At 42.0% G+C, this 144,179-nt stretch overlaps 1 protein-coding gene and 1 pseudogene across 1 annotated transcript; both read left to right on the forward strand.

The window, feature by feature from the left end:
* Positions 1-38,638: 38,638 nt before the first annotated feature.
* On the forward strand, positions 38,639-101,964 carry SERTAD2 (SERTA domain containing 2). Its single transcript, XM_075864542.1, has 2 exons — positions 38,639-38,827; positions 100,068-101,964. Exon 2 carries the CDS (start codon positions 100,072-100,074, stop codon positions 101,002-101,004), a length of 933 nt encoding a protein of 310 aa, XP_075720657.1. The 5' UTR covers positions 38,639-38,827; positions 100,068-100,071; the 3' UTR covers positions 101,005-101,964.
* Positions 101,965-141,981: 40,017 nt separating this feature from the next.
* LOC142760565 (uncharacterized) overlaps positions 141,982-144,179 on the forward strand; it is an 8,920-nt pseudogene continuing 6,722 nt past the window's right edge.

Raw genomic sequence — 144,179 nt, forward strand, 5'->3', positions numbered from 1 at the left:
GCGTTGCAGTGTTACCAAAGAATGAAGTGGAAGATGCAATGAAAGTCATGAAAAGGGGATGGGGGCTTTTTAAAAGTATGCTGGAGACAAGCAGCACCTAAAAGGGGCCTCATTTTTATCTACAGTATTCTATGGGGTCCCCCTATGTATACCTATGCATGTACATGTAATTTTAATATGATTTTCACATACTGTAAAAAATATTTCAATATGAAAGACTGCAAATGTTGGTGCAGATTTGGGGCAATTACGCAACGAATCTGCACCAACATTTGCATATTTGACAAGTAATTCAGACGTTGCAGAAAACACAGCGGACTTGCCACAGATTTCAGTTTTTGCATTGCAAAGGCTGAAATCCGCAGTGAAATTCCGCTGCTTCTCCGTAACAGACAGTGCATGCTGCGGAGGGAAAACTCTGCACCCCAGCCTATGGTTCGCAGCTGAGTTTTCCGCAATGTCTGAACTAACTTGCCTAAAAATGTATTGAAACAAATGTAAAAAACGGCCGCTGGAGAATTTCACTGCAATTCCGCCACGTGTGACCATGCCCTTTCGATGCATATTCCTTATTGGTTTCCGTAGGGGGAAAAAATAACATAAAACAAAAACAAGCAAAGACTATTTGCTTTCCAATTAGAATTTCCTAGAACTGCTTCTTTAGCTGACCAAACTGCACATATTACTTATGGCTTTGCAATTAGTTTTTTCATTTTTCGTGTGTGTGGACTTTGTACCTAGGGCCAGGTGCATTACAAGCAACCATCAGCAGCAAGCCCAAAGCATAAAAAGCTTCTGATTATTTTGGTATCCACTCTGTGCCAAGAATCTTTCTCTAATGACCAGGGATAATGCACAAAGTAATGTCAATGTACAGGGGCAATGCGCACAGTGGTGTCACAGTATGGGGCCAATGCACACAGTGATGTCACACAACAGGGATAATGCACACAGCGATGTTACAGTATTGGGGTAATGCACACAGTGATGTCACAATACATGAATAAAGAACACAGTCATGTCACAGCATAGAGATAATACAGTAATGTCACTGTAAAGACATAATAAGTTGAATGATGTCGCAGCACAGGAATCATATGCACATTGATGTCATAATACAGGGTTACAGTATGTGCACATTAATATGTGGTTGCAGTATGTTCAAAGCTTTTAGCTAGCAGCTTGACTATTGCCAGGTTTGAAGAGATTGTTGACAAGAATAATCATACTAAACTGTTTATTTGCATGTCTAAGTGTGAAGAAGTGGCCACAAGCCAGCAAATATTGTTATCATTATTATCTACTTATATAACACCTTCATCTGCATCACTGTACACTGTAAAACAATTATAAGCAATATATTTGTAACGGACACTTAAATAAAAACAATTAAACTTACTGTAAAGGATCTGCCACGCACAGCTTCGGGGTTAACTCCCATAATTAATCAGTCAGCACCTGAATCTACATCCCTGAGACTGACTCCAGCTTCCACCACTCAGGCTGGCAGGCTTAGGAGTGGGAGAGCCTATCGCAACCTGGCCAGACTCAGCTAGCTCCCGCCCTAGGTCTATTTAAGCCTGCCCTTCCTGTCCCTCGGTGCTTGTGATTCTTTTCGTGTGGTTTCCTGGCCCAGCTACAGCTCCTTCTATTTTTATCCTGCTCCATACAGACCCTGGCTTACTGACTACTCTTCTGCTCTTCGTTTGGTACCTCGCACACTCCTGGCTTGACTCGGCTCGTTCACCACTCTGGTTGCTCACGGTGTTGCCGTGGGCAACTGCCCCTTTCCCTTGCTTGTATTCCCTTGTATGTTTGTCGTGTTTGTCGTGCACTTACTGAGCGCAGGGACCGCCGCCCAGTTGTACCCCGTCGCCTAGGGCGGGTCGTTGCAAGTAGGCAGGGACAGAGTGGCGGGTAGACTAGGGCTCACTTGTCCGTTTCCCTACCCCCCGTCATTACATAATCACAAGCCCATACCTAGTCTACCCTGGTCCCTGACACCACTATGGACCCCCTGTGAGACCCTGGCTCAGCAAATGCAGGGTCTCTCCCTACAGGTCCAGGCCCTGGCTCAGAGGGTCAACCAGCCTGATGCTACCTTGGTAGTTCCCCTCATCTCACCTCTTGAACCCCACCTCAAGTTGCCCGACCGGTTCTCAGGGGACCGGAGGGCTTTTCTCTCCTTTCAGGAGAGTTGTAGGCTTTACTTTCGTTTAAAGCCCCATTCCTCAGGTTCTGAGAGCCAGCGGGTGGGTATAATTATGTCCCGGCTCCAGGAAGGGCCCCAAGAGTGGGCCTTCTCCTTGGCTCCTGACGCCCCTGAACTTTCCTCCGTTGATTGTTTCTTTTCTGCTCTCGGACTTATTTATGACGAGACTGACAGGACTGCCTTTGCCGAGAGTCAGCTGGTGACCTTACGTCAGGGTAAGAGACCTGTTGAGGAGTATTGTTCTGACTTTAGGAAGTGGTGCGTAGCTTCTCGGTGGAATGACCCTGCCTTAAGGTGCCAGTTTAGGTTGGGTCTGTCGAATGCCCTGAAAGACCTGCTAGTTAGCTATCCCTCTTCTGACTCCCTAGACCAGGTTATGGCTTTAGCGGTACGACTTGACCGACGTCTCAGGGAACGACAACGTGAACGTTTATGTGTTTTCTCCTCCGACTCCCCCATGATGCCTCCCGAAGTTCCGTTGCTTCGTTCCTCCCCAAAAGACTCAGAGATACCTATGCAACTCGGGGCCTCCGTGTCCCCCCAACAACGTAGAGAATTCCGCAGGAAGAATGGTCTCTGCTTCTACTGTGGGGATGACAAGCATCAAGTGATCAACTGTCCTAAGCGTAAGAATGCAGCCAGAGAACTTCCGCGCCTAAGTGATCATCGGGGAGGTCACTTGGGCGCACAGGTATTTCCCGTAAATAGGAAACGTACTAAGATCTTGCTTCCCTTTCAGGTCTCTTTTGGTGGTAGGTCTGCTACCGGCAGTGCCTTCGTGGATTCAGGGTCCTCTACTAATATCATGTCTGTGGAATTTGCTATGTCTCTTGCTATGCCTCTGATTGATTTGCCTAAACCTGTCCCGGTAGTGGGTATCGACTCCACTCCTCTTGCTAATGGTTATTTTACACAGCATACCCCTGTTTTTGAACTCCTTGTTGGCTCCATGCATTTGGAGCAGTGCTCTGTACTGTTGATGCAGGGATTATCATACGATTTGGTTCTAGGCCTTCCCTGGTTGCAGTTGCATAATCCCACGTTTGACTGGAATACTGGGGAGCTAACCAAATGGGGTAATGAATGTTTTACGTCATGTTTTTCTGTTAATTCTATTTCTCCCCCTGAGGAGGCGAACACGCTACCCGAGTTTGTTCAGGACTTCGCTGATGTTTTCTCTAAGGAGGCCTCCGAAGTGTTACCTCCTCATAGAGAATACGATTGCGCTATCGAATTGGTACCAGGAGCTAAGCTTCCTAAGGGTAGGATATTTAATCTTTCTTGTCCCGAACGTGAAGCCATGAGAGAGTATATCCAGGAATGCCTGGCCAAGGGTTACATTCGTCCCTCTACTTCTCCGGTAGGTGCTGGCTTCTTCTTCGTAGGGAAGAAGGATGGTGGTCTTAGGCCATGCATTGACTACCGTAGCCTGAATAAGGTCACGGTAAGGAACCAGTATCCCCTTCCTTTGATTCCTGATCTCTTCAATCAGGTTCAGGGGGCCCAATGGTTCTCTAAGTTGGATCTACGGGGGGCGTATAACCTTATCCGCATCAAAGAGGGGGATGAGTGGAAGACTGCGTTTAACACGCCCGAAGGCCATTTCGAATACCTCGTTATGCCCTTTGGGTTGTGTAATGCCCCTGCGGTCTTCCAGAATTTCATAAATGAGATTTTGAGAAATTACCTGGGGATATTTCTTGTAGTGTACCTTGATGACATACTGGTGTTTTCCAAGGACTGGTCCTCCCACATTGAGCATGTCAGGAAGGTGCTCCAGGTCCTTCGGGAAAACAAACTGTTTGCCAAAACCGAAAAATGTGTGTTTGGGGTACAGGAAATACAATTTTTGGGTCAAATCCTCACTCCTCATGAATTCCGCATGGACCCCGCCAAGGTTCAGGCTGTGGCGGAATGGGTCCAACCTGCCTCCCTGAAGGCGTTACAGTGTTTTTTGGGGTTCGCTAATTATTACAGGAGATTTATTGCTAACTTCTCGGTCATCGCTAAGCCTCTTACGGACCTCACTCGCAAAGGAGCTGATCTCCTCCACTGGCCTCCTGAGGCTGTCCAGGCTTTTGAGGTCCTTAAGAGGTGCTTTATCTCGGCCCCGGTGATGGTTCAGCCCAACCAATTGGAGCCATTTATCGTGGAAGTTGACGCATCTGAGGTGGGAGTGGGGCTGTCTTGTCCCAGGGTACCAGGTCCCTCACCCATCTCCGCCCCTGTGCCTACTTCTCCAGGAAGTTTTCGCCAACTGAGAGTAACTATGATATTGGCAACCGCGAACTCTTAGCCATTAAATGGGCATTTGAAGAGTGGCGCCACTTCCTGGAGGGGGCTAGGCACCAGGTAACGGTCCTTACCGACCACAAGAATCTGGTTTTCCTAGAATCTGCCCGGAGGCTAAACCCGAGACAAGCTCGATGGGCGTTATTTTTTACCAGATTCAATTTTTTGGTTACCTATAGGGCTGGGTCTAAAAATATTAAGGCTGATGCACTGTTGCGTAGCTTCGTGGCCAGCCCTCCTTCGGAGGAAGATCCTGCTTGTATTTTGCCTAAAGGTATAATCATTTCCTCGATCGATTCTGATTTAGTCTCTGAAATTGCTGCTGATCAAGGTTCAGCTCCCGGGAACCTTCCTGAGAACAAGCTGTTTGTTCCCCTGCAATTCCGGCTAAGGGTACTTAGGGAAAATCATGACTCCGCACTATCTGGTCATCCAGGCATCCTGGGTACCAAACACCTCATTACTAGAAACTATTGGTGGCCTGGGTTGCCTAAAGACGTTAAGGCCTACGTCGCCGCTTGTGAGGTTTGTGCTAGGTCCAAGACTCCCAGGTCCCGACCAGCGGGCTTACTGCGTTCGTTGCCCATTCCCCAGAGACCTTGGACACATATCTCCATGGATTTTATCACCGATTTGCCTCCATCCCAAGGCAAGTCGGTGGTGTGGGTGGTAGTAGACCGCTTCAGTAAGATGTGCCACTTTGTGCCCCTCAAGAAACTACCCAACGCCAAGACGTTGGCTACCTTGTTTGTCAAACACATCCTGCGTCTCCATGGGGTCCCTGTCAATATTGTTTCGGACAGAGGGGTACAATTTGTTTCATTGTTTTGGAGAGCCTTCTGTATGAAGTTGGAGATTGATCTGTCCTTCTCCTCTGCCTTCCATCCTGAAACCAATGGCCAAACTGAGAGGACTAATCAATCTCTAGAACAATATTTAAGGTGTTTTGTCTCTGACTGTCAATATGATTGGGTCTCATTCATTCCCCTCGCTGAATTTTCCCTTAATAACCGGGTCAGTACCTCGTCAAGGGTCTCCCCCTTTTTCTGTAATTTTGGGTTTAATCCACGGTTCTCCTCCGTTTCACCTGGTAGTTCCAACAATCCCGAGGTAGAGGTCGTTCATCGGGAACTGTGCAGTCTGGGCCCAGGTTCAGAAGAACCTAGAGGCGTCCCAGAGCGTACAAAAAACTCAGGCTGATAGAAAACGTTCTGCTAACCCCCTGTTTATGGTCGGGGATCTGGTGTGGTTGTCGTCTAGGAACTTGCGTCTCAAGGTTCCGTCCAAGAAGTTTGCTCCCCGGTTTATTGGGCCGTATAAGGTAATTGAGGTCCTCAATCCTGTCTCATTCCGGCTGGAGTTACCCCCGTCTTTTCGTATACACGACGTGTTTCATACCTCCCTCCTTGAACGCTGCTCCCCGTCCTTGGCTCCCTCGAGGAGACCTCCTGTTCCCGTCCTCACCCCTGAGGGGGTGGAATTCGAGGTGGCCAAGATTGTGGACAGCAAGATGGTCCAAGGCTCCCTCCAGTACCTGGTCCATTGGAGAGGATACGGGCCCGAGGAGAGGACTTGGGTACCCGCCCGGGATGTTCACGCTGGGGTATTGGTCAGGAGGTTCCACCTGCGTTTCCCCAGTAAGCCAGGTCCACTTAGAAAGGGTCCGGTGGCCCCTCATAAAAGGGGGGGTACTGTAAAGGATCTGCCAGGCACAGCTTCGGGGTTAACTCCCATAATTAATCAGTCAGCACCTGAATCTACATCCCTGAGACTGACTCCAGCTTCCACCACTCAGGCTGGCAGGCTTAGGAGTGGGAGAGCCTATCGCAACCTGGCCAGACTCAGCTAGCTCCCGCCCTCGGTCTATTTAAGCCTGCCCTTCCTGTCCCTCGGTGCTTGTGATTCTTTTCGTGTGGTTTCCTGGCCCAGCTACAGCTCCTTCTATTTTTATCCTGCTCCATACAGACCCTGGCTTACTGACTACTCTTCTGCTCTTCGTTTGGTACCTCGCACACTCCTGGCTTGACTCGGCTCGTTCACCACTCTGGTTGCTCACAGTGTTGCCGTGGGCAACTGCCCCTTTCCCTTGCTTGTATTCCCTTGTATGTTTGTCGTGTTTGTCGTGCACTTACTGAGCGCAGGGACCGCCGCCCTGTTGTACCCCGTCGCCTAGGGCGGGTCGTTGCAAGTAGGCAGGGACAGAGTGGCGGGTAGACTAGGGCTCACTTGTCCGTTTCCCTACCCCCCGTCATTACACTTACAGCTGATAATGTAATAGAACAAATACAGTATATACTGTACATTAGGAGACAAATACCTGCCCACAAGAGCTTAAAGAGGCTCTGTCACCAGATTTTGCAACCCCTATCTCCTATTGCAGCAGATCGGCGCTGCAATGTAGATAAGAGTAACGTTTTGGTTTTTTTAAAACGAGCATTTTTGGCCAAGTTATGACCATTTTTATATTTATGCAAATGGGGCTTTCTAAAGTACAACTGGGCGTGTTTACAGTAAAAGTACAACTGGGCGTGTATTGTGTGTGTTACATCTGGGCGTTTTTACTTGTTTTACTAGCTGGGCATTGTGAATAGAAGTGTATGATGCTGACGAATCAGCATCATCCACTTCTCTTCGTTACCACCCAGCTTCTGGCTGCACAGACACACAGCGTGTTCTCGAGAGATCACGCTGTGACGTCACTTCCTGCCCCAGGTCCTGCATCGTGTCGGACGAGCGAGGACACATCGGGACCAGAGGCTACATTTGATTCTGCAGCAGCATCGGCGTTTGCAGGTAAGTCGATGTAGCTACTTACCTGCAAACGCTGATGCTGCTGCAGAATCAACTTTAGCCTCTGGTGCCGATGTGTCCTCGCTCGTCCGACACGATGCAGAACCTGGGGCAGGAAGTGACGTCACAGCGTGATCTCTCGAGAACACGCTGTGTGTCTGTGCACTGCCAAAAGCTGGGTGGTAACGAAGAGAAGTGGATGATGCTGATTCGTCAGCATCATACACTTCCATTCACAACGCCCAGCTAGTAAAAGAAGTAAAAACGCCCAGATGTACATACACAATACACGCCCAGTTGTACTTTAACTTTAAACATGCCCAGTTGTACTTTAGAAAGCCTCATTTGCATAAATATAAAAATGGTCATAACTTGGCCAAAAATGCTCGTTTTTAAAAAAAAAACACGTTACTCTTATGTACATTGCAGCGCCGATCTGCTGCAATAGGAGATAGGGGTTGCAAAATCTGGTGACAGAGCCTCTTTAAAGAGGTAGTCCAATTTAGAAAACCCATTTTTATATATCCAATTAACCACTTGTGGACCGCCCAGACTATAAACGACCGGTCGGTCCGCAATTAACTCTGCAGGGCCCTTCTAGAACGTCATGCAGAGTAAGCAGGCTTGCCGCTTCCCGGCGGCATTTAGCTCAGTGATACAGCTGTCTCTAGACAGCTATATCATGGAACTTTCACCGGAGACCACTCAGCGTGGTCTCCGGACAAGTGACTTTGTGACCTTGTCACAACGATCACATTGCTCCTCCCAGCAGCGCTTGGATCTCAGCTATGTGAATGCTGTGACAGCTTGTCACAGCGATCACATGCGTGCCGACAGTAAGGAGCAGACAGCTGTATCACCGAACTTCAGAGTGGTCTCTGGTCAGGTGATCGCTGTGACAGCCTGTCACAGCGATCACCAGTTGCATCTTCTCTTCTCAGACTGCCAGAGAGGGAGAAGAATAATGGAATGTAAAAAAAAAACAAAAAAAACACACACACACACACACACACTTGTTTTTTTCACAATTTTTTTTCTCTATAAATAAATTTGTCTATCTGCTATCTGATAACTTTGGCCACGCACCACACAGGTCGACTGGCCGATGATCACTATGTCCCGCAGCCTAAAATGCATGTAATAAAAGTTAATGTGGTTGTGTCGCAACGCGCAAGTTGCCACAACATGACAGTTGCAAGAAATCCAAACAGTCGTGTCGCAGTTACTTGCAGGTCGCAACGCAACCACATTGACTTTCATTACTTGTGGTGTAGGCTACGGGACATAGCGATCTTTGGTCGGACGACCTGTGTCGTGGCCAAAGTCACCATGTAACTCACACGGAGTATTTTGCAGGCAGAAAAAAAATCTGAAAAAAAATCTTTTGATTTTGACCTGCCTGCACTTTTTTTATGTGTTTTTTGCCCGAGGCCATTGAGGACCGCAGGCGTAAACCGCTTTTTCTGCCTCCCAGCCGCCCAGGAAAAAACAACAATTTCGGCCGTATATTGGTGTGAACTGGGCCTTAGGGTGACGTTAGATGTGGCAGATTCACTGTAAATTTTACCTGCGGCTTTGCGGAGGCGAAGTCTGCAGCGGATTACAGTACAAGGCAAGTAGATGAGATTTTTACAAAACTCATCTGCATGCTGCAGACATTTTACACGGCAGATTTTTAAATCTTTGATCTGTCGTTAAATTAATACCTTGGGGTCTACTTTCCATAAAATAATAATTTTTGAGGTGTCAAAGGGGTTTTCCAGACCACAAAAATTGATGGCCTATCCTCAGGATAAGCCATCAAAATCTGATCGGTGGTGGCCCGTCTCCCCGCAGCCCCGCCGATCAGCTGTTCTGAAGGGCGTAAAATCATCGCTTCCCCTTAATTTCCTTTACTGCTCACACTGAATCACGGACACACTTGTAGCGGCGGTTCACAGTAGTACAGTATACACTTCAATGGGACAAGGCTGTAAAACTGAACCACCGCTACAAGTGTGTCCGTGATTCACAGTGTGAGCAGTAATGGAAATGAAGGGGAAGCAGCGCTCGTACGAGCACTGCGGCCCCTTCAAAACAGCCGAGCGATGGGAGTGCCAGGTGTCAGACCCTGACCGATCAGATATTGATGGCCTATCCTCAGGATAGGCCATCAGTTTTTGTGGACTAGAAACGTCACAACATCTGTAATGGTCGTATGGTGTCAGCGAACCAGCATTGGAAATTTTTTCTCTAAAAGCTAGTTTGCGTACCATTTATTGTAAGCTCCGCCTTGCACCCAGCGTGTATGAAATGCACACATATTTGGTATCGTTGAAGTCGGCAGAAGTTAGTAAATATGTATTCAAGTGTGTTAACCCAGTGGCATGCACCAGATGTAAAAAAATAAAAAAAAATAACCTAAAATCACACATTCAAATTTTTGTCAACTATTTTTCCATTTTTCCTTCCATATTTAAAAAAAAAAAAATATATATCTGTTACTTTTTTTTACAGAATATGGAAGTCCAAGATGTTCTGAGAAAAAAACAAGACCAAATACATGTAGATTGGAAAAATAATAGAACAATTAGCTTCTTTTTTTTTTTTACATTCTTTATATTTTCATCTTAATAAGTATACAGCAAAACATGAAATATTCGCAAAAAGCATACATAGAAAACTAAAACAAAATAATAAAATGTTATTATGCATACAAAGTTCCAAAACACAATGTACAGCAGTCCTCTGACCCAGCAGAAGAAAAAGTTATAATGGAAACAGAAAGCATGGATATTAGAAAGCATATACAGTGAAGGAAATAAGTATTTGATCCCTTGCTGATTTTGTAAGTTTGCCCACTGTCAAAGACATGAACAGTCTAGAATTTTTAGGCTAGGTTAATTTTACCAGTGAGACATAGATTATATAAAAAAAAAAAAAAGAAAATCACATAGTCAAAATTATATATATTTATTTGCATTGTGCACAGAGAAATAAGTATTTGATCCCTTTGGCAAACAAGACTTAATACTTGGTGGCAAACCCCTTGTTGGCAAGCACAGCAGTCAGACGTTTTTTGTAGTTCATGATGAGGTTTGCCTACATGTTAGATGGAATTTTGGCCCACTCCTCTTTGCAGATCATCTGTAAATCATTAATATTTTGAGGCTGTCGCTTGGCAACTCTGATATTCAGCTCCCTCCATAAGTTTTCGATGGGATTAAGGTCTGGAGACTGGCTAGGCCACTCCATGACCTTAATGTGCTTCTTTTTGAGCCACTCCTTTGTTGCCTTGGCTGTATGTTAATTTACAAACTTCAGACGGGCCTGTACATGTGCCTTCTTGAGCAGGGGGACCTTGCGGGCACTGCAGGATTTTAATCCATTATGGCGTAATGTGTTACCAATGGTTTTCTTGGTGACTGTGGTCCCAGCTGCCTTGAGATCATTAACAAGTTCCCCCCGTGTAGTTTTCGGCTGAGCTCTCACCTTCCTCAGGATCAAGGATACCCCACGAGGTGAGATTTTGCATGGAGTCCCAGATCGATGTCGATTGACAGTCATTTTGTATGTCTTCCATTTTCTTACTATTGCACCAACAGTTGTCTCCTTCTCACCCAGCGTCTTACTTATGGTTTTGTAGCCCATTCCAGCCTTGTGCAGGTCTATGATCTTGTCCCTGACATCCTTAGAAAGCTCTTTGGTCTTGCCCATGTTGTAGAGGTTAGAGTCAGACTGATTAATTGAGTCTGTGGACAGGAGTCTTTTATACAGGTGACCATTTAAGACAGCTGTCTTTAATGCAGGCACCAAGTTGATTTGGAGCGTGTAACTGGTCTGGAGGACGCTGAACTCTTAATGGTTGGTAGGGGATCAAATACTTATTTCTCTGTGCACAATGCAAATAAATATATATAATTGTGACTATGTGATTTTCTTTTTCTTTTTTTTTATATAATCTATCTCTCACTGGTAAAATTAACCTAGCCTAAAAATTCTAGGCTGTTCATGACTTTGACAGTGGGCAAACTTACAAAATCAGCAAGGGATCAAATACTTATTTCCTTCACTGTACAAGTCAATACAAAATGAGCATTACTAACAGGACTGTAGGCACCACTGCGACCAGAACCAAAAACACTCAGCAGCGTAGATCACCAATATTCACAGCCTTTGTCAGAGAGAGGATAAGAAATGGAAGCAGAACAAGAAAACCCAGAGAAATCTAACGGACCTAACATATCACCCCCCAAAACCTGTTAATGTCCCCATCAGTATAGGGCATGCACTCCCCCTACTTCCAGCTAACGGAAACATGACTCAGACCGCCCTCTCCCCCCTATGCAGCCTATGCATACGACTAATAATCGTCAGACTCACAGAACACTCTCCACTCCTGCTAAACCAAACTCACCTTCCCAGAGGACATATGATGGGCCTGTGTTGCCTCCTCCATTCTCTGCAGATGTAGTGTCTCCTGAAACCAGTCAGTAATCGGAGGAACGCTACTGGTCTTCCAAAGACGTGGGATAACAGTGCGAGCTGCGATCAACAGGAAACTAATCAGGGTTTTCATATATCTTTTGATCGCACCAGGGAGCATGGAGTGAAGCAACATCTCCGGAGTATTGGGAAGCACCTGACCTGTGATCTTGTGAATCAGGTCCACTACTGTAGACCAGAATGTGTGTATTAATGGGCATCCCCACCAAATATGCAACATAGTGCCACCTGCTCTGCTGCACCGCCAACATTCATCTGGTACAGCTGGATAAAAGGAGTGGAGCAACGTCGGGACCCTATACCACCTAGATAATATCTTATAGTTAGTTTCCTGGGCTTTACAAGAGATAGAGAATTTATGACACAAGGAAAATGCTTTCGACCAGTCTCCCAACGACGGAGGCGAAGCAAGTTCCCTCTCCCACCCCTTCACAAAGGACGGAAGCGCATCATTACTTAAATCCTGCAGAAAATTGTAAATGATAGAAATAGTTTTAACTGGAGGAATAGAGGCAACACACAACTGCTCCAGCGGTGTAAGGTCCCTATGGAGACGCAGCTTCGTCTTATTATCATTATAGAAGTGTTGTACCCATAGAAAGTCCCAACGTCTAGTTATAGATCTCTCCAATTCCGGGACAAGTACATCAAAAGACTTAAGACCCTGAGTCGTTAAAACATGGTGGAAAGTCAAAGGAGAAGGTCTAAAGGAGTAATAGAGAAAATTGGGGCGCAACCCCGGTGGAAAATCAACATTGTGGGATATCGACACCAATGGACCATCTGAAGGTATCACTATCGCTAGGCCCTGGAACCGTTTATATGTGAGAACTACCTGTCCTGCTATAAAAGGGAGTAGAGTGTTGAAACTAGCTGTGTAGTACCGCAATCTAAGCCACGGAAGTGCAGTAAGGTGAACTGGCGTCAAAAATTCCTCCAGCTTCACCCATAACTTAGAGTTTTTATGATGGAACCAGTCCAATAATCGAGCACTCACCGCCGTAAAGTAATAGGCTTTACAGTCAGGGAGACCCAATCCCCCATACCGCTTTCTCTTAATAAGAGTAGCTTTCGCAAATCCTAGGTGGTCTAGATCGCCAAATGAACCTTTTCAAAGCTTGATTTAACAAAAGGAAAAGCTGTCTAGGGAATGTACACGGCACCGACTGAAATAAATACATCAACCAAGGCAGGACATTCATTTTTACAGCACTTATTCTTCCCAACCAAGAAAAATCCTTGGTTTCCCATTTGGCCAAATCAGCTCTAGGAGCTTGGAGATTAGGTAGGGAATTGAGAGAGTAGGAATCCCCAAGATCCACAGGTATCTTTACCCCCAGATATTTCAGAGAGTCAGCCTTCCATGAGAAAGAATAATTACTACGCAACTGTCCAACTTCAGAAGCCGGCAAAGAGATGTTCATGGCCTCACTCTTAGAGAGATTCATCTTATAATTACTAAAATAACTATATGTTCATATGGATTTCAGTAGAGACGGCAAAGATAAATGTGGTTGTGTATATATTGTGTATAGTATGTCACTATTGTTCGTCACCGCTACCAAGAGATGTTCCATAACCACAGCAAATAAGGGAGAAAGTGGGCATCCCTGCCTAGTACCATTCCCAATCCTAAATGGAGCACACAGTGAACCATTGATCCTAATTCTCGCCTGAGGACTATTATAAAGAGACAGTATACGCGTCTGCATTAACTGACCCACCCCCATCTGACTTAAAGCCGCCTCCAGGAACCCCCAGTCCACCCGATCTAAGGCCTTCTCAGCATCCAAGGTGCATACAAGGAATGTGATGCTGTTTCACATGATGTATCAAGGAGAAGGTCTTCAGAGTATTATCTCTTGCTTCGCGCTTTGGAACAAAGCCCACTTGATCTGGGTAAACCAGCAAGCCCAAGAACCCGGCCAGTCTATTTGCTATTAGCTTAGCATACATCTTAGCATCAGTGTTGATGAGAGAGATCAGTCTATAATTAGCACAGTGTTGCGGATCCCTACCCTCCTTTGGTATGACCATGATATGAGCCTGCAAAAATGAATCAGGGAATTTATTATGGGCAGATATCGAATTAAACGACTCCAGCAACGATGGCACCAATTCCTCCACTAATGACTTGTAAAAATCCGCCGTATACCCATCCGGCCCCGGACTCTTCCCAGCTGGTAAGGCTTTAATAACCTGAACTATCTCCTCCTTAGTGAACGGCGAATCAAGACTCAGAGCCTCATCTTGGGACAGCGTAGGCAATACAGTATCCCGAATATACTCCGATAGAGATAGCAACGGCTCGGGAGGAATATTACCCAAAATTGGAGGGGGCAAATTGTAAAGCGAGGAATAGTGCGCACAAAAGGATGATGCTATATCCTCCGTCTTGTACGCTAACTCCCCCGACTCAGTTCTTATGGAGGGTATAAAAGAGTCGCACAATCCTGCATCGCTCTAGCCAACGCCTTCCCCGCCTTATTACCCCATTCATAGTAAAAGCGAGAGCAGACCTGACAAAGCCGTGCGCTGTTCTTATCTAAGAGAAGCTGAATGTCATGGCGTGTTCTAGTAAGTTCCCTCAGTGTACGCACTTGCAACGTCTGTTTATGTTAAGATTCTCAAGCCTGCAACTGAGCTAGAAGTTTTAAGCTGCACACCCCGCTCCCTCTTGAGACGAGAACCATGCTTAATAAAAACCCCCTTAAGAACACATTTGAGGGCCTCCTATTTCATGGCAGGAGCAGTTGTATCCTGTGAATGATCCGCATGAAAGTTCTGAACTGTCCTCTTCAACTCCAACATACACAAGGAATCCTTCAATAAAGATTCGTTGAGACGCCAGGTAAATTCTCTACGCTGCTGTGGTAAAAAGCGTAATGCACAATACACCGGAGCGTGATCCGAGATAAACACATTGCCTATGGAGGTATCAACCACTGAGGAAAGATAGTAAGCTATGATGAACCAAGATATAGTCTATTCTACTATATGAGTTATGCGCAAAAGAAAAAAAAGGAGAAATCCCTATCATCTGGATGAGCTCATCGCCACGCATCACAGAGTTGCATATCTCTGAGCCTCTTCCTTAGTTTATTCAACTTATTATATGCTAATGAAGTCCGACCGGAGGATGTATCAATTAAGGGGTTAATAGCTAAATTAAAATCCCCACACAAAATAGGAGTGCCCGACGAAAAGGAGCCCAGATCATCCAACATTTTGAGGAAAAAGGGGACTTGGTTAGTATTAGGAGCATAAACGTTGGCCACCGTGACTATGCGATCACCCAATTCACATTTCAGGAAAATAAACCGTGCCTCGGAGTCCAGGAAGGAATCCACCGCCCTACCTTGGAATGATTTATGCAGAAATATAGAAATAGTTTTACTATTCGGGTTACTACAGTGATATCCTATCGGGTAATATTTATTTTTAATCATTGGGACATGATCCGTCCGAAAATGGGTTTCTTGTAAACAGAGAACCTGGGTTTTCTGTTTATGAGAGGAATACAAGATCTGCGCCCTCTTCTCTGGAACATTAAATGCCTTCACGTTCAGGGATGCAATAGTAAAATCAGCCATTATCCAAGAACGCACGGAGACCAATGAAGCTACTAGCTGTAAAGCAAAATAAATTCACATCTGTCACCGCAGTGCCCACAAAAACACAAATGACATAAATTATACCCAGAGCACTCCATGTATACATTGCAGATAGAGATAATAGCATAATAAAAATTAAAAAAAACAAAACATAGAGACAAGCAAAACATCCTGTAGAGAAGAAACTTCCATATCGTGCCACGAAGCACCTGTATCCCTATTGAGAACCAACTAATTCTCAGTGAAATTCCTGTGTGGGAAACAAGGAAGACCACTGTCAAACAGAAAAACTCCACCAATAACAGTAAGATATGTGTATGGATCTACACTCTGTAGCCTATGTAATCACCTCAACCTGAAAAAGAGATATACAATACAATCTTAGGGACAAACCTACATTGCCATGAGATTAACTAGATAGGGGAAGCATATGAGCCTAGTAGAAGCCCTCATCAAAACCTTCGTCTATCAATGAAGAGACCCGCATTTAGGACGAACAGGGTCCATACTCAAACCCAGTATTGATCAGCAAGTGACTCTTCTACAAACTGTCAGGAAAGAAAACACAGAGAGTCCTCATCCTGATGAATACCTTCAACATAAAAGAATTAAGAGGGAAGAATAGTTAATCAACGCTCCCAATGCCCTGGCGGAGAAGGTCTTTGTCTCCAACGTTGTCTCAGCGGAAACGGTGATCTGGATCAACCCGATGCATGCAGTGCCAGGCATCGGTAAACGGTCCACTTGGAAGTCCCAGTCCGGAAATGAAATGTCAGGCAAACGCAGAGTTCATCATGAGTAGACAATGAAACCGCCTTGTCCTCCACTCGCACATGCAGGGCAAAGGGAAAGCCCCATCTATATGGTATACCACGCTGTTGCAAGTCAGATAAGAGAGGTCGCATCAACGCTCGCTGCCAAAGCGTACGTCTCGCAAATCTGGAAACAGGAGTAATTTTTCTCCATTAAAATCTATCTTGTTCTGCAATCTCGCTTTCTGCATAATATTCTCCTTTAAGCCATAATAATGGATACGACAGATGACGTCACGCGGTCTCGAGTAATCAGAGCTCTTCGGCTGCAAGGCCCTGTGTGCTCTATCAATCTCAATATGAGTATCCACTGGTCGATTGAGCAAAGTGTTGAAGATACCCGTCAATATTGGAATCAGATCTAAGGTACGCGTTGCTTCCGGTAGACCTCTGAGGCGTATATTATTCCGTCTGTTCCTGTTTTCTAAGTCGTCCAGTTGCGCTTGAAGTTGGCGATGCTGTGTAAAGGAAACACTCTGCGCAACTTTAAGTTGTTGAATGGAAGCAGACATAGATTCTTGCAATGACTCCAGTTTCACCACTTTAGATCGCAGGGTAGATACCTCAGATTTTACGACATGTAAGTCACGTCTCCAAGCCATTTTTAGGTCAGTGGCCAGGATGTCCATGTCTCGTTTTGAAGGGAGAAGTGCCAACAGGGCATGCAGCTCCGTGTGACCTCGGAGAGTTTGGGCCGCAAGTTCTGGAGGCGGCAAGTCCGCCATTGGACTCTCACGGAAAGGAGGTAATGGAGAGGACACCCCACCTGTAGCAACTCGAGACCTCTGAGGCAGGCACGCCACCGGGGGTACCCCCCCCCCATTGTCTGAGGAAGAAGCTTCCATATCCCCCGCCAATAGGGCATGATTCCCCAGTCTGGGAGGACGTCTGCAAAAATAGTGTCCCAGGCACAGTGACATGGCAGTCTGAGTTTAAGCCCTTACCAAGTCCCAGTACAGAGTCAGGGTCCACTGCCGCAATACTCCCCTCCACATCCTCCTCTCCCGCGTCCTCCACGATCCGAACCTGGCAGCCGCCATCTTGAAACTGCCTCGTGGCAACTCCGGCACCTCGAGGTGTCTCCCTGACCGATCACTCCTACTTACACTCACCTGATCTTGAAGGCACCATGCAGCTGCCTCTCCTGTCCCAGGGGACACCATCTCCTCCTCCCGACAAGCAATCCGAGCAGGAATGGGCTCTGCACACAGTGCAGGCGCGTCCAACAATGGCGGCGTTGTGGATCCCTCCGACCCCGAGTCACCCTCACAGAGTGGCTGGAAAAAGTTCGAGATCTGGGTATCTGATCCCCGTTGCATCTGTGAGCCCCTTAGGGTCTTTTTGGAGCGTGTTTTCCCCATTCTGCCATCGGTTTGTCCAGTTAAATCTGAGGCCTATGCAGAACACACCTCACACACGTCCGCTCTCCAGCGCGTCCAGCCACGCCCCCAACAATTTGCTTTTAAATTGGCACATGGCTAAAACGTAAAAATGGGGTAAAGCTCCTGGTCAGGAAGTGATTAAGGAATTCAAAAATAGTAGAAATGTAAATAAAGTTTATTCATTGTCATGCAAATACTAATACTTTGATTTTCCTCTGCATTTTCAAAACCTCCTCTTGCTGTCAGTGAATGGGAACATTCTTGTTTACATCCAGAGGCTGAAAACTGGTAGACACCTAATACTTCTCACAGTTAAGAGTTTGTTACAATTAAAGAGGCTCTGTCACCACATTATAAGTGCTCTATCTCCTACATAAGGAGATGGGCGCTATAATGTAGGTGACAGCAGTGCTTTTTATTTAAAAAAAATGATCTGTTTTCACCACTTTATTAGCGATTTTAGATTTATGATAATGAGTTGCTTAAGGTCCAAGTGGGCGTGTTTTTACTTTAGACCAAGTGGGCGTTGTACAGAGCAGTGTATGATGCTGACCAATCAGTGTTATGCACTCCTCTCCATTAATTTAGTTAGCGCATAGGGCTCTGTAGTTCTACAGATGTCTCCGGCTCAATCTGATGTAACCATAAGGCCTCATGCACACGACGTAGCCATGAGAAAGGCCGTGATTTTCGGGTTGGATGGCTGCGGAGTGTCACCTGCGGGCCGCCCGCAAATCGCGGGCCGTGCACATGGCCGCGTGCATTAATTTCTATGAGCTTGAACCGCAAAACACAGCCGTAATTAGACATGTCCGTTCTTTTTGCGGTCCAGGCTCCTGGGCCATGCACGGACCGTGGAAACCACGGTCGTGTGCATGGGCCTATTCAAATGAATGGGGCCGCAATTCACCCGCAGATTTGCGCAAGGGGCCTAAGCCTACTTAGAAGGAGGAAACACATAGAGTAGCACTGTCAGTATTTTGAAAAAAAAACACAAGGTTTATTGTACTTACAAACAAACTTTTAAAATCAGCATATAAAAATGTAGCACGCCAAGTCAGCCCGACCCAGGGTTTCGCCGCGTCAGCTTCTTCTGATGCCCCAGGTGGCCTTAAGGTGGCGTTTTTCAATGCCGCAGCATTTTAACAACACAAATACGGCTACATGCGTTTTACGTGGGGATTTGCCGTATGGATTTTACATAATACATAATACAGCAAAGTAAATTAGATTTCAAGTAGTCTCATGCTGCTGAATATTTTCCGCATGTAAAAAGGTCTGCATTGCAGATTTTAAGATCTACAGCATGTCAATTTATCTTGCCTTTCCTTTTCAGAATTTTATCTGACAAGTTTATTTAAAAAAACGCACTAAAATCCGCAGCATAAAATCCACACCTGTTTCCACATCAAAATGTAAAAACCGCACCTAAAAACATATAAAAATAGAATATTAAAGAGGCTCTGTCACCACATTATAAGTGGCCTATCTTGTACATAATGTGATCGGCGCTGTAATGTAGATAACAGTGATTTTTATTTAGAAAAACGATCATTTTCTGTTATCATTATCAGTTATAACCTATTTTAGCTTTGTGCTAATGAGTTTCTTAATGGACAACTTACTGTGTTTTACTTTTTGACCAATTGGGCGTTGTGGAGAGAAGTGTATGACGCTGACCAATCAATGACCAATCAGCGACCAATCAGCGTCATACACTTCTCCCCATTCATTTACACAGCAGATAGTGATCTTATTACATCACTATGTGCAGCCACATAAACACACTATAACGTTACTGCAGTGTCCCGACAGTGAATATACATTACCTCCAGCCTGGACGTGATGTCTATTCAGAATCCTGTCACTTCTGTAGCGTCTCTGTGACATTTACAGCAAGGCAAGCGTAATCTCGCGAGACTACGCCTGCTCTGCTGTAAATCAACCACAAACGCTACAGAAGTATCAGGATTCTGAATACACATCCCGTCCTGGCTGGAGGTAATGTATATTCACTGTCAGGACACTTCAGTAACGTTAGTGTGAATGTATGTGGCTGCACATAGTGTTCTAGTAAGAACACTATTGCAGCGTAAATGAATGGAGAGAAGTGTATGACGCTGATTGGTCACTGATTGGTCAGCGTCATACACTTCTCTCCACAACACCCACTTGGTCAAAAAGTAGAGCATGCCCAGTTGTCCATTAAAAAACTCATTAGCATAAAGCTAAATTAGGTTATAACTCTGTCAAAAATTATCGTTTTTCTATATAAAAAAACACTGCAGTAATCTACATTACAGCGCCGATCACATTATGTAGGAGATAGGCCACTTATAATGTGGTGACAGAGCCTCTTTAAGTGTGGATTTTACCTGCGGAATTACCTGCATTTATCTTCGGTTTTTCGCATCAAATTCCGCAATGTGTGCACGTAGCCTTAGGCCAGGATCACACACACAGTTGTGGGAGTTTTTGGCTCAGTTTTTTAAGCCAAAGCCAGAAGTGGATCAAAAAGGAAGGGAAGGTATAAAGAAAATTAATCTCCTTTCTTTTGTGTCCATTCCTGCATGTGGCTAAAAAAAACTGAGCCAAAAACTGCATCACAACAAATTTTGAGGTTAAAAGTCACTGCCGTTTTCTTTAGCTAAAGCCAGAAGTGGTTCTAGCAGGAAAGAGAAGTAGAAGTCCTTCCTTTATATTTCCCATTACCTTTGAATTCTCTTCTGGCTTTGGCTAAAAGAAACTATATGAAAAACTTCCTCAAAAACAGCATCATCTTTCCACAATAACGCTGTGTGTGAAACCACCCTAACTATATAGGTTAATACTGTGCCTTGATAAGTGGTGACATGGTTGCTGGTTCTTTTCATTTTTTTACTTCCAGACTTTAAATGAATGCAGAAATGTTATGATTCTGGGCTCTCTGCATTCGCACCTCCTCCTGTCCTTAGCTGAAGGTGGCTGTCCCTGTTGAATTCCATGCTGACATCACCTAGGACACTGTTGCTGCTAAAACATCAGCAAGTTGAGCTGACTTGGTCACTAAATATCAGCTCTGGAACAGATTCTGATGTAAAAACCTGGCTATAAGAAAGACACAAAGAAGGAAGGTGGCCTCATAACAAAATGGGTCCCCATTAGGGTGTCAGGTTTTGTCCAACCCATGAGAGGAGGACTTGTTTTTTGCTTTCCCTCTCCCGACAAATCTCATGACAATTTGGCTTATTCCCCATCCCCTTCTTAGCTAGTAATAGTCCTGCCCTGCACAGGTTCTTCCATCCAGCAAAAAAAGAAGATGGAAACAACCAGGGCTGGGCCTCATCTCTTCATCGGTCCCATAGATGGTCCCTTGCATATAGGCCTCATCCAAACAGCCATATTAGGGATCTGAGTGGCACTGAGATCCTGCTATGGACCTATACCGTATCTCGGCATGTTGTTGATCTTATGATGCTCCAATATATACCGTATTATGGAGCTCACAGATGCAACATACAGTGGTAAATGTTTGTAACACAAACTTGTAGGGACTCCATACAGGGTCCATGCCCACAGAATTGTCGTGTGCATGTTCCCTTAGAGCGGTTGTACCATAATCAACAATTATCACCTATCTAAAGGATAGGTCATAATTGTCTGATCACTGGGGGGCCCCAAAGCTGGGACCTCCACCGATTGTGAGAACTGCACTCTGGAACCCCCTGCTCCTCCTCACTGCACCCCCAGAAATGAGGAAGCGATTGAAAGGAGCAGCTGTAACGCATGCGCACTACCTCTCCATTCAATTTCTACGGAGCTAATGGACCGCCACTCTATCCAAAATCCTCCTCACTGTGGTTGTTGGGACCCCCAAAGATCAAACAATTATAACCCATATGCTGATAGGTGATAATTGTTGATTCCGGTACAACCCCTTTAATAAATTCTTATGATATGGAACAAGTGAATTCATGAATCATAATCATGGTCTGGCTAATGTATATATTTGTGCTTGTCTTCCAATATTTCACTACATTGCTAGATATTTTAGCTTTTAATATTTATCTTAACAGTGGTCCCTTGCATATGAGATGATAGAGATCACAACTCCCAGCAATGTCTAAAAGACTCTCAAGAAGCTGTAGTATTTAACAATAGTGAACAGTAGGAGGGGTTCAAATTTAAATATAGGCTACCATTCTGTCAACCTCTTTGAAGAACCACCAGTGTTTTTAAATGTACCTGGCCCTTTTTGTGTATTCAATTCAGTCTCATCGTATATTAATTTTGTGCGTTTTTAATTATAAAAAAAAACCTACCCTCTTAAAAAGAACCTAACGGAAAAAATTAGGAGTTGCATTCCACCATATTAACCAAAAATAACTAATACAATTTTAATATTTCTAAGAGGCATAGGAAAATAACCAACACAAAGTCACCAGTGCAAAGGACTGTGCGAACATGCTGGGGCTGTCACTCCCCTCTCCAGGTCAGCCCCTTAGTAAAAGTAAAAGTACAAAAAAATGTAAGGATTTATTTTAAATAACATGTATTCAATATGATGATCTCTCACACCCCATCCCACCTCATTTAAATAATAATATTTATTTCAGTTTTTTCTAAGTTCTATTCAACGGGAAAAACTAATTTCTATTTTTGCCTCACCGCATTTCATCAGCTAAAATTTTTTTGTTTTTAAGGCTACATAGCTATTTAAGGCCTTATTCTATATAGGACGAGATGTATGTTTTAGCCATCATTTTCAGATATATACTGCGTACTGAATTTATGAATTTTCTATAAAGCGGAATGGAATTCCTCTATATTTTTTTTTTTACAAATTTTCTGATTCACCCTAATATATGCCATAATTTTATTGTATTATTTGTTATAAGTATGGGGATACTAAATATATGTATGTTTTTTTCACTGATTGTTGACTTATATTTAATAAAAATTATCTAAAAAAAGATCTTGTTTGTTCTATTTTTAAGGCGGGATTCACACGACCGGGTCCCGCTCGAGCCCGAGTACCGGCCGGTAAAATCGGCCATTTTGCCCTGCCGGTTTGCATAAAGTTTTTCATCCGTGCTGGGCCGGGCAGATCTGGACAGTGACATCAGCGGCAACTCCTGAAGGGGAATCCCCATGTGTTCGGGGATTCCGCTTCAGGAGTTTCCCCTGATGTCACTGCCCAGATATGGACACGGAGATTCCGCTCCTTCAAGGAGCTAAAGTGGGGCTAGCACATAGCAGAGCGGGGAGATACCTCCCTGCTCTGCTATAGTGGCGTCGCTACAGTAGTAGCAGCCGCAGCAGCTGCTAGCGGCGCCATCGAAGGTGTCGCCAGGCCAGGGCGCTTTTAAAACAAGCAGGGGAAGGGAGCCAGCGCAGCGCTCCCTTCCACCTGCTGTACACCCCGGCCCTGCCACACAGTGTACAGCCATTCATCCGAATGGCATCAACTCCTCCTCCTCACATGCACTCTGCGCTGTGAGGAGGAGATAGATCGCAAGCGCCGGAAAACCCAGCCATCACTCGGGACACATCCCGGTGATGGCCGTGTATTACCCGGCCCCATAGACTTCTATGGGAGTCGGGCGGCCGGGTACCCAGCCAAAGATAGAGCATGTCCTATTTTTTGACGGCCGGTTTTCCAGGCCGTCAAAAAATCGGTCGTGTGAATAGCCCCATTAGGGGTCTATTATTCCTAATGCAGCCGGGTGCCGGCCGATTTATGAACGGCCGGCACCCGGCCGGGAAACCCTGTCGTGGGAATGAGGCCTTACTCTTGTATTGTTATTTTTTGACATTTCTATATTTCTAAAAAAAATGAAGTCCCATTAGTGTGACTTTTGCTTAAAAAAACAAACAAAAGAAAGCTATATAATAAGCTCTTGACGCATACCTAACTTTATAGGGGACTTTTCAGAATAAGCTGTCATATGTGTGTGCATGAGGAATAACACTTTTCTGGCCATTATATGACTTGTATTCTGCATTATTTAGCAGTTTTCCCCTCTGAAGGCTCTTGCTCTTATTCTCGGTTGTTGTCTGAACTAGTGGGGGTAGTCTAACAGCTATCATGTCTTCTATACACTGCAAACATAGAAGAGGAGATCCTGCACTCCTAACTCTATCATATATATAGAAGCTGCAGCAGCATGAAGGAGATTAAACACCAGTAATGAGTAGTGTAGCTGAGAATCCAGTACTGGAGTGACATCAAAATCTTACCAGTGTCTTTCTCACTCTTCACCTGCTTCCTTTCCATGCTCCCTCTTCCTGCTCCCTCTTCTCCTCTCCATCGACTTGTATAGTAGGCAGTGAAGTGACACACACGCACCTTCTGCAGCCCACTAGGGACTGACTTTGCTTTACAACAGGGGGTGGACAGCAGATTAAAGGAAGGGAGACACCTAATGGCAGTAACTTCACACAGAATTTACATGGATGAAACAACTGGATTTAAACAGTAAATATATTATAAAGTTGTTTCATATCAGGAATACTATTAGATTAGCATAAGTTGTTTGAATAGTTGATGTCCATTTAAGTAAACCATCGATGCAACACTAGAAGCCAGGGGCAGTGCTAGAGTCTTAAAACATCAGGGGCACAAGCACCAAGGCATATATATTGCCCCCCCCCCCCCCCAAAAAAAGAGACAGTATGTTTATAAGACGACTTTTGTATGATAGTATAGCTTTAAATAATGCAGTCACCAAATAATGGTCAGATTCCAGTACTACACAGAGAAAAGTGAATACATTACAGTTACCTTCAGTCACTCACAGGTGACGTCTTCTCTGATTGGATTTTTTCACTTTTCCTCTCTATACGGGCCCAGACCACCATGACGACTACTTCGAGCCATGACTCAGCTGTGCACACAAACCTTTTATGCAGCTGCTACACCCAATGCCCCTCTCAGTGTCCCTACACAGTAATAGTTACCCTCTTTTGTGCCCACAAAGCAATAGTGGCCCAACACAGTAATAATTCTCCCATTGTACCTACCTCGAAATAATAATGTCTCCTTTATGCCTCACAGTAATTGTACCCTCATTTATGCCCAGTAATATTACTCCCTTTGTGTCCCCACAAACAGATAGCTGCCCCTTTGTTCTCCTACACAGTAATAATTTCCCCTATGTGCCCTTTACAGTGTAATGTTGTCCCTTTGGGCCCCACAGTAATAATGCCCTTCTTTGTGCCCCCAGAAAGTAATAATACTAATAATACCCCCTTTTTCTTCCACAGTAATAATCCCCTTTTCTGCCTCCAAAGCAATAAGTGTCCCCACAAATGTAATAGTGCCCTCTTTGTGCCATTAAATTAATAATTCCCCTTTGTACCCCCACAAAGTAATAGTAGTCCCTCTGTATCCCCATAGTAACAATACTCCCTGCAGTCTGCAAAGGCAGACTGTGGGGTCCGCAGCAGGCGCAGTTATTTCCCGAACGCCCCGGGATTACTTCTTTAATGATCTCTTTCCTTACACAGCCCGTCTTCTATCTTTAATCCTCCCCTCCGGTCTCCTCAACTCTGGCGTCTAAAAGTATAAGATAGGAGGAGACAGAGGAGGAAAATTCAAGATACCTGCACTGCCACACGACGCACTGTGTAAGGAAGGAGCTCATTAAAAAAGTAATAAGAAGTTCCTGCCAGCCTTATTTTTCAAATCTGACATATCTCACTTTATTTGGTAATAACTTTGGAATGCTTTTACCTATCCAAGCGATTCTGAGATAGAACACCAACATTTTGCAAAAAATCTCAAAAATGTATCTACCTGTAAGACAAATAGTTATAACACACAAAATAGTTGCTAATTAACATTTCCCATATATCTACTTTAGATTGGCATTGTTTTTGAACATCCTTTTATTTTTCTACGACGTTTCAAGGCTTAGAACTTTAGAAGAAATTTCTCACATTTTCAGGAAAATTTAAAAAGGCTATTTTTTCAGGTACCAGTTCAGTTGCGAAGTGGCTTTGAGAGGCCCATTCAATACAAACCCCCATAAATAACCCCATTTTAAAAACTGCACCCCTCAAAGTATTAAAAACAGCATTTAGAAAGTTTCTAAACTGTTTAAGCGTTTCACAAGAATTAATGCAAAGTAGAGGTGAAATTTACAAATGTCATTTTTTTTCCAGAAATAAATTTTGAATTCATTTTTTTCTGTAACAAAGAAGGTTTTACAAGAGAAACGTTACTCAATATTTATTACTCCGATTTTGCGGTTTTTAGAAGTATTCCACACGTTGCCCTAGTGTGCTAATGGACTAAAGCACCGGCCTCAGAAGAAAAGAAGCTTCTAGAGGATTTTAAGTCCTTCATTTTATTAGATTATATTTTAGGCACCATGTCTAAAATATCTCTTCAGGTTTGAAGAGGTCTTGTGCCAAAACAAAGGAAACACCCCAAAAAAGACCCAATTTTGGAAACTACACCCACAAGGAATTCATCTAGGGATGTAGTGAGAATTTTGACCCCACAGGTGTATCATATATTTTAATAGAATTTGGACGTGAAAATAAAAAATTTTACATTTTTCAAATAGGATGTCGTTTTAGCTAAAAAAAAAAATCCATTTCCACAGGGAATAAAGAAGAAAAAGACCCCAACATTTGTACAACAACTTCCCCAGAGTATGTAAATACCCCATATGTGGTCATAAACTGCTGCTTGGGCTCCTGAGCCGATGCCGTTGGCTACGGAAGCCTTTTAGGCCCCGCCTCCAGGGTCCTGTGCCTGCACTATCACCGCGACATAACTGTACTGCGCTTTGCGGGAACCCATTCCCAACTGTGCCTTATATATACGGTGGATGTCGGAAAGGGGTTAAAGGGAGTTTGTCATCAGGCTTTTGTCTGCCAAACGGCAAACACGACTAGTTAGCGGTAGGGTATAGGAGTAGCAACAGACCAGTGTTGAATCTCTTAGTGCTAATATCAGGGTAAAAAATGAGTTTTATTCTGCCGTGTGCCATATGCAAATTAGCTTTCCTGTTTGCTCAACGACGAAGTGTCCAGCATTTTGAGCAACAACCCCTCCCCTCTCCTCTGCAGCTGATTGACTGCTCTGCTTGTATAGCCCTGAAGACAAGCAGAGTCGTCAATCAACTGCAGAGCGGAGGGGAGTGGTTGGAGCTCAAGATGCCGGTCACTTCCTGGTTCGGTGGACATGGAAAAGCTAATTTGCCTATGGCACGTGGCAGAATAAAACATTTTTTTAACAGACAGAAACCGATTGGTTCATCATAAAGCCAGCGTCGGACAGGGGATCCTTTGGTTCACCTGAAAAAAAATATGCTGAGGGTCTACCCTCTATATATAAAGAATATCTGCACGTCCACTTTTAATCACATTGTACATTTTATTGTTAGCATTGCATTTACATATAATTAATAAGATCTAATTGGTTATTTGTGAATCAATCTGTTAGAATCAGAGCCTAGTGGCGAATGAATGGCTCCAAATCATTTTTAGTTTCAAAGTAATTTATTGAATTACAACACAATTCGGATATACAGTAGGCAGTTTACAAATAATAAGTCAGGACTTCACGCAGGAAGTCAAATAAACTATATCCAGCAGGGTATATTATTTAAAGGAACGAGATAAAATTAAACATTATGAACATGGTGTCCGTGGAGTAAGAAGCATGCAGGAGAAAAACAAACAGACATATGTCTGAAAACTCAGCGAGTCACATGGGCGGGTATAGAAACAACCTTGGGGTAGACCAAACCATAAATTCCTGATAATAGTCAAAGCAAAGAATAAGGATAGGGACCCGAACACTCCTCCACCACATATAGAGCCCATCACATTGCTAAATAATAAGAAAGGTTTGGGACTGCCATAGTTCGCAGCCATGGGGACCAAATCTTATCAAATTGTGCTATAGTATCTTGTCTAACGGCATTAAGTTTTTCGTAAAGCAAAATTTTATTCATGCGATTTTTTACTGCTGTAATTGAAAGTGACGGCTTTCTCCAATTTTGGGCAATATGTATACGAGCTAACATCATAAGGAGTTGAAGCAATTTAAAGGTAGGGTAAGAAAGACCGTCTGGTTTCACCCCTAGTAAGCAAACCTCAGGGGTTAGCTCTATGTGAGTGTTCATCACTGAATTAGCAAGTGTCATAATCGTTCTCCAAAAGCATTTGACTTTTTGAAAAGTCCACCACGTGTGCAGATGAGTGCCGGGGTCCACACACCCTCTAAAGCATGTGTCAGGAATATCAGGGTACATGGTGTGTATTCTGGTGGGTACCATATATGCTCTATGCAATAACTTAAGAGAGGTCTCCATCAGGGTGACTTGTAAACTCCCCTTATAGCAGTAGTGCAAATGAAACCCCATTGCTCATGATCAAGTGATATCCCCAGCTCTTCCTCCCACCTGATCATGAACGGCAACTTGCCTCCAAAAGGTGAACAGTTTAAAGTAGAATAAAGAAGAGACAATAATCCTGGTAAGTTAGCTCTAAAAAGACATAGGGATTCCATAGGTGCTAAGTCTAACTTAGGGGAGGCAGAGGTGATTATTCTCAAAAAATGCAAAATCTGTTGAGCACGGAAAAGTTCAGTAGATGGAGGGTGAAACTTGACATTTAAATAATTAGGAGTCATAAATTTGCCATTAATGATAAAGTCTCTCACGATGATCAGTTTTTTGTCTAACCACCATCTAAAGGAGTGTGGGTTTAAAACTGGGGGAAATTTATGATTACAAAATATAGGCGTTAGTAGGAAAGGCCTACCCTGTAAAGCGAACTTAAACCTAACGCTTCTCCATAACACCAGGTCAAAGTAGGAAAATGGAGATACATGTCTTAAATTATCAGGATACAGAGCAGAGGTCCAAATTAACGTGGGCCACGTCAGGGGGGAAACTAAATGGGCTTCAAGACTAGTCCAGAGAGGTGCTAGGGCACCCGACATGACACTTGCCAATTGAGAGAGTCTAGCAGCCTGATAATACTTAAATAAATGAGGCACAGAGAATCCACCCTTCGTTTTTTGTAGATACATGACAGACCTTGAGATACGTGGACGTTTATTGCGCCATTGATTGATTGATTTTTGAAGAGAGTCAATAACCTGTTTAGGAACTGGGATAGGTAGTGTTCTGAATAAATACAACAATGTCGGCAAAGTGACCATTTTAACACAATGTATGCGGCCAATCCATGACAGAAACGGTGAATCCCATTTTTCTAAGTCTCTCTTAAGGGAAAACAACATTGGTGGGTAGTTGACCTTATATAGGGATTGTAAGGACATTGTTAACTTAATCCCTAGGTAAGTAATGTAAGTCGCACGGTGTTTAAATCCAAAATTCAGATTCAGTCGTTTTTGGGTCGCATCAGCTATATTGCAAAACATTATTTCCTCCAAATCATTTTTTAATAATGCTGTCTTCTGCTGGACCTTTCTGGCCTTTTATTGTGCAAAGCCTTGGCCCACTGGAGGATTCTCTGCTACTCTGGTGGGCCAGTCCTACTCTGCATGTAGTAATTGACACTCTAGTTATCACTACAACCAATCTCTAACAACATATCTATACCCCACATTAGATTTGTAAACTTTACATTTAATTTATAATGAAAAGCCTGTAAACATTTTATGTATTGAATAACTACATGATGTTGATACAACAAAATAGAGAGACTGCAGCACACGTAGTTACCAAAGTATCAAAAAAGGTGTATTTTATTTCACCATAATAAATAGCAACGTTTCGACCCAATTATGGGTCTTTCTCTAATTGGGTTGAAACGTTGCTATTTATTATGGTGAAATAAAATACACCTTTTTTGATACTTTAGTAAGTACGTGTGCTGCGGTCTCTCTATTTCCTTGTGTCAATTTTGGAGTTGGATTGGCTACGACTCAACACTGCCTGCACCGGTTGAAAATTCTCTTGATATACCGTTCCTCTTGAGTGTTTCCTGGGACTGTGATGTGCTGCTGATTTCTTTTTCTGTAAATGATGTTGATGTGAGCCATCAGCATTCCCTCCACATTTTATTTTTTTCCCAAAAAAAGGGTAAATGGATGAAATGGATGTCAGCCTGGGCATATATGAAAACCTTTCTTTTAAAGAGAACCTTTCACCTGCCCATACATGTTGTGGTGCAGGGCGTGATGTATGGAGCGGGCTCACGCGCTGAGCCCGCGCAATAAGCTGCAGGGGTCAACTGTGTATTACTGCTGACACCCGAGACTAACAGACAGGAACAGCGATTGCGGTTACAGAAGCCTGTAAAAATGACTATATACTGCAATACGTTAGTATTGCCATGTATTGTACCAGCGATCTAATGATCGCTGGTTCAAGTCCCCTAGGGGGACTAATAAAATGTGTAAAAAAAAGAAGTTCATAAAGTTGTTATTATTATTGAGAATAAAGTCCAAAAACAAAACATTTTCCCAGTTTTTCTCTAAATTAATGTAAAAAATAAAAAAATAAACAAAATTGGTATCGCTGTGTCCCTAAAAGTCAGAACTTTTACAATATACCATTATTTAACTCACACTCTGAATGCTGTAAAAAATAAAGAATTTGAAACACCAAAATTGCTGTTTTTTTGGTCACCTTAGCTCTCAAAAAAATGTAATAAAAAGTAATCACAAAGTTATATGTACCAAAAAATGGTACCAATAAAAACTACAGCTCGTCCCGCAAAAAAAAGGTCCTCACACCGCTCAATCGGCCAAAAAATAAAAACAGTTAACAATTTTTTTTTTTAACAAATAGATTTTACTTTGTAAACGTAGTAAAAACAAAACTATATCAATTTGGTATCACTGTAATCGTATTGAGTCGCAGAAAAAAGTGTAAGTTGTTGTTTTTACCACACAGTGAAAGTCAGCCTGCAAAGAATTTTATTTTGTTTCCCAGGACATTAAATGGAACTTTAAATGGTGTCAATAGAAATTACAACTTCTACTACAACCCGCAAAAAATAAGCCGTCACACCACTCTATTGACGAAAAAGAAAAAACGTCATAGCACTTGGAAAGCGGAAAGGGAAAAACCAAAATGAAAAAGCAAAAAATGGATCAGTCCTGAAAGGGTTTATTAATTTCCAAAGAAAAACCCCATTTATGACCACATGTGGGGTATTGTTCTCAGGAGGTCAGCAGCACAACCAAACAGATAGCCCAGAGGAGAAAGGCAAATATCCCAGCGAGAGATGGTGGACGTAGCATAAACGTCCCAGGTTCAGAGGGACAATTTGTATACAATATAAGTGAGAAAAACTGCAGCACTCAGGTTTCCAAAAATGTATTGGTCTTTATTCACCAAGCAATAAAACTTGCAACGTTTCAACCCATGTTGGGTCTTGGTTGGGATGCTTGGTGAATAAAGACCAACACACATGTGTGGTATAGCCGTACTCGGGAGAAATTGCTTTACTAATGTTGGGGTGCTTTTTCTTCCTTTATCCTTTGTGAAAATGAAAAAATTCTACATTTTAGTGGAAAAAATTTTGATATTAATTTTCACGGCCTAATTCTAATAAATTTTGCAAAAGACATGTGAGGTATATATGCTCACTCTACCCCTAGATAGATTAATTAAGCGGTGTAGTTTCCCAAATGGGGTCTCTTTTGGGGTGTTTCCACTGTTTTGGTCTCTCAGGGTCTTCCCTTCCCTTCTGGACCCTGCCGTGGGTCCAAACAGCAGTTTATACCACATATGGGGTATTGCCATAATCGGAAGAAATTGCTTTCCAAATTTTGTGGTGCTTTTTATTCTTTATTCCTTGTAAAAATGTAAAATGTTTGTTTTTTCAGAAAAAAAAGCAGATTTTCATTTTCACGGGCTAATTCCACTAAATTCAGCAAAAAACCCGTGGGGTCAAAATGCTAACTATAAACCTAGAAAAATTCCTTGAGGGGTTTGGTTTCAAAAATGGGGTCACTTTTGGGGGGTTTCCACTGTTTTGGCACTACAAGAGCCCTTCAAACCTGACATGGTGCCTAAAATATATTCTAATAAAAAGGAAGCCCCAAAATCCACTAGGTTCTTTTTACTTCTGAGGCCTGTGTTTCAGTCTATTAGCACACTAGGGCCACATGTGGGATATTTCTAAAGATTGCAGACTCTGGGCAATAAATATTCAGTTGTGTTTCTCTGGTAAAACCTTCTGTGTTACAGAAAAATATGTATTACAAATTAATTTCGTCAAAAAAAATGAAATTTGTAAATTTCCCCTCTACTTTGCTTTAATGCCTGTGAAACGCCTAAATGATTAAGAAACTTTCTGAATGCTGTTTTTAATACATTGAGGGGTGTCGTTTTTAAAATGGGGTGATTTATGGGGTCTATCTAATATATAAGGCCCTCAAAGCCACTTCAGATCTGAACTGGTCCCTAAAAAATAGCGTTTTTAAATTTTCTTGAAAATGTGAGAAATTGCTGCTAACGTTCTAAGCCTGGTAACATCCTAGAAAAATAAAATGTTCAAAAAACGATGCAAACATAAAGTAGACATGTGGGAAATTTTAACTAATAACTATTTTGTGTGTTCTTACAAGCAGATACATTTAAATTTAGAAAAATGCAAATTTTTGCAAATTTTGGTATTTTTCACAAATAAATACTGAATTTATCGACCAAATTTTTCCACTAACATAAAGTACAATACGTCATGAGAAAACATTCTCAGATTCGCTTGGATAGATAAAAGCATTCCAAAGTTATTACCACATAGAGTGACACATGTCAGATTTGAAAAGGCCAAAACAGGCTCAGTCCTGTTCAGGCCTGTCATTAAAGGCACGGCCAGACGTGGCGGAATTGCTCTGGAATTTCGCTGCGGACAGTCTGCTGCGGAAATCCGCAGCGTACACGTTTCTCCATTGCTTTCCACAGCTTTTTAGTTAGGTTCGTGCACGCGTTGCGGAAAACTCTGCTGCGGACCATAGGCTGCGGTGCGCAATTTGGTGTCCGCAGCATACACTGGCTGTTGCGGATGTGTAGCGGACTTGTTGCGGACTCATTGCGGAATTTCTCCATTGACTTTGATGGAGAGTCAAAATTCCGCAATGAAGTACGCAGATGTTATGTGTGTTGCGTAGCGTATTGGTTTTACGAACAGGATATTTCTTCATTCTGGCTGGACCTATGTATTTCTAGGTCTATAGCCAGACTGAGAACGCCCGTAATCACGGGCCATTATTACGGCAGGCCCATAGAAGTCAATGGGGCTCCCGTAATTACGGGTGACTACGTGTGTGCACCCGTAATTACGGGAGCGTTGCTAGGCGACGTCAGGAGATAGTCACTGTCCAGGGTGCTAAAAGAGTTAAACGATCGACAGTAACTGTTTCAGCACCCTGGACAGTGACTTCCGATCACAATAGTTCCTACTTACCGAGAACTCCCTGCTTCTTCCTCCAGTCCGGCCTCCCGGGATGACGTTTCAGTCCAAGTGACAGCTGCAGCCAATCACAGGCCAATCACAGGCTGCAGCGGTCACATGGACTGCTGCGTCATCCAGGGAGGTCGGGCTGGATGTCGAAAGAGGGACGCGTCACCAAGACAACGGCCGGGTATGTATGAATTTCTGCTACTTTTACTAGGGAAAGGGCTGTCCCTTCTCTCTATACTGCACTGATAGAGAGAAGGGAAGTACTCTTCACCTGAATACGTAACGGCTAGTCCGCATCAATTTAATGGCCATTTTAGGCAAAGCCGCAACAGAATCTGCAACGCAGATTATGTGCGGCATTGATGCGGACAGTGTCCGCAGAAATACGCCACGTCTGGTCATACCCTAAGGGGTAAATGCGCTGCCCATTGTTGAAAGAAATAGTTTTCAGACAAGCATAATGTGGTAAATTACCTTTATTTAGTGGAGTACGATTAACCCCCTCATCGGGTTTCTACACCTATAAGAATTTTTTTTTAGCATGTTGGCATATATTATTTCAGTACCATAGATTTATTTATTTTTCATTATTTGTATAATGCCAACATATTTTGCAGCATGTCCTCATTGTGGTTCATTATCTAATCTTCCTACCTCAATCTCACACAGTCTATAGCCATGTTCAGACATGGCAGAATTTTTCCGCTGAAAATGTTGCTGCAGATTCGCAGCAACATTTTCATATTTGACAGGTAATTCAGACATTGTGTATATCACAGCAGACTTGCTGCAGATTTCCGCCTTTGCAATGCCAATGCTGAAATCCGCAGTGAAATTCCGCTGCTTCTCCGCAACATAATGTGCATGCTGCGGAGAGAAAATTCTGCACCGCAGCCAAAATTCCGCACAGTTATCTTCCGCAACGTCTGAACTAAGTTTCCTAAAGATGTATAGAAACCAATGTAAAAAACGGCTGCTGCAGAATTCAACTGTGGACTGTCCGCAGCGGAATTCAACAACAATTCCGCCACGTCTGAATGTATACCCGCCAATTATCGGGAAAACGAGCATTCACAGAAAGCTCGTTCCCAATAATTTCCAGAAACAGGGCAACGATCAACCGATGCACGAACAAACGCTCGTTCATCGGCTGATTGTATCATTTACGCAGCCTAAAATGTTATAATTGTCGGAGGCACATCTCCATGTGTAAACAGGGAGACGTGCTGCCGACATGATAGAAATGTATGAGGATGAGAGATCGTAGTAAGGAGCGCTCCTCCCCATACTAGCTCCTTGTGAATGGAGCAAATGAGGAGCGCCGATCAACAAGCTTTCTCATTGATCCGCACTCGTTTACACAGCCCACGTCGGGCCGTGTAATACCTGCCTAAGGCCTTTTACACATGGCCATATATGGCTCCGTAGAAGTTCTGAATTGTACGGTTCCATAATACAGCAGCCTTAGAAGTCTGTAGACCCATACTGTACCTCTGATTTCATATGGAGTTATATAGAGGATTGTTCCGTTGGATGCTGTAATATGTAGACGCCATATGGCAGCACATAAAGTGACCAGACACGGAATGGTTGGGAGTCTGTGTGCTGCCATAAGGTTTCCGTGTGTAAGTGCATGATGCCTATTACTGCTTTCAGACAGTCATAATATGGCTCCACACCAGGGTTGCCAAACAGATATTTTTTTGCGAAAAAATCACGGACAGACAACAATTGTTTTACCGACATATTGGAAAATCAAAGTGAATAAAAAGTTTATATGTGTATAGTAAGTACTATATGTCTACAGCTCATTTACTGTGAACTGTGAAATTATGATAATTATGGTAACAATAACCTTCCCCAACTTAAAAGAAAAATGGTCGTAGGACGCGGCCTAGTTTGGGCCTTTACCTCCTTTAGGGCCGAGCCTATTTTGGCCCTTAGGACAGCAGCATTTTATTTGTTTTTGCAATGCATTTTTTTTAGTTTTTCTGCCACTGTAGCTGTTTTTTGTGATTTTTTCCAATAGCACCATTTTAAAGAACTTAATTAACTTTTATTAACTCTTTCTGGGGAAATGGAAAAAAAACAGTAGTTCCGCCATTGTTTGTTTTTTTTCGTTAAAAATTTGTCGCTGTTCACCTTGCAGGATAAAAAACATGTTAATTTTATCCTATGGGTCCGTACAATTACGGCAATACCATATATATAGTTTCTTTATTTTTTGCTACTTTTGCACAATAAAACCACATTTCATGACAAAAATGGTTTTATGTCCCCGCGTTCCAAAATCCATAACTTTTTTTATTTTTCCATCAATGTTTTTTGTGGGACAAGCCAAATTTTTTAAGAGGACCATTTTAGGGTACATATAAAGTAGTGATTAACTTTTAATATATTGTTGGGAAAAGAATAGAAAAAAAAAAACAATTCCACCGTCGTTTTTTCGCAGGTTTTTTTACACTGTTTACTGTTTATATTATAATAACTTTATTGTATGGGTCGTTATATTCCAGCAATACCATACATGTGTTATTTTGTGGGGTTTTTTTTTTTACACTTTTGTACAAAAAAAAGAAGGCATTTTTGGGGGAAAAACATTTTTTTTTTAATATGAACACATTTTTTAATCAGCTTCATTTTTTTAAATAATTTTAATCAACTACAGTCTCGGTCGTATCATAACTGTACGCCTGTTTGCGGGAAGGTAACGCTATAATCAACATACAGTTACAGCTACATGCGGGTAGGGGTTAAGAACCCAGCGATTTTTTGTTTTTTACTTCTCCGTATTCTGAAAGCCATAACTTTTTATTTTTCCATCGACATAGCTGTTTAAGGGCTTATATGTTGGTGGATGACATTGTTTTTTGCTTTATTTTCATGGCGTTCAATGTGCGGTTCAAATAACATGCTAACTTTGTTCTGCAGGTTGTTACAATTATACCAATAGAAAATTGACATCTTTTTTTAAGTTTTACTACTTTTGCACAATAAAAACACTTTTTTTATGTTGCCAAATTCGGAGAGCCATAACTTTTATTATTTACCATCAACGGAGCCGTAAGAGGGCTTATTCTTTGCTTCAATTAGTACCATTTTGGGTACATATAACTTTTTGATTATTTTTATTGACCAAAAAATAGCAATTCTGCCATTTTTTTTAGTGGGGTTCTTTTACGACGGGAGAAATAATGTTTTATTTTTGAAGTACGGGTAATTACGGATGCGGCAATACCAATTATGTTTAGTTTTTACATTTTACGCATTTTGTAAGGGAAAAAAGTTACATTTTTTATATTTTTTTACACGTTTATATATATATATATATATGAGGACTTTTCGAAACGTTTTTTTTTTTAGTCCCTCTATGGGACTTGAACATCTGATCTCCTGATTGCTTCTATGATACATTATAGACCTAAGTGTCATGGTTATGCCCCCGGCTGCCATGGCAACTCATCGGCACCCCGCGATCGCATCATGGTGTTTTCAATCGGCTTACAGAGGGAGCCCCCTCCCTCTGTAAAACAACTTAGGTGCCGTGGCCGCTATTGACCGCTGCATCTTAGGGGTTAAACAGCCGAGATCTGAGTTATCTCTGACCCCGGCTGTCAGAGCGGGGTGTCAGCTGTATTAGGCTGGGTTCACACACCCTATTTACGGACGTAATTCGGGCATTTTAGCCCAGAATTACGTCCGAAATAGCGGCTCCAAAGCGTCGGCAAACATCTGCCCATTCATTAGAATGGGTCTTACGATGTTCTGTTCCGACGGTCATTTTTTTAAAAAAAAGACGCCCGGGTCAAAGAGGTGCCTGTCACTTCTTCAGACGTAAATGGAGCCGTTTTCCATTGACTCCATGGAAAAACAGCTCCAATTACGTCTGTAATGGACGCAGCGAAAGACGCCTGCACATGTCATTACGGCTGAAATTACGGTGCTGTTTCCTCCTGAAAACAGCCCCGTAATTTCAGCCGTAACGGACACTGCCGTGTGAACATACCCTAATACAGCTGGCAATCGCAGGTATTTGCGCAGGCACATTTCCTGTGCCTACATGATCAATGAGTTTGTGGGACGACCCGCTCACCACGATGTACTATTATTCTATTAGAGTGCAGGGCAGGAAGGGGTTAAGTAACATGTGCAAAAGTCCACTATTTTTATGGACTGTCCTTGGAATTGCAGACTGCTGGCAACCCTGCTCAGTGCCAAGAAAGGGATCGGATCCCGTCAGAACAAAGCATGAAAACTTTTTCATAGGTTTTGAATGAAAACGGTTTACCAGCTTTGTTCTGATGGCATTTGATCCTGTTCTTGGCACAAAATATATGTCTCCCATACAGAGCCGTATATGTTTACACGCAGTACATAATTTCCGCTTCAGCGAAGGCCTGTACTCTGCAGTAAAATCCACGACTTACAACTTTTCCAAGGACATGATGTGAATTTGCATTGGGTTTGATAGACCCTCATTCGCATCCATTGTACTTTGTTATGGATCTTTTTTGCCGAATCTGTGCTGAAAATCGGTAACTAATACTCCTCATGTGGACATGGCCAGCTGTCTGAAAATGACGTATGGTGAATTTCATAGTATGAGATTGTTTTTGGAGTTTAGGAGGAAGTCAGAACACTCAGAAGGATCCTATGAAAACCCATACAAATAGTTACTAAACCAATGGGCAGTTTTGTGTGCACCAATCCTATACATCGGCACAGAGTCAATACGGGTCTGTAATATGGACTCAGGCTCTCTGCAGAGCGTATGGCGCGTCCTTACGAAATTTCATTGCTTCTAGAGGAGAATATCTGTGTATTAAATTATGCAGAATCCATCCGCAAAAAAACTCCTCCGTAAATTGGAGACACACAGAGGCGCAGTACGACCCCATAAAGGTCACCAAATAGTACAGACTTCTAACACATCTGGGTGGCCCCTTGTTATAGCCACACAAGCCATGACAGACACTTGTCACGCTGCTCTGGGATATAAACTAAGAAATATAAAACCCCCCAAATTTCTCATTAAAATGGCTATTTTACCTCAGTCCATGACAGTGATGGGGTATAATGAGGACACCGCGTATTGGGCGAAGAACTGCACCTTACCCATGAATAATGCAAAAAAAATGAAGCTGCCTTCTCCTAAACTAACAGCATTAGTGGATGAGGAGAAGTTGCTGAAGCAAAAATAAACCTCTCCATTTTTTTTTGTAGGTTTCCCCCCTCCCTCATACATTGCAGCAGATGAGGGAGAGGGAGATTTGACAGGTCAGCATGGAGTGTGCACCTCTGTATGCAGCAGCACTTACACACTGCCTTGCAGCAGATTTGCATTAACATATCTTCATCTCTTGGGACAAAGACACATGTAAGTGATATGTGAGAGGCCTTCCCTCAGCCATTGGCCAGTCCCTCCAAGTGGGGCATGTGCTAGGCTGTGGCTGGGAGCTGCTACTTTCTAGCCTTGTAGTCTGGAGCTGCAGATCAGAGGCTGAAGGGAGGAGGAGGGGGAGGGGAAGGGAGACAACACAAGAAGGGAGGGTGACAAGAGAGCTATGAGGAGGGAGTTCTGCCAGGGACATAGGAGGAGCTTTGACGTGAGCTACAGGGCAAGGAGCTTGCAAGAGCTTTTACTTCACGTCATATTGTTTCATGGCAAGTGCTGGGAGCACAGGCAGCCTCACAGCCAGTGGCTTCTTCTTCTCGCTCTCTCCCCACCTCCTCCATTGTATCATGCAAAAAGCACTGGCTTAATAATCGTGCAGCACCAACAACCTATGGATTTGGTGCTGGATTAGGTGACTGTGGCCATCCTGATGCTTTAGACCTCAGGTGCAACTGCATGTGGTAAGTTCCAGTCATTTCATACATGGTCTGGGTTTTAAGAGGGATCTGGACAAACTCTTGTGGGTGCCCACTGGCAGCTGGCAATAGCCCGGGTGCAGGAGATCAGTAAAGTTCCATCACTTGCATTAATTGCTACATTGGGTTCGAGTTGTTGCAAGTGTTGGTGGAGCTTGTACATTGATTTGTGACAGTTCTTCGGCAAGTCTTGTGTGTTGTTTTATATGTCACTATTTGTACTTGTGTGCATGCCCATATACATAAATATATAATCTCCATTATTTATACAGTGCCAACATATTCTGTGGAGCTTTCAATCAGGGGAAGCAGTAAACATAGCAAAATAAGAAACAGGAAAGAAATATTGACATTTAGTAACCATGATGTAGATCTATCTATCTATCTATCTATCTATCTATCTATCTATCTATCTATCTATCTATCTATCTATCTATCTATCTATCTATCTATCTATCTATCTATCTATCTATCTATCTATCTCTCTCATATCTATCTATCTCCTATCTATCTATCTATCTATCTATCTATCTATCTATCTATCTATCTATCTATCTATCTATCTATCTATCTATCTATCTATCTATCTATCTATCTATCTATCTATCTCGCCATTTCCATTGTAACGTCAGGAAGCAGCAATATAAGGTGCAGATGACCTGCTGTATGGGTGCCACATTCCTAAGGGAGACAATTCTCATTGAACGAAGCGAGAGGATTTTTGCAGTTGTCGTTGACAGACAAGACATAGGAAAATGTCAGATGACACCGTCGGTGGTAGTTGTGTGACCGTGTCAGCCATCCCGTGCTACTTTAGGCACTTCCCTTCAGTTAGAAGACAGGGTTGGCTCTTAATTTCTAGGTCCAGCTACTACAGTCGGTTGTAAAGTTCATTTTTGTTACCTGTTTATTAATATTCCTTGTTTCTTTCAATAGGTAGAGAATGAGGGGTTATTTATTTATTTTTTTAACTTGGCTTTTCGTGTATTGCAGGCTTCAGGTCATTAAGAGTTAATGCAGTGTCCGCTATGATCTTTGCAGCTGTAGGTGGACACAAGGGTTAATAAAGCGTACGCTGTCTCCAGCTAAATACTGTATATTAACATAGTTCTGAATTTTTCCGCTTTTAGATGAGGAAATACCCTTCCCTGGATTTGTACATAGCAGGAAAACCCATCCTTGTAGTGGCGTGTTTTCATGTTTGGGGGCTCAGGCGGACAAGCCCTGGGTATCTGCAGCTGTAGACAGATGGCCAGAAATCCACAATGTGTTCCTGGACCTTTTGTCTTCAGTTAGGATTCTCCAGACAATCACAGGCGTGTAGGCTCCAACAGTATGGCTCTGTGTTGCTGCATTTTCTTTTGCCTTCTTCTAAGTATTTTTTAACTGTAGGATCTGTCTTGGTAGTTATTTGTCAGAAGACTTCGCCATCACCCCAGTGTCTACATGTTTGAAGACCATAAAACAGGTGGGAATGTTCTTTAAGTTGTCAGAGCCGGTGTTTGACTTTTTCCATAGTGTGTTATATTTAGATACATTTTTGTCTATTACCATGTTCTGATTTATAACCACATTTCAGATTTTTGATGTTTTTTTGTTCTTCTTTAACTGTATGTTGAAAGTTCATCTCCTCCCTCAAGGATAAACTTTGTGTGTAATAACAGGACAATGCATGTTTTCGGAATTAGTTATTATCTCCAGTAAGATGCTCTTGAGTTGCCCTGGTTGAATTTGAACTCGGGGCCCCAGTGAGACAAAATAACAGTGCTAACCACTGAACCAATCGATATACACTACTCATTGAAATTTAGTCCCAAAGCATGGATTTCATGGGCCCAGTGAATATATTGGCGCTGGTGAAATGATCAAATATGATTGAGTCAGATAGAGTTCAGAAGGTAATCCTGATACACAGACCCAAAAAGTTATATTACAAATATAGCTATTCTACATCTGTATACATAGCTTTACTATCGCAGTCCGTAAAATCTTCTAATGGAGGCCAAATTTTAACAAGCTATAACAGTATCTGGGAAAAAAGTAAAAAATGCAAAGTGTATGGACTTAGAGAGTTCAAATATATTACCAAAATGAAGAACCCTTTAGGCCACAAGCACACGATGCGGATTTTATGCAGATTTTCCTGTGGCAAATCCGCAGCGTAATACAATACCAGCAAAGTAAAAGATTCCAAGTAATCTCATCTACATGTTGCAGAATATTTCCGCACTTGACCTGCGGTGCGTATTTTAAAATCTGCAGCATGTCAATTTATCTTGCATTTCCATCTTAGAATTGTATTTGACAAGTTGAGGGACAAAAAAAAGCACCAAAATACACATCATAAAATCTGCACCCGTTTCCGCTACAAAATGTAAAAACTGCACATAAAACTTATAAAAAAATGCAACATTAAGGCCTCACTCACACGAGTGTGGCGTTTTTGCGCACGCAAAAACGCGGCGTTTTGCGCGCGCAAAAACCACTTAACAACTCCGTGGGGCAGCAGCATATGATGCGCGGCTACGTGCTTTTCGCGCAGCCGCCATCATTATGACACTCCATTTGGATGTTTGTAAACAGAAAAGCACGTGGTGCTTTTCTGTTTTCATTCATCCTTTTGCCAGCTAATGCACAAATCACGCTGTTCACACGGAAGTGCTTCCGTGCGACATGCGTGGTTTTCACGCACCCATTGACTTCAATGGGTGCGTGATTCACGCAAAACGCCCAAAGAACGGACATGTCGTGACTTTTTTTCAGCGGACTCACGCTGAGTAAAAATCACGAACATGTCTGCACGGCCCCATAGACTAATATAGGTACGTGCAACGCGCGTGCAAATCACGCGCGTTGCACGGACGTTTTTCCCGTTCGTCTGAATAAAGCCTAAGTGTGAATTTTACCTGCGAAATAGCAGCATTATTTTGCGGTTTTGATGCAGGTTTTCCAGAGGACTTTATGATGGACCCATGTGCCACAGTATGGTTCTCCTATGAGGTACTGTATTCTCACCTAGAAACAGTGGGGAAAAAGCCTCCGTAATATAGCACATGAAGCTTGCCAGAATTTTTTGTTTTATGTAGAATTTGTGAGAAAAATACCTCTGTGTACATGTGTATGAAATCAGAGCCACATTATGGGCCCTTAGCAAGCTATAGGCACCATAGGGGGTATCTATAGGTATTAAAGAGGTTACATTTGCTCCTGGTGCCTAAGGGTCCCTCTGCCACATGAGAAGACGCCAGTATTATAAATGTTCACATGGCAAGTTCAAAACGCCCGTAAAATACGGAGCTGTTTTCAAGGGATGAGAGCCTCTGATTTTCAGCCGTTTTTTAAACATCAAGCATTTTTTTATGCGATTTTTACGGTCATTTTTGGAGCTGTTTTTCTATCGAGACAATGAAAAACGGCTCCAAAAATGGATCAAAAAGTGACTTGCACTTGTTTTTACATGCCGTTTTTTTTTACGCGCTGTTTTTTTAAACGTGCGCGTAAAAAAACGCCCCTCTGAACGAAACTTTTTTTTCCCATTGAAATCAATGGGCAGATGTTTGGAGGCGTTCAGGCCTTTATCTGAAGTTTTTCTTTATTGCACTTTGGTTGGTGCTACTGTATGTTAACTGTGGCTCGGTGGCATTTGTCTTTGTCTTCTAACAATTGTTCCTTCTAGTTTTATGGCTCTGGAGAGTGAATAGTTCATAAGAAGCACAATCCCCACACCACCTGCCCGATTCAATTATTAAATCTGAACAGGGCTGTCTCATTGCTGCATGGAACTGTCTGAAGACAGCAATATCCAAATACAGCAAGGGTTCAGTATTCAACACTTGAGAATGACTTACGCGTTCCTAACCTGCATGACTATGAGCGAAAAGCTTAAAATACCTAAACTTTGTTTTACTATTGCATATGTTTAAAGAGGTTTTCCGGGCATATCCACAATATTGTCACCAGTATATGATCGGTGATGGCCCGGCACCCAGATCCTGCACTGATCAGCTGCCTCCGGACACCTGATGTCCGTGACAGAAGCATATGGCTCTGGTCACAGTACTGCAGCTCTGCTCCTACTCAAGTGAAGAGGAGCAGAGTTGCATTTCTGCAGCACAACCGCTATGCAGTGTACGGAGCCATCTGCTTCCGGCACCGAACAATGCATAACATCCGGTGTCCGGAGACAGCCTGAACAGTTGATCGATGGGGGTGCTGGGTGTCGGACCCCCACCGATCATATACTGATGACCTATCCTGTGGATTATCAGTATGAAAAACCGTCCTGTGCCCGGACAACCCCTTTTAAGTTCTGAATGAAGATTGAGTTTTATACCATTCCCGAGTGCTGGATATTGAACCTACGTATAGGGGCAGATTTACTATGGCAAATGCGCCCTGTGTTCATACACATCTTATACTATGGAGATTCGTGTTCTAGCCGCTATTACAAAACCCACAAATGCTGTCACACGGCTATCCTAAAGTCTCAAATCTACCTGGTTAAGTAATAACAATACATCCCATGTTTCCATACTACTGAATACGTATGTAGACTTCCCATTCAGTAGACTTGGAAAGCTGAGTGAAAAGTCTTTTGGTTGTTACTCTGCTTTCCCAGAATCAGACATAACTAAGAAACTGCTTAAATGGAATTTTTAACAATGAGTCACCTCTCACATGGTTTGTTACTAGACCCCTGAATGGCAAAATGCAACAAGTTAGCAGAGGGAGGAAATGCATTTTTTTTTTCTTAATTGGCTGTAAATCTAATATTTCCCTGTAAAAAAAAATCCACTCTTTGAGGCCATCCAGCTGTCAGTCCATATCTCAAATAAGCTGGATGTTTTATATCAGTCTCATTCTCTCTGCGAGCGATACTGCTCGTGAACATTTAGTAATGCCATATTTGCGGCCTGTGAAAAAGTTGGAAAGTACTTCAAAAACAGCTGGCTTGGCAAAGAAAACCCTTCATCATTAGAATGAAAAATTCACAATGTAGCAGTGAACATACGTATCATTCATACACTCTCAGAAGGAAGAGACCATACAGAATTCTATAGCGCTTACATTATCTATATTACACTATAGAACTGCTCTGTAGTGCGTTATCGTTGCAGCAATTTTCTTCTAAATATCACATACATGGTAATTTGCTGTATTCCCTGTTGTGGCTATTGTTATGAAATACTATAAATATATACGCACGTCTACCTAAAAAACTGTGGCAAAAAGGCCACTAAACAATTTGCCCTGTGCGAACGAGGCCTTATGGGGCGTAACAAGGTTTCAATTGTTCCACTTGTGATCTCAGAGTTGATTTGTTATTTTTACTAGTAAGTTAGTAATACCGCAATTGAAACGCAAGGATACTTCGAAATTGAAAATTTCTTATATTACTGTATTTTGGCCCTACCTTCTCATCCTCGGAAACTATACCAGGTCAGGAGAAGGAAACACATGGCAAGGCAGCCATGTAACTCCCCACCCCCCAAGCGACCAGGCTTCTACTGGACAGCCTGGCAGTGGAAACAGGTGAGCCCTTTAATCACTTTTGATTGGCTGAGAGGACTCAGAAACTTAGTGTACGCAAGTACGTATAGTCGACCAGCCATTCAGTGTATACTCGCATGTACTGACCTTACAATTATCCTAAAGTAAAATTATCTTTTTTAATAGCAAATCTACTAACTAACTTACAAAACCTGAGCTGCTTACCAGCCTCATAATTCGGGTTACACTGTAATAAATAATAGTAAATCGTGCTGGAACTGACCTGATAAAAGAGTCACTACTACACTGCACTTCGGGTTAAGTGGAATATCTGCTGATTTTCATATCATCGCTGGCATGAAATTTGGCAGATTACTGTTTAGTATGTCTAGGGTTGCCAGGATTCCTTTTCTCAGATGCAATGATGTCACAGCCTTTTTCAGGCATATTACATCACACTCTTTTATCAATGTCTGTGAACCAGGCTGGCCAGATACTATAATAGCATGCTTGAGTTTGTAGTTCCACCACAACTGAAGAGTCAAAGCATTAGGGTAAGGCCACACGGTGCATAGTTGATGCGGTTTTGTTGCGTTTGAAAACCGCATGCGGTCAATGCATTTTTTGTCTCTGTAATGCTGCAGTTCGGGTGCGTTTTTTTACGCACATAGTTTATGGACATCGTTTTCACCCGTGTTGAAGTTTGTTAGGTGCTTCCTGTATACAGTTCATTACAAGGCATTGCAGAACTATAAGGGTATGTTCACACGAGGTCATTACGTCCGTATTTGACGGACGTATTTCGGCCGCAAGTACCGGACCGAACACAGTGCAGGGAGCCGGGCTCCTAGCATCATAGTTATGTACGACGCAAGGAGTCCCTGCCTCGCTGTCGGACAACTGTCCCGTACTGTAATCATGTTTTCAGTACGGGACAGTTGTCCGGCAGCGAGGCAGGGACTCCTAGCGTCGTACATAAGTATGATGCTAGGAGCCCGGCTCCCTGCACTGTGTTCGGTCCGGTACTTGCGGCCGAAATACGTCCGTCAATTACGAACGTAATGACCTCGTGTGAACATACCCTTAGCAAAAACGCAAGCAGTTCAGCAACAACATTGGCAGTGAAGTCATTAACTGCATGCGGTCGGACATTATAAAGATGCATTTCAACCACACAAAAAACATATTGTCGTATAATAGCAGCAGTCTGTCCATAACAAAAAATTTCGCCATTGACTTTTGAAAAATGTCTTGCTGCGGTTTAAAAACGACTACGCTATTGCTTCCGGCAAAACGACGGGTCCGGTGCACATCAGAGATAAACGGAAACCATGGGCACCGGATCCGTCACTATTGAAATCAACGGTGATAGAAACGGTGTGTCAGTTTGTATCTGTTCAGGGTCCCGTTCTGAAGGAAAGCACCGACGGAACGTCAGAACGGGATCCCAAGGCAGATGTGAACAGAGCCTTAGCTTGTTTGCTGCAGGAAAGATATAACTTTGAAGATCATGTAATAACATTATAGATTAAATATTGCTCCTAAAGATATTTTATTTAAATGATAATCTTTGTGTTGTGTGCGTATATTTGTATGGCACTTAATATTCTAGAGCCTCTTATATGGTGAGATTTCATTGTATGACTAGTCTAGCTCTTATTAATGTAGCTGTGGACATGCATGGTAACATTGCATGGCAGAGTATAAATAATGGCTGCAGTGATTCTTTGCAGCTCCGTCGCTCTGTTTTCTGTGTGCTGGACATAAGAGGAGATGGCTCCAGTTGCAACAATACTTGGCAATAAAGAGAGTGTAGTAGAGAAAACTGGCTGATCACTGAGTCCAAAGATCGCAAGCCGCACTTATACAGAGCTCGAAGAAAAAGGGTAGAGCGGCTGCCTGCATTATGTGCAGGATCCTGTGCTCGTCCTCTGGGCTGTCTGTAACACGTTGCTTGCCAGAGGATCTACAATTTCCTTTTACTGGATGTCTTCTAGTGTTATAGAGCAGTGAGAGAATTTACTTGGTTGCTTTCATTATCTATTATTTAATGCAATAAATGATATAAATGTTGCAGACTGTGACCTATGCTTTATGGATTGGACTGGTGACCAGTGAACACTGCAAATAACATGGGAGCATCGCCTGCCATCAGACGATCATAGATTCTCTAGAAACGCTGCCTCTACCTATTCACAATGACCGTGGCTATAATAACAGCAGCTGGGGTCACACTGGTGGGCGCAATGGTTTTCCATAGTTGGTCCCTATTTGCACTGGCTGTTAGGAGCTAAATCAGCTGTCACAGCGATCCCTATGACAGCTGCAATCTACGTGATGTAAACGGCATACAGTCCGTGTATATGGCTGGACGCACAGAGTTGTCTGGGTAAGAGTATGTTCACACGGCCTATTTTCAGACGTAATTCGGGCGTTTTACGCCTCGAATTACGCCTGAAAAAAACGCCCTAATACGCCTACAGACATCTGCCCATTGCTTTCAATGGGTTTTACGGTGTTCTGTTCCCACGAGCCTTAATTTTACGCGTCGCTGTCAAAATACGGTGCGTAAAATGACGGCTCGTCAAAAGAAGTGCAGGACACTTCTTGGGAGGTTTTTGGAGCCGTTTTTCATAGACTCTATTGAAAACAGCTCCAAAAACGGCCATGAAAAACGCCAGTTGCTCAAAAAATGTCTGAAAATCAGGAGCTGTTTTCCCTTGAAAATAGCTCTGTATTTTCAGACGTTTTTTGTTGAGCGTGTGAATATAGCCTTAGTATTTCTCTTCGGCTGAGGCTACACTTTTGTGGAGCGACAGATGTGATAATATGAAGTTAATAGAAAGTACCTCAACATTTTCACTAAAGTCCAAAACGTTGAGAACTGCATGAAGGTCGCGATATGCATCTCAAGTCGCATTATACTCTGTCATCGGCCGACGAGGACCATTTTTTCCCAAAATTTTAAGATTATTTAAGAGAATTTAACTTGAAAGGGATTTCCCAATGTAGACATCAAGAATTGTCTGATCAGTAGAGGTTCTAACACTGGGACCCCCACAATCCTGAGGGCGGTAGTGCCCAGAATCTGTTCCTGACAGAGATTTGACAATGCAAGCATGGTCACTCTCCATCATGGACTATGGGAGGTATGTAAATAACCGGGCCCGATCTCTTCTCTTTTTTTTGTATCTCATTCACTATAATGGAGAGTGACCACGCATACACAGCATCTTCACTGTCAAGAATAAAGACCAGGCACTGCCATTATCAGGATCGGTGGGGGTCCCAGAGGCACATATCTGCCAATCATACTTTAGCAGGTATTTAAGTAATTTTTTATATATTTATTAATATTAGGTCTATGGAGAGATCTACATAGATTATCTTCATTATGTACCTACAGTGCTATAGGTAAACTGCTTCCGTTCCAGAAAGGGCAGTCACAGAGATCATTTATTATTTTGATAGCAGTCATCGTGGTTGCCACAATCCACTCAGTCCTTCGAGTCCTTTCATGTCTTCTATGGTTAGATGAGGTCCTCTGGATTAATGTTGGTAGTGTGTTTAAGATGCCGACCCGGTTGAAAGAAGTTTGGCAAGTGTGAGAATTGCTGAATGGAAAAACTTACTACTCGTGCTAAATCAAACCATTTGAAACATTGTCACCATATTCTGCTGACCAGTGTCCGGATGTTAGTCCCTCACTTTAGGTTATCAACCCAACCTACCCCTGTTTATGGAACCCACAACAGGTCAATTGGTGCAGAACCAGTAAACAATATTTGACATGTTTACCTGATAAGTGAATGTTCGCTTCTTTAGAGGAAAACATGTATAACTAATTCTTTCCTACATTAATAGGGCCTGACTCGTGCCGAACTAATAAACATTCTGGATAATTGGACAGACAACTAAAATAATAATAATCTCACCTGTAAAGGTTACCAATATAATATACTAACTTAAAGGGGTTTTACGGGACTTTTAGGTTGATGGCTTATCTTATGGGGCATTCGCAAATTGTGGCCTGTTGGGTGTTATTGAGGATCGGAGGTACAAAAAACTGGTGTAGTCATGTGCAGTATATTAGCCAATCACGTCATGTATGTGGCTAATATGCCACGCATTTATTGGGTCAGAACTCCTTTGCATCTGTGTCTTCTGATGAGGTAATTTGCTTACACTGCAAGGAAGTAAAAAAAAAAAAAAGAATCCACATACTAACATACTAAGTCGTTTTCCAGGTTCTGAAAATGTTTTACTAATGGCTGAAAATAAGATAAATTAACAAAAGAAGCAGTACCCACTACTCTCCACCAGCAATCCAGCGCTCATTTTCAGCCATTTGCAAAATATGTTCAGTACCCGGAAGTCCTCTTTTAAAGAGGTTGTACGGAATAGGTCATGAACAATGGATGTATCTGGTATTGCAGCTCAAGTATTCGTAGTATTAGTACTATTAGTACTATTCAAGTCAATGGGGCTGAGCTGTAATACTAAACACAGCCAAGGGTCAAGAGTGGTTACTGTTCCTGGAAATATGCAAAAATATAAAGAGAAACTCATGTAAAAAAAAAAAGGGGTTTCCTATTGTAATTCTGGATTGAGTCAAAATGTGTTCTTTAATATAGACCAGTCCTATAGGAGTAGCTGAGATTAGGTTACAGGCCATACGGTTTAGGATGTAAAGATGCCTTTCTTGGCTAGTTTGCAGGTGATTCATTTGGGTAAGAACAAATAACTGATTCATAGCTGAGTCACATGTTTATTACTGAGATGCACACCCGTGCCTCTTACAGTAATTAAATGATGAAATTCTGTAGTGTTTTACTGTAGGTGCGCGTTGTTGGAGCCCCAGCATTCCTTGTTCACATTCCATTGTTGTAGCTGCACTAGCAATAAGGAGCAGACAGCCAGCACGAGGAGGAGGGCTGCTACTTCTCCTTCCAGTAAGTACATCATGTTCTCTCCCTGCTATCCGCATTCACAGGATCAGAGTTTCTGGGAGATTGCGGACACCCCAAAATAGAACTGGATTATAAAGCCACAATGAATGCAATTCAACTGTGAGCGTGTCATTTGGTAAACCCTTTTATTACGAGTGAATTGCATTTTTAGCAATTCCCTAATATATTTTTTAATAATCATATATTATGCGATGTTAAATGAGAGCAATTCGGCTAACGGCAAGGAATTAAAATTTCCTGTTCCTTTTTTTTTTAGGGCGGGTTCCAACGGGTCGGATGCGCTGCGTAAAATCTGTGCAGTGTATTCAACCCGCAGCACATTCCGTCCTTAAAACCGGGCAGAATTTCCGCTTTGGAAAGCTGCACTGAAAAAAAAAAGTTTATACTTACCCCCTCCCCTGCAGCGGTCACGTGGGATGAAACGTCATCCCAGGAGGCCGGTCTGCAGGAAGTAGCAGGGAGTTCTGGGTAAGTATGAATTATTTTTTTCCTGTGTTGCGATTGTGATTCCTCCACAAAAGTCGCAACACTTGGCTTTCTGTTGCGGCTTTTGCATCCCCATTGAATTCAATGGGGAAAACCTGCAACAGAAAAGAGTTCACGTCTCCTTTCTCCATTGTACAGATAAATATGCTATAAATCCCTGGGCATCCCGGCTATTTTACCCTAGGTATTACATTTGCTAGGTATTACTTTTTTATCCGAGTGCAGGGTGAGGCACCCTTTTCTTTGCCGGTGTCTCACGTGTGGATCTGAAATATGGGCAAATATATGTACATAGCTGCGATCCATGTAAACGAAAGCTGACACCACTCCTCCATGTTCTTTGAGTCTGGTGTACCATTAAAGAGGCTCTGTCACCAGATTTTGCAACCCCTATCTGCTATTGCAGCAGATAGGCGCTGCAATGTAGATTACAGTAACGTTTTTATTTTTAAAAAACGAGCATTCGTTTTTTAAAAATAAAAATGTTACTGTAATCTACATTGCAGCGCCGATCTGCTGCAATAGCAGATAGGGGTTGCAAAATCTGGTGACAGAGCCTCTTTAACAACCTAAACCTGAAATTATTCATGAACTGTCGATTTGGTGATCGATAGTTATGGATGCAAGTAAAGATGGGATTAATTATTTTTTTGGGGACATTTTATGTTTTTGAAGTCCTATGGAGAAGCCTATGGAAAAAAGGCTATACCTACAGCATGCTGCATTTTTTAAAAACAAAACAACACTCACCCCAAAAACACCACAAACGCGGTGTATATGTAGGCTTTTTCATCTTTTATTGTAGACTTTAGGGTATATTCGTAAACGCCTCGAAAAACGGCTGAAAATACGGGGGCTGAGTGCCTCCAAACATCTACCCATTGATTTCAATGGAAAAAACTGCGTTCCGTTCCCACGGGCGTTTTTTACACGGCCATTTCTAAAAACGGCCACGTAAAAAAAAGCCTCGTAAAGAGAAGTGCATGTCACTTTTTGAGCCGTTTTTCATTGACTCAATAGAAAAACAGCTCTAAAAAACGTTGCTTGAAAACAGCTCCGTATTTTACGGCCGTTTTTAGTTTGCTGTGTGAACATCTGGACAAAAATCTTGGGGAAAAAAATATGCAAAAAAAGGCCACCGAAATCATGAGTTAGGCTTTGTTCACATCTGCGTCAGAGTCCCGTTCTGACGTTCCATCTGAGCTTCCCGTCAGAACGGGACCCTGACTGAAACAAATGGAAACTATAGGTTTCTGTTTGCATCACCATTGATATTAATGGGGACGGATCCGGTGCCAATGGTTTCCGTTTGTCTCAGTTGTGCAAGGGTTTTGTCATTTTGACTTAATCAATACAGTAGTCGACTACGCTAATCATTCTGTGAAAATGATGGAACCCTTGCTGAACTGAGACAAACGGAAACCATTGGAACTGTATCCGTTCATTGAAATCAATGGTGATGCAAACAAAAACCTAAGGTTTCTGTTTGTTTTAGTCAGGATCCTGTTCTGATGGGAGGCTCGGTCAGAACGGGACCCTGACGCAGATGTGAACGAAGCCTAAATGGTGTGTGAATCCAGCTTTTCAGCAGTTGCATAGCGGCCCAGAAGGATCAAGATACGTCTCTGGGGGGAGTTTAGAAGTTCCACCTACTACTTCAGATTTGACACGTGGTGCACTCTCGGCCTGTGCTCTGGTTCCGAGATTGAATGGCCCAAGCCATGACAGCAGGCCCTATGACAGCCACTGGTGTGCTGATAAAACCAGGTAGCTGAGGACAGTGTTTTCTGCTACCTGTGACCTCTGTCTTGTATAATATGCACACCTACACAGGATGGGGAGGGGCCGTGGTTCCGTGGTCAAACTCGCTTTTTGTACTGCAGCTCCATTCACTATCAAGGTGACATATGTTTGTATATTTATATACACACACGTGTGACTGACTCCTTTAACAAAATTCTGCACTCATAATTTTAATAGGAATAATATGGCAGCTATTTTTTAATAAGAATTACCTACTTTTAGACACTTCTGTATATTTTTTTTTTTTCATTCTTCTCCATCAGATATAGCAGTACTAGAGATACCAGTGCCCCAGACGTTTCCATCTCCTTGAATTCATGTGATCAGGTTAGCATATCCTTGATCATTATTCATAGATTTTGCACTGGCCCCTGGCTGTAGGTTTTCAGTGAATGTGTGCATGCTTATAGTCTGAAAATGATCAAAATCTGGCAAGTGCAAAATATTGTCATGCTTCTGGATAATTTACTATGCAGCCTTCTGACGAATCTTAAAACACATTGAGAGGAGCTTGTCACATAACGTTCTCTGTCTGAACATTGCTTTATATAGGTATTTCCACCTAAATCAAACCTTCCTTCAGTATCAATCAAAGCTTCTCTGTACAGGAGGGTAGAACTCGGGTGAACGCTGGGAATGTCCATGCGTCCAGGGGTGTCTAAACTAGTAAAATTTGAGTTAGGGAGGTTTAGGTGTGTATGGCGTTGAGTCCTTGGCGCGTCTTCCTCTACTGATTGTCATTTTTCCACCTTTACTGTCAATGAAAGTTTCGTATTCATCAGTTTTTAGTTATCTGCCTAAATGTTGATCTTGGGGACATGCATCAATATGACCAAGATATCCACATATGAATGTAACTCCAATGTTTAGACGGGCACCCTGAGTTCGGCAGTCAGCAGACACAGACTGGGAATAGGATTTTGTAGATTCACAGGGCATTGATGTACAATTTAAATGCCCTGCTATGTTCAGTTCTGCGGAATGTTTCTGATAACACTGTAGAGGTATATTAGAGGTATATTCACACGTGACAGTTTTGTAACATATTTTTTTTCTACGCGATTTACTGAAAATCATTGAAAAAAACTGACATAAAACTTGCATGTGTAAGTACACTATTAGGGCGGGTTCACACGTGGCGGAATTTCACTTAAATTCCGCTGCGGACACTCCGCAGCGTTAATCCGCAGCGGTGCCGTTTGTCCATTGACTTACACTTTAATTTAGCAGTGTTCGTTTAGACGAGGCGTAAAATTCCGCTGCGGAGCATAGGCTGCGGAGCGGAATTTGGTGTCCGCAGCATGCTCTGTCTGTTGCGGAGCAGTGGCGGACTCATGGCGGAATTTCTCCATTGACTTCAATGGAGAGTCAAAATTCCGCAATGAAGTCCGCAGATCTTATGTGTGCTGCGGAGCGTATTGTTTTTACTACCATGACATTTCTTCATTCTGGCTGGACCTATGTATTTCTAGGTCTACAGCCAGACTGAGGAAGTCAATGGGGCTCCCGTAATGACGGGAGCGTTGCTAGGAGACGTCTGTAAATAGTCACTGTCCAGGGTGCTGAAAGAGTTAAGCGATCGGCAGTAACTGTTTCTGCACCCGGGACAGTGACTACCGATCTCAATATACATGTATCTGTAAAAAACATATAAGTTCATACTTACCGAGAACTCCCTGCTTCTGTCTCCAGTCCAGCCTCCCAGGATGACGTTTCAGTCTAAGTGACGGCTGCAGCCAATCACAGGCCAAGCACAGGCTGCAGCGGTCACATGGACTGGTGCGTCATCCAGGGAGGTCGGGCTGGATGCCGAAAGAGGGACGCGTCACCAAGACAACGGCCGGTAAGTATGAAATTCTTTTACTTTCCCTAGGGAAAGTGCTGTCCCTTCTCTCTATCCTGCACTGATAGGGAGAAGGGAAGCACTTTTACCGCAGTCCGCAGCAGCTAGTCCGCATCAATTTTCTGCACATTTTGTGCAGATCCGCAGCAGAATCTGCAACGCAGATTCTGTGCGGCATTGATGCGGACAGTTGCGGAGGAAATCCGCCACGTGTGGTCATGCCCTTAGGGTATGTGCACACGACAACGCCAAAATAAGTCTGAAATTAAGGAGCTGTTTTCAGGAGAAAACAGCTCCAGAATTTCAGACGTTTTTACAAGTGCACACGTTTTTTGCGGCGCCTTTTACGGACGTAATTTGGAGCTGTTCTTCATTGGAGACAATGAAAAACGGCTCCAATTACGTCCCAAGAAGTCTCCTGCACTTCTTTGATGCGGCCGTAATTTTACGTGCCGTTTTTTGACAGCGACGCGTAAAATGACAGCTCGTCTGCACAGAACATCGTAAAGCCCATTGCAAGCAATGGGCAGATGTTTGCCGACGTATTGGAGCCGTCTTTTCAGGCGTAATTCAAGGCATAAAACGCCTCCATTACGTCTGAAAAGAGGTCGTGTGCACATACTGTAAAATACGGAGCTAATTTCAAGGGAAAGCAGCCTCTGATTTTCAGCCGTTTTTAAGCATCAAGCATCCTTCAGTTTTTTTTTGATGATTTAAAAAATGCAGACACGCACCATACACGGACATCCGTGTATGGTGCGCATCTGCGTTTTTTACGCGCATATTTAATCCGTATGCCACGCGTTTTTTACGTCAGCAAAAAAAATGAAGGAGGTGTTTTTTCTTTTTATCATCATTTCTTTAGCAACTGTTGCGTGAATTACGGACAGCACACGGATGTGCGTCCGTGTGCTGTCCGTGATTTTCACGCACCCATTGACTTCAATGGGTGCGTGATGCACAAAAAAACGCACAAGAATAGGACATGCAATTAGTTTCACGCAACGGACACACGCTGCGTGAAAAACACTGAATGGCCCCATTGAATTGCATGGGTCCGTGTGACGTCCGTTGTTTTACCGTGTGTATCACGGACGTGAAATACGCTCGTGTGATTTAGGCCTTACTTTGTATGCAATTTCCTAATATATCTATACAGGCGTGGGAACACCAAAGGTAAACCTGCACTAGTCTGTAGTTTTCCACTATGCAGGTCACTATAGCAGCATTTTTAGGTGACAATTATTAGTAAGAGAAGAAAAGGAGGGGGGGATTAATTATGATTAGCATTGCCCCTTTTTTTCATTGCCACCAAACACAGTGTTAATTTATCCTTCCTCTGTTCACATGGAGTTCCTACCACAATCCCCTAAAATTATTCTAGATTAATTTGTGCATCAGTGGTTGAGAATTGGTTTGCTAGGCTATGTTCACACTGGTGTCGCAGCTTCCATATATACTGGTAGCCGTGACGCCTTGTTGGATCCATCAAATGGCGATCAACGGACCCCATTGACTAATAATAGGGTCCATTGAGGTCTCCCGTTTTTAAGTTGGCAAAAAAGTATTACCATGTTTTGCAATTCTTGCAGTCAGGAGTGTGAGTAAACGCTAGTGTGCACAGAGCCTTAGTCCGACAAGGGTTAGTATTATTATTATTATTATTATGCATTCTCCAAATGTTTTTTAACCCGTTAGTGACCGCCAATACGCCTTTTCACGGCGGCCATTAATGGGCTTTATTCCGATGCATACGCCTTTTTACGGCACTGCATCGGAATAAATAAATAGAGCAGGGAGCCGTTAAATCTCCCTGCTCTTGGAGCAGCCCTGCTCGAACGGGCGAAATCGATATCAGTATCGATCTCGCCAGTTTAACCCCTCAGATGTGGGGCTCAATAGCGAGCGCCGGATCTGAGTGGTTTTGGAGAGAGGGAAGATCGCAGGATGTCGGTGGTTTCTATGGCAGCCGGGGGGCCTAATAAAGCCCCCCAGTTCTGCCACTAGTTATGCCTGCTAGGCAATGCCAGACGCATGGTCTAGCAGATGCCTGTCAGTTTTACTCGGACAGGCACTAATACACTGCAAACGTATTGCAGTGTATTATAAATGCGATCGGAGGATCGCATAGTGAAGACCCCTGGTGAAACTAGTAAAAAAGTTTAAAAAAAGTTTAATAAAGTTAATTAAAAAAAAATACGTGAAAGAAAAATGAAACACATTTTTCCCCTTACAAACTGCATTATTATTAAAAAAACAAACGAAAAAAGTTACGCATATTTGGTATCGCCGCGTCTGTAACGACCCTAACTATAAAGTTATTACATTATTTAACCGGCACGGTGAACGCCGTAAAAAATAAAATAACAAACAATGCAAACATTGCTTACATCGGTGGAACAATAAAAAAAGTTATAGCTCTTGAAATATGGAGACACAAAAACAAATAATATTGAAAAAAAAAAGTGTTTTTACTGTGTCAAATTAGTAAAACATTCAAAATCTATATAAATTTGGTATCGTTGCAATCGTAACAACCCATTGAATAAAGTTATTGTGTTATTTATACCACACGGTAAACGGCGTGAATTTAGGACGGAAAAAAGTGTGTCAAAATTGCTGTTTTTTTTTTATTCCCCGCCAAAAAAAAGTTGATAAAAGTTAATCAATAAATTCTATGTACCCCAAAATGGTGCTATTAACAAAAACAACTTGTCACGCAAAAAAATAGGACCTTTTACAGCTATGTCGACGCAAAAATAAAAAGTTATATCTCTTTGAATGAGACAATGGAAAAACGTAAAAAATAGCTTGGTCATTAAGGCCTAAAGTAGGCTGGTCACTAAGGGGTTAACCAATGTACAGTATACAATACTATGAATATTATTATTTTTTAATAAAATATTTATTTTGTTTAATTGAATGTTCAAATTAGGGCCTAATGTGGAGAGCTGTGGTCACCTTGTTTGGGTTTCCGACTCCTAATATTTTCCACTGTGTATGCGTTGTCCTAAGCGTTTCTTTCTTATTCAGCAAGCTGCAGCAGTATAGGAACGCGCATGACTGGAGGTAACCTATGCAGATCACTGTGGGTGGATGCTGGACTGTGGACGCTCCATCTCTCTCTCTCTCTCTCTCTCTTACGCTCTCTTTCTATTTCGCTATCCTACTCATTTTCTATAGTGCGACACAAGCTTGCCACAGCAGGTCTGACTAGTTTTAATTGCTTTGAGGGAAATTTGCAAAGAGTTGCTAGACTAAAGTATTTCTACCTACTTCATAACTAAAATGCCATCTCTTTCTTCGTTTGTGGACTTAGTACATTGTCGTGCCAGTATAATACATTTTAACACATATATTTTATTACAGGAGACAGGACTTATTTACCATATTTACTCATAAACAATAAAAATATGCAGCTTGATTTCCCATTTTTTAAATGTTTCTAATGCCTACGGACAGATTTAGACCAATCACCCCCCACTTCTAGTCAGAATGGGGGTGTTAGGTACTAATAATTTTACACTGATGAAACCCTATAGGACGCCAGTGTTTATTGGGCTTAAAATGTGTAGAATTTCCTTTAGATCACATGATATACCATTTAAGGGTATGTTCACACGCACTAATTCCGGACGTAATTCGGTCGTTTTTGCCCCGAATTACGTCCGAAAATAGCACCTCAATAGCGCTGACAAACATCTGGCCATTGAAAGCAATGGGCAGACGTTTGTCTGTTCACACGAGGCGTAATTTACGCGCCGCTGTCAAATGACGGCGCGTAAATAGACGCCCGCGTCAAAGAAGTGACCTGTCACTTCTTTGGCCGTAATTGGAGCCGTTATTAATTGACTCCAATGAATAGCAGCGCCAATTACGTCCGTAATGGACGCGGCGTTCAAGCGCCTGCACATGCCGTTATGGCTGAAATTACGGGGATGTTTTCAGGCGGAAACATCCCCGTAATTTCAGCCGTTACGGACGCCCTCGTGTGAACATACCCTAAAACTGAAAATTTGTAACCCTTTCTTACTGAGGGTGGAGCGTAGTTGTCAATTGATGAGACAAATAATCTTCACCCATGTTAGGTTGGCAACTGACGCCTTTGTAGGGAAAGGTAACTTACATTTGTTGGACTTGGGCAAAAATGTCATGGAGTTAACAGCCACATGCAATTACACTGTAGCTATCAGACTGTAATAGTGAATACAGGAAGCACAAATGTTTAAAATATACCTCTCAATAATTTTGGGGGTGTCATCAGTATTAGTTTATGATATATTCCCTTGTGGGCATTCAGGTGAATTTATATCTTTTAGGCCGGATTCACACGAGCGTGTGCGTTTTGCCCGCGCAAAAAACGCGGCGTTTTGCGCGCACAAAAGCCCCTTGACAGCTCCGTGTGTCAGCCCCGTATGATGCGCGGATGCGTGATTTTCGCGCAGCCGCCATCATTATGACACTCCGTTTGGATGTTTGTAAACAGAAAAGCACGTGGTGCTTTTCTGTTTTCATTCATCCTTTTCACAGCTGTTGCGCGAATCACGCTCATCCCACGGATTTACTTCCGTGTGGTGCGCGTGATTTTCATGCACCCATTGACTTCAATGGGTGCGTAATGCGCGAAATACGTCCAAAGAACGGACATGTCGTGACTTTTTCGCAGCGGACTCACGCTGCGGAAAAATCACACAACTGTCTGCACTGCCCAATAGACTAATATAGGTCCGTTGTACGGACGTAAATCCCGTTCGTCTGAATTAGCCCTGAATTATCCCTTAGCAATTCCGTGGGATGAGCGTGATTTGCGCAACATCTGTGAAAAGGATGAATGAAAACAGAAAAGCACCACATGCTTTTCTATTTACAAACATCCAAACGGAGCGTCATAATGATGGCGGCTGCGCGAAAAGACAATGATAATATTTTCTGCTGCAGGAATGATACAATCAGCCAATGAACGAGCTGATTGTTGCCCTGTTTACCCAGGGCAATGATGGACACTCGTTTGCCCGATAATTGGCCCGTGTAAAAGAGCCCTTTCTGTTTTAGTGTCTTTGTACCATTTTTTGGTAACTTTCAAATTGAAGCAAATGAGTCTAAAGGGTTAGCTTATGTGTGAATGAGTCTAAAGGCTGGAGCTGCAGTGAGGGCTTTGACCAATCAGAATTAGTGTAGCTCAGCAGAGTATATGAGGTCAAATGATCGACCTATCAGATATGGCAAGGAAATACTAGTCGCATAGAGAAGAATATATTTATCATATTATTTCATAATTAAGGGTCCAAAGAGAAAAGGAGTATTTTGGTGACAGACGCTCTTTTATTAATGTACAGAGAACACATACAAACTCTATATTTTCAATGTGAGTTTTTCTTTAAGTTCCTGTGAATTCATGTAACAAAAACTATGAATTAAATAGAAAAGTAATTGTAATATTCCTTGTGTTGCAGCGTGAACACCTTCATTTTGGAGTCACTACTATCCCTGTGTACTCCATTGTCTCATTGCATTACAGTATTCTCCTATTACACAGAACTACAAAGCATGTGTAATCAAACACACTCACCTTTCTGTTTGCAGCATGGGGCAGCTAAGTGTCCATTTAACTACATTCACTCATATAAGGAGAAACTGATTTGGAGTTTCTTAAAAAAAGTTATCTGGGATTTTATCAATTGCTGTAAAATAACAGAGTGCTGAGTGTGTTCACAACTTCGCAACTGGCCCTGTACATCTGTTGCATGGACTAGGGTGGGGGTTGTTATTTATTGTTTATCTTGTCCATACAGATTCATTGATAGGATATATCCAGAGCGAGTTATCTACATATTCTATAGGATGGCTGAAACATATATATCTAAGATCATTGCACATCATTTTAACGGGTGTATATTAGGATGTGTGATAAATTCTCATGCTCTTGTATTATTTAGACGTGAAAATTGATTTATTAACCACTAGTAAATGAACAGGACATTCAGAGGCTAAAAAATTGGTTCAAAAGATTCGTTCTGGCAAAACTTTAAAATGTTGTGTGTACATGGCGTTCTCTGATAGCAATGACTGTCCATTTGTGCAATTGTGTCGCTGAAGGCTGGCATACATGTGACATCAGAAAGACTCAACTACCATTAAAGGGCTGTTCCCATCACAGAAGTGTATGGAATATCCTTATGTCTCAAATGTCTGATAGATATGAGCCCCACCTCTGGGACCCACACCGAGAACTGGCGGCCCCCGATGCTTCCCATAGAAGTGATTGGGGAGCCCCTCCCCCCGCCTCTGTTTGTTGGGAAGGCCAGGGAAGCTAAACAATAGCCCTTTAATTAAGCCATTCCTGTTTCTGTTCTCAGTTGAACATGAATATGTCTGGGCACCTGTTTTATCTGCCTGCAGAAAGTTTTGAAAGTGATTTGTTCTGTTTATGGAAGGAAAGTCAGTCACTGCATAGGTTGCCTATGACTGGGTCTGTAATGCTTTATCCTGAAAGTCCATACAGTCTGCTCTGGTGGCATCTGTTGCAGCATCATCTGCATGTATAGATTACACGTAGTCATGTCATGTATGTACAAGTAGTTTTTAGGATCTATATGATGTTTTGTTATTTCTTGCTAAATCAGATCTCTCAAATGTAGTCATTTTCCATTAAATAAAACGAAAGGGGGTTTTACACTGGGCAATTATCGTTGCCGATAATTGCCCTGTGGAAACGCTCGATAATCTGATCGTATTGTTCTAAAAAACGAAAATATTAATGTTGTCGGCAGCACATCTCCCTGTGTAAACAGGGAGACACACTTCCGACATGATAATAACGTATGGGGACGAGCAATCAGAGTAACGTGCGCTCGTCTACATACTAGCTCCTTGTGACGGGAACAAACGAGTACCGATCAACGAGCTGTCTCATTGATTGGCGCTCGCTGCATGGGCCGAAATCGGACAGTGTAATAGGGCTCTAATGCTCCTTTCATGAAAATTGATCATTTTATCTATGGTAAAGATGATGTGAAATAAAGAAAATGTTAATTGTTGGTTTGGAAGGAAATCCTGAAAGAGATGGGGGGTGGGTTTGTAAAATGCTTTTATTTGTATACAGGGATCTCTAGGAAAAAAATGAATAGGTTATATTTGATTCTGCACCAAAATTTCCCTAACTTTGTCATTTTACATGTAGAAGCAATTTTGCCCTAGAGTTTAAAACTGGCCATAGAGATTTTTTCAGTCTCGTGTATGGGAATAGCCCAATTTTCTTTCAAGGAATTCATTGGGTTATCAGACAGGTTGAAATTTGGTTCTGTAACGGCTGTTCCTGGGATTGCAATCCTAGGCACAGCCGCCATGGAAGTGTAAGGTGCTGTGTCTGGTAAACTATGAAGTGGCCGCAGCAGCAAACGCCACTTCAATTAGCTGATCAGTGGGGTGCCGTGAGTCGGAACCCCCACCAATCTGATATTGATGACCTATGCTAAGGATAGGCAATCAATATAAAAGCCTAGGAGAACCCCCTTAATGAAAAAATAGGTATACTTTTAGTTCAGTGTTTTGAAATATCTTTTTAATGATGGCATACCATCTTGTTTTAAACCATCATACTGCCACAACCATGAATAAGATTATTGCAGTAGAGTACTTTCTTAAATTATTTTTTTATAACTTGTAAAAGGGTTTTATTGAACTAGTAGAAAATGTGTCATAGTTAACTTTTTGACATGTTATAGAGGGACTGAGCAGATTGATATCTAGCTTTTTGGGAAGAAGTTCATTAGGAGTTGGAATTCTCATTCTGGGCATATGAGTCTAATGGGCAGAGTGACTCAATGATTGACAATCTTCCTTATATGAGTGTGCACATAGAGCTGTCAATCACTGAGTAGGTCCGCCCACTGGACTCATAAACCCAGAGAAAGCAGGGATATAAATCAATAACATTACAAGTTATATAGAACCTCTTCCCACAAAACTTTATAGAAATGTGCTCAGCTACTCCTGTTCTATTACTTGCTGATCGCAGGTAAGACGTGACAGGTTTGCTTTAAGACAGTAGGTTTATGTTTTTTTAAACTCATTTATAAATCTCTAGTCCAGGGTCTTACCACAGAGCCAATGGAAAATATGCCGAAATGTTCTTTTTGGAAAATAGCGGCTCCTTATAGTCTTATTGTTCAATGTTTGCCTGATGGACTCCTGAACACTGGCAATAGTGAATAGTTTGACCCTGTATTAATCGTGGCTGTTTGGTTTTAACGTGCTAAACGAGAAGCTTTAAAATTTTCGGATCAACAAGGCAATAGAATAAAGCACGTAACACTATCTATTTTCTATGCAAAAAAGTTTTTTCTTATTGTATCAAAAACTATCCATTTAACATCAGTAAGAAAAAAAATTATTCAACTTCATCTAGGGTGCCAGAACAGTGCAGAAACTCCACGAGAAGAGAAGATTGGCATCTCGCTACGCCGGTGCTATGTTTTAGGGTTCGCCCCCTTTCTCAAGCACCCCTGAAACGTCGCAGCGGCGTAGCAAGACGCAAATATTCCCTCCTGGAGTCTCCGCACAAGATCCATAATCTATGGACTGAGATCCATCTGGAACTTTTATGGACTTTTCTGGCACCTTGGCTGGAGTTTAATTATGTATATCTTACTGATGTTAAATTATTTGTTTTTTGAAACACTAAGAAAAACCTTTTTTGCAAAGAAAATAGAAAGTGTTACGTGCTTTATTCTATTGCCGGACTCATGAACACTATCATTCACCGTTACAAGAAATGCTGATCTTTAGACATCACCCTGGAGGTCTTTGTGATCTCGAATATTTTATTCAGTGGCGGACATAAATGGCAGAGGGCCCCCCGTGCAAGAACAGTATTTGGGCCCCTTACTCTCCGTTAGTTCACCAAAGTACACCCCACTGTCATGTACAACAATTCATTAATAATTCTGAGCCATTGTCAATAGCTCAGTCCATACATCTCAATCCAATACACAGTACAAAGCTGCTTTTGGGTGGCAGTGAGGCCCCCTACCAACTGGGTCCCTGTGCAGCTTCACTGGTAGCACTAATCGTATGTCCACCCCTGATTTTATTTATATGCCTTCTGAAAATTAAGGGTTCATAAACTTCCTAGGATCACTGTGGATACATATACACATATACTTGTGTATGTGTGTGTGTGTGTGTGTGTGTGCGTGCTGGTGCGGGGGGGGGGGGGGGGGGTTATCCAAGACACTTACATCTGTGTTAGCTTGTTGTAAGTCTTTACTGGTGATTGCTACTGACTTTTATAATCAGAGCTTGACACCAGCTGAAATTCCAGCACATAGCAGATCCCTTTTGACCTTCAAGGCTCACAAGATAACCAATTATCCTGCAAGGAGCAGGTTTCACTAACCCTGTCACCCGGTTGCTGTAAATCAAGTCTATATGTCCAATGAAAAAATCTGAGGGGAAGACAGTTACGACTGTGTGTTGCCAGTAAGACACAATCTCCATGGGCTTATCATATGTGTAGAAGACAATATTCTCTAACTGTAAAAAAAAATTTGCGGTTTATTTCTATATAAATTTATTAAAATGACAATATTTATTTAATCTATTTGTCGATCTTTCTACTCTCTCCCTATCGATACAGTGTATCGTTATATACTGTGTGTGTGTGTGTGTGTGTATATATATATATATATATATATATATATATATATATATAAATACATTTCTGTTGTCTGATGTCTGTTCTTTATGCATGGCCAAACGATTGGTCCAATCTGCACCACATTTGGCACATAAGTAAATCACGCGCTTCCAAAGGTTTTAAAGGTTTCAGCTCTCTAGGACCAACCGTTCTCGACATAATCACAAAAGCATATATGACACAACTGGCTTCCACATCAAGGACCTTCCTCCATGTCACATCAGATGGACTGTATTAGCCAATAGAAGCTCGCAGGTCCTTCATTCTTAGCCTCACTCACATACACACAGTTTTAGACAAGGTTTCCATAACAACCCAGACATTTTTCTTTACTCGACGTATTAGTTGCCGCGAGCAGAGTGTACCTATACTGGATTTGGGCATTCTCATGAATTGAAACCCTTTCATACCAATTATTCCTCCAAAAAATAACGCTGCATTTAGACGAAAGACTCCTGTGGCAAAGCGCATGGCTGCTGCCCGAGCTGCTGAAATCTCTCAACAGAACCAAGCCCGTGGATTTCAGCATTCTCATAAATTGAACCGCTTTCAGACCAGTCATGCCTCCATAAAGGAACCTGCACTTGGACTTTATTGGATATGTCGGCTTCATATCAGTAGGAAATTACGTTTTTAACCACAAACAACAAACAAATAGACCAGTGTTAAGCCGGGTAACTCTGCTATTCAATATTATAAAAGTCAATGTCTGTCTGTCCTCTATAGGCATCCAAACGCCTGAACCATTTGACCCCAAATTTGGCACATAGGTACATCGGGTGTTCAGGAAGGTTTTCGTAAAGATCTCGACTTTGCTGTTGTTCTCTGTTATCAGCCATTATCACATGACCACGATCCAATACTATAAAAGCGTATACAAACATTCGCTTTTATAGCAAAGATGTTTTTATCTGACAGTAGCAGGTAGTGCACTTTACAAGATAATCCTAGATGGGAAGGTACAGGGGAGCGGTTACCCATAGAAACCAATCAGATTACTGATGGCCAGGAGGAAATTACTAGACTCTTGCCCAACTGCAAGATGATCAAATGCGTCATACTGCTGCTCGAGCTGCTGAAACTCCTCAGCAAACTCGGGCTTACTCCGCAACAGATCAGACAGGTGGCTCTCAAAAGCGCGGAGACCCCTGCCCGAACCCAGGCCAGTCAGCAAGCTGATGGAGCGCATCATGTTCAGTATGCTAATGAGTGGGCTTTCATGCATGATGCTGTTTTCAATTATGATCTAACCATAGTCTATGACCAACTGTTAATAAAACTGCCAATGTTGTTAATCAACAGGCTCTGCCAGAGTCTTATGACTCCATTTCCTACCAGTTTAGCTGTTAGGTATTTAGGAAGTTAAAATTGAAATAAACAGTGTGTAACTGCCAGGGTATACAGGGCTACTACCGATTTCCCCGTAAACCAAGAAATAATGAGGGCATGGATTAGACTCCTGGGCATCCTTGGAACAAATACAATGAACACACAGACAGACCGACACGTTATACCCGGGTAGTGCCGGGTAATTTTTCTAGTATATATATATATTGTTGGGACCTGTGCTTATAGGGGTTGGGGTTGGCAATGAAAATGTAGAAACCCTTTCAAGTTTAAATCCACGCTTTTGCTTTATCAATGTCCAAAAATAAACAAGTGGTTATCCAGCATACAAAACTTGCAGCATATAAACAAAAAAAACATCTTACCTGTCTGGCCACTAACTAAACAGCAAATTTCCTCAACTATAATTAGCCATGAGTACGGTGCTCCTTGGATCAGGCTTTCCACACTATCCTTGTGTGGATTCCCAGGCTCTGATCCTCTCTGCACTAACTGCAGAGCTTTTATGGCTCAGTAACAGGCCCAGTAGCTTCCCCTGAGCTAACTGGACTAGGGGTAATGCCAGTACTGGAGTGAGTAAGGGAAGGACCGGTCCCACTACCAATCCTACCTGCCATTCAATAGAAATCCCATCCCAGAACACAGAGCCTCAGCAAACTAGCTTTCCTGGGTTCCTTTATCTCACCCATCTTAACAAACTGAGAAGGATATACACCCTCTCCAGTACTTTTCTTGCTGCGTGCTTACACTATATAATAAATTAATTACGTCAATTTCCCATTCGTTTATATTGTAAAGGCTGAAAATGGCACATACATAAATCACTGTGATCCCTAAATGAGGCTGTCATATTTCTTAATCGCACCACAACTTACTGCAAGTTTTACAGTACGATTTCGTATTTAGCGCAATTGTAGTAAGTATAGGGAGGGATTGCGAAATCGCAGACTCATGGCATTGCATATACACATGCAGTCTCAGGCAGGCACTACCTTAGACTTAAGATTAGAGGCAATATTCTTCTGCGTTCTAATGTGATCAAGTAATATATCGCTCGAGGCATGGACTTCATGAGACCTCTGAAGGTGTCGTGTGGTATCTGGCACCAAGATTTTAGCAGCTCACAGTTTAAGTCTTGTAAGTTGTGAGTTGGGTCCTCCATGTATCGGACTTGTTTTTCCAGCACATCCCACAAATGCTCGATTAGATTGAGATCTGGGGAATTTGGAGGTTGTCAACACCTTGATTACGTTATCATGTTTCTCAAACCATTCCTGAACTATTTTTACAATGTGGCAGGGCGCCTTATCCTACTGAAAGACGCCACTGTTATTAGTGAATACTGTTACCATAAAGGGGTGTACTCTGTCTTCAGCAATGATTAAGGTAGGTGGCACACGTCAAAGTAACATCCACATGAATGGCAGGGCCCAAGATTTCCCAGCAGAACATTGGTCAAAGCATTACATTGCCTCCGCTGACTTGCCTTCTTCCCATACATTGCCATCTCTTCCCACATGATGTAAAAGAAAATGTGATTCATCAGACGAGGCCACCTTCTTCTGAAGCTAATGTGCTCCTTGTTGGTGGTTTCGGCGGTGGACAGTGGTCATCATGAGCAATATCACTGGTCTGCGTCTACACAGCCCCAAACACAGCTAGCTGAGATGCACTATGTGTTCTCACACTTTTCTATTATAAGCAGCATTTACTTTTTCCACAGTTTGTGCTACAGTAGCTCTTCTGTGGGATTGGACCGGATGGGCTAGCCTTCGCTCCCCACACGCGCCCACGACTTTGTTGCCTGTACACCAATAGTCCTTCCTTAGACCACTTTTGGTAGGTACTAACCTCTGCATCCTGCGTACACCCCACAAGACCTGCTGTTTTGGAGACAATTGGTACTTGCCAAAGTCGCTCAGGTCCTTTGCTGCCTAATACATCCCACCGCTTGACGGACTTCGTTGTAACAAGATAATCAATGTTTTTCACTTCACACTTTTCCATCAAATTCTAACCGTGCCCACCACACAGTGGCATGGTTAGTACCACCGCTATGTGTGTCCTCACCCTAAGAGGACAGAGCTAATTAGTAAAGTCTTACTCATTAGAAATCCCCATTTTATGTGTTAACATTTTTTTGGGGCTGTCTGCCTAAGGGCTCATTCAGACGAGCGTGTATCACGGTAGTCACACGGACTCATGTATTTCAATGGGGCCGTTCACACGACCGTTGTTTCAATGGAGCGTGTGAAGGGTCAGTGAAAAAATAGGACATGTCCTATTTTTGGGCGCTTCACGCATCCCTACATAGACTCTAGTCTATGGGGGATGCGTGAAAATGTGTCCCGCACGGGTGTAGCACAGGTGCACCTCGGACGTGAAAAACGGCAGTTTTTCACATCTGAGGTTGGCCACGTTTGTGTGAATGTAGCCTAAAGGTTATCTACCCTTACAAGTGAGTTTTATTTACTTTTCTATATCAGTCCAATAATTACCTATTTGGTAAGGTCCTGTTAACATCTGTGTCAAGGCATTACGTTGTTCTGCTCCGTCAGAGGAGCAGAACAAGGGAATGACAGACGCTCCGGTTCCGCTGCAACACAGACACGGAATCCACTGACTTAAATGGGTTCCGCCGGGTTGCTCGTCGATTTACCCAAAATAATAGCACAGCATGCTGCGCTATTGTTCCCAGTAATTTCTGCCGGATCTGCGACGGAGGCCCCTAACGGAGCCTCCGACGCAGAGGGTCCCATTAATACAGGATTAAATAAACGTTATTGTAAATGTTATTATTTATGTAGTGCAATTGTTTTCTGTGGGGCTCTATAATGTGGTGCAAAAGTTTTGAACATGTCAGTAACATGATCCAGTAGAAGACCGACCTGCCCATATAAGTTTACAATTTGAAGACATTACTCAAATCACCGATGCCTTTACATAGAGACATAGAGACAACACGTGTTTAGCAAAATGTGAACTTCTCTATATACTCCACTATGGCACACATGAAATGAAAAATACTTTACCCCCTTTCTAAAGCATTTAAGAACAGCGTACACATCTGCCAATCCCTGCTTAAGCCAAATAAAAATAGGAAATATCAATAGTTCTTTCTTCTTTAGGAATTTTTGTAAAGTCAAGTACAAGGCGACTTTGTATTTAGTGTTTGGCTGTACATTTGGGAGAACATTTAAGCTTTTTAAACGTGTACCTTCCACTGCAGACTGCCATTTTTTGGCTTACACCAATATGCTGTCGTACATTTCATTCACTTATTAACCAAATGACATTGGTGACCACTGTTGTGTGTGGCAAAGGAATATTTCTGGACATAGATTTATTGAAGCAGAAATACCATAGGAATATGTGAAAAGACAACAAAATGACCACATCCACTCACATATTTACCAACATTCTGGGGTGAACTGAGAGTGATTTCTGCCCCCAAGCATTTAAGGTCTTAGGCTCCTCACCAACCACTATAGCCGTAACACATTTGATTTGGGTAGATTGTTTATTTGCTTTTGGGGAACACTTATCGCTTAAATTTTTTTAGTGGGCTCTGAAAGCAGCGTTAACACTATCTAAAGGGCTGTGTGCCCTTGGGCATTGCCCAAATGGTCTGCATGCCCCTGCCAACATTTAAAGCCTTGGGATGATGACTTGTGCCCTGCAATTTGCATTGCAATATCACCTGCAATGTTAGTCTATGGGATCGCATGACGTTACATTTATACATACGATGTGATGTGTCCGGGATTTTGCAAAAAATTCTGCAGTGTTGTGGTCATCTCAGAAATCCAAATGATGTCCCTCCTCTCACTTCCTTTAATCACACCTATCAGGATAACGCATGCGACATTGCGTTGCATTCTTGCAGCATAATACATGGCGTGCCGTATGCTGCCATGGAACATAGGCCTTATTGCTATAGAACACCTTTAAATGTAACCATTTTCAGATGCATAATAAAGGTGAATATATTGTTATAATTTATTACCTATTTTAATACATATAGAATTCTTTCATTGTGAGTGGCGACCGTGACAGTATATAACTGTAGTAACTGTAATTGTCTGTAAAATAATGCTATGAATAATGAGAGTGTTATTTTGGTGGAGCTGTTCGTATACACTGGACAGTCAAGTACAAGGCATTTAAAGCAACATCACCTGTTCTGCAGGAAGTGATTGTTAATGCACTTAGGCTAAACTTAGAATGACTTCAGAGTTATAATTATAGTCTATAAGCTTTTTGTTGTAAATCATGCAATACTAAAAGAGCAATTCAACCTAAAATCTAAAAATATTATTGGCAAATTATTTATTTTTTCCTTGTGTTATTCGAAATTCTGTTCAACTTTGTTTTTAATTGTTTTGTTACATCTGTTTTCTAAAAGCAAATCCGCAAATGAACACCTTTATAGCTGCTATAGGGTTTGTAACCAAGACAGCTAATGCTAGTTCTGCTGCAATAGGAGAGGTGAGTGACAATAGGAGCAAAGATGGCAGCCATATTGGTTGTCACCTAGTTTTAAAAAAAAATCAAACTAATAACTGCTAAAAATTATTTTAAAGTGAATTTCCGCGACCAATGAGCAGCTCTCACTCTAGCAGACCCAGCCCGTCCATGTATTACCGGTACATGAATGGCCATTCAGTTTAATGGTTGCCATGTAATACTACATTTGCCCTGTGGCCAGTGTCTGTGGTGAGACAACCCCTGAGATTTTCTTTAAAGAGGCTCTGTCACCAGATTTTGCAACCCCTATCTGCTATTGCAGCAGATCGGCGCTGCAATGTAGATTACAGTAAAGTTTTTATTTTTAAAAAACGAGCATTTTTGGCCAAGTTATGACCATTTTCGTATTTATGCAAATGAGGCTTGCAAAAGTACAACTGGGCGTGTTGAAAAGTAAAAGTACAACTGGGCGTGTATTATGTGCGTACATCGGGGCGTGTTTACTACTTTTACTAGCTGGGCGTTCTGATGAGAAGTATCATCCACTTCTCTTCAGAACGCCCAGCTTCTGGCAGTGCAGATCTGTGACGTCACTCACAGGTCCTGCATCGTGTCGGCACCAGAGGCTACAGTTGATTCTGCAGCAGCATCAGCATTTGCAGGTAAGTAGCTACATCGACTTACCTGCAAACGCCGATGCTGCTGCAGAATCATCTGTAGCCTCTGGTGCCGATGTGTCCTCGCTCGTCTGACACGATGCAGGACCTGTGAGTGACGACACAGCGTGATCTCTGGAGAACACGGCTGTGTCTGCACTGCCTGAAGCTGGGCGTTCTGAAGAGAAGTGGATGATACTTCTATACACAACGCCCAGCTAGTAAAAGTAGTAAACACGCCCCGATGTACGCACATAATACACGCCCAGTTGTACTTTTACTTTTCAACATGCCCAGTTGTACTTTTGCAAGCCTCATTTGCATAAATACGAAAATGGTCATAACTTGGCCAAAAATGCTCGTTTTTTAAAAATAAAAACGTTACTGTAATCTCCATTGCAGCGCCTATCTGCTGCAATAGCAGATAGGGGCTGCAAAATCTGGTGACAGAGCCTCTTTAAATAGAAACACTTTTTTCTATTTCTTTTTTTTTTTCTAAATGATCAGATTTTGTCCAAATGTTCTGCACTGCATTGTGCTGCTATGTTTTGTTTTATTAAAGGGTGTCTTTAATTTCAACAAACTATTTTTTTTTTAATTAATTCAGTCTTGCAATCAACTGATCGTTGTAAGTCTGGCCTCAAAACCCGATTCCCCTATGTCAAGCTGTTATCGCCAGGCGATGTTGCAACCATCCATAGGGGTTACATTCCAGCCATTCAGGTATAGGGTCTGCCGAAGCGGGAGCCGCTCCTTTAATTAAAGAAACGACTCAAAGCATTGTCCTTTGTTAGATGCGTATTTCAATATCAAATTAAACTGGACTTATGTACAGAAACTTTGCTATGGCTGAATCAGTTTGCTTAAGTGAAAAAGTTCCAATTTAAGTAAAAACGTATTTTGACTGGACATTGTATTGGCTTACATGTCAAATTCGCAGGAGATTGTTGCTAGCAAACATCAATAGACTGACATTAGAGTTTTCCAATAAGATTACTAATGGGATATACAGAAAAATATGTCTGCCCCTTCTCCCATATCATTACTTTTATCTTGTGTATCTCCACTTCTGAGGCGCTTTGGAAACATTTACATACATAGGTGTGAGTGATATTCGCAGTTCTCGTGTCCTCTGCTTTCCTATACGCTTCTCATTCTACACCTAAGTTGGTGCATACATTAGAGTAGCTCTTTGTGCTTGCTAATGCTTTAAGCAGCTGTCTCCCCTAGCGTCTGGTCACTATTTGCAGAGAAAATCTTCCTGCTAGTCAGAACTTCCTTCCTCTTTCGCCCACTTTCCTCCGTCTCTTCTGCGAACTTTGCAGTTTTCATCTGGAAGTGCACAATTTGTGAGCTTTATACTTTGTGGCATTAACATTGTTCCTATAAGTTGATACAAATATTTGACATGCACAAAACTTTTTTTAGGGAGGAAATAAGATGAACAATTTTACTCTATGTTGAAGGAAGATTTTGTTCCACAATGTATTGGAACATGCAAAAGTAATTGTGCACCAGATTAAGGTTATTTATTGTATGATGAAAAGCTTTGCAATTTATATAATTTTGTTTTAATTCATTTACCATTTTCAAGATTTCTGCTTCATGTCAGTAAATGAGAACATTTCTATTTACATCCAGAGGCTGAAAACCTGTTCTGATCATTCCTAATGACTCAGGTGAACGGCTCTGATACAGTTAAAGGCGTATTCTCAGAATCAACGTTTATCACCTATCCACAATATAGATGAAAAGTGTCTGATGGTTGGGTGGACCACTGCTGGGACCCTCACTGATCACTAGAACGGTGGTCCTGAGCCCCCGTTCCGTTGTGTTGCCCAGCGTTGCTTCTGGGAAAAATACCACAGCCATATTAATACAATATATATGGCCAATGACATGTTCTTTGTAGTGATGTCACATAACCTAGTCATGTGACCAAAATCATCCAATAGCTGTAATGCTGTACCTGGTCGTATATTATGTGTTTATTAACGCTGCATTTTAAATGGGGAGTTTGAAAAGCAAAACACAGTTATTTTTTAATTGAAACGCTCCTGCTGTTAACCGGATCGATTTTATATAATAACATATTGAGTAACTGTTTTTTAAGTGGTTGTTTTTTGCATTATTAAAAGTACAAGGTGATTAAAAAAGGATGGTGCAAAAGAAATGGCCTGTAGTTAAAGTAACTTCAGTGGTAAATGGCCGGTGACTAAAAATCAAAGCAAAACCGGCTTAGTTGCCCATAGCAACCAATCACAGCACAGCTTTCATTTTCAGGAGCCAAAGTTAAAATGTGCTTACATAGTGTGACATAAGATGGCGACATCGAAGAAAGAAAAAGCTTTTTGAGTGTTGGAATTTGCAAGAACGGTGTATGTGGGGAGAGTACAGCGAAACTTTCAGAATAAATTTGGTAAATGTGCTCCGCATAGAAACTGCATTTCGCATTGGGTGAAGCAATTCAAAACCACTGGGTGCTTATGTCATGGGAAAAGTTTGGGCCGCCCAAAGACTTCAGGAGAGACAGTGAACAGGATTCGAGTCGTGTACGAGCATAATCCTAGAAAGTCGGCCGGCTGACTAGTATGGAACTACAAGTGCCACAAACCACGTTTTGGCGTATCTTACGAAAACGTCTGCGTTATAAGCCATACAGATTACATCTTCAGGAGCTGAAGCCAGACGACAAACCGAAACGGCGTGAATTTTGCATTGACAGGCAGGGCCGATTGGAAGAGGATGAATTTGCTGACAGGCAGGTGTTCAGCGATGAGACTACCTTACACCTCAGTGCGAAAGTCAATCCCCACAATGTTAGAATTTGTGCCCTTATCAAGTTCATGAGGTACTAGCCCAAAGTAAAGGTGTTCTGTGATATGAACAGGCGCAAAGCCTACGGTCCCTTTTTTTTTTGCCGAGAATACTGTCACTGGCCACTCCTACCTTATGCCACAGATAGCGGAAGATCTGCCAAACGTAGTCTATCAGCAGGATGATGCACCTCCACATTTCTTTTTAGATGTTCGATGATACCTGAATGAAACTCTACCGGAACGTTGGATCAGCCGCTCTGGAAACAATGATTCACCAATGTTGCGCTGGTCTCCACGATCACCAGATCTAACCCCCTGTGAATTATTTCTGTGGGGCTACATCAAGGACTTAGTGCAGGGGTCAGCAACCTTCGGCACTCCAGCTGCTGTGAAACTACAATTCCCAGCATGCCCTAAAAGCCTTTGGCTGGAATATTAAAGCCTTTGGTTGTCCGGGCATGCTAGGAGTTGTAGTTCCAGAACAGCTGGAGTGCCGAAGGTTGCTGACCCCTGACTTAGTGTATCTGCCCCTCCAGCCACAGGATCCTAACGACCTGAGACAACGCATCACTGAAACAGTGTAGTCGATATCCGAGGATAAGCTGGCGCGCGTCTGGGCAGAACTGGACTACCGCCTAGAGATCGGCCGTGTCACCAATGGAAATCACTTTGAATATTTGTAGTGTATAGATAAAACTTGGATAGATAGTGTGTCTATTCATGTTAATAAATTTGGGTTATGTTCTCTCAGTCATAAATACTGAAGCTATAATTTTGCAACATCCTTTTTTAATCAGTCTGTATGTTCAAAATGATGGGGTATTCCGGCCATAGTAAGTAACGGCATATTGGTAGTCATTGGGGGTTCCAACCGCGGAAATTATTCTAAGCAAATGATCTGTTAACAAAATTAGAAATTCATTTCTGAACATCTTTGAAAACTGCTGTTTACCTTGTCTATATCAAAATGTTGATCCTGGTTTACAGCCCTTTGTATCTTTTTTTTCCCTAAAGATAACTTGTTTTTCCCAATACATTGCAGATCTATGTTAGACTAAAAATCCCAAATAGGACATAAGCAGAAATATCTGCCCAAACACACAGAAGTACTTTTTTTAATGTCTAAAAAAACTTCCAAAAGATAAAATTATAACCATTGTAATATTGCACTATCCTACTGTACCAATTTTTCAGCTGTATATTTATTTAAATACCCTTTGGACAATTTCTACTTATCGTAAGGGTCCCCTGACAATAGGCTGATCACAAAGTTTCCCCCTGCCGCCCTTCTGAGCCCCCCCCCCCAGTGATCAGCTGTAAACTGTGAGGAAGCCTCAGTAAAGATCCTATTACACGGCCCGACGAGGGCCGTGCAAACAAATGCTGATCAACGAGACAGCTTGTTGATCGGCGCTCGTTTGTTCCTTTCACAAGGAGCTACTATCGAGACGAGCGCTCCTTACTACAATCGTTTGTCCCCATACATTTCTATCACGTCGGCAGCACATCTTTCTTTTTACACAGGGAGATGTGCTGCCCACAGCGATAATATTTTAGGCTGCGTAAACTATACAATCAGGCGATGAATACAGGGCAATTATCGGGCATGAGCGTTTGACAGACAATTGGCCAATGTGAAAAAGGCCCTAAAGTGTTCAGTTTCCCTGCAGCACCAACACTGAGGAGATTAAGCATTACACAGTGTCCATTCAAATTAATGGGTTCTCTAGTAATGCAGTACAAGACAGGTCCTCCAAAGCATGAGGTGCTTGTTGTAACTGCTCTCCACTCGGACCAAGAGATGAGGATCCTGAACAGTCCTGGCACCTGGACCGCCATTGTTGTCATTTTCTCACTCCCTCCAGTGCTAGTGCACATGAAGCAATTTTCGAAAAAGGAGCTGTTTCTGATACAGGAACATTTCCGAAGTGCTCTGTTTGCAATGGAGACCAGGCACACCAAACTTTGAGCCCTTTAGTGATACTTTACCAGCTCTAACATTCAGCAGCAAATAATTGAGACCATTACAAGGAGAAGAGGGTGTCCATTGCAATTTCATTGTGTGGCTCCCCGATTTTACCAACATAATTTTATTATGACAAACATTCATTACAACAGTGCCATAACTGTAGATAGTTTTTTTTTCTTCTTCACATTTTTCTTGTACTATAATTTTGTTGTTTTGATTCTTTGCCTTTTTTAGATATTTGGATGCCCGTTATTTTGAAAATGTTGGACAGTGGGCTGCAAGTTTGTAACAGGACAGCAGACTTTGTTATATAATTCCCTGTGTAAATGAAAACACCCACTACAGTCTCATAAAATGTGTGACAAGACATGTGCTTATCTGTGTCTGTCTACGAAACAGTGTGAGGGAGTTCTCCTTTCTGCAAGTAACCATAGCCAGATCTCAGTACAAACACAAAACAGTTTATTTTCTGGGTCTCCGACCTGTAGTCCTTGCTGCTAAGTCATAGGAATCTTTTCGTCTGTTCTTTACTAAACTTCTAGAAGTTACCCCATGATTTCACAAAACCAGATGTGGTAATACAGGATATGTAGGGCTGGCTTTGCATGGATGATTTCCCTGTCCCCCGACAAGTCAAAGGGATGTCCAGATATTTTTTTATATGTCAGTCTGCAATTTTCATTTAGATGCAGAGAGGTTTTCCAAGAAGGGGAACAGAAAAAAAAAAGTTTTGATTCTTCCCAAAATTAAGATTCCTTTCTAATTACTTTTGACTTACTACCATACTAGCGATCATGGCAACTGGATCTAGGAATTTTAGGTAGGTCAGGGGATCCTGATCATTATGATCATTTACACTTGGTGATTATTGTTGCAATTTTGAAAATCTCTATTTGTAAACTTCAGGCAAGCCATAGACATGCGGGGAAAGTTCACGTTTTCTGTCAAAAATTGTGGCGCATGCCATATTTGTGCTAAAATTTGCGACTTTTTCCGCCTCTCACCAAAAGTAGTCAGGGTTAACCGGGATGAGCAGAGACAGCAACTTCCCTACAGTTTGATCATTTCTACAGACAGAAAATAACACAAATCATAGCACAAATCTATGCAAATCTGCTCCTACTCATAATAGGCTTAGATTTTTCATTTTCTATCTTTAGGACTGCCCAAGATGCGCCACATTTATTAGGAAGGGTGCACCTCTTAATAAATTTGACTACGGTGTACTTCAGTTTAACACTGGCATATGAAATACTAGTCTTTATAAATTCCCCTTAGTCCCCTCATATTTGCTTGGTTCTCTACCGGGTTCTCCTGTTTGCTCCCATACTTCAGATGTATATGTGTGTGTCTGAGATAATTGTGGGTCCCACTGGGGACAACAGGGGCAAATGTGAGTAAATTTATTTTTGTGTAGGACCGAAGTCTGCCAAATATATTATACAAAAATGTGATGAAATGTCCTTTTAGATTTGCATACATGTGTACTGTACATAGACTAAAATCACACAGGTGAGACTGAAGATCTTATTCAAGAAAAAGGAGATTCAATTTGATTGGGCAAAGTCACTCATTTAACCCCTTTTTCAGATTTTCATTTTAGTTTTTCCCTCCCTCCTTCCAAAAGCCATAACGTCTTTATTTTTCCGTCGATATAGTACTATGAGAGCTTGATATTTGTGGGACGAGTTGTAGTTTTTCGTAGCACCATTTATTTCGCCATATAATGTACTAAGAAACTGGGAAAAAATTATTTGTGGGGTAGAAAATGAAAAAAACAGCGATTCCTCCATGGCTTTTTGTGCACCGTTTTTACAGAATTCACTGTGCAATTAAAACAACATGTTATCTTTATTCTGTGGGTCAATACGATTACGGCGATACCAAATATATATAGTTTTTTCTATATTTTACTACTTTTACAAGTAAAAACCTAAGTGTAGAAAATGAAATTTATTTTGTGTCACCAAATTCCGAGAGCCATAACTTTTTTATTTTCCGTCGATTAAGTGGTATGAGGGCTTATTTTTTGCGGGATAAGCAGTAGTTTTTAATAATACCATTTTGGTGTACATGCGACGGTTTTATCACTTTTTATTTCCTTTTTTGTGGGAGATGAGGTGACCAAAAAATAGAGATTCTGGCGCCTTCCAATTATTTTGTTTACGGCGTTCACCGTGCGGGTTAAATAATGATATATTGTAATAGTTAAGACTTTTACGGATGCGGCGATACCAATTATGTTTATTTATTTATTTTTTTACTATGCTCTAGGGGGAAAATGGGAAAAGGTTTTTTTTTAAACTTTTAATATTTAATTTTTTTCACACCCCAAAAATTACTTTATTTAACTCATTTTCACTTTTTTTATTAGTCCCCCTAGGGGACTTCAACCAGCGATCGTTAGATCGCTTGCACGATATACTGCAATACTAATGTATTGCAGTATATCGTGATTCTGACAGGCAACTATTAAGCCCTGCCGGAGGCTGGGCTTAATAGGTGCACAGAGATGGCGGTCCTGGGGGCCTTCATTAGGCCCCCAGGCAACCATAGCAACCATCACCCCCCCCCCCGGGTCACCCCCCTCTTTCTAACGATTTAAATGCTGCGGTTGCTATTGACCGTAGCATTTAACGAGTTAAACGAGCGGGTTCGCGCTCGAGCGCGATGCCGCTCGTTACTCTGAAGTGTCAGCTGTAACAGCCGACACCCGCATTGTATGGAGCGGGTTCATTCCGTGAGCCCGCTCCATACTTACCCTACCCGACTTTGGCGTATGGATACGTAAAATGTCGGGAAGGGGTTAAGCAACTATAAGTGGTTACAGTCTTATTTAAATTAGGACATATGGGCATCAGAGGGGGTCCCCTGCTCTGGACAAATCTATAAACCAGAGTGGGGAGCCACTAAGTAAGAGCAGCTGCATTTCTGGCAGACCTGGCTTATCCATTTATTCCATGGTTGGCCTGTAATAATACGCTTCAACTGCAGCGGTCTCCGTAGGGGTAATATAAGTCTAAACAAAACTTCTCCCGGCCATAACAGTTGATCACTGTGGTGTCCAAGAATTACTGGCGCCATGTCACAGAGCCTGTATGGTGGCACACCTCCATATGACACCGTATGAGAGATATTGTACTCTAGAAACAATGCTCCTAGGGTAGGCTACCTCTCCCATATTGCATCCGATGAAACGTCGTCATTTATTTCTGTCGGATTCAAAAAGAAGAAAAAACCTTCTGTTCTACGCTGTATGAAATCGGACATACAAATCAGAACTTGTGTGTATTAATAATCAATATGCATTAAAGAGGTTGTCTCACAAAAACAATACCTTTTTAGAAAGAAACCGATGCGCGATCAGCTGATCGCCGAGATCCGGCTTCTCTAACCCCTAACGATCCGCTGTTATTCACAGGGGAAGCCGCGCCGAGTCCACCAGAGAGACTCTTCATTTTGGCACATAGATGAGGTTCTGAGTAGGGGATCGCTCTTTATACAGTCCATATGCGCCAATAGGCAAATGGACAGAGGTTCTTATCTATATTATAAATCAGTGTAAAAATAAGAAGCTGCTTACTTTTTTAAGCTCCGTTGATTTCTAAAGGCGGAGTATCAAAGTAAAAGAATAGAATGTGTTGTATCTTTATTCTAGGGCTGTAAAAACAATATGAGTATCTGCATTGACTACCATTAGCTTGGTAGGAACTCACAAACTAATATTGACATGAAATATGTTTTTGAAATGAGGCCTGATACTGCCCCCTATGGACAAAAATATACACCTGAAGACTTGGGAAATAATTATTTATGATTGGAATTGGACTCATGTCATATTTAGACATTACAACAGACCAACTTTTTAAATGTTATTTTTTTTATCGTCTTTAAGAGCATTTCAAAGAGCAACACCCCCATTAACCCTTTCAAAGTGAACCATCTGGGCTGGCCGGAGCTGCTAGGAAGTCCTCCTGTATAGACTGGCGTGGGTGGTGTGCAGTGTACATCACAGTCAAACCCAGTGTCTGAACATTAATAAACAGCAAGAGCTGGCTGGCTCTGCCCTCTGGGCTCCAAATAGTACAGCATGCAACAAGGGAGAGGGAAGCCAGCACGAGGATGGAAACAGTAGTATCGGATTACAGTTTCAAAATATCGCTGGAACACATTAGCTGGCTCTACGCTATTAACTCCCTTTATAATTACATTGCTTATTTGTTAAAGAAGGTCTTGTCTTGCCTTCCAATTAACATAGATGTTACTGCTGGGACTAAGCTTCTAGGAAACATTTGGTGCTGCTTTAAATTCTGATAATTATACTTCATTCCTAAAAAGTTCTTTATAGACTCGTGGAATATCCATTATGCCGAATGAGTGTGTTATAGTTGTTTGTTATGTTGCTATTACTACTATACTACTTTCTTAGGTGGAACAGGATTTAAAGTGTTGTTTTACTTAATGCAGCATCTTTCGTTTCTGACCCGGTTATGATATCTCTCCCCACTAGAGTCCTGCAGTACAAGAGGTTCTCCCTGCCTGCTATCTCTGGTTAATGATCAGCACTTGTGTCCAACATTCTGTATAAAGCAATACTCCCTCTGCTGGATCCTGTAGCATTTAGCATAGGAGGTATGTTATACAAGGACAGAGCAGACAATGACATATCTTCATGCATGTCATGAATCTGAGGAACCTTGCATATCGCTGCATCAGGCGATCACAGATCAGTAAGGATTTAGGGAGTGTTCTGGTCGGATTTGCATCTTCGCCCAAATAACAAAACCCTTCATGTGCTCATAAATGTACATCTTCTGTTAGTTTGTACATTTTTTCTCTTATTAGAGCAGCACCTGGTGGATCAAAATTCTACTCTATCTGGAGACGGGGTTGGTCACATTCGCAACTATATTTAATATATTATTATATCATAGCCTTTCCTGTTGTTTTGTGTAAGCATGTGAACCTAATGAGAAAAAGACACTACGTTAATAAGTCATTTTAATAGTAAATCCATGAAGTTTTGCATTTTGGGAATTCAATTTGTCAAAGAAATGTTAATGGTCTGTTATGGGAATAGAATTGATCAGGCCTAGCACACGGTAGTCCCAGTGGAAAATTGTGCTGTTATGCTGAAAGCTCATGATGGACTAGTTGTCTGACATAGTTGTCACTGCTCCCTTCGTAGTGTAGCTTTGTTCACATTACATTAGTATTTTAGCTTTACGATAAGAGTATCAGATCCTATGAGAGGGTTTGCTAAAATTAAGGGGTTTGCAGTGCTCTTCTGATTGCTGTAACCCTCTTCTTTTTGGAGATTCTTGTGTTTCCCAAGTCCTGCCAACAGGTCTTCCAGGGTCTGGAAATAGGTAGGGCTTCCATGGATCAGACTTTTTTCTAGGAATTCGAGGCCAAGTCAACCCCTTGAAGTCATGTTCCTCAAACCATTCCAGCATGTAACGACCAGCAGGTTTGTGGACCCAATGGGCTACTCCGACAGATTGGTGTAGGGCCACTTCTAAGGGCGTTGTTTAACCCCTTCAGGACGAAGCTCATTTTGGCCTTAAGAACAAAGCACCATTTTTCAAATTTAACGTGTCACTTTATGTGGTAATAACTTTGGAATGGTTTTATTTATCCAGGTGATTCTGAGATTGTTTTTTTCGTAACACATTGTACTTTATGTTAGTGGTACATTTTGGTCGATATGTTTACTCTTTATTTATAAAAAAAATGTAACATTTAAAGAAAATGTAGAAAAATTAGCATTTTCCTACATTTGAAATCCTCTACTTTTAAAATGGATAATAATACCACACAAATTGCTAAATAATGTTTACTATATGTCTTCTTTATGTAGGCATCATTTTTTTTTATTTAATTAAATTTTTTTAAGGACGTTACAAGGATTATAAGTTAACTAGCAGTTTTTCAAATATATAAATAACAAAATTTACAAAACAGATTTTTTTTAGGCACTACTTCAGTTTTGAAGTGGCTTTGAGGGGTCTATATATTAGGAAACCCTCATAAGCACCCAATTTTAAAAACTGCACCCCTCAATTTATTTGAACAGCATTTAGGAAGTTGGTTAACCCTTTAGGTGTTTCACACAAATTAAAGCAAACTGGAGGTAAAATTTAAAAATGTAATTTTTTCTGGCAGATTTTCAATTTAATCAATTTATTTCAGTAACACAGCAGGTGTTAACAGAAAAACACGACTCAATATTTATTACGCAGATTCTACACTGGACTCAAACACAGGCCTCACAAATGACGGAGCACCTTGTGGATTTTGGGGCCTCCTTTTTATTAGGATGTTTTCCAGGCACCATGTCAGGTTTGAAGAGGTCTTGTGGTGCCAAACCATTAGATACCCCCCAAAATACCCCATTTTGGAAACTATACCCCTCAAGGAATGTATCTAGGGGTGTAGTGAGCATTCTGACCCCCCAGGTTTTTCATATAATTTATTAGAATTGGGCTGTGAAAATGAAACTTTTTTTTTTCCAATAATATGTAGTTTTAGCTCAAAATTTTTCATTTCCACAAGGAATTCAAGAGAAAAAGCACCCCAAAGATTGTTAGGCAATTTCTCATGAGCATGGCAATACTCCATATGTGATCATAAACTGCAGTTTGGATACACGGCACTGCTCAGAAGAGAAGGGGAGCCTTTTAGCTTTTGGAGCACAGATTTTTCTGGAATGATTTTCTGATGCCTTGTTGCATTTGCAAAGCCTCTTAAGGTACCAGTACAGTGGAAGTCCCCAAGAAGTGACCCCATTTAGAAAAGTACACTCCTTAAGGAATTCATCAGGGGTGTAGTAAGCATTTTGGCCCCACACGGGTTTCAGTGTATTTATTAGGATTGGACTGCAAAAATGAAAAATTATTTTTTCTTACAATAATATTTAGATTTAGCTCAAATTTTTCATTTTCATAAGGACTTTAGGAGAAAAAGCGCCCCAATGTTTGTAGAGCATTTTCTCCTGAATACAGCAATATGTGGTCATAAACTGCTGTTTGGGCACACGGCTGGGCTCAGAAGGGAAGGAACGCCATTTGGCGCAGGTTTTGCTGAATTGGTTTCTGGGGGCCATGTTGCAGAGCCCCAGAAGTACCAGTACAGTAGAAATTCCCCAGGTGTGATCCCATTTTGGAGACTATACCCCTGAAAGAATTAAATTAGAGGTGTAGTGACCATTTTGATCCCTCAGGTGTTTTATAGATTTTATTAGAATTGGGCCGTGAAAATGAAAAAACAATTTGTTTCCAATAATATGTAGTTTTAGCTCCTACTTTTTAATTTCCACATGGAATACAGGAGAATAGACACCGCAAAATTTGTTACACAATTTCTCCTGAGTATAGAAATACCCCATTTGTGGTTGTAAGCTGCTATTTGGACACTTTAAGGGTCTGAAGGGAAAAAGCGCAACTTCGTTTTTGGAGTGAAGATTTTACAAAATAGTTTTTTGATGCCATGTTGCATTGCACTGAGATACTAGTACAGCGAAAACCCCCAAGAAGTGACCCCAAACTACACCCCTTTAAAGAATTTATTATGAGGTGTAGTGATTATTTTGACCCCACACGTTTTGCAGAAATTAGTACACAATAGATGTTGCAGATTGAAAAGTGCCATTTTTCCACAGATATGCCAATTCAGTGCCCAATGTGTCGTGCCCAGCTTATGCCACTGGAGACACACACCCCATAAATTGTTAAGCAGGTCCTCTGGAGTACAGTAATACCCCATATGTGGTCATAAACTGCATTCTTGGCAAACTGCGAGGCTCAGAAGGAGAGCCATTTGGCTTTTGGAGCGCAGATTTTGCTTGGTAGTAGTTTTTTTTAGGGTTTTACTGGTGTTTCAGTTTATAATGTGGAGGCATATGTAAGCTGGGCAGAGTACATCACGGTATATGTTAGCTGGGCGGAGCGCATCAAGGCATAATAGGGTGGTGTAATAATGAGGTAAATGAATAATAAAATTAATTATCCATGGATAGTGACGTACGCTTTGAACCAATCCTTTATACACAGGCCTGTTTTTTTGGGGCAGAAGTCACACTTATAAAGGGTGTCCGTGGTGTTGTACAAAATATCCGCACTCTAGCATTGTCTAATCTTTGACTTCTTCACTAGCCCCATATGTAGCACAAGACCCCAAAATGTCATAGTTTCCGCTGCATTTACAGGGTCTACCAGTGGGGCCTAGCAAATGATCACTTGGGGTTTTAGGTGAAGAACTGCTGGACATATAAATTAGTCTGGGCCGTCGTTTTGCATTATTGCGTTCCGAGAGTCATAACTTTTTATTTTTCCATTGACGAGCTGTGTGAGTGCCTGATTTTCATGGGACGAGCTGTAGTTTTTATTAGTATAATTTTTGGGTACATGCGACTTTTTTGATCAGTTTTTATTCAATATTTATTCAATATGAGGAGACTAAAAAATAGAAATTATACTGCACAGTGAACGCCATTAAAAATGTATAAAAAAAACTGAGAGAAACAACATGTTTACTTTATTATTTGTTACAATAAAAACACTTTTCTGAATAAAATAATATTTGTGTCATTATATTCTGAGAGCCATAACTTTTTTATTTTTTTGTCGACGGAGCGAAGTGAGGGCTTGTTTTTTTGCGTGAGTACTTGCAACTTTTTGATCACGTTTTATTCCATTTTTTTGGAAACAATGTGCCCAAAAAAGGAAATTCTGCCATTATTTTTTATTTTATTTTTTCACGATGTTCACCACGTGGAATAAATAATATGATATTTTTATAGTTTAGGGCGATACGAACACGTACACGAATACCTATTATGTATAGTTGTTTTTATTTTTTCCTTTTTTCTAATTATAAAAGACTTGATTAGGGAAACAGGGCGATTATTGTTTCTATTACATTTAACTTTTATTTATTTTTCGAAAACATTTTTTTTTACACTTACCTAGGGACTTGAAGATCTGATCTTCTGATCCCTGGTACAATACACTTCACTACATATGTAGGTGCAGTGTATTGTAACTGTCATTTTACAACAGACAGTCAGTACATGGCCGACCAGGAAGCTGTTGCTATGTTTGAATAGTTTAATCATTTTCATTTGCATTAAGGTCTTATCTACTATACTTTAAATGTTAAATGATTCTTAGTGCATATTTTGTAACATAAACTAGGCCAAAACGACATGAACATGGATTTTACGACTTCTTATGTGACACTAAGTCACACATACTGTAGCTAGGGTCAAGCCTTTATTATATAAATTTTTCTAACTGTTCCAAATTGCTAGGGACAGTCCCAAATTTAGCAAATGTATCACTGGAAATGTTCCTGCAATGCACAGCTGCACACTATAATTTCTCTTATTCTGTATGTAATGTGATGTTTTTTATTCTTTCTCCTGCTTTGAACGTATTGGACTTTATAAGATGGCATTAATTGTAGAAGAGTATTTATATGCAAATAATAAACTATGAGCTTCCCAGGAGTGTGATCTTGTTCTAAGGGTGTCTAATATTTAATGTTGCATGCCGTGCTTGGATGCACTTGCCCAGCAGCATACATGATCAAATCAATATTTGGTGTGACCACCCTTTGCCTTCAAAACAGCATCAATTCTCCTAGGTACACTTGCACACAGTTTTTGAAGGAATTCGGCAGGGAGGTTGTTCCAAACATCTTGGAGAACTAATCACAGATCTTCTGTGGATGTCGCTTCCTCAAATCCTTCTGTCTTTTCATGTAATCCCAGACAGACTCAATGATGTTGAGATGCTCTGTAGGGGCCATATCATCACTTCCAGGGCTCCTTGTTCTATTTTACACTGAAGATAGTTCTTCATGATATTGGCTGTATGTTTAGGGTCCTTGTCCTGTTGCAGAATAAATTAGGAGCCAATCAGACGTCTCCCTGATGGTATTGCATAATGCAGAAGCATCAGACTTTGAACGATCTCCCATTGAAATATATTGTTACTCTTGGTAGGTGTAAATTAGGAATTACAGGATCTAATAACGTTTAACTTTTTTCCACTAGAGAAACATTTACACGCAATGATTTATTAACCCCTTACCGAACCAGGACGCACCAGTACGTCCTGTATTGAAGTGCTTTAAGGCACTGGGATGTACCGGTGCGTCCTGGCTAAAAACTGTCACCCTGTCAAAGGACAAGGTGACAGAACTGTGCCGTCAACTGTTTATGACAGTTGATCTGCACAGTAAAATGGCAGGGGACCAATCACAGCGGTCCCCGGCCGGCAATTACTGTGATTGGTCAGTCACAGTAGACTGACCGATCACGGCTCCCTGAGAAGGTGTATGTGATGGCGCTGGCTCAGAAGCTGAGCCAGCGCTATCACCGCCGGTTATCAGCTATCCGACACCCCGCTGTAATGGCCAGGACTGGAGCTAGGCTCTGATCCGGCCGATTAACTCCTTAGATGCATCAATCAACGTGATCGCTGCATCGAAGTGTCTTCTAGCCTGTCAGCAACCATGATGGTTGCCACGGGCATGGGTGTCAGCTGTTTGTCACAGCTGACATCGTTCTCTAACGGCCAGGACCAGAGCTAGGCTCCGATGTGGCCGATTAACCCCTTAGATGCAGCTATCGCTGCATCTAAGTGGTTAGATCGCACCCTATGGTTGCTAATGACAACCATCGGCACCCGCGGGTGTTCCGATGGTTGCTATGGCAATCATAGACTAACAATCGCTTCCTAGTACGGAAGCCTATTAGGCCCCGCCGGGAGGCCAAGCCTAATAGGCTTGCTGTCAGTGAATATCTGACAGCTCTAATACACTGCACTATGTAGGTAGTGCAGTGTATTAGAATAGCGATCAGGGCATCATGCCTTGAAGTTCCCTAGTGGGACAAAAAACAAGTTAATAAAAATAAGTTTCATGTTAAAAAACACAATAACAGCCTTTTTTCCTATAATAAGTATTTTATTATAGGAAAAACAAAAAAACATTAAAAAACAAAGTACACATATGTGTTATCCCCGCGTCCGTAACGACCAAAACGATAAAAATATCACGCTATTTTACCCGCGCGGTGAACACCATAAAAATTTTTAATAAATAACTATTCCAGAATAGCTTTTTGTTAGTCGCTACCCCTTCCATTTTGAGCTCTGCCAAGTGCCCAAACAGCACATGGAGTATTGCCGTACTCGGGAGAAATTGGGTAACAAATTATGTGTTGTTTTTTCTCCTATTACCCCTTGTGGAAAAAAAAATTGGGTGCAAAACTACATATTTTTGGAAAAAAAAAAAATGTTTCATTTTCACTGCCTCATTCTAATACAATCTATGAAACACCTGCGTGATCAAAATGCTCAGTACACCCCTAGATGATTACCCTGAGGGGCATAGTTTCCAAAATGGAGTCACTTCTCTGGGGTTTCTACTGTACGGGTACCTCAAGGGCTCTGCAAATGCGACATGGCGCCCAAAAAACAATCAACCAAAATCCACATGCCAAGTAGCACTCCTGCCATTCTGAGCCCTGCGGTTTAACCAAGGAGCAGTTTATGACCACATATGGGGTATTGCCGTACTCAGGAGAAATTGCTTTACAATTGTTGGGGCGCTTTTTCTCCTTTATTCCTTGTGAAAATGAAAAAAATGCAACATTTTAGTGAAAAGAATGTCGATTTTCAATTTCACTGCATAATTCCAATAATTCAGCAAAAAAACAGTGGGGTCAAAATGCTCACTATACTACTAGATAAATTCCACAAGGGGTGTAGTTTCCGAAATGGGGCTATTTTGGCCCCTCAGTGGCTTTGCAAATGTGACATGGGGCCGCAAACCATTCCAGCAAAACTTGAGCTCCAAAAGTCACATGGTGCTCCGTCCTTTCTAACCCCTGCCGTGTGTCCAAACAGCAGTTTATTACCACATATGGGGTATTGCTGTCCTCAGAAGAGTTTGCTTTACAAATGTTGGGGTGTTTTTTCTCCTTTATCTATTGTAAAAATGAAAAAATCTGAGCTAAAACTACATTTTAGTAGAAAAAATTTAGATTTTCAATTTCACAGCATAATTCCCATAAATTATGTAAAAATATTGTGGGTCAAAATGCTAACTATACCCCTAGAAAAATTCCTTGAGGGGTGTAGTTTCCAAAATGGGGTCACTTTTGGAAAGTTTCCACTGTTAGGGCATGACCACACGTGGCGGATTTCCTCCGCAACTGTCCGCATCAATGCCGCACAGAATCTGCGTTGCAGATTCTGCTGCGGATCTGCACAAAATGTGCAGTAAATTGATGCGGACTAGCTGCTGCGGACTGCGGTAAAAGTACTTCCCTTCTCCCTATCAGTGCAGGATAGAGAGAAGGGACAGCACTTTCCCTTGTGAAAGTCAAAGAAATTCATACTTACCGCCCGTTGTCTTGGTGACGCGTCCCTCCTTCGGCATCCAGCCCGATCTCCCTGGATGACGCGGCAGTCCATGTGACCGCTGCAGCCTGTTATTAGCCTGTGATTGGCTGCAGCCGTCACTTAGACTGAAACGTCATCCTGGGAGGCCGGACTGGAGACAGAAGCAGGGAGTTCTCGGTAAGTATGAACTTCTATTTTTTTACAGGTTGCTGTATATTGGGATCGGTAGTCACTGTCCCGGGTGCAGAAACAGTTACTGCCGATCGCTTAACTCTTTCAGCACCCTGGACAGTGACTATTTACTGACGTCTCCTAGCAACGCTCCCGTCATTACGGGAGCCCCATTGACTTCCTCAGTCTGGCTGTAGACCTAGAAATACATAGGTCCAGCCAGAATGAAGAAATGTCAAGTTAAAAAAGCAAGACGGATCCGCAGCACACATGACATGTGCATGACAGCTGCGGACTTCATTGCGGAAATTAGAATCTCCATTGAAGTCAATGGAGAAATTCCGCCATGAGTCCGCCACTGCTCCGCAACAGACAGAGCATGCTGCGGACACCAAATTCCGCTCCGCAGCCTATGCTCCGCAGCGGAATTTTACGCCTCGTCTAAACAAACACTGCTAAATTAAAGTGTAAGTCAATGGACAAACGGCTCCGCTGCGGATTAACGCTGCGGAGTGTCCGCAGCGGAATTTAAGTGAAATTCCGCCACGTGTGAACCCAGCCTTATGGTCCCTCCAGGGCTTTGCAAACACGACATGGCACCGATAACCATTCCAGCAAAATCTGTGCTCCAAAATCCAAATGGCGCTCGTTCCGTTCTGAGCCCTGCCGCGGGTCCAAACAGCAGTTTATTACCACATATGGGGTATTGCCGTAATCGGGAGACATTGCTTTACAAATGTTGGGGTGCTTTTTCTCCTTGTAAAAACGAAAACATTGTATGTTTTTTCAGAAATAAAGTAGATTTTCATTTTCACAGACTAGTTCCAATAAATTTAGCAAAAAACCTGTGGGCTCAAAATGCTAACTATACCTCTTGAAAAATTCCTTGAGGGGTGTAGTTTCCAAAATGGGGTCACTTTTGGGGGGTTTCCACTGTTTTGGGTCCAAACCTGACATGGTGCCTAAAATATATTCTATTAAAATAGAGGCCCCAAAATCCACTAGGTTCTCCTTTGCTTCTGGGGCCTGTGTTTCAGTTCATTACCACACTAGGGCCACATGTGGGATATTTCTAAAAACTGCAGAATCTGGGCAATAAGTATTGAGTTGCGCTTCTCTGGTAAAACCTTCTGTGTTACAGAAAAAACTGTGCTACAAGTGAATTTGGTAAAAAAAAAAAAAAATTGTAAATTTCACCTCTACTTTGCTTTATTTCCTGTGAAAAGCCTAAAGGGATAAAAAAAATTCTGAATGCTGTTTTGAATACTTTGAGGGGTGCAGTATTTAAAATTGGGTGATTTATGGGGACTTTCTAATATATAAGGCCCTCAAAGCCACTTCAGAACTGAACTGGTCCCTAAAAAAATAGCCTTTTGAAATTTTCTTGAAAATGTGAGAAATTGCAGCTAAAGTTCTAAGCCTGGTAACGTCCTAGAAAAATAAAAGGACGTTCAAAAAACGATGCAAACATAAAGTAGACATATGGGAAATGTTAACTAGTAACTATTTTGTGTGGTATAACTATCTGTTTTACAAGCAGATACATTAAAATTTAAAAAAATGCAGATTTTTCCAAATTTTCTCTACATTTTGGTGTATTTTACAAATAAATATTGAATTTAACGTCCACATTTTTTCAGTATCATAAAGTACAACATGTCACGAGAAAACAATTTCAGAATCGCTTGGATAGGCAAAAGCATTCCGGAGTTATTACCACATAAAGTAACACGTCAGATTTGCAAAAATCGTCTGTGTCCACAAGGCCAAAACAGGTTGTGTCCTTAAGGGGTTAACCACTGATGAACTATTGGGGGCATCATTATTACTCTAGGCGGCAATAGCTATTGTAAACTTTGCTACAAGGGGCAGATTGTAGCACCGATAACAATGATTTTAATGGTGGCCTGATCACTCTGCATTTACACTGGGCACTTACATTACAATCTCGGAAACAAATGAGTCATAACAATATTGTCCAATCTAAACAGTCTTAAAGCTGACCACACACTTAAAGAGGCTCTGTCACCACATTATAAATGGCCTATCTCCTACATAAGGAGATGGGCGCTATAATGTACTGTAGGTGACAGCAGTGTTTTTTATATTAAAAAAAAAAACGATCTATTTTCACCATGTTATTAGCGATTTTAGCTTTATGCTAATGAGTTTCTCAATGGACAACTGGGCGTGTTTTACTATTGACCAAGTGGGCGTTGTACAGAGGAGTGTATGACGCTGACCAATCAGCATCATGCACTTCTTTCCATTCATTTAGTCAGAGCATAGGGCTCCTTTTAGATCAGTATGTGCTGTCTTATACTAACACATTAACGATACTGAAGTGTTTAGACAGTGAATAGACATTCCACGGGATGTCTATTCACAGTCCCGACACTTCGTTAATGTTTCTGTGGTAGTTACAGCAGAACAAGCGTAATCTCGCGAGATCACGCTTTAAATGACAGGTTACAGCGAGATTACGCTTGCTCTGCTGTATCTACCACAGAAACATTAACGAAGTGTCGGGATTGTGAATAGACATCACGTGGAATGTCTATTCAATGTCTAAACACTTCAGTATCGTTAATATGTTAGTATAAGACAGCACATAGTGATCTAAAAGGATCCCTATGCGCTGACTAAATGAATGGAGAGAAGTGCATGACGCTGATTGGTCACTGATTGGTCAGTGTCATACACTCCTCTGTACTACGCCCACTTGGTCAATAGTAAATAAAAAGCACTGTTGTCACCTACATTATAGCGCCCATCTCCTTATGTAGGAGATACGGCACTTATAATGTGGTGACAGAGCCTCTTTAAGGCAATTGCTGGCTGAAAGATGTTCAGCAGTTAAAACTTCTGTCCCACCGACCAGCCCCCACACACATACATACACACCAAATTTACATGTTATCCTATTGCCTGTTTGTAAAAACTTTTTATTTTTACCCTAAAAACCCTCTATATCTATACATGAAGAGAAACTCATTCTTGGAAAATGATGACAATTTCTTGAAGATTTATTGCAATGTGGAAAAAAAAATTTGACCTTTTGCCCATATGTACTTATGAATAGGCTCTTGTGCTCCCATTTAAAGTGACGGTCCTGCTTATTAAACAAGAGCCCTGGAACACTTCACACAGTAATCACAGTATGTTTATTCAGACGCCTAAGAAAAAATGAGACTGGGATTTAAACATAGTATTTAATTAGAAAGGTAACATAGATTGCATTTCTTAAGATAGAAGATCACTGCCATTAAGTATGGGACAGTGTGTAGGAAAATAGTAATGATATGGGAATGATTAGTGATATCCCATTTTATGAGATCAGAGAATAACATGAGATGGATTGGTGAAATGCCGTTGTGACACCCCAACATGACGTCCCATTGTCACTGCCTAAAAATCAATCCCTAAAAATTAAAGTCCCACCTTTTTGCTTGAATTTAGTTGTTTCTTATTTTCTTATTAACGCATTTAATTTTTACATCCATCTGAGGATTTTTCTTCTGTTTTTATCTAGTCAGAATGGGCAATTAGATCGAGTTAAATGGTATCCAAATAATTTGTTATTGACCAAATCCATTTGTGCCAGTAGAGTTTGTCTGGTTAAGTGGTTAGTCCCGGGATTCAATTCAAACATGTTCTTGGTTATTTTTTTTATGGGTATTTGTTTTTTTCCCCTCGCAACAAAAACATACTCAGTGAATTATCCCTATACCATGTGTATGAGAAAGATAGGGAAACTTGATTGTAATGCCCATATTTTGGTACAGAATGGCAGAGGATGTAGCATTCATAGACTACTAGGCTGTTCAGCATGTGAAGCTCCATTATTAACCCCTTAAAGGGAATGTGTCGCTAGAAATGTTGTTGTTTTTTGTTTTTTTAAGTTAAACAATTATTATTTGAGTGATTACACATTGTTTTAATTTTTTTACAAGTCAGGAAATATTATAAATTAGATTTATAGCATTTCCATGTGCTGGGCACTAGAGGGAGCAGTTCCCAAAATTGCAGCATGGTCAATGTGGTAAAGCAACCTCATTGATTTATGCTGCATATTTGGGGTAGACACACTCGCTCTAGTGTCCTCACACAATCCCCCCTGCCTTATTCTGGCTAGTGCCAGGAGAAGGAGGGGTTTGAATCTTCAAACCTCCTACACTGTGTGCGGCCATGTTCTGAGCGACTGCACAGTGTAGGAGGATTAGATACAGTGCTCAGTAGACTGTATAACACGAACATAATACACACATCACATACACGAACATAAATTACCTGCTCCTGCCGCCGCTGCCGCCTCTGCTCCTATGCCTTGCGCCTTCGCTTCCTTGAACATATGGCCAGAAGCCGCGGCCAGAAGTCGTCATCTTACTGTCCGGCAGCGGCTTCCGGACCACAAGAAAATGGCGCTGGATTTCGCACTGCAAACTAGCTTCGTTTTGGTCTGTGTGGGAGCGGCGCATGCGCCGCTCCCACACAGACGGCGTATGCTGCAGAGAATGGAACGGCTCCCATTCGCATTCTCTATGGGGTTGTATGTGCCGTATTCCATCTCTGTATGTGTCGTTAATCGACACATACAGAGATAAAAAAAAAAATGGCAGCCCCCATAGAGAAGTAAAAGTAAGAAAAAAGTAAAAAGTACAACACAACAACACAAATAAATAAAATTTATTTTAACCCCTTAATGACCGGGCCATTTTGCACGTTAATGACCAAGGATTATTTTTTGTTTTTTCACGGTCGCATTCCAAGAGTCATAACTTTTTTTTTTTCCGTCGACATAGCCGTATAAGGGCTTGTTTTTTGCGGAACGAGTTGTATTTTGTAATTGCACCATTTTTAGATGCTTATAATATATTGATTAACTTTTATTAACTTTTAGGAGAGATTTTCACGTTATAAATTTACGCCGTTTACTCTGCAGCGTAAATAACATGTTCACTTTATTCTATAGGTCGGCACGATTACGGGGATACCAAATATATAAAGGTTTTATATGTGTTCCTACGTTTGCACAATAAAAAGCCTTTTAGAAAAAAATTACTTGTTTTTGCATCGCCGCATTCCAAGAGCCGTAACGTTTTTATTTTTCCGTCAATGTGGCCGTATGTGGGCTTGATTTTTGCGGGCCAATGTGTAGTTTTCATTAGTACTATTTTGGGGTACATAGGACTTATAGATTAATTTTAATTACATTTTTTATGGGGGGAATGGGAGAAAAGAGCGAATTTTGCCGTTGTTTTTTGCGTTTTTTTTTGGACGCCGTTCATCCGGCGGTTTAATTAATGTGTTCATTTTATTGGTCAAGTTGTTACGATCGCAGGGATACCATATATGTGTATGTGTAATTTTATTTTGACACTTTTACAAAATAAAATGTTATTTGATTTTCACTGTAATTTTAATTTTATTTTTTCACAAACTTTATTTAACTGATTGACTTATTTTTTTTTTTAGTCCCACCAGGGGACTTCACTATGCGATGTGCCGATCGCATATATAATGCTTTGGTATACTTAGTATACCGAAGCATTATTGCCTGTCAGTGTAAATCTGACAGGCAATCTGTTAGGTCATGCCTCCGGCATCGCCTAACAGGCAGTTGCGGAAGACAGACCTGGTGGTCTTTGTTAGGACCCCGGCTGTCATGGAAACCCGACGGCGACCCGCGATTTGTTTGCGGGGGCGCCGATGGGGTGACAGAGGGAGCTCCCTCCCTGTCAAACACATTAGATGCCGCTGTCACTATTGACAGCGGCATTTAATGGGTTAAACTGGCGGAATCGGAGCGCGCTTCGATTCCGGCAGTTGCAGCAGGAGCCAGGCTGTGTATAACAGCCGTGCTCCTGCCGCTGATCGCGTGGGTACAGTGTCAGTACCCGCGCGATCACAGGACGGATATATCCATCCTCCTGTGCGAACTAGCAGCTGCAGAGGACGGATATATCCGTCCTTCGGCGTCAAGAGGTTAATATCATACTAAAAGCAATATTATAAAAAAAATAATAATTTCATGACACCTTCCCTTTAAGGACCAAGCCAATTTTCGGTTTAGGGATCACAGATTTGATTCCATTTTTGCCACCCTGTATTCTCTTAGCCATAACTTTTTCTATTTTTACGCTTATTTTGCTATTTGGAGTCTTGTTTTTAGCAGGATGATTTGTAGATTTTTTAAGTATCATTTTGAGGTGCATATAAGTTTTTCCCCACTTTTAATTGCATTTGATATAATACATTATTAAGGGGGTGTTAGAAATCTGAGGATATCAAATAAATGTTATTAAGTGAAAATTGTTAATAAAAAAATCGTATTTATTAAATCTTTTCTTTTGTGTCGTTATACTTTATTAACATAAACTGCATTTTATATTTTTTTATATTTTTTTTAATCATATTAGGAGACTTTACTTTTTTTGTAAATTCTTTATAGACTTACTTTTTAAATATCTTTTTAAAAACTATGATGTAATTTTATAATTCTATATGATATTTATTAAGGCATACCTAAAGTTTGCTCTAAGGCCTGATTCACTGAAGCATATTTTACTCCCGTGTTATGGACGTTAGAACAACGGCCGTCACACGGACCTATGCAATTCAATGGGGCTATTCAGACATGCGTTGTTTTTTACGCAGCGTGAACAACTGATATTTGTTGCGGGATTTACCTCCCATTGAATTCAATGGGGAGGACCCGCAACAAATAAGCAGCATTTACGCAAATAGAATTGACATGCTGCGGTATAAGATTCCTCAACGCATGTCAATTTCTGAGCGTTTTTTCCGCTTAGCATTTACTTTGCTGCTTTCGTATTATGCTGCGGATTTTCCGCCACGAATTCCATTGCGGAAAATCCGCAGTATTTAGGCAACGTGTGAACTGACCCTTATGATGCGGATTTCCTTCAGATCTGCAAATCAATACGTAATACGCATCGTGTCCATTTGGCCTTGAGGTTCTTTCTCCTACAATAAACCATACAGCTTTCAGGTTCACTCACCATTTCCTCTAGAACAGGTGGATTCAGCAGACAGCAAGTTGATGTAAGCACCTGCTTTTGCTTCAATTTAACTCATGCTATCCTCCGAACAATTAGCATTTTCTAGCTTGAGAAAGGCCCACACCGGAGCTGAAACGTCGCACTCTCTATAGGTGAATACAATTATTTTCACTGGATAAATTTGTGTGGAGTGCTGTCTATCTTCTGGATATCTATATGTGGGGCTGGAGGTCGAGGTCCTGAGGCTTGCACACACAGCAACATAGAGATGTTTTCTCTTTTGTGGTGCCTTTTTTTTACTATATATATATATATTTATATATACATATACACGTGGCATATATTGGGGGGAACAATTGATATAAATATTTTTTTTTAAACGGATAATATCTTTTTATAGCTTGTTTTTTTTATAAAATAAACCCTGTCAAATTCCCTAATTGACATAATAAAACAGTATACCGTGAACTCCTTAGCTCCCCCTAGTTGCAGCTGAAGGCAGCAAGGATAAACGCAACATGGTGATAAAGGTGGGTATTCACTTTAGGATATCAGGTTTGTATGGGGCCTTACATTTCGTGGAAGTTAATTAAGAATTAAAATGAATGAATGATTGCTTTCTGTCTGGTCTTTGTTGTGTGCTCTTTATGTTAGAGAATCCCAACTACATTTATTAAGACTTTAACCTTTTCATGCTGAAGTCAGTTTGCTGGAAATCTTCGTTCATTAGTCTTAAGAAGGCAAGGGAAAGACATGCTTCAGTGCAAGTGGTAAATGACCATGCTCTGAAAATTGATAGGGCCAGTAAATAGTGTAAGAGAAGGTTAGTGAGAAAATCTTAAAGGATGAAAGAAAATGTTTGTTTCAAATGGCCCTTGATTGGACACTATTAAACACCAATATATTCTTGGCACCACTTTATTTTCTGATAAACTTCAGCCAAACACTTGACCTTTCTGTCTGACAGCTACAATGGTGTCACCCCAGAGCTCTGTGTCGTTTTATGGTGTGATTATTTACACATGAATTGTTTTCCCATTGTTAATTTGCTTAAATAAAATTAACAGGATTCATTGATTGTCTTATTATACATAATTCATACGGCACTGGCATATACTGCAACTCTGTACAGAAAGGGCACTCGCATCAATCCCTTCTCCATTGGGGTTCTTGGTCTATCGCTCCACCAGAAGTACATATTACATGCGAGGTTACAACACTGTTGTTTTCCTAAAATACATTCTTTATCTTATAGTCCTGAAAATAGTAGCCAGTTCATATGCACAGTCCCAAGTCAAGGAATAAATACAACAGATAATACAGCCGGAAGCAGCTGCCGGCCATATCATCACAGTTGTAGGCACTGCGCAAAATATGGAAAAAAATGTCACCACTTTGTTTCTGCTATATGTGAAGTAAAAACTTTTTATGATACTGCACCTGTACGCCGATCACTTATAACACAAGTAGTTGGTTTTTTTGCACGATACATTTCATCAACCTAAATCTATTTTTTAGCACAAAAGAGCAAAGTATTACAGGCAAATGGAAAAGTTTTCATCGTTTTTCTCAGATGTAAACATTTTATATACATTTTAGAGATGAGCGAATTGATCCTACACAAATTTGTTCCAAATTTCTGTAGGTCAGTCCCAGTAACATTTAATAGTATGTATTATGTGATTTGAAGGCTTTGTATACTTTTGGACAATCTTTATTCCAGAAATTTCCAACCCTCTTTTACCATATTAAAAAAAAACTGTGTTTTTGTTTTTCTGGGAACCCCTGACCACAGGACCCTGGCTTGGAAAACTTTCCTAGTTAAATGTAACTTTAGGCACAATTGTCTTGTTGGTGGACTGCCTATCTCTGTAGCGTATATCCATGCATAGAAAAGAGCTCCGTTGTCATTCCACAGACATGGTTTGTTTTCCCTTTCTTGCTATAATTATGCAGGAAACACAACAAATGTCTTCTGTGTACCTCTTTTTTGGGTAGAAAATCCTTGGTTAGATCATTTGAAATTATGAGATTTTCTTTACTGACTAAAAATCACCTTAAAAGTTAATTCATTTTAAGCCAAAATTGTAGGGGTTACAGGTTCTTGGAGTAACACTAAATCTGGTGGTACCTACCTTACCTGCTGTGCCCTTTTTGCATCTGCTGAAGTATGGCAGTCGGCATTGACTTTACAGATCAGGTGGAATTTCAGATTTACATTTAGTCATTTTTTATGCGAAATGTGCACAATCTAAGGGTGCGCTCACATGTGGCGTACTCGCTTTGTATTTCAACTGCGTAAACTGCAATTTATGCCTATGGGAAAAATATTCTGCAATGCAGACAGATTTCTCTAGTTCTTGCGTGGCAGAATATTGTTTTCCATCGTCACACATTGTAAGGTTTTTTTGCTGGGTAGGTTTACGCTGCGGAAATAAAGCGCAAGTACGCCACGTGTGAGCGCACCATTAGACACCAACCAGTTTTTGGCTGGAGGTATCTCTTTTAGACAGGAACCAAAGCAAATTTTCTGTCTTTTTCCAGGAATACTGATGATTCTACATTTGATTTTCTTGGATTTAGCATAATAGTAATGATGGTTCAGTGCTGTAACTATGAAACTATGAAAAACATAACCTTAATGTCAGGTTTCATGATGTAAATTCGCAGCTACTGTGCATTAAGACTAGAAAACATACTGTGCTGACTAAGACTGAATGTGACCTTGGTGGAGACAGTTATGTCTAGTGAAGATACTTGTCCCTTTTCTACTGAACATTTCCTTTTTAACCTTTTACCTACCTGATGTTCGTGCAATATTCACAGTGTAAAAGAGATTTCTTTCCTCCCTACAGAATTGATTACTGATACTGTTTGGAATAGGGTCTGAGAGAATGTCATTGGGTCAATTTGACAAAATGTAGAAGCTGTACTGTTAGATTTTAACAGTGCTTTTGTGCAGTGTTGACAAACAAGTAAATCAATTCACGCTAAGGCCTCATGCACATGGCCACATTACAGATCTGTACGTTACTAATGCTATATATGGCGCCTATAGCCAATCATGGGCCATAGTGTACCTCCATGTGGCTTTGATTTTATATCTGAGTTTTTATCTCACAAAATCATATGGAATCCTTGAGAAAAGTTGTGTTTTTAAAGGGGTTTCCCCATCAGAGACATTTATGACATATCCGCAGGCGTTTCACAGTAATTAAAGCAAACTAGAAGGGAAATTTACAAATTATTTTTTTTTTGCCTAAATTAATTTGTAATACATTTTTTTCTGTAACACAGACGGTTTTACCAGAGAAACGCAACTCAATATTTATTGCCCAGATTCTGCAGTTTTTTAGAAATATCACACATGTGGCTCTCGTGCGCTACTGGACTGAAACACAGGCCTCATTTTTTTAGGATATATTTTAGGCGCCATGTCAGGTTTGAAGAGGTCTTGTGGTGCCAAAACAGTAGAAACTCCCAAAAACGACACGGTTTTGGAAACTACACACCTCAAGGAATTTATCCAGGGGTATAGTTAGCATCTTGACCCCACAGGTCTTTTGTTATATTTATTGGAGTTTGCCTGTGAAAATGAAAATCTACTTTTTTTATGAAAAAATATTTAAAAAAAATCATTTTTACATGGAATAAAGAATAAAAAGCCCCCCAAAACTTGTAAAGCTATTTCTCCCGATTACTGCAGTTTGGACCCATGGCAGAGCTCAGAAGGGAAGGAGTGTCATTTGGATTTTGGAGCGCAGATTTTGCTGGATGGATTTTCAGTGCCGTGTCGCATTTGCAGTGCCTTGGAGGGACCAAAACAGTGGAAACCCCCCAAACGTGACACCATTTTGAAAACTACACCCCTGAAGGATTCTTTCTAGGAGTATAGTTAGCATTTTGACCCCACAGTTTGTTTTTTTAGTGGAATTAGACAGTGAAAATGAAACTCTACTTTTTTATGAAAAAACATACAAATGTTTAATTTTTACAATGAATAAAGGAGAAAAAGAACCCCAAAATTTGTAAAGAAATTTCTCCTGATTACGGCAATACGCTATATGTGGTAATAAACTGCTGTTTGGACCCACGGCAGGGAAGGAGCAATATTTGGCTTTCCAGTTTGTTGCTACAACAAACTTCCCCTGCGATCACATGATCGGAACCTGAACCAATCAGGTCCCGATCATGTCCCCGGGACCAGAGGCAAGGGTTAACAGCGCGATCCGGGTGTCAGCGCTACTCTGAGACACCCTGTCGCTGCACAGAGCCCAGCAAGCGCCGACGTGAATTTACTTTGGGCGGTCGGGAAGCGGTTAAAAACATGGTTCATCTTGGACTGATGCAAAGCTAGAAAATGTGCCGCTTTTTGTACCATTTTCTAGCTTTAAACTTAATAAATTTGTCGGGCCACTGTTTCCAACACCCCCTCCCTCTAAACCCCACCCACTTTTATCACCACTTTTCAAAAGTAGCTAGAGGAGAGAAAAATGGCAAATTATAGTGCAAATATGGTGTCCAAATTACTGATGCAAAAAACAGCTAAAAACGCTTTCTCTGCATCCCATTGATTTGAATGGGAGGTCAGAGGCGGAACCGCGGCAAGAAAGAGCAGACGCTTTTTTATACCGCGAGCTGCTAAAAACCGCCGCAGGAAAAAAACGCCACCGCCTCTCATTGAAATTAATGGCAGGCGGTTACAGACATTTTTTGCCGCTGATTCTGACGCGGTTTCTGTGTCCAAACCAGTAAAAAAAACTTACTGAGAATTGGGACTTATAGTGAAAGGGAATCCACATCGGAGCTTCACGAATATACTCTTTTGAGGACTGGAAGGCTGGCATCTCAAAAGAGAAAAATACGGAGAAGCATAGAGCTGAAGAGTTTGCACTTTTGATTAGCTATAATGCATTGTTTTCCGCGTAGTGGCATAGCAGTAAGAACGTCCGCCAGATGACCACCCAATTTGGAGCTGACCTTGGAGCCACTAGGGTTATTTCTTATGGGTTGATTCACAAATAACAAATTAGACCCTATTGATGATATGTGATGTGTGAGAACAGGTTTTGTATAGATGTAGGGTCAAGGGACCCGTTTGACACCGGTTTTATATGGGTATTCTTTAGGTTTATTCTTTTTACATATGTAATGAACCTTCCAACTAGCAAAACTTGAATGTGTTTTTGGCATTTAAGAATGTGCGGGATGGCTAAACTAATAAACAGTGTAAACAAATCTCTATTTGCTGTGTTCGGTCCCTACATATTAGATGCCATTTTATTTCTGAACACAAGGACTATCGCTGCAGCTAATCTTTCTGAAAATTCTCTGGGGACAGACAAGTTAAGTGTCAGGATCACTGCTAAAGCCTTCACTACAAGAGGAATATCTCATGTGCTTTGGAACAGAGTGCATTCCCATTCTCACAACAGGAGTATGATTTAATGATCGTCCTTCTCTGCAAAACATATGTAAACCATGTACTCGATTGGGTACCACTGCCATTTTTATGCGGATAATTGTAATGCCATACAATGTATCCCTCAACTGTAAAATTCTATTCTTTGACTTCCCCAGTTTATAATATAACCTTGTGAACTCAAAATTAAAACTAAGTCATCATAAAAATGACTAAAGTGCTTGTCAATTGAGTATATGACTGCTACAGATTGGTATTTACAGCTTTGTAGTAGACCACTTACTATTATTGTTGTTATTTATATGACTATCCAAAAGGAAGTTCAAACACTGGTATTGTTGACATCAAATTTTGCATACAGATATCATTGCTTACGTATAATTTGGTACAACTCAATGTCAAATAAGCTCAATACTAAAGTTTGTTGAACCACATATTAAAGGTCATAGTAAATGTATAGATCTGGTTATCTTTCAGTATGTACTACATTGGGTACCTATCTATTTTGTGTATGGCCATTCCCCAAATAAGTTTACCCCTAGTCAAAAAAAATAAATACAATGCTAGTATGTTTTAATGCATTCAATGTATTAAAAATCTCACTTCACCTTTGGTCACAACTTGATGCCCCTCTGCCTTTTGTCTTTTAGATATATGTTGGCTAAACCGGGAAAGCGAAAGTTTGACGAGCATGAAGATGGGCTGGAAGGCAAAGTGTCTCCAACAGATGGGCCATCGAAAGTATCCTACACTTTACAGCGCCAGACTATCTTCAACATTTCCCTTATGAAACTCTACAACCACAGGCCGCTGACGGAGCCAAGCTTGCAGAAAACTGTTTTAATTAATAACATGTTGAGACGGATACAGGAGGAGCTAAAACAAGAAGGCAGTTTGAAGCCTGTATTTATTAGCACTTCGCAGTCTTCTGATCTTCTTGGTGACACGTACCAGGAGGCTCAGCCTGCATTCAGCCATCTCAACTCCCAGCCTCTACAACCCACTGACTTACTAAGCACTACACCACTAGAGTCTTGCCTCACTCCTGCCTCTCTGCTTGAGGAGGACACTTATTGCACTTCCCAAACAGTCCAGCAGAATATTTCTAGCAGCAAATTACCACCACCGCCTCTTGTCCAGCCAGTAAAAGACAGTTTCTCCTCAGCATTGGATGAAATTGAGGAGCTGTGTCCATCGTCTACCTCCACAGAGTCAGCTGCAGAAGCAGCCGTGCATCTAAAAGATGAACTTGTTGCAGCAGGAACCCTTAAGCCTGAGGGAACACAAGAGAATAGAACAAGTGAGCCAAAACTAATGGATTCTCTTCCAGGGAATTTTGAATTAACAACCTCCACTGGCTTTCTTACAGACCTAACTTTAGATGACATCCTTTTTTCTGACATTGACACGTCCATGTACGATTTTGACCCTTGCACATCCAATGCCGGAGCAGCCTCTAAAATGGCACCTGATGAACTCCTCAAAACTTTGTCCCCTTATAGCAACCAACCAGTAACCCCAAATCAGCCTTTTAAGATGGACCTCACAGAATTAGATCATATAATGGAGGTTTTGGTTGGTTCCTAAAAGAACTCTTCATACTCCTCAACTCCTTACCCCACCGATACACAGCACTGTGCATGCATACTTTTGCCTTTTTTTTTAAAACAAAAAAGGATCCTGTTTAGATATTGCATTACGCTGTATTGGAGTGCCTTCTGTATAATCACTTTGGAGATACTTTATAAGTCTGTTTCCAAGGATGGTCGTACCACAGTCCATTGAAGATTTCATACAAACTATCAAGTGACAACTTAAACATCAAGTTAAGTTGTACGTGTATAAGCACAAGAATTACGTTGGGGAACGCTGTAAATTGCATGTGCATAACCGTCTATTTTTTCAATAAGGTTTATTGCAAGAGGTAAATTTTATTATTTAGGTAATCAGATCCCCTTTTTGGCATTTTAGGTTGGGAGGAAAAATTGGAGGCATTAATTACTGCTTTTTCAGTAAGATTTGCATATACCTGGCTGCTTAGATCCCCCTTGCCCAAATGTTGTTTTTTTTATATTTTTGTACAGATACTGTCATTTATTATATTTTTTTTTTTAGAAAAGGAAAAAAAGAAAAAAAAGAAAAAAAAAAACGTACTGAGATAAGTAATGTTTCAAGCAACAAAATAATTTTGATAGGATTTGCGTATGAATTTCCTTCCTAATTGAAATGTACAATATTGGTCCATACCTTTTATACCTAGGTTCTACAGTCCAGCGCAAATTTAAACAGTAGGTTACTATAAAACTGTATTTTAAACGAAAAAAAGGGTAATTGCCCATTGATGTGCAAAAATGGCAACTAATTGGCAAACATTCTGCTCAGCCTGCAAAAAGTATTATTTTCTAGCTCCCTGGTGGATTTACACTGAAGAGGTCACAGGCTTCGGGGGGATTCACACGAGCGTGTATTCGGTCCGTGCGGGCCGCGTGGTTTTCACGCGGCACCCATGGACCAATACAAGTCTATGGGGCAGTACAGACAGTCCGTGCTTTATGCGCAGCGTTTGTCTGCTGCGCAAAAAGCGCGACAGGTTCAATAACTCTGCGTATTTCGCGCATCACGCAACCATTGAAGTCAATGGGTGCGTGAAAACCACGCGCACCACACGGAAACACTTCCGTGGGACGAGCGTGATTCGCGCAACAGCAGTGAAAAGGATGAATGAAAACAGAAAAGCACCACGTGCTTTTCTGTTTCCGAACAACCAAACGGAGTGTCTTTGCGATGAGCGAAGCCGGACAAGCGAACCGAACTTCACCGGGTTCGGCCGAACTAGTTTTGGCCGAACCCGGCAAAAAAATTATCGGTACGCGACGTCAGGAGATAGTCACTGTCCATGGTGCTGAAAGAGTTAAACTGTTTCAGCACCATGGACAGTGACTTCCGATCCCAATATACATGAACCTGTAGAAAAAAAAACGAAGTTCTGACTTACCGCTAACTCCCGGCTTCTTCCTCCAGTCTGACCTCCCGGGATGACAATTAAGTCCAAGTGACAGCTCCAGCCAATCACAGGCCAAGCACAGGCTGCAGCGGTCACATGGACTGGCGCGTCATCCAGGGAGGTGGGGCCCGATGTCAAGAGAGGCGCGTCACCAAGGACGCGTCACCAAGGACGCGTCACCAAGGCAACGGCCGGGAAGTTCTCGGTAAGTACGAACTTTTTCTTTTTTTTCTACAGGTTTTGCGATATTGTGTTCGGCATTCACTGTCGAGGGTGCTGAAAGAGTTAGCTCTTTCAGCACCTTGGACAGTGACGGCCGTCGACTAGCCTCATCTCTATGATGGCGGCTGTGCGAAAATCACGCAGCCGCGCATCAGACACGGATGACACACGCAGCTGTCAAATGGTTTTTGCGCGCCCAAAACGCCGCGTTGTTTGCGCGCGCAAAAACGCAACGCTCGTGTGAATCTGCCCTTCTACTAATTTCTCAAATTCTCTCAACATCGTCTCTGCCAATATAATTAATATTGAACTTGCCTAGATACATATAGTCAGAATGTGGCTCCTTAAAATGAACAACATTTTTTACATGTCTCAAGTCTATGGTTAGACGAGGATAACAGCATGGTTCTGCTATTAATACTGTGTGCAGGTAACCGGGTTGGTCAACCATATCTAAGTGAGGTCATGCCATTGGACTAATTGTAGACATTTACTGCCCACGTTTCAACTGTTTTATTAAAGCCCATGTTCTGTCATGCCACCTTCATTGAAAGCCTCACATAATAGATTTGTAAAGTCACTCTCCATATTACACAATATGAATCACTAAACTGTTATTACTTGCCTTGATCTTGAAAAGCCTGAACAAAAAATGATGGAGGGGAAATGCAGCCATGTCCTCAACGTATTGTGTATAATTTTTCCCATCAGATATTTGCCAGACATGTGCCTTTCCATTCATGTCCAAATTGTACAAATATGTTAACAGTGACACAATCCAAGCTGTTACCAGACAAGTATCCTCTGAAGTAGGACCAAAGACCATCTGCATCTGAAGTTTGGAAAAAGGTGTATTCCCTATTAAATTGTAATCAAGCTAGACCTAAAATATTGTTCCTCAATGTTTTCGGCTTGCAATAGGTGAGTTTTTATCAGTGTTTTATTATGGTTAAGTCCTAGATAAATTGTCATTGTATGTGAGCTCAGATAAAAACATGGCCTAGGACTATAGCTGGTCATAGACAGAGATTTTGTTGTGTCTTTGGCGACTACAAGACTGCCCCCAAACATTGGTGATAGGGGGGAAGTATAGATCAAACAGATTGGTTTTACACCCGTCTGATCCCATTGTTCTCCCCTCTCAATGACCACATGGAAGGTACTAAAAGAATGCCAAACAGCTCTACTTATGGAGAAGAGCTAACATGTCCATTCAGCCAACTCGCGTTTTTCGCGCCGTTTTCGCGCCGTTTTTTACGTCCGTTTTTGGAGCTGTTTTCATTGGAGTCTATGAGAAAACAGCTCCAAAAACGTCCAAAGAAGTGTCCTGCACTTCTTTTGACGAGGCTGTATTTTTACGCGTCGTTGTTTGACAGCTGTCAAACGACGACGCGTAAATAACAGGTCGTCTGCACAGTACGTCGGCAAACCCATTCAAATGAATGGGCAGATGTTTGCCGACGTATTGGAGCCGTATTTTCAGACGTAAAACGAGGCATAATACGCCTCGTATACGTCTGAAATTTGGCCGTGTGAACATACCCTTATTTGTCAAACTTCTTACGTTTTCTGTTCAGTTTTTACTTGCATAAAAACACTTCCCAGCTACCTCATACGAACCATTGCTGACCCACCCAGTTCTATAGGGAAACCCTTTTATATTCATAAGTTTTAATTAACCCAGTCTTCACTATGGCTCATTCGTTGTTGGGGAAAAAGGGGCACAGATTAATTTTCACCATCTTTAGCAATTGTAGTAGGCAACAGTCTTCGTATTTGGTGTCAACATTGAAACCTAAGTAAAGAAAAAGAAGAGATATACATTGTGTTCTAGCAAATGTTCAAATGCCATTTCACATATGTAACATATATTGTTCTTCTGTAACCATTGTCGGAACCATGAATTACCCATAATTGGGTTTGTATGCAATTTTTATACAGTTTATCATCCTTATTCACTTAAGAAAAAGTGACAAAATGGGCTTACGCGATCAAAAACTTTCTTCTTTTTGTTCCTATCTGTCAAGTGACTCTGCCTCCATGTTTTGAAGAAATTGGCGGTATATTTGAACAGAAAAAAACAGGAAAATGCTGTAATAACCCACTGGACATTTGCAGTCAAATAAAAAATAAAAATCTTACTGGTTGCTATGTGATAACGCATTAGTTTTCACACAATCCTTTCCTACTCAAGACACTATTACCATTACAGTACATGTCTTGCCTTTATTTGGGTCACTTTGCTTGCAGTATACTTTTTTCTATTGTATATGAGAATCCTCAAATTTTGTCTATAAGCAGGAAGTAGTTCAATCTTTCTATATTTGTCGAGAGTGACATCATCACTCGTCTTTGCTGTTTCAATACTTTTATATCAGTTTGTTATATATTTGTCCACTCTTACCGATACTTTATGATTTATGTAAAAAAAATGTTCATGGGTTTCTTTAATTTATCCTTCCTATTTAATTTTAAAAACTGTGTCTTCTTGTATCTTTTGAGGTGGAAGTAAGTAAAAATGTCATTTGGCAGCCATCTTGGGTCACCTTACTAAAAGATCTTAGACTCTTGTGTCAAAAACAAATACAACTTTCAGTCTGTTGTGACAAGTGTTGCCGATTATAAAGGAAAAAACAAAAATGTCTTCAGACCTTTCTCCAGACTTTGTGCAGTATTTCTTCGCTTTCTGTATGGTACTTTTAGCTGTTAACTACAGATTGCACCCTACTATTTTCAATGTTTTTTTTCTTCTTTAGAAATTACTTTAATATTAATTTATTTAAGAAATTTTAAATTATGTTTTATGTCATCTGGTGATATAAAGCGGTCTCTGCTCACTTCTTGTCGTTGATCAGCTTGGGTTTGTATGTCATAGGCACTTTAAGGCGCCACACTGACGACTTTTACAAAGGAGTCTGCAAGATGGCAGTGGGGGAGAGAGGGTTTATGATTGTGAAAGTCTTTTATTTAAGTCTGCATAATAATTATATATATGTGCATGAGAAATGTGAATTAAATCCGCTAAACATGATTTGCTAAACAAAACTTATAGGTCTCTTTTAAGTTTATTTATTTTATAGCATGTAAGATTTAATTATATAAGGGACATATTTTAAGTTACAAAATGTGTTTACAAATGGGCAACACCATGCTGAAATATGTAAATATATAATTAAGAAGATATAGTTAATATTATAACGATTTTGTATTTTTTCCTACTGAGGCCCAGGAAGGTAGCCATTTTGTATAGGTAATGTGATTTTTAAAGTAAGTTTAGATTAAAATTGTGATCTTTTTTATTATTATTATTATTATTATTATTATTATCATTATTATTCTTATTTTATTTTCATTTACTGTTCGATCCAATGAAATAGTCTAATTTATAATATTTATTACTTTCTGAGGGATCTAACTATCCAGTCTCCAATTGTCATAAACTGGATAGGGGTGATCATATATGGCTATATGCAGTAATGTAAGGGATGGACGTCAAAGTGAAGTCTTTAGTGCCACATAAACTATAGTAGAAGGAAATTACATTGCTTCACTGTATCTTCTGGATCACTCCCATTACAAGCAGAAGACACATCACTAATAGAGCAGCATCAGCAAGGGAATAACATTATCCAATGATTCCCTGCAGTAAAAAACAGATTAAAGAAAGAGAAGAGTTAGGTCCTTGCCTTATACTTTTCCTACCTATAGAAAGTGTAGCATACTGCCTATACAGACCAAGCCTAAAAGTGAATGTTCACCATTAAATACCATTTTGTTTTTAGGTCTAAACTTACCGTATGTGCTAATTCATATATAATATATTTTCTAGTTAGATTGGTGAAATCCCTCCTGTGAACATAGAGTTAAATTATAACATTTGAGCTTTCTGCAGTATGCTCCTAAACGCCCCCTAGTGGTGGCCTGATTCAGACAGAATTTTATTATTCAATTTTATGGTTGTGTTAAGGGAAGCTGGGAAATTGGAGCTCTGTAACAGAAAAGCAACTTTTGGCTCCATTAATCGACACATAATTTTAGACATATTAGGATAAGACAAAATAGAAAATGGTGATAAAGGGGAACATTTTGAAAGCCTTGTATTAGAAAATTGCATTTCTGCGCCTTATTGTATATGAAAACTCTTGAAATAAATTGTAAAAATGACACAAGAATAATTACAAAATGGCTACTCTTCTGATACTTGGCAAATTATAATTAATATGATAGAATTTTGTTTCGTTTTTTTATTTGATTTATTGTTTAGCATATCTACTATTTTGTGAAAACCTGTATGTCACATAAATCAAGTCTTTTAAGAGCATCTGACTTCAATATACAGAGTATACATTTTATGTAAACCTGATGCGGGAGAAAAAGATCAGTTTAAGGGTTATAACTGCAGAAAAAAAATGTTATAAACACTCATGTACAATGATATGACAAGAACTGAGCAGAGCCGATCAGCTATGATTTTGAAGTGATGTTTCCCTAAATTATTTATACTTTTTTTTCTTCTTTTTTTTTTTCCTTTTTGTAAATATATTTATTTTATTGTGAAGCTAACATCTGGATTGTAACATGTACAGAATGTATGGTAGGAATGTACTCGGTTTAGGAATGTACGTCCATTTCAAAAGTGGGTGTGAGGCAAGGATAGGAAAATGTCTGCCATACCCCTCCGCAGGTGCACAACTTAAATAATGTCCAGTTTGGTGTTCCATTATTTGAAAAACGAGTTACATTTATTCTTGTCTCTTCTGTTTTATCAGCTCAATTTTCCGGTACACCACATTTTTTTAATGAAGTATTACCTGTCTTCCAACTTTCCTAAAGTGGATGCCTTTTGTCCAACTTAGTCAAGATTATTCCACCATAGAACTTTCCTAAACACTAGGAAGCACAGCGCCCCCTATAACAATGTGGTACATTATGTACACATGGCTTTCTGCCATCACATGTTTCATCCTATATATGTGTTTTTATGAGCCTCAGAGTCAGATTGGTTTACTGTAAATTTAATATAGCTGGAACACTATTATAGCTTTTTATCATAATGGGAATATTTTCACAGCTTTTAAGGCCTCATGCACACGAACATGCTTTTGCGAGAGAATTGCGGGAGAATTGCGGCCCCATTCATTCCTATGGGGCCATGCACACGAATATAGTTTCTACGGTCCGTGCATGGCCCAGGAGCCCGGACCGCAGAAAGAACGGGCATGTCTTATTACAGTCGTGTTCTGCGGTCCAGGCTCATAGGAAATAATGGACGCGGCCATGTGCACGTCCCGCGATTTGCGGGCGTCTCGAGGGTGATTTGATAGGTTTACTTTTAAATAGATTCTCCAACTAAATGTATGTTAAAGAAATATCCTATTAATAATGCAGGCTGACATTGGGAATGCCACTGCTTGACTGCTGCTAACATAACAGCTTTAACTTTTTATGTTGGTTTGCCCCTATCAACCAGTCTGGCTTCCGATTACCCAGGCGGCATTGTCATTGAACTGTTGGCATAGGAGGAAAAATGAGTCTTTCCAGTGACATTTAATGCGGTAATAATCCGTTGTTTTTTTTTTAAATAATAGATTTAGGTGGAGTACCATTTTAAAATTTTCACTGAGAAGCTTTTATCCTAAAACGCAAAGGATGTATTAAAAGTGTATAAAAAATGTCCTTCTTGCACATAACAATAAAACAATCAGATATCAAGAGTATGGGCCTTCAGGGGTTGTGGGCTATAATGGAACTTTTTATTGAAGTTATTTTTGATACATGAGGTCCAAGATTTCAGTAAAGTTATAATTTTTTTTTTGTCGATTATATGCCAGAAACAGGAATTTCGGTTATCAGATTTTTCATTTCGCTCACAGCTGCATTAACAATTGATATTTTTCAATCCAGAATGTAGAAATCCTTGCATAATACATGGTCAAGTAGTTTTATAGTTCTAGTACATTAGAAATATTGATTCATGATGACAGGCCCACATAAGCTACAGTTTAACATGGAAAAGTGTTTTCACCATCTACTCGCACCCCAGGCAACAACTTTGTAAGATGGACACTTCAGAGCTCAGTCCATCAGTAAATTACCAACCACTGACATTGGTTCATTTACTGCTTCTCTTTACAGTTAAAATCCAAAGGCGTATTGAAGCCTGAAGTGTTATACACATCGTAGTGTTAATCTTCGATATCAAAATATTCTGTTACATTTCTATATGTGAATATACATGATATATGAAATTAACCAACCTGCGTAGTGCCTGCCCTTTACAGGAATTCAGTTAAACTGTATTTCCACAACCACTTACATACAAATATTCGGAGAATATTCTATGAATTTGTAGGATTACCTTTATATGTATTATGTCCGGAAAATCAAATGACCACATAGTGAGTAAGTGTAAGGGGTTGTCCTGGTTTAGAAAAGTGTCATTTTTTTTCCCCCAGAAACAGCACCACTCTTGTTAATTGGCCGTGTCTGGCATTGCAGTTAAGCTCCGTACAAGCGGATGTAATTGAGCTGCAATACCAGACAAAGCCTAAAGACAAAAGTGGCGCTGTTTGTGGAAAAAAGCAGATCCTTTTTTCTAAAGTCCTGGATAACCTCTTTGGCCTATTCATTGCGTTGCACTTACACATCCCTCAACAACAAAAATACTAAAAGCAGTGCACACGAGTTCTCTATAATATAAAGGTTTTTCGAATACTGGAACACCAAACTTCTCAATTTTATGCAAGTGTTATAATTTTTGTCTATGCTGATGTTTGGCAGAAAATGTAATTTTTTTTAATTGGGCAATGCACGAAACTTTCATAGTCTAAACGAAGGCCGCATTTTCCTCCTACAGACCTTACAGCTGTGCCTTTTCTATGCAATACGACAGACACGTCTGATATCAAATTACTGTACCCACTTGTAGGTATGGGCTGTAAAGCAAAACAATTGGGCAAATGTACATGGAAATGAGCAGTCTTTTGTAGTTTTATATTATACAATAAACATTTAAAATAAACATTTCTTTAAGTATTATTATTTTTGTTCTTATCCATTTGCTTGTTTTATTTTTATTTTTTTCCTCCTGTTTTGCCTCTTTCAAGAGTGGTGTACGCCCAGATCAGGGCAAAATAAGCTTCAGTATGAAAACATATTGACGAGGTTTTACTAATAAGATTCAACATCTTCACCAAAATTCTTACCTAATGCTAAGGTGTGCACCCTTTTTTTTGTCAGAGGACCAGATTGTACTACTTCAAGGGGCTTCAATAAAAGTTATGATTAACCCCTATATACAATGTATGACAGAGTACTGTACTATCATAGACAATGCCTGCAAGAGATTAACCTCTATATATTGTGCCTGTCAGAGAGTGCCCCCATACTCAGTGCCTTACAGAGAATGCCCTTTTACTCAGTGCCGCCCACAAAATTTCCCCTATATTCTGTTCCCGAGAGAGAGAATGTGTACCTACACTCAGTGACCCCTACTCATTGGTTTTCCTGCGCATAGGGAGAAAGCTGTCAATCAGCGGGGGGAGCTGCAGCTTAAGAATATCGAGGACTTCTGCACGTGAGCCCCTCTTTGAGAGGACTCCTTGCAGGAGGTAAACAGGGATCTTATGAAAACTGAATATTACAAAGTAAGTGACACACTGCTGGAGTCAGGGTCTCTGGCATTACTTTATGCTGCCCCCAGATATCAAACCTGGTGATAGTCTCTTTAATGCCTGACAAAACGTGCCCCATTAACAGTCCCAGCCAAAGTGTGTCCCCTTTGACTAGTATTACCATCATTCATGCACACATGATAGAGCTTCATGAACGGACATTCTCACCAAATGTTGGATAACACTTAAATAGGTTGTTCCAGTGTTAAATGTTATTGCAATATAATTAAGCATTAAAAATTAATTTGTTTCGTAATTTATCTTGTTACAAAAATGCTCTAAATGCAAGATATTCCCTTTACATTATTATAATGGCGCCCCCGGGTGTTTAATCTGTATAGTAATGTGCATGTCCTCCTACTGAACTGAATGAGAGAGGATGCACATTCTCAGTTCCTCTCTAAGGACCGTAATTACGGTTCTCAATTACGGACCCATTCACTTCTATTGTCCACGGACACCTTCCCGTTTATTTACGAGGAGGTGTCCAGGCCATAGAAGTGTACTGCAAAAGATAGGACATGTCCTATCTTTTGCGTTTTACGGGCCGTGCTCTTATACTTTGTATGGGAACACGGGCCGAGAATCGCGGCCCGGGATTGCCAGCACATCCGTGTGCATAGGGCCTAACTGCCACGATCCAATAGAAAAATCCTCAGCTTGCCAGTAAAGAAGTAGAGAAAAAGCTTTTATTCATAAACACAGCTTAGTGTGTATGGAGACTTACACAGTAAGAAACACGAGAGAGCCTGCATACAGCACTCCTTACATACAGCGTTGAGCTCTCCCCTCTCCTGATCATCCACTCACTGTGTGTAAGCTACAGGCTTCTTGATTTACATAGGGCTGGGCTCTCCCTCTAAAAACACATGTAATGGAGCATTTGTAAAGCTTCTAGAGAGGAGGCAGAAAAACTGAACAATCTGCCTATACAAGCTGTGACAGGAAGGGGGAGGAGCTGCAGCAGAAAAGATCCGCCCCTGAGCTGCCAGCCTGAAGAAAATCTAACAGAATGAATGGAGAGATCTCTGGATCCATGTAAGATACAGGGCTGGTTCTAGCTTTGTTAGAAGATCCGCACTATATTCTATCTGATTTTCTTTTTTTTCTCATTAATTCTGGGACAACCCCTTTAAGCAGCAGCCATGTTACAGGAGACCTTTGGCCATAATGGGGATTAAAAAGGTGGTGTAACTAAAAGGAAATAGCAGATAGACAAAGAGACTTATACATTACAAGGTTGCTTAATATTTAACACAAAAAAAACAATGCTATTTGTAGTGAAGCTTTAGATGAAATGAATTGCTCTGTGAAACTGATGTAACTAGTTTAATTATAATTGAGCAAACTACATTCAGCCAATAGCCGAAGACAACAACCCATGGCCAGATGTGTAACCACAAATACTGCAGTATTGCCAAACTTGTAAGGGTGCCATAGGAATTTCTCCAGAACTTTTAACCGCTGAAGTGAAAAACAGGGACAACTCTGTTATGCATTGTTGGTGCAAGTCTAATATATGTATTCCTAAATGATTGAACAGCTGCTGTATGGTCTTGTATTCTCATGTGATTGCCAGCTCGCTACAGAAATGCACCTTTACCCCCTATTGTATATGATATTGCAGATGATCAGCCATAAATGTATACCATTTTCAAGTGCTTAGAATAATCTGTATCATTGTGATCCTGTATGGTCTTGTAAATACCATTGGTGTGCACAGATGAAAGAACAATAGGATTTCAAACCAGATCAATTCACATTTAATATTGAACAGTTTCGATGTATAGCCCATTTTCATGAAGATTATACATGACTCAAATAAGTCGAGTCGCTTCTCCCCTTATGTAAATCTACCCTCCCAAAGCAGACACTGAAACAGAGTTGGATTTTAATGGCCACAGCAGCCGTTTATTATTTAAATAACAATAACTTTAAATACCATAATTTTTGAATCCCCAAAAAAGGGGATACATCATAACAACAAATAACCCACTGCGACCCTATCAGGGTCATAACATTATAAACCAACCAGAATGACAGGGGCAAGTCCTTGAAGCCACCGATACTTAATTTTGGCCATCTGCCCACAAATACCTTACCCCCAGCCGTAACCCGGCCCAGGAGCACCAAATTACCTTTTTGCAGATGACCACCATATATATATAAATATATATAACCCAGCTTTCAAAAGGGGTAACACCCTAAGAAGCCGACAAATTGGGGGTGCATCCCGTGATGCATTCCCCCCCACCACTTTTTACGACCTACTTCAAGGACTCCCCCCCGCAGCTGCAATGACAAAATGTAACCTCCCTCAAAGACAAATGTCAATAAGCAAATAAACTTTGACGAGAAGAACCACCATCCGCAGCAACCTTTTGCCGCGGTCAACCGATCCACATCAGGGCGGGCGGGCGGGAACATGTTCCTGCTTCTGTGTCCTGGCGAAGAGAGGGAGAGCACAAACAGGAAACAGGTACATCCCCTTCAATCCCCACCCCTTCTCACTCAAGCCCTCCTGCTGTCCCCCCCCCCTTTCCTCTCATAGGCCAGCCAACTCTGTGTCCCTCCCATCTATTTTAGTCATGGAGGCCTTCCCTTATTCCTTTTTTCTTCTTTCAGTACGGCCTCTTCTTGACTCAAATAAGTCGAGTCGCTTCTCCCCTTATGTAAATCTACCCTCCCAAAGCAGACACTGAAACAGAGTTGGATTTTAATGGCCACAGCAGCCGTTTATTATTTAAATAACAATAACTTTAAATACCATAATTTTTGAATCCCCAAAAAAGGGGATACATCATAACAACAAATAACCCACTGCGACCCTATCAGGGTCATAACATTATAAACCAACCAGAATGACAGGGGCAAGTCCTTGAAGCCACCGATACTTAATTTTGGCCATCTGCCCACAAATACCTTACCCCCAGCCGTAACCCGGCCCAGGAGCACCAAATTACCTTTTTGCAGATGACCACCATATATATATAAATATATATAACCCAGCTTTCAAAAGGGGTAACACCCTAAGAAGCCGACAAATTGGGGGTGCATCCCGTGATGCATTCCCCCCCACCACTTTTTACGACCTACTTCAAGGACTCCCCCCCGCCAAAGCGAAACAGGCCTTGACCACCTCACGCCTGCGAGCTCCTCCACACTCCCACCGCTCGCTCAATTCCATCGGTCAAAGCCAGACTCCACATATCCATCCCCACCTCATTGAGGTGCACACCGTCCTCTCTCCAGTAGCTGCCTGTCCCAGCCTCCAGATCCCAGTGGCGCACCGCAACCCCACCATTACGCGTCACGAAGCTCGATATGGCCCTATTAGCCTTAATGCGAGCCTTGTTAATTTTTCCCACAGAACGGGCCATCCGCCAGTTCTTCCTAGGGACCATCTCAGACCACACCGTCACCAATTTAGGATAAGTTGCCCATAAGCAGAGCAAATCATGCTTGACGTCCCGTACCAACTCCCGGAAAGGGCGTATACCCAAATCGTTGCCTCCCACATGCAACACCAGTACCTCCGGCGCCCTGTCAAGCAGTACAAAATTGTGAAACTCGGGCAATACCCTGTTCCATGTCATTCCCCGTATACCCATCCACCTCACAACCGCCGCGTCCCGCGGAATCCTGAGCTGTCGACCGTCCGGCCGTACATCCGCGCGAAGGGCACCCCAGTACACAAAAGAATGTCCCATAATCCACACCATGCATGAGTCACGGCCTGCAAAACAAATGAAGAACATACACGCACCACCTCTTGCTGCCGCGTACCATTAATACTCAGGCGGAAACGCACGCACCCGGAACATGCTATACATCAATATATCACAACATGTTCAAGCGCACATAAGAACGGAAACGCGCCGACTCCCAACGCCCTATCCGCTGCACGCCTGCATCATCTAAACCCCATCTCACCGCCTCCGTCGCTGCCCCTATACGGAAAGAATGAGACGAGTATTGCTCTGCCTGCACCCCGCTAGCCACCAGACACTTTCTGAAAACCGAAATAAACTGATACCGCGACAGAAACGAGCCATCCTCGTGCCGCAGCAACGGCCCGTCTGAGAGATCTAAACCCGCCAAGTACTCCTTGACACACAACACTGGACAAACCGGATTCTTTGGGACCGCCAGCAAAACCACTCGACGTCCTGCCCCTCCTTGGTCCGTTTTGGACCTTCGCAACACTATCTCCACCCTGTCTTCATACAAATCGACATTATCCTGCAACAAGCCCCCCGCTCTCACCGAACTGGGGGAAACCAATTCCCCTACCCGAAAAGCTCCAAAAAAGGCTAACGCAAAAGCCAACCGGAAAAGCTTGCTCTCATACTCTGAACGACACACTTGCCGCACCACCACCTCCAGGGAACACAACAATTGAAATGACACGGGACGCCTCTTATCCCTCACCACTACACCCCGTCTCAGCCCTTTCAATGCCTGGCCCACCAAAAACCGCTTCGTGATATCTGCCAACCCCCGTAACTTACAACCGAAAGCAATGGCCGCCACGAAGCGATTAACCTTAGCGACCGTGCAACCCCGGGCGAACGCATCCCCCAACCAAAACAGCAAGGCCACCATCCTATCATCATCCGAGCACACATCTCCCAAAGATCTCACCCACTCCTCCCATTGCCTCCATCCAGCCGCATACGACGACCACGTCGCACTGGCCAGTGAACGTTTAATCAATGCACCTGCCGCCTGGATACCAGCTCCCACAGATGACTGGGACAGTCCACCCCTGTTAACTCCGCGTCCGGGACCAGCTGCCGGAAACGATCCCACTGCGAGCGAGAAAGCGCGTCAGCAATACAATTCTCTACCCCGGGAACATGCACCGCCACCACCCATGCATTTAAACTCAAACAGGAAAGCACCAACTGACGCAACAAGCGAACCACTGGAGGGGACGACGCCGAAGTATTATTTATAGCCATCACCACCCCCAAATTGTCGCAATGAAAACGCACTTTTTTGTCCCGGAACCTGTCTCCCCAAATAGTGACCGCCACCACGATGGGAAACAGTTCGAGTAGGGCCAAGTTACGCGTCAGTCCCGCCTCCACCCATGCAACCGGCCATTTTCCCGCGCACCATTGACCTTTAAAGAACGCCCCGAACCCCACCGCCCCAGACGCGTCAGTGAACAATTCCAAATCGAAGCTATCTAACGCCCGGGACATCCAAAGAGAGCGCCCATTATACTGTGCCAGAAAATGGAGCCAGACCTGTAAATCTTCCCTGTGCTCTGCAGCCAGACGAATGAAATGATGGGGTTCCCGAACCCCCGCCGTCGCCGCTGCCAACCGCCGACAAAAAACCCTGCCCATCGGCATGATGCGGCAGGCAAAATTCAACTTCCCCAATAAGGACTGCAATTCACGTAGCGTAATTTTCCTAATCCGACACGCTCGCTCCACTACCAACCGCAAATCCCCCAACTTATCCTCCGGCAATCTGCACTCCATTGCTACGGAGTCGATAGTAATTCCCAAAAAACAAATGGTCGTCACCGGACCCTCAGTTTTTTCCACAGCCAAGGGTACACCGAACTCCCTTGACACCCAATTGACCGTCTCCAACAAATTTGCGCAAACCCCCGAACACGACGGGCCAACGCACAAGAAATCGTCGAGATAGTGAATAACTGATTCCACCCCCGCGACCTCCCTGACTACCCATTCCAAAAAAGAACTAAACACCTCAAAGTACGCGCACGACAACGAACAACCCATGGGAAGGCATCGATCAATGTAATAATCCCCTTCCCAATAACATCCCAACAACCTCTGGCTGTCCGGATGAACCGGCAACAAACGAAACGCCGCTTGAATATCAGTTTTTGCCATCAGAGCCCCTCTTCCGTAACCACGTACCAACGCTACCACCGCATCAAACGACGTGTAGACCACAGAACAGAGATCCTGGTCAATGCCATCGTTAACCGACGCCCCCTTCGGGAAGGACAAATGCTGAATAAGCCGGAATTTGTTACCTTCTCGTTTTGGAACCACCCCTAACGGTGACACCACCAAACCTGGAACTGGGATCGTGCTAAAGGGGCCCGCCATTCTGCCCAGATCAATCTCCTTCCGGATTTTTTCCGAGACTACCCCCGCATGCTGATATGCCGACTTAACCCCTTCCCGACATACGCCGTATATATACGGCGCTGTCGGGAGGTGGTTCCCGCAAAGCGCCGTATATATACGGCGCAGTGATGGTGCGGGCTCAGAAGCAGAGCCGGCACTATCACTGCGGGGTGACAGCTGTATTATACAGCTGGCACCCTCCTGTAACTGCCAGGACCGGAGCTACTCTCCGATCCGGCAGATTAACCCCTCAGATGCTGCGCTCAATAGAGCGCAGCATCTGATAGGTTTTCACCCGATCGGCAACCCAGTGATGCAATCGCTGGGTTGCTGTGGCAATCGGACGCCAGAAAATGGCGTCCGAGTCTGCCTTGTACGGGAGCCGATGAGGACCCGCCTTCGGCGTGTCCTCATAGGCTTGCTGTCAGTGAATAACTGACAGCGCTAATACACTGCACTACGTATGTAGTGCAGTGTATTAGAGTAGCGATCGGGGCATCAGGCCCTCATGTCCCCTAGTGGGACAAGTAAAAAAAGTAAAAAAAAGTAAATAAAAATGTGGTAAAACAATAAAAACACACACATTTCAAATAAAAATAAAGCTAAACTGACTTTTTTCCCATAGTAAGTATTTTATTATGGGAAAAACCGTAAAAATAAAAAAACCTATACATAATTGGTATCGCCGCGTCCGTAACGACCCAAACTACAAAACTATTATGTAATTTATCCCGCACGGTGAACGCGGTAAAAAAAAAACATGAAAAACAGCGCCAGAATCTTTGTTTTTAGGTCACATCTCCTTCCAAAAAATGCTATAAAAAGTGATCAAAAAGTCACATTTACTCCAAAATAGTACTAATAAAAAACGCCAATCCGTGCCGCAAAAAATAATCCCTGACACCGCTTTGTGCACGCAAAAATAATAAAGTTATGGGTCTTAGAATATGTCGACAGAGAAAACAAATGATTTTATAAAAAAAGTGATTTTATTGTGCAAAAGCCGCAATACATAAAAAAAACTATATAAATTTGGTATCGCCGTAATCGTATCGACCCGCAGAATAAAGCTAACATGTAATCTAGGGCGCACTGTGGATGCAGAGAAAAAAAAACAATAAAAAACTATTCCAGAATTGCTTGTTTTTGGTAATTTCCTTTACCAAAAAATGAAATAAAAAGTGATCAAAAAGTCGTATGTGTTCTAAAATGGTACCAATAAAATCTACAGCCCGTCTCGCAAAAAACAAGCCCGCACACCGCTCAATCAACTGAAAAATAAAAAAGTTATGGCACTAGTAATGCGGTGATGAAAAAACATCTCAATGCGCAGGCCGGAGGGGAACCTTCCTTCAGTTTCAGGGCCCTAGTATTTAGGAACTAGGAAAGGGCAGGGACATAGCACATCCGCTGGAAGCGAGGGCACCCGTATTATACCAGCGCAAAACTTTCCCAGTAATATTTCCCAAACTACGAAGGAGAAAATGTCCCCAAAAGGTGCAGAGCGTTACAAAGGAGGGATAAGAAAGAAAACCGTTTATCAGTGTGACACCGGCCTGCGCATAACGGATCGCTTCACAGCGTAACACACATCTATGGATAATTGTATTATTTACCCCATTATTATACCCTCCTATTATGCCCTGATATACTCCGCACAGATTACATATACCCCTGATATACTCCGCACAGATTACATATATCCTGATGTTCTCCGCACAGATTACATATATCCTGATGTTCTCCGCACAGATTACATATGCCACCACATTATAAGCTGAAATACCAGCAAAACCCCAAACAGAACTATTACCAAGCAAAATCCATGCTCAAAATGGCGGTCTTTCCCTTCTTAGCCCTACAGTGTGCCCAAACAGCAATTTATGGCCACAAGTAAGGCATTACCATGCCCGGGAGAACCCGCTTAACAATTTATAGGGTAAGATTCTCTAGGGGCACAACATCTTGAGCGGTGAATGGGCAGATCAGTGGAGAAATTGCAATTTTCACTTTGCACCATCCACTGCGTATTCATTTCTGAAAAACACCTGTGGAGTCTAAATTGTCACTACACCCCTTGATAAATGCCTTTAGGGGTGTAGTTTCTAAAACGGGGTCACTTTTGTTTGGTACATCAGGGGTTTTGCAAATGCAACATGGCGTCCGCAAACCATTCCAGCAAAATCTACGCTCCAAAAGATAAATACCGCTCCTTTTCTTCTGAATGCTCCCATATATGTAAACAGTCGATTATAACCACATATGGGGTGTTACCGTACTCGGGAGAAATTACTTTACAAATGTTGGGGTGCTTTTTCTTCTCTATTCCTTGTAAAAATGAAAAATGTGTATCTAAAACGACATCTTGTTGGAAAAAAAAAATTTTTTTCATTTTCATGGCTTAATTCTAATTAATTCAGCAAAAAACCTTTGGGATCAAAATTTTCACTATACCCCTAGATGATTCCTCAGGGGGTGCAGTTTCCCAAATGGTGTCACTTTTGGGGTGTTTCCACTGTACTAGTACTACAGGGGCTCAGCAAATATGACATGACACCCAGAAACCATTCCAAAATCCAAATGGTGCTCCTTCCATTCTGAGCCCTACCGTGTGTCCAAACAGATGTTTGTGACCACATGTGGGGTATTATTTTACTCGGGAGAAGTTGCTTTACAAATGTTGTGGTGCTTTTTCTCCTTCAGTCCTTGTGGAAATGAAAAAAAAATACCTAAACCTACATTTTCTTTGAAAAAATGTAGATTTTCATTTTTACGGCCTAGTTACAATAAGTTCTGTAAAAAACCTGTGGGGTAAAACTGCTCACTCTACCCCTAGATAATTCCCTCATGGGGTGTAGTTTCCAAAATGGGGTCACTTGTTGGGGGTTTCCACTGTTTTGTCCCCTCAGGAGCTTTGCAAATGTGACATGGCCTCCGCAAACCATTCCTGCTAAATTTGAGTTCCAAAAGCCAAATGGCGCACTTTCCCTTCTCAGCCTCGCCGTGTGTCCAAACAGCCGTTTATTACCACATGTGGGGTATTGTTTTACTCGGGAGAAATTTCTTTACAAATTTTATGGTGCTTTTTCTCCTTTAGTCCTTGTGGAAATGAAAAAAAATTAGCTAAACCTACATTTTATTTGAAAAAATGTAGATTTTCATTTTCACAGCCTACTTGCAAAAATTTCTGCAAAAAACCTGTGGGGTCAAAATGCTCACTATACCCTAGATAATTTCCTCAAAGGGTATAGTTTCCAAAATGGGGTCACTTGTTGGGGGTTTCCACTGTTTTGTCACCTCAGGGGCTTTGCAAATGCGACATGGCCTCCACAAACCATTCCTGCTAAATTTGAGCTCCAAGAGCCAAATGGCGCTCTTTCCCTTCTAAGCCCTGCCGTGTGTCCAAACAACTGTTTATTACCACATGTGGGGTATTGTTTTACTCGGGAGAAATTGCTCTACAAATGTTGTGGTGCTTTTTCTCCTTTAGTCCTCGTGGAAATGAAAAAAAATTAGCTAAACCTACATTTTATTTGAAAAAATGTAGATTTTCATTTTCATGGCCTAGTTCCAAAAATTTTTTCAAAAAAACTGGCCGGTCAAAATGCTTGCTACACCCCTAGATAAATTCTTCGAGGGGTGTAGTTTCCCAAATGGGGTCACTTTTGGGGGGTTTCCACTGTTTTAGTTCCACTAGACCTGTTCAAAGCTGACATGGTGCCTAAAATATATTCTAATAAAAAGGAGGCCCAAAATCCACTAGGTGCTCCTTTGCTTCTGAGGCCGGTGCTTCAGTCCAGTAGCACGCTACGGCCACATGTGGGATATTTCCTAAAACTGCAGAACCTGGGCAATAAATATTGAGTTGCATTTCTTGGGTAAAACCTTCTGTGGTACAAAAAAAATGGATTCAAAATGAATTTCTGGAAAAAAATAATGAACTTTGTAAATTTCACCTCTACTTTGCCTTAATTCCTGCGCAATGTCTAAAGGGTTAAGAAACTTTCTAAATGCTGTTTTGAATACTTTGAGGGGTGCAGTTTTTAAAATGGGGTGACTTATTGGCGGTTTCTAATATCTAAGGACCTCAAAGCCACTTCACAACTGAACTGGCCCCTGTAAAAATAGCATTTTGAAATTTTCTTGAAAATGTGAGAAATTGCTGCTAAAGTTCTAAGCCTTGTAACGTCCTAGAAAAATAAAATGATGATCAAAAAACGATGCCAATCTAAAGTAGACATATGGGGGATGTTAATTAGCAACAATTTTGTGTGGTATAACTGCCTGTCTTACAAGCAGATGCATTTAAATTGAGAAAAATGTTAATTTTTGCAATTTTTCGCTAAATTTTGGTGTTTTTCACAATAAATACTGAATGTATCGGGCAAATTTTGCCAGTAACATAAAGTCCAATGTGTCACGAGAAAACAATCTCAGAATCGCTTGGATAGGTAAAAGCATTCCGGAGTTATTACCACATAAAGTGACACATGTCAGATTTGAAAAATGAGGCTCTGTCAGTAAGGTCAAAAGTGGCCAAAGAGGGAAGGGGTTAAGGTTGCGCTGCGTGAAAGGGACCTCATGTAAAGGGGGCGGAATAATGAAACCGTAACCAAAACCTAAACTAATCAACCGCGCCCCCTCCTTATTGGGGTACCTACTTAGAAAGGGGGCCATCTTTATGAGTTTCACCGGAGTCTCCCCCATAACCAGACGCACCGCTGGCTCCCCCTTGTCGTTTTCCCTTCTTAAAACATTTAGACGCTCCATGTGACTGCCCGCTGCAATGTGAACACGCATGCTTGAATTTACACGTCGCTCCAAATTTGCACTGCCCCTCATTGAACTGCCAACACGTCCCAAATTTTGAACCTGAGGCCTGACTACCCTCGCCGGAAGTTCCTGCTGCATTCCCGCTCCCGGGAAAGGACTGCCCCTGCTTATAAAGTGCCGTCACTTTCAACCATAAGGCTATGTCCTTATGGTCCCACCGTATATTCGGCCGCACCGCTTTCCTCTGCCGAAACTGCTCATCGTAACGAAGCCAGGCCTGGCCCCCATAAACCCGATGCGCCTCCCCCACCGCATCCAAATAACAAAACAAGCCGGAACAATTATCTGGCGCCTTTTCCCCAATAACGCTCGCCAAAATTGCAAAAGCCTGCATCCAATTGACGAACGTTTTTGGAATCAACCTGTACCGTCTCTTTTCTTCCTCATCCTTTTTTGTTTCATCCCGCTTCACCTTATCTAAATTAAACTTCTCCAGCGGAAGCAAGGAAAAAATCTCCACATACTCGTCCTTCCAAATCCTTTCCTTTACCTCCTGCTTTAAATGCGCCCCTAACGGGCCCTCATAACAAACATAAACCTCCCCGCGCGCACGATCATCAAGACGCACCCTATCAACCTCCTTTGGCGAGTCTGTTTGAACCGCCGCCGCCACTGCCACCGCTGCCCCGGCATTCAACCCCCCACCGTTTTGACGAACCGGAGCGCTTCCAACACTGCCCCCCCACACCGCGGCCGGCGCCACACCTGACGATTCTTGGGAAGGGGAACCACCTAGCCGCCCCACTAACACTTTTAAACATCCCACTAACTCCGCCAAACTATCCCCCGCACCCGCCTGTAGCGACGGGACCCCCGACTCCGCCGCGACGCCCACCGCCTCGACACCCTCTACACCGATACCCGACATCAATAAAGCTGGAAATGGTAACGTAGGTGTCAACTCACCAGGCTGCCCAGGGGCTGTGAACCCGTCAGCCGGACCCCCATGTCCACGTGGAGAGGCCCGCCGCTCACCGTCCTCCAATGCTCCGGACTCCCTCTGGCGCTGTCCGCATTGGCAATGTGTGCACGGGGAATTCCGATTTTCGTCTGAGTAAAGGGGGGGTGACATCGCATCATCCAATTGGCCGAGGTCCAGTTCATGCCTCATCCGTCCCGCTGAACCAGCTCCAAGCTGTTCCGTCCCTGGCACTCCAACCACCGACCTCATCCTGCGACCTCTGGTCGTTTCCACCTCGACGACACCATGAGCCGACCCTCTGGCTGGCACATCACCATGCAGGGTCGCCGTTGCCCTTCCGCCACGTGCTGAAGAAGGAGAGGATGTGACCGGAAGTGAAGGCCGCGTCCTCCTCGCCGCTGCCGCCGGGCGCTGCCGCGTTTTGGGATTCCTCCCAGGACCAGACGAAAGAGCAGCGGCAGGCCGCCCTGGGGTCTGGCCTGCAGGGTCCACTGATGGGCTCCTCTTGCGCCGCCGCGCCCGCGGGATGTCTTCAGGACTCAGCCTTGCGGGCGGGCGCGAGCGCCTCGTGCTGCGCGTCACGCCGGGAGTGCCAGCCCTGGCCTGAGTCATGGGGGAAACGGGCTCTCCTCTTCTCCTGCCCGACCCCCTGGTACGCCGGTCCTGTACCTCGGCCTGCTCCAGCAGCCCCGCGACCACCGGCATGACAGAGCGCTCCCCGCTTGCTCCAGCCGACTCTGCTCGCTCCTGGACCGGAGCGCCCGATTGTCCCTGCAGCAGCGTCGCTACTCGTGCTCCGAGCCATCCAGGACCCTGAGAGGCTGCCGCGGCCCGCAACAGCTCCATAGCCTCCTCATCAGACGCAGCAGGGGTAACAAACATGTTCCTGCTTCTGTGTCCTGGCGAAGAGAGGGAGAGCACAAACAGGAAACAGGTACATCCCCTTCAATCCCCACCCCTTCTCACTCAAGCCCTCCTGCTGTCCCCCCCCCCTTTCCTCTCATAGGCCAGCCAACTCTGTGTCCCTCCCATCTATTTTAGTCATGGAGGCCTTCCCTTATTCCTTTTTTCTTCTTTCAGTACGGCCTCTTCTTTTCTGCTGGTTGCTGCTTGAAATCAATCACCCAAAGGGTATGTTCACAAGGAGGGGATACGCTGCGTAAAAGCACACAGTGAATTCTGCCAGGGCCCTGCAGGTTATTCCGGCCGAAAACCGTACCAAATTGTGGTGCAGTTTTTCAGCCGGAATGTCTTCTGTTGAAAACTGCACGTAGAAAAAAAAACAACAAACACATACTTACCCTCTGACATCCTACAGCCCAACCTCCTGGGATGACGTTTAATCCCATGTGTCCGCTGCAGCGGTCACATGGGATGAAACGTTATCCCAGGAGGCTGGCCTGGATGGATAAACAGAATTCAGGGTAACTATAGATTTTTTTTCTGAGTTGCGTTTATGCAGTGGAATTGCTGCTTTTCCGACGCAAAAAAGGGAACATCTTTTATTTGTTGCGGGTTTTACCTCCCCATTGAATACAATGGGGAAAAACCGCAGTAAATAAGCAGCGCTTACGCAACTACATTTGACATACTGCGGATTGAAAAAAACGCACCACAGGTAAATTTCAGAACGTTTTTTTCACTCATTTACGCAGCGTGTGGATGAGATCTGGCGTGGAAAATCCGCAGTATTTACGCTAACAGCTTAAAGGTATTGTACGCAATCAGATAAAGGGTCATCTTCACTTGACTAGGGTGGAGTTGAAACTCCAGACATCGCCTGTGGACAAAAGTTGTTTCTAGATAAAAGCCTGACCTTTTTTTTTTTTCTTTTAAATATAAACCCCTTTAAGCCAATCAGCATAGATAAAAAATAAAAATACCCCAAAGAATGCAAATCAGCAGAACAGGCTCTGTACAGACACTGAACCAACAAGGCTTGTTGGGAGTTTAGAGTAAAGGCCCTTTTACAGCGGCTGATACGCGGCCGGTGCAGCAAGCGCCGATCAACGAGACATCGTTGATCGGCGCTCGTTTGCTTCTGTCACACGGAGCTATGGATGGGGACAAGCTGTCGTTACTCCGATCACTCGTCCCCATATATTATTATCATGTCGGCAGCACGTCTCCCTGTTTACAGGGAGATGTGCTGCAGACAACGATAATATTTCACTTTTTTAAAACGATACGACCAGCAGATGATCGAGCGTTTGCTCGTTTATCTGTTGATTGCTGCCCTGTTTACACTGGGCAATTATGTGCAATGAGCGTTATATGAACTCTTGTCTGCCCGATAATCGTCCAGTGTAAAACCCCCTTTAGGCTCTGTTCACACCATGTTTTTACCATACTGTTGAGGCATACAATTTTTTTTCACAATAAAGGACACAAAAAAAATATATACTGTAGAAAAAGGATACAACAGAATGCCTATACTGTTGCATCCTGTTGCCATTGAGAACGCACATTACGCTAGATCCAGTTTTTCTTACGTTTCTTGTATTCTAATTTTTCGTATATGGCAACAGCACTTAATATTCCCATACAGGGGCGTAACTAGGAAGACTGGGCCCCATAGCAAACTTTTGACAGGGCCCCCCTCCCCTAGGTGGAACACGCAGCCTCCTTTATAGATAGTGCCCCTTATAGATAGTGCTATACAGCCCCGCTGTGGACAGTACTATACAGCCCCCCCTGTAGACATTGCTATACAGCCCCCCCTGTAGATTGTGCTATATAGCCCCCTGTAGACAGTGCTATCCAGCCCCCCTGTAGACAGTGCTATACAGCCCCCCCTGTAGATTGTGCCATACAGCACCCCTGTAGGCAGTGCTATTCAGACCCCCTGTAGACAGTGTCACAACCCACTGGTAAATAGTGCCCCCCACCTCCCCCTCTAGATAGCGCGATACAGCTCCCCCTGTATATAGTGTCACACAGCCCCCCTCCCTTGTATATAGTGCCATACAGCCTCCCCTTGCATATAGTGCCACACATCCCCCCCTTGTATATAGTGCCACACAGCCCCCCTCCCTTGTATATAGTGTCACACAGCGTCCCTCCCTTGTATATAGTGCCACACAGCTCCCCTCCATTGTATATAGTGCCACCCTGCTTCCCCCCTGTATATAGTGCTACACAGCAATCCCCCCCTGTATATTGTCACACAAAATAAAAAAATATATTATATTTACCTTGCCCCGTTTCCGTGGTGGACGGAGAGCTGCACATCCTCCGAGCGGAACGCTTGCGCAGGCCAGTGTGATGCAGTGACATCATCATGCCGGCCTGCGCAGGGAGTCTTCCCAGCGCCTTATAGGCTGCAGGCCTAATGTGGCCTGCAGCCTATAGTAATAAATTGTATCTGCGTCCTGAGGCTGCAGATACAAGTGAATCTGGCTGTCGCTAGCACCGGGGCCCCCTCTGGTGCTAGCGACACCACTGGGCATGAGGGGGGGCCAAGCTGCCTGGCCCATAAATGTTAGGGGCCGGGCAGCGCGGGCCCTGTGTTGGCATCGCTACCGCTGTAGCAGCCACAACGGCTGCTAGCGGCGCCACCGGGCATGGGGGGTGGTCCGTGTCGGCAGGTGGCACGGGCCCCCTCATGCCGTGGGCCCTGTAGCAGCTGGTACGGCTGCTGCAGCGGTAGTTACGCCACTGTTCCCATACACCGTAAGTCCCGAATGCATGTACAAATACAAAACCAATGCAGGACATGAAGTACTAGCATAGTAAAACCCCATATTTATTCGTTATCAATGAAAAAAGATATAATAAAAAAACAACAACAGACAAAGTACAAAAATTGTTATATCAAGTCCAGAGTCAGCGCAGCCGTCTACCATGAAATTTTTGAGCACTTCATGCTTCCCTCTGCTGACAAGCTTTAGGGCATGACCAGACGTGGCGGAATTGCTCTGGAATTCCGCTGCGGACAGTCCGCAGCGGAAATCCGCAGCGTACACGTTTCTCCATTGCTTTCCACAGCTTTTTAGTTGGGTTCGTTTACACGTTGCGGACAATTCCGCTGCGGAGCATAGGCTGCGGTGCGGAATTTGGTGTCCGCAGCATACACTGGTTGTTGCGGACGTGTAGCAGACTTGTTGCGGACACATTGCGGAATTTCTCCATTGACTTCAATGGAGAGTCAAAATTCCGTAATGAAGTCCGCAGATGTTATGTGTGCTGCGGAGCGTATTGGTTTTACTAACATGACATTTCTTCATTCTGGCTGGACCTATGTATTTCTAGGTCTACAGCTAGACTGAGGCCCCATGCCCACTAACGTAAAAACGCCCGTAATCACGGGCCGTTATTACGGCACAGGCAGGCCAATAGAAAAATCAATAGGGCTCCCGTAATTACGGGTGACTACGTGTGTGCATCCGTAATAATGGGAGCGTTGCTAGGCGACGTCAGTAAATAGTCACTGTCCAGGGTGCTGAAAGAGTTAAACGATTGGCAGTAACTGTTTCAGCACCCTGGACAGTGACTTCCGATCACAATATACATCAACTTGTAAAAAAAATAGAAGTTCATACTTACCGAGAACTCCCTGCTTCTTCCTCCAGTCCGGCCTCCCGGGATGACGTTTCAGTCCATGTGACGGCTGCAGCCAATCACAGGCTGCAGCGGTCACATGGACTGCCGCGTCATCCCAGGGAGGTCGGGCTGGATGCCGAAAGAGGGACGCGTCACCAAGACAACGGGCGGGTAAGTATGAATATATTTTACTTTTACTAGGGAAAGGGCTGTCTCTTCTCTCTATCCTGCACTGATAGGGAGAAGGGAAGCCCTCTTCCCCTCAATACGCAACGGCTAGTCCGCATCAATTTAATGCCCATTTTAGGCAAAGCCGCAACAGAATCTGCAACGCAGATTCTGTGCGGCATTGATGCGGACAGTGTATGCAGAACTCCGCCACGTCTGGTCATGCCCTTATGGAGATGCTGATTTCATTTTCCAGCAGGACTTGCCACCTGTCCACACTGCCAAAAGTACCAATACCTGGTTTAATAACCACAGTATCACTGCGCTTGATTGGCCAGTAAACTCGCCTGACCTAAAACCCATAGAGAATCTATGGGGTATTGTCAAGAGGAAGATGAGACACCAGACCCAACAATGCAGACGAGCTGAAGGCCGCTATCAAAGCAACCTGGACTTCCATAACACCTCAGCAGTGCCACAGGCTGATCGCCTCCACGCCACGCCGTAATTCATGCAAAAGGAGCCCCGACCAAGTATTGAGTGCATATACTGTACATACTTTTCAGTAGGCCAACATTTCGGTATTAACATTTCGGTATTAAAAATAATTTTTGAAATTGGGCTTATATAATATTTTCATTTTCTGAGACACTAAATTTTGGGTTTTCATTAACTGTCACCATAATCATCAACATTAAAATAAAAAAAGATGCTGGAAATAGATCACTCTGTGTAATGAATCTATGTAATATATGAGTTTCACTTTTTGAATTGAATTACCTTTTTGATGATATTCTAATTAATTTAGAAGGACTAGTATATACATGAATGAGAACATATACAATAAATGTAGTACTGGCTACATATACACACTAAAAGTACAGTTGTGTTACGCTAAAGTAACCAAATAATGGCCAAAATGGTATAAGAGTAGCATGATCTCACACAAGAAAACCAGGGACCAAAGATGTAATATATAAGTAGATATATATATATATATATATATATATATATATATATATATTAGTATAGTAATAAAAATGGTTCAATTTGCAGAGGTGACAAGCCTTCTTTACTGTGAGAACTGTGAATCTATGGAATAGTCACCGCAGGAGCTGTCACAGCAGGGACAGGAGATGCTTTAAAAAAAGCTTAGATAATTTCCTAGAACACAAAAATATTAGCTCCTATGTGAATGTGTAGATTTTTTTTTTTCATCCTTCCCCTTTTGCCCTCCATTGGATGAACTTGAAGGACATGTGTCTTTTTTCCACCGTACTAACTATGTAACTATGTAACCAAAATGGGCCAAAAAAAAAGGTCCAGAGGAGAGTGTGTGAGGCAGTCCACCTCACCCAATGCGCGTAATTTTTCATACTTCCAGCATCAAGACGTCGGAGTTTGGAAATATTGAAAGTATACCTCCAACTACAGCAAAATATTAATATGTGGCAGAAGAGATTAATATGCCAGGTTTACTCGTACATTTGTCATTTTTGGAGCCCCTTTCTTCTTAATCACAGCTCCAATGACCCATGTGCCTGCACTGCAACTGTATGTTACCCTCCCCCTCGGAGCATCACCTCCACACTCTGACACTTCCCAATCATTGCTGACAGTATCAGACTGTGTAGGGACAAATTCTATTGACAAGGAGAAAGGTAACAATCAGTTGTCAATTTATTCATACATTTCCAGAAGTAATAACACTGGGACGGCACAAAGTAGAGTTCCAAAAAATAAAGATCCTTCAGAATTGTTATTTTATAGGGAATGCAAGTATTTAGTAAAATAGACATGTTAGATGAGCTGACATATCCTATTTAAATTATGCGTCCTTCTTTATATAAGAAATGTTCAAATGTTCAAATGTTGGGGAAAAAAATGCAACAACAAAAGTCCAATCTTGGTCCATGAACCCAGTATACTAGTCCATAAGGTTTTAAGGAAAATATATGTGAATTGCAATATGGAGGAATTACTGCAAATTCCTACATTTAGGCTAGATGCACACATAGCGGAAATGCTGAAGATTTTCCATGCAGTTTCAATAAAAGGGGTGAGATTTGCTGTGAAATCTGCAGTAAATTCCTTTTTTTCCCAAACTTGTTTATTCAATTTTTTTAATTTTCCAATGAAAAGAAAGGAAGCTCCAAAGAATAGACACAACACAAGTAAGTGCATGCGGGTCAAAACAGAATTTCGAACAAAAAACTGATGCTGGTTAGTCAAACATAATAGAGCAATAGAAACTCACTTAGCCATCGTCCAACCATGTGCAAATAACGGGGTGGGAGGGGTAACACTAAGGCAGCTCATAGCATCAATGCACTAGACATCTGGAAACTAAGGGCAAATGCCCCAAGGCAATGACTAATGAGGAACTGACGGCAATGAAAACCATGGCCACCGGCAGACCAGGTAGTGCGTAAGGGACCAAAGAGAAATGTGGTCAAGGACACAGAAGAAAGGCAGTAAGAGGAGAAGAGAAAGACCGAGAGCCCACCATGACCACACCAACAACATGGGGAAAGAGCAGGACGAGCAAATGGAATATTGTAGACATTGTTAGCCCAAGGGAACCATAAAGATTGAAACTTGTCTACCTTATTCAGGAGTATGGCCGTCAGTTCCTCATTAGTCACGTACTAGGACATCTGTCTCCTAACGTCAGCAGAGAGCCTTCCATGGGTTTTTAACTAAGTTGTGACAAGTGATGGTCAGGACAAGAAAATATGCCCGCACCCAAAGCCTTCGTACTCTAGGGCATCACCACCATAAATGAAGCATATCCCCTGGTTCCTGTCAACCTCTAAAACAGCATGGAGAGTATTCGGGGACCGCCTTAGCTATACGGGCAAAAGTCAAGTACCATAAGAGCCAATCTATTGGGATTGGTTACATTCGGGTGCTTTAGGTGCAAACCATAGAGGTGGGTCTGTATTAATGTGATAAAGAGCCAACTGGGCTATCTCGGCCACCTGATAATATTTAGTCACATTGGGAACTCCCAACCCACCTTTTATTTTATGCCAGTACAGAGTTTCACCTAAGGAATACCACCCTGCCATACAAATCTGTCGATTTGCAACGGATTTTTGCTCCGCGTGTGCACCCACCCTAATTACCCATGACATTCCTCATTGATTTTTAATATTATCATATGTAATAGTAAGATACATACAGTATGAATATTTCAGAAGTGTGTGAATGTCAATGCAATGTACACTATAGTGGGGGGCTTCATATTCTACCTTGACTTGTCGTTCATATTCTTTCAGCGATCGCACTGTGGCTAGGGTTTCAGAATTGACAGCCAGCTATAGCCGGCACTGAATTTAGTCATCTTGCAGCTCTATGTCAAAGCAGCTGCTGCTAACATTGTAACTGTTGCTCAGCGCTGGGAACAAATGGCTGGAGATATGTAGGACACAGATTGAGGAAAGAAAAATGTGGCAGCAGTCCTGGAATAAGTCACCTGATAATTCACAAGGCCCTGCTTGAGAATGTCTGACATAATTTCTTAAGTGAAGTCCCATGGGTGGGATGCTCCTTAAAATAGGGGCAGATTGCTTGACTGTAAACTGAATTGAATGGAAAAGATTTGATTTTAAAAGATAGCAGTAAATGAATTGTAACAATTTCATTTACCTTTGGTAAAAAGAACTCTTTTCATCCCATAGTTTGCAACCACTAGATTTTCAAGTTGGCAGTAATATAAGCTACATACTGCATTTAATTCATCCTACGTGTTAATATTTCCTCACTATTCTGTTTTTTTTGGGAGCTCAGAGAGTGCCCCAGGATGGGTCTAGTGTGGCACCATACTGATAAGTGACATCACTTGATGTGAGATGCTCAGCCAATTTACTGGCTTATTATCTAAAGCTGTCCTTGGAGCAAAATATGATCTTCCCCACTTAAGGGAAGGGTTCAACCCTGGGCCAAACATCTGCCTGGTTCAGACTCGGAAGGGGGGGATATGCAAACCGCTTTAGCTGTTAAAGAGGCTCTGTCACCCCATTATAAGTGCCCTATCTCCTACATAAGGAGATCGGCGCTACAATGTAGGTGACAGTGATTATTTTTATTTAGAAAAACTATCTATTTTAAACCACTTTATGAGCGAATTTTAGCTTTATGATAATGACTTTCTTAATGCCCAAGTAGGCGTGTTTTTACTTTCGACCAAGTGGGCGTTGTACAGAGGAGTGTATGACGCTGCCCAATCAGTGACCAATCAGCGTCATACACTTCTCTCCATTCATTTACACAGCAGCATCGCGTTCTTACTAGAACACGATGTGCAGCCACATACACAGACATTAACGTTAATCAAGTGTCCTAATAATGAATATACATGACCTGCAGCCTGGACGTCATGTGTATTCAGAATCCTGACACTTCTGAATCTTTTCTGTGAGATTTCCAGCAAGGGAAACGAAATTTCGTTTACATCGTAATCTCGCGAGATTACACGTGGCTTGCTGGAATCTCACAGAAAAGATTCAGAAGTGTCAGGATTCTGAATATACATGATGTCCAGGCTGGAGGTCATGTATATTCATTATCAGCACACTTGATTAACGTTAATGTCTGTGTATGTGGCTGCTAGTAAGAACGCGATGCTGCTGTGTAAATGAATGGAGAGGAGTGTATGACGCTGACTGGTCACTGATTGGTCAGCGTCATACACTCCTCTGTACAACACCCACTTGGTCGAAAGTAAAAACACGCCCAGTTGAGCATTAAGAAACTCATTAGCATAAAGGTAAAAATCGCTAATAAAGTGGTTTAAAATAGATCGTTTTTCTAAATAAAAAGCATTACTGTCACCTACATTATAGCGCCAATCTCCTTATGTAGGAGGTAGGGCACTTATAATGTGGTGACAGAGCCTCTTTAAGCCCTCAGGCATTGCCAACTTGGTCTGTCCCTAATATTTAGCAATAGGTACATGTTTAGAAGAAAGCGAGATATCCAAAGACTATTCACGATCACAACAAACTATTTAGACTTGGCTATTTCCTAATAATGCCCGTATTTATAGGTATGTCTATATAAAAACATACTGCCATAGTGTCATACACTCTCTGAAAATATAGTGGACACATTGCCTAGAAAGAACCATACCCCGCACAGACAGTGCCATACAGTACCCATTTAATGCATGCAGAGCATAGATAATGCACAGAGTGCCTCATTTGCGCCATTGCCATTGCCTGGCTGCCATTGTATGGGGTATTTGTGGGAGCACTGTCGTTAACCTTGTAAAACATGCCTCAGCTGCTGCAGAACCTCATTTTCAACATGACAGATTGATTCCTTTTATACAATCAAGGACTAACGTGAAGCTTCTGCTTCCTCTTTACAAAGTGTTTCTGCTGCTAATGTGTGTATTATAAGGACCAATTTATTTTACTTTTAATAATTAAGAATATTAGATGAAACTTTGGAATTGTGTGACCTGTATAAAAGCACTCACTTTCATTTTTCTGGCATGAAAATGTTCACTATGTAGAAAATGGGGAAATAAATCCATAGGATCTGTGTATTTATTTAATCTTTGTTATATCAGGGAATGCAATGGTTGTGAAGTGCTACAAAACAAATGGCAGAAGGTGGTTAAAATGTGTGGCCACTTTATAAATAGAGTCCATAGTCAGAAAGTAAGACTCTCCTACCAAGGATGCAGGGAGCATGGCGCAGAGGAAACTGGTATAACAGCACATATGGGAACTGGGCGAGCAGCCACGTCTCCGCACAAGAAGAAGAAGAAGAGAGACATATGAAGTGCACACAACACATTTCATTCTGTACCACTGGTTGCTAAACGCTGGCTGATTTGCTTAGCACTTTTACAAATGTTTGCCCTTTTCTCTTATGGAACAAATTCTTGCCTGCACAAGGAAATACTTATTACATGACCTTCAAGAAGAGTGAAAAAGTAGATCTATTTTTAGACATAGTTGATCAGAAACAGGAAACAGAGCAAAGAAAATAGACTAGACAAACTCTCTTCTACAGCTCAGACCTGTATATTTGATGTTGTCTTACGATTTACACAAAATAACAATATTCTGCTGTATAAAATATATGTGTACGTATCTGAGTAGGTGGATTGAGTGAAAATACTTGTCAATGCTAAAAAGAAAACCACATACTCTTAAAGAGATACCCCTATACAGATGTAGCCAAGTTTATGTTGATAACTTGCTGCAGCGTGATATCACACAACAAAAGCCGTTGAAAAGTCATTGAAAAAGTCAAGTTAAAGTTTCCTGACATTTTGTATTTAATGCGCTAAAAGTCAATATAAGGATGGCTACATCTGTAGATTGCGGCACCAGGTACCAAGAAACCTTCCCAGAAGACCGCCTCTTTAAGAGAACACCTCTCGACACCAGATTTTTCTGTGATGAAATTGCAATGACTTTATAGTCTATGGACAGTGGTCCTCATTGAAAGGACCACCACTTATTTTAACTTGTGACCACCTTATTTAAACAGATTTTTTTTCTGTGACATACGCGTCACATACTTGGTTTTATGTGAAGGTATGATTATAGCTGGCCATAGCCCATGAGGTTTAGGTCTGCTATCAGACATACAATTGAGCGGTTGCCCATCTATACTTTTAGCCGAAGAGAAATCCAAATAAATACATATATGCACAAAAAGGGCATAGACAGTAAACACTTGCTCCGTTTGGCGAAAAAAAGGTTCAATCTGCAGAGGCGTCAAGCCTTCTTCACCGTGAGAACTGTGAATCTATGGAATAGTCTATCGCAGGAGGTGGTCACAGCAGGGACAGTAGATGACTTTAAAAAAGGCTTAGATAATTTCCTAGAACAAAAAAATATTAGCTCCTATGTCAATGTGCAGAATTTTTGCTTCATCCCTTCCCCTTTTCCCATTTCTTGGTTGAACTTGATGGACATGTGTCTTTTTTCAACCATACTAACTATGTAACTCCTATAATAATGTTTGATTGACTGGCTTATTGGACGATTGTATGAAAATGCAGAAAAATTAAGAGAAACAGAATTGTATGTTTTGGCTGACAATTATTTCATGTCCATGGCCGTCATTCAGTCTGTCGTCTACATACGTCTCAAAAGCTTTAATTTTTAATGCACTCAGACATTTTAGAAATAGCTTCAGTGGTGTTCCAGGAGCTCGGGAGCTAGTCTGGTCAAATCAGGGTGCTGGTCCTTAACTCCGATGGAAGTTACCGCCGATCTCCGCCATTTAACCCCTTCAATGAGGCAGGCAATGGCGTCCGCCACATTGAAGTAGTTGACAGAGGGAGGGGGCTGCCTCTGTACCCCCCCCCACCCAGCGAGAGATCAAGGGTGTCGATCTTACCTGCAAACGCTGATGCTGCTGCAGAATCAACTGTAGCCTCTGCTGCCGATGTGGCCGTCACGATGCAGGACCTGTGAGTGACGTCACAGATCTGCACTGTCACAAGCTGGGCGTTCTGAAGAGAAGAGGATGTTACTTCTCATCAGAGCGCCCAGCTAGTGAAAGTATTAAAAACGCCCCGATGTACGCACATAATACACACCCACTTGGACTTGTACTTTTAAACACACCCACTTGGACTTTTGCAAGCCTCATTTGCATAATTACAAAAATGGTCATAACTTGGCCAAAAATGCTCGTTTTTTAAAAATAAAAACGTTACTGTAATCTACATTGCAGCGCCTATCTGCTGCAATAGCAGATAGGGGTTGCAAAATCTGGTGACAGAGCCTCTTTAAGAAACTTTCTTAATGCTTTTTTGAATACTTTGAGGGGTGCAGTTTTTAAAATGGGGGGATTTATGGGGGTTTGTATTGTATGGACCCCTCAAAGCCACTTCACAACTAAACTGGTCCCTGAAAAAAGAACCTTTTGAAATTTTATTGAATACAGTGGAGGAAATAAGTATTTGATCCCTTGCTGATTTTGTAAGTTTGCCCACTGTCAAAGTCATGAACAGTCTAGAATTTTTAGGCTAGGTTAATTTTACCAGTGAGAGATAGATTATATATTTTAAAAAAAAGAAAATCACAGTCAAAATTATATATATTTATTTGCATTGTGCACAGAGAAATAAGTATTTGATCCCCTACCAACCATTAAGAGTTCAGCCTCCTCCAGACCAGTTACACGCTCCAAATCAACTTGGTGCCTGCATTAAAGACAGCTCTTACATGGTCACCTGTATAAAAGACTCCTGTCCACAGACTCAATTAATCAGTCTGACTCTAACCTCTACAACATGGGCAAGACCAAAGAGCTTTCTAAGGATGTCAGGGACAAGATCATAGACCTGCACAAGGCTGGAATGGGCTACAAAACCATAAGAAAGACGCTGGGTGAGAAGGAGACAACTGTTGGTGCAATAGTAAGAAAATGGAAGACATACAAAATGACTGTCAATCGACATCGATCTGGGGCTCCATGCAAAATCTCACCTCGTGGGGTATCCTTGATCCTGAGGAAGGTGAGAGCTCAGCCGAAAACTACACGGGGGGAACTTGTTAATGATCTCAAGGCAGCTGGGACCACAGTCACCAAGAAAACCATTGGTAACACATTACGCCGTAATGGATTAAAATCCTGCAGTGCCCGCAAGGTCCCCCTGCTCAAGAAGGCACATGTACAGGCCCGTCTGAAGTTTGCAAATGAACATCTGGATGATTCTGAGAGTGATTGGGAGAAGGTGCTGTGGTCAGATGAGACTAAAATTGAGCTCTTTGGCATTAACTCAACTCGCGGTTTTTGGAGGAAGAGAAATGCTGCCTATGACCCAAAGAACACCGTCCCCACTGTCAAGCATGGCGGTGGAAACATTATGTTTTGGGGGTGTTTCTCTGCTAAGGGCACAGGACTACTTCACCGCATCAATGGGAGAATGGATGGAGCCATGTACCGTCAAATCCTGAGTGACAACCTCCTTCCCTCCACCAGGACATTAAAAATGGCTCGTGGCTGGGTCTTCCAGCACGACAATGACCCGAAACATACAGCCAAGGCAACAAAGGAGTGGCTCAAAAAGAAGCACATTAAGGTCATGGAGTGGCCTAGCCAGTCTCCAGACCTTAATCCCATCGAAAACTTATGGAGGGAGCTGAAGATCCGAGTTGCCAAGCGACAGCCTCGAAATCTTAATGATTTACAGATTATCTGCAAAGAGGAGTGGGCCAAAATTCCATCTAACATGTGTGCAAACCTCATCATCAACTACAAAAACGTCTGAGTGCTGTGCTTGCTAACAAGGGTTTTGCCACCAAGTATTAAGTCTTGTTTGCCAAAGGGATCAAATACTTATTTCTCTGTGCACAATGCAAATAAATATATATAATTTTGACAATGTGATTTTCTGTTTGTTTTTTTATATAATCTATCTCTCACTGGTAAAATTAACCTAGCCTAAAAATTCTAGACTGTTCATGTCTTTGACAGTGGGCAAACTTACAAAATCAGCAAGGGATCAAATACTTATTTCCTTCACTGTATGTGAGAAATTGCTGCTAAAGTTCTAAGCCCTGTAACGTCCCAGAAAAAGAAAAGAACATTCAAAAGATCAATGGCAACATAAAGTCGACATGTAGGATATGTGAAATAGTAACTATTTTGTGTGGTATTACTATCTGTTTTACAAGCAGATACATTTAAATTTAGAAAAGCGCTAATTTTTGCACATTTTCTCTCAATTTCGGTGTTTTTCACAAATAAATATTGAATTTATCAACCAAATTTTTTCACTAACAAAGTACAATATGTCACGAGAAAACAATCTCAAAATCGTTTGGATAGATAAAAGCATTCCAAAGTTATTACCACATAAAGTGACACAAGGGCTGGACCCTTTTGACCCTGATGGTCTTCGACATAAACTGTTGCAGGCTATATCAGAACACAAACAAGGACAGCTGTTGATCTTGGTGGACCAATGGCAGCAAAGTTAAGTCTAGCTATGCTGAGCTACTGAAATCCAATCTAGGAGAGGCCCAGAGCCTGAACCAGAACTCTGTCAAGTTTATGGTGGTTACAAGGTTTCACCTGCCCCCTCATAATACATGATCAGTGGGTACAGGGTTGGACCACATCTACTCATAATTTTGTTTCACACGTCTGAGGCCAAGTGTTTTATCGAATCCATATTTGTAAATCACACTGCTTATGTATACTGCGTGTGTTTTCAATCTCTCAAATTTGTCCCTCTAGCCACCAAGCATGTCACCTCCAATTGCAAATACAGCCCTAAGCACTATATGTGGTTCACGGGGTACACACTCCATGGGGATTCATCTGTTGAGCAGGGCAGTGCTCTGGACGGATGAGTCAAGATATACATCTTTTTTTCAGTTTATAAACAAGTCTGTTGGTTTGTAGAAGATCTAGAGCCTTACACGGATGAGCATCTTCAGACAACAGTTAAGTATGGGGTAGGGTTTCTGTAGATATAAGTATGAATTTCTGCAACTGGTATTTGTGATTTTGTGTTCATTTTGATCATTCCTCAATAGTGAGAAGAATAACCATCAAACAAAACCATCATGGAGTTGTCTGATCAATTCTGCATTCTGACACCAAATATATATAGCCATGATTGTAACTAAATATTTAAGCAAGTGAGATAGCCAAAAACCTCACGTATGTGACCGTATTGATCCATAATATAGTGCCCAAATATTAGATTTTACACCCCTATAATGTCTAATTTGCTGTGTAACCTATTTGTTAACCATTTGAGCCAGAATTTAGATCCATTTGAACTATGCACATGAGTTTGCAAGTGGAGTTTAAAAAAGGTGTGACTTAGCCATGATTTAGGCACATTTATGAAATACAACTTTTTAAAAAGTTACAAATAGAAAAATAGTCACATCTCTACTCTACTCAGTCCCTGGTGTAGAAAAAGTGCCACCTTTTTAGCCAGTGTGAAAGTTAATGGCACTAATGCATGTTGCGCCAGATTTATCAACGAGGGGAAGATGCAGTCATAAATTTGTCCCAATATATGTCAATAAATTAGTCTAGCGTTACTTTTTTCTTAAATAACCCCCAAGTCTGTGAAAGAACGGTGGCACATTCTCTAAGATGCTTGAAACAACCTACCTGCTGATTTTCTTAGAGTGTATCCACAGTATTATATCTAGTAGAATCTATAACTCCATCACTGTATTGCCCAGAATTCCTAACATCTGATCGAAAAATTGTCCAGTACAGAGATGAGTAAACCAATTTTGCAAGTTCAGGTTTTGCAGTGGATTTACAACGCAACAGGTGACCCGCATATAATTACCACTCGGATTCCTTGGTATCCCAACTTGCTTTTCACCTCTCACTTGCTAGTTTTTTAGCTGATTAGGATGAACTGTGTAATATATCACTTTCCTTGAGATATAAACCATGGCTGGAAGTTCTCAAATATTAAAAGGTTGTCTGAAATTAGAAAAAGGGGTCTACTGTTTATCCAAAAACAGTGACATTCTTTCTGATGGTCTATGTCCAATAGGTAACAAATATAATATGGACACCAAATATGCAGTGAAATATAATGGAATTAACAGTTTATGCTTGGATTGGTGGAACGGATTCGGTAACTTTTCATTTTAATCACACCTACCTTAAACCAGCTGGACTATGAAACTGCACAATAACAGTCTGTAGCAGGGGCGAGAAAAGCTGTATTGGTGCCCAAGGCAAGGCTTTCAGAATATGCCCCCCCAGTATTTATCATTAAAGTTATGATAGCTGTTGGCTGGTTGGCTCATTCATTTCATTACATCCTGTTGTCCCCCTTCCCCACCATCCATAGTGTTCTTATTTATAATACATAATCACCATTTCCATCCAGCCTCTCAACACATGTGCAGTTCTCACCCTACCAGGTATTTGTAATAGTAACTGCTGGATCTTGCAGCTCTTCTCTGATCTCCAACCCTCACCTCCATCCTTCACCTATATTAGTTGTTTTTTTTTAATCCAAAAAATTGCACTCCGCTATCACTGGCGCCCAGACGGCCTCCTACTCCACCTAAGATACATCTTTTTTTTTAATTCAGTAAATTTTTATTGAAAATGTTGAATAACAGTACAAAAATAATTAAGAACAAACCCCCTCCCCTCAAAGCCTACCCGCAAGCAAAGACATACAAACATCTTAAAGTGCACAAGACCAGTCCCCGTTCCCTGGATAGTCTGAAAGTCATGAGACTAGTGCAATGCTCCAATTTATAGCTACCATTAAATAATAAAAACATTAATTGGATGTGGGGCTCCACTTGCTGAATCCCTTCCCCATACATGAAGATGACAAAGAATTATGTTCTCCCCCTAACAAAGTCAAAACATTTCTCGGAAACATGACGATGAGTGAACCTGTTACCACAAAGCCCAGAAGCAAGCAGCATATACTGTGTCCCTATAGGCTCTCCTAAATGAGCCCCAAGCGGCAGGGCCTGCGTTAGGGGGGGCAAACTGGGCAATTGACTAGGGCCCCCATCCCTAAAGGGGCCCCCTCCTTTAGCATTGCTGTTTAGCTGCCCGTCTGTGAATGCAAGCGGGCGGGTCGCTGTAAAGCAGTAACGGTCAGGTAGAGGGTCTCTACCAAAGAATGAACATGGAGGAGCGGTGCTCCGCCGGATCGCCGATATAATCACCGATATCTGCGATCCCGCAGCGCTCCTCCATTTTGATTATATGGTAGAGACTCTCTACCTGACTATTACTGCTTTTCAGCCTCCTCCGAGTGCTGGCACGTGCACTGTGTCTTCCTACATGCTGTCAGCGTCATGACGTAGTGTACACTGGGCAGCATCAGGACACAGTAAACTGGCGCCCAGAGGGAGTATAGCAGCCAGCTGCGGAGGAGGTACATTTATACATAGGCAGCCCACTGCCATAGAATATTATCTCCAGGGTCTGATTTATTTATTTTATAAATGAATAATGAAAAAATTATTTTATAAATTTTCAAAATGACTTAAATCTGGGGTTTGATTCTGAGCAATGATGCAATACATATGGGTGTATGATATGTGTATGATACACCCATATTATATGTACCTCCTCCTTGCTCAGAATCAAACCCCAGATTTACCATATTTTTTGGACTATAAGACGCAGTTTTTAGCAAGAATAAATCTTTCTAAAAACTTCCTGCGTTTTATAGTCGGCAGTCAAAGGCCCCGGCTGCGCTAGACCCCCTAACCGCTTTCTTAATTAACCCTTTCCCGGCACGTTATGCAGTGGGGGGTGATGTTTGGAGCAGGCTCATGCGCTGAGCCCGCTCGATACACTGCGATGTTTCCGGACATTTAACTAGTTAAATTCTGCCATGGTCAATAGCGACCGTGGCATTTATATGGGTTTTCTTATGAAGGTAATTTATGTAATATCCATAGGATATGTCATAAATGTCAGATAGATGCGGGTCCCACCTCTGGGACACGCACCTATCTCTACAACGGGGCTTCCTAAACCCTAAGCTTTTTGTGCTCTACCGGCCACTTAATGATTAGATGGTCGAGTATCAGAAACAGCGTAAATTGCTGAGCTACGCAGGTTCCGTAACTCTCATAGAACTGAATAGTAGTTACGGAAACAGCATAGCTCTCATGCTACGCTGCTTCTGTAACTGCCATTCACTACTATGGGAGTTACAGAAACAGCATAGCTCAGTGAGATACACTATTTCCGTAACTGGACCATGTAATCATTAAGTGGCCGGGAGCGCACAAAAATCTGGAACAGGTTTTAGAGGGCCCCGTTCTAGAGATAGGTGCGAGTCCTGTGGATATGTCATAAATGTTCTTCATGGGAAAACCCAAGGGGGACGGCCGACAGTCCAACGCCCCCCCCTGCAACGCAATCGGGGGCGCCGATGTTTGTTATGGCAGCCCAATGGCCTAATGAAGGCCCCCAGATCTGCCTTTTGTCTGCCTCCGCTAAGCAATGCCTCCGACAGGGCTTAGCAGAGGCCTGTAAAAATGACAATATACTGCAATTTGTATTGCAGTGTATTGTACCAGGAATCTAACGATTGCTGGTTCAGGTCCCCTAGGGGAACTAATAAAATTTGTAAAAAAAAAGTTAGATACATTTTCAGGAGTGTAAAAACAATATATATATATTAAAAGTAAAAAAATAAAAAAACCTTTTCACATTTCTCCCCAAGCACAATGTAAAAAATTTAATAAATTGGTATCGCTGTGTCTGTAAAAGTCCGAACTATTACAATATACCATTATTTAACTTGCACGGTGAGCGGCGTATAAAAAAAATTTAAAACACCAGAGTCGCTGTTTTTTGGTCACCTTAGCACTAAAAAAAAATTAAATAAAAAGTGATTAAAAAATCATATGTACCAAAAAATGGTGGCAATGAAAACTATAGTTCGTCCCGGAAACAATAGCGCAGTCAACTACGTTATTGTATCCGCTAAAAAAACGGAAACCTTACGGAACGGAGACAAACGGAAACCATTTGCAACTAAAGCATCACCATTGAAATCAATGGTAATGCAAACGGAAGCTATGGTTTCCGTTTGGCTTTCCGTTCATGGGTTCCCCTGACGGAAAGGTCTAATGGATCCCATGAACGGAAGCCGACGTAGATGTGAACGAGGCCTTAAAGTGGTTGTCCGGGCACGGACAACTGATGACCTATCCACGGGATCAGCTGCTCTGACTGCCTCCGGGCACAGCAGATGGCTCTGGTCACAGGATAGCGGTCGAGCTGCAGTACTGCTCCTATTCAAGTGAATAGGAGCAGATTTGCAGTTCTGCAGAACGGCCGCTATGCAGTGTATGGAGCGATCTGCAGGCAGGCAGCCGGAACAGCTGATCGGTTTGGGGTCAGAATGTCGGACCCCCATGATCATATACCGATGACCTATCCTGTAGATAGGTCATCAGTTACCCGTGCCCAGACAACCAATTTAAATACTATATGGCCTGGCTGCTTCAGTTGTCTGGTCTGGGGTCTGAATTTAAAAAAAAAAAATTCTGTTATTGTGACATATATTATGTGCTCTGATTATATATTGCTGCAATAATACTATGCAGCCAGAGTAAAGTAATGGAAGAGAAGAGGTTGGTGTTCTGTAGACCGGTGAGTGTGACTAAGGGACCTGATTAATCCCTTCCTTCCGCAGGCATTTTTCGGATTTTCACTTTTGTTTTTTCTTCTCCACCTTTCAAAAACGATAACTTTTTTCGTTTTCCAGCGATATAGCCATATGAGGGCTTGTTGTTTGCGGGACGAGTTGTAGATTTTTATGACCATATAATGTACAGGAAAACTCTAAAAAAAAAATTGTGCGGTGGAATGTGAAAAAACACAGCAATACTTACATTTTTTTGGGGGGGGGGATTTGTTTTCACGGTGTTCACCGTGTTATGAAAATGACATGTTAACTTTATTCTGTGGGTCAATACGGTTACAGCAATATCATATTTATATTTGTTTTCATTTACCAAATTGACTGAATGTAACTATTTTGTTTGTACATTATTTTACAATTTCGGGCCCCCCTTGTAGTTTTGCCCAGGGCCACACTTTGCCCTAAACCGGCCCTGCCAAGCAGTACCTCTTCAATTCCCTAGAGGCAAAACCAGATCACCTACCCTACATCTTGGCCCTAGTCTGTAGAGCTGTAACTCAGTTGGACTGTGGAAAATATAGCATAGCTTCTTGTCAGGCAGGGGCAGATCCAGGATTGAACAGAATAATATCTCCATGCAACGCGTCCAAAGGCAAGTTTTGCTTTCTTTAGTCACTTCCCTCGCCAATCCCAAACCACACCATCAACACAAATAGGAAAATAAAAGTGGAACATATAAACACCGAATAATACGGTCAAGGATAAGACCTACACTAGCTTTTAAGTCAGGGCCAAGTGTATGCTACTACTATACAAACACCAATATAATTAGTAATACCGCCATGCAGTGACCATTTAGTGGTCAGATACCAGTTCTACACAGGCGTTCTACAGATTATCCGGGTTTAGACCATACAATAGAATACAGCACTGATCAGATGCAGTTGCAGGCAGAATACATAACAGTTAAAGAGGACCTATCACTTCTCCTGACATGTTCTATTCTTCTGTTTTTCCTCCTAAAAATTTATGAATGAATTGACAACTTGGTGTTACCATTCTCCTTGTCAAAGGGCTGTGTCCCTACACACTGACACTGCCCAATCACCACTGACAGTATCAGACTGTACAGGGATTTGAAAAGGGTGATGTAATGGCAGGGGGTAGGGAGACGGACAAGTGAGCCCTAATCTACCCGCCACTCTGTCCCTGCCTACTTGCAACGACCCGCCCTAGGCGACGGGGTACAACTGGGCGGCGGTCCCTGCACTCAGTAAGTGCACGACAAACACGACAAACATACAAAGGAACACAAGCAAGGAAAAGGGGCCGTTGCCCACGGCAACACCGTGAGCAACCAGAGTGGTGAACGAGCCGAGTCAAGCCAGGAGTGTGCGAGGTACAAAACGAAAAGCAGAAGAGTAGTCGGTAAGCTAGGGTCTGTATGGAGCAGGATCAAAAATAGCAGGAGCTGTAGCTGGGCCAGGAAACCACAAGGAAAGAATCACAAGCACCGAGGGACAGGAAGGGCAGGCTTAAATAGACCGAGGGCGGGAGCTAGCTGAGTCTGACCAGGTTAAGATAGGCTCTCCCACTCCTAAGCCTGCCAGCCTGAATGGTGGAAGCAGGAGTCAGTCTCAGGGATGTATTCTCAGGTGCTGACTGATTAGTTCTGGGAGTTAACCCCGAAGCTGTGCCTGGCAGATCCTTTACAGGTGATGCACAGTTAGGTCATTTAAGCCTCGGTTACACGGAGACTTTCTGTAGCACTATGGATTAATTTTAATCTAGTGATAGCTGCAGTCCACAAGACACCTGCAGCTCTATAGTTCAATAATTAAATAGTTGCGTTATGAAAAGTCTCCATGTAGGCCAGGCCTTATTCACACATTTTCAGGAGGAACAACATAGAAACGTCACCACACAGAGTTTAAAGTAAAGATGCTTCAGAAATTTTATTTCATGGGTAATACAAGGATTTACTATAACAGAAATGTCAGGAGAGTTAATCCAGTGACTCACAGGTGACATTTCCTATGGTTGGAGTTGTTATCTTTCCTTTTCTTCTTTATTCGGCCCAAACCACCCTGAAAACCTAACTACTCCTGACCTCTGTAGAGTTTGCTCCTCACTTCTGTAGGCATCCCCAGACCCATAAATTAATCAGACCCCC

This window comes from Rhinoderma darwinii, chromosome 4, assembly GCF_050947455.1.
Source record: "Rhinoderma darwinii isolate aRhiDar2 chromosome 4, aRhiDar2.hap1, whole genome shotgun sequence".
Taxonomy (NCBI): Eukaryota; Metazoa; Chordata; class Amphibia; order Anura; family Rhinodermatidae; genus Rhinoderma; species Rhinoderma darwinii.

Excerpts from the sequence above, each read along its gene's own strand:
- SERTAD2 (XM_075864542.1), top strand. The coding sequence starts at position 100,072 with ATGTTGGCTAAACCGGGAAAGCGAAAGTTTGACGAGCATGAAGATGGG.